Source organism: Heterodontus francisci, chromosome 17 (genome assembly GCF_036365525.1).
Source record: "Heterodontus francisci isolate sHetFra1 chromosome 17, sHetFra1.hap1, whole genome shotgun sequence".
Lineage (NCBI taxonomy): Eukaryota > Metazoa > Chordata > Chondrichthyes > Heterodontiformes > Heterodontidae > Heterodontus > Heterodontus francisci.
Genome location: NC_090387.1, coordinates 27,333,844 through 27,450,348, shown reverse-complemented (window position 1 = coordinate 27,450,348; position 116,505 = coordinate 27,333,844). Strand labels below are relative to the sequence as shown.

The window sequence follows — 116,505 nt, the reverse complement described above, 5'->3', positions numbered from 1 at the left end:
AACTCCCCAGACCAATTTAAAAAGTTACCTGACAAGATTTCACGTTTTAAGACTTTTATTGCAATAACTAAACTAAAAATCACCATTAACTAAATAGTACTTTGAAAGTAGCTAATACTCCAAATTACAGAGAAAGGTATTTTCTTCATTTATTGAGACATTTGAAAACCTCACACCGTGTTTATACGTTGCACAGTCCTCCTTGAAGTGAACTCTTTGCATCTAAAAGTCCCTAACTCCTCCCAGTTGCAATGGGTTGGATCTCCTCTTTGCTCACTTCTTCCGAACACTTTTGACCTGAACGTCCATGAATAAGACGATCTTTGGTGACCCTTTTCCTTCTCTGCAAAGCTCAACTTTCAAATCAGGTTCAAGTCTTCGCAGCCTTTTGCTGTATCAGGCTTCTGTGAGCAGGTGTTCCCTCTTTCTCCCTTGAGGCTGCCACTACTGGTCATTGTCTTCCTTACAGCCACTGGCTTTCTTAAGGTCTATAGAATTCATCCAGAATCAGAAGCTCAATAGTCATTTGTTTTTGTCAATATGCATAGCCCACAAGTCTGGCTACAGCAAGGTCACCTGGGCTCTCCTTTGTTTCCAAGTGTTAGCAATTGCAATTCGTACTTACATTTTCAGAGCCACTGACTCCTTGTTTCTGATCTGAAAGCCTGGGTAGGTGAAACTCCTTGTCCATCAGGTGTTATAACCTTGCATTCTCTGCTTTTCAAAAGGGCCTTTGATCTGGGCTCCTTATTGTCCTGGTAACCAAGATTCCTGTTTGTCTTTAAGCAGAGTTGATGTGTGGTCACATTACTTCCCTGACTCCATCTTACACATTATTATAATCAAAGTTTTTAAACATAATCATGCTACAAAGTCCAGTGTTTATAAAACTCATCTCGGGTCAAATGTGACATCAAGGTTGCTGCAGACTAGCTTAAGCCCAGAATGTTGTCAGGGAGAGGGATAGAGTTGGTAGCTAGGGAATGGAGTTTGGAGTGGGGACCGAAAACAATAGCTTCACTCTTCCCAATATATAATTGGAGGAAATTTCTGTTCATACAGTACTGGATGTCAGATAAGCATTCTGATAACTTAGCAACAGTGGAGGAGTCGAGAGAGGTCGTGGTGGTGAGGTAGAGCTGGGTGTCGTCAGCATACATGTGAAAACAAATGCTGTACTTTCAGATGATGTCGCTGAGGGGCAACATGCAGGTGAGAAATAGAAGGGGGCCAAGGATAGAACCAACTCTTCTCATTTAAGCTCTCCTGTCTTCCACCTTATCACAGACCTTGCTTTTTGTTATTTTTTCACCCCCTCTCTTTTCACTTGCTTAAAACCTATTAAATTTCTAACTTCTCCCAGTTCTGATGAAAGGCCATCAACCTGAAACACTAACTCTGTTTCTCTCTCCACAGATGCTGCCTGACTTGCTGAATATATGGAGCATTTTCTATTTTTTATTTCTGGAAAGAAATGCAGTAATTTTTATAGAATCATAGTAAGTTTACAGCACAGAAGGAAGCCATTCGACCGGTCCTGTCCTGTCGGCTCTCTGCAAGAGCAACTCAGTTAGTCCCTCTCCCCTACCTTTTCCTTGTAGCCTGCAATTCTTTTCTCTTCAGATATTGTTCAATTGAATTTGCCACCTCCAGACTTTCAGGTGATGCATTCCAGATCCTAACCACTCACTGCAGATAAAAAGCTTGTCCTCATGACACCTCTGGTTCTTTTGCCAATCACCTTCAATCAGTGTCCTTTGATTGTCAACCTCTCTGCCAATGGGAACAGTTTCTCCCTATCTACTCTGTCCAAACTCCTGCTTTTGAACACCTCTATAAAATCTCCTCTCAACCTTCTCTTCTCTAAGGAGAACAGCCCAAGCTTCACCAATCTATGTAACTGAAGTCTATCATTCCTGGAACTATTCTTGCAATTCTTTTCTGTTCCCTCTCCAATGCCTTCACATCCTTCCTAAAGTGTGGTGCCCAGAATTGGACATAATACTCCAGTTGAGGCCGAACTAGTATTTTGATAAAGGTTCACCATAACTTCCTTGCTTTTGTACTCTATGTCTCCAGTTATAAAGCCCAGCATATGCCTGGTTACCCACTTTCTCAACTTGCCCTGCTGCCTTCAATGATTTGTGAACATATACCCCCAGGTCCCTCTGCTCTTGCACCCCATTTAGAATTGTATCCTTCATTTTATATTGCCTTTCCTACCAAAATGTATCAATTCACACTTCCCTGCATTAAGTTCCATCTGCCAGATGTCCACCCATTCCACCAACCTGTCTACGTCCTCTTGCAGTCTATAACTATCCTCAAAGTTCACAATACTTCGAAGTTTTGTGTCATCAACAGATTTTGAAATTGTGCCCTGCACACTCAAATCTAGGTATTTAGTATAGATCAAGAAAAGAAGGGGTCCCAATACTGACCTCTGGGGAACCCCCCTACATACCTTCCTCTGGTCTGAAAAACAACCATTCACCACTACTCTCTAGTTCCTATCAATCAGCCATTTTATGTATAAAGTATATTTTTTCAAAAAAAATTGAGATTAGGTGAGGGAATCCAAAGCTTTATCTAAAAATATAAGTTTTGAGAAACTTTTTTTTTAAATTGAGAAAAATGTCACTGAGACATAAGCTAGAAATATGTCAAAAATAGACATTTAAACTAGCATAGTAAAGTTCACTGAAAATACTGATCTGGATTAGTAAATGGAATAAAGAGTTATTAGAATATGAAATGCCTCATTACATGTCTTTTCTGAGACAGAAACTTATAACTTAAAATGGAATTGAATTATATTTGGAAAAAAAAGAGATTATGGGATTACAGTAAATAATTTCAGTTCAAAAAGTAGCACCAGTGCCTTTTTATAGTTTAATAATCTTTTGTAATTTTAATAATTTCATGTTTAACATTTGAATACAAATTTTAAAAGGTAATTAACAAGTAAAAATGCTATGTTCTTTTTCTTAATTCTGGAGTGGTTATATATAAAAGCAGTGCATTTCAAAAGAGGTTTGAGATGTATCTAATATGTGATCAGGCACTGACAAAAAAATACTGCAGATGTTGAAAAGCTGTAAAAGAAACTCTGGTAGTCGACAGCATCTGTAAAGGAAATAAAATATTAATGTTTCAGGTATATCCCTTCATCAGAATCTGAGAATATTACAGATGAATAGTTTGAGAAGGAGCAGAGTGAAGGAAAGGAAAAAGAAAAAATTACCATGACCCAGACTGTGTTGTGGTATGATGGCAAAACTGTCAACATTTGCCATCTTTACAGCTCTAAACTGACAGTAACTTCTGGAGTCTGCACATGCACAGAATATTTTAACCATCCAAATAATAATTCTCGATGATTAACCATGTGATGGTGTTAACTATGTTATAGTTGTATTTATGAAGTAGTAAAATAGTTATTGCATCTCTGTCAAATAAGAATTACACTTTAGTCAGAAGCATACTATCTATGTTCCTGCTGTGATTGGTTTGGTTTTTGGTGCTTGTTAGTATATTTTTGGATTGGGTTTGGTTTATGTGCTTGTGAAGATCCTTTTGGATTGAGTTATATAAAAGTTAAAATGTAAATTACATTTTGGCATCTTGTGAACCTTGGCTATCTTAAAATATCCAAGTTAATTCTGTAATAGGGAATTGAAGTAAAGGGTTAAAAATGAATTCCATATTTTTTGACGAATATTCTTTACATGTTTTACCTTTTCCAGTATTCATAATTATCGCTTGAATTGGGTTGGAGGGAAAGAAGAGTGCAAACTTAAACTCAGAGTTGGAGGAGAGAATGGGTAGTCGCAGGGACACATTATCTCATAGGGGAATAGAGTGCCCCTGGACTGGGCCAAGGTCGGGGGTGGGGGGAAAGGGTGGTAGGGGGTAGATGGGAAGTTATGGAGTGACTGTTGAAGTGATACTCTAAAACACAAAGTCACGTTCCTTTGTAAGATCAGAATCTATTAATTCTGAAGAAATAGAAAAAGTGTTTAGAAATTAACCAGAATTAACCACTTGTAAATGTTTTGTGTGGAAGCATGACCCTGAACTATCATAAGTTGTGGCATACGTGGGCAAGAAGTGTGCACAATTCTACATTTACTGTCGATAGGATTAACTAGAATGATCCCACGATCAATAAGATGGGGAGTACAAACCAAAAAGAAAATGTGTTTTCTCCCCAATAGTCGATTATTTGTCACTACTGGGAGAAAAAGGAGCTTTAAGAGAAATAATCCCCAAGTGGCAAATGGAGTAATTTTCAATACAATTCTGCAAATGTTTCTTTTTAAGTGGAACAAAGACTATTTGTTGCAGATTCCAAATCTACACTAAAAAGTGTTACAATTTTATTTTTAGGTGTAGAAGGTCCCTACCTGCTCTTCTCCCCTTTCAGAAAATAAACTCTCTTTCGCTTAACATTTGTAGATTCTTTTCTGACAGGTAGTTCTATTGTTCAGCAAACTTTTCTTCATGATTAGTAGTACCGACTGTCAGCAACAGACGTCGCAAAAGATAGTCTGCTGGGTTGAGCTTGCTTGGCTGATACTCAACTTGGAACTCATACTCTTGTAGTCTGGGCATCCAACGTTCTATTCGAGTGGGCGGTTTGCTATGTGGATTGTTGAACAAGCTCACTAGTGATCTATGATCGGTTATTACTTTAAATTTGCTTCCATATGAGTAAGATAAAAGTGTAAGATACCCCATTCAATTGAGAGCGCTTCTCTCTCTGTTTGTGGATAACATTGCTCTACAGACGTCAATGATCTGCTTGCCATCACAATGATTGATGGGTTACCTGTTTTGTCTTTCTGTATGAAACTGCACCTAAGCCAACTAGGTTTGCATCCACGACTTGTTGGGTGGTTTTCTCAGGGTTGTTATGACCGAGGTGGGAGGCGTGTAGTGTCCTTTCTAGTCCCACTTCTCCACAGATCTCAACATATATTTTTTTAAATGTTTACCCAGTTACCGATTCGGTCAATCATATACTCTACTCTTTACCCCAGAATAAAATACAGCAACCAGGTTTCTTTAATAAATAACAACATTATCAGTTTATTATCAAACAAGACTTAACCAGTAACAAAGCAAAGCATCAACACACTGATTTAAATATGAAAATTCCCTTTTTAAATTCCTCACACACACACACTAATGCAAACACTGAAAAAAACAGAAATTCTCTTGGCAGAAGTCTGTTACAAAAAAAAAGACAGGAAAAGAATACTTTGGATCAATATTTTCCAATTCTTGAAAAAAAAAGATACGGAAGGAAGCCAATTGTCCCTCTTGGTCTGGCTTCCGGGTATATGGTGACGGGTCACTGGGATCTTTGATAAAGCAGTTCTTTTCACGTGGCTTTGTGAATTAATCTGGCAGATTTTTCCAGCTTCTCAGGAGAGATGCAGCACCAGGGATTTTAGCTCTCCTACACTGGGTCTTTGCAGGGTTTTTTCAAAAAGAGGTAGAGAAAGAGGTGAGCTGGGTGGTTTTTCCTTGGCAAGTGGATCTCCAACTGTCTTCAAAACAGTTCACACCCTGACTTGAAAACAATATCCAAACCCCAAACAGAAAGTCAACCTCCTGACCTTCACAAACCTTGACATGTGGCTTCTCTGTAAACGCCTTCCCCAGGTCACCAAGGTTTGTGTTGTTTATTGAGCTTAAAACACATGATTTCCAGCAAAGGTTATTTTCAAACGTCTCAAATGTCCTTTCAGTGAACTTGGTAAATAAACACATTCATGGAATCTTTACAGTTTTAAAACACAATTCACCAAAAAAAAATTGGAAGTACTTTCGTAACAGGGTTGAAATAGGCATTCGGGCAACTTGCTGACAAACATCATTTGATTTGGTGTACCACCTGTTTGTGTGAGGTAGTTCATTCCCAATTGGTCTCTTTTGTCAGATCGCGCAGGGGGGCAGATAGTGTAGTGAGATCAGGAATGAAGCGACTGCAATATGCGACCAGTCCTAGAAGACTCCAGACTTCATGCACAATTGTAGGATCTGCTGCAATTGCAATGGCTTCAACTTTCTGTGAACCTGGTGATACTCTTTCACCACTGAACACATGACTGAAGAATTAAATTCTGCTTTCATTAAACAAGCACTTGTCTTTGTTCAAGGTGAGGTTACATTCTCTGAGTTGTATGTAGGCGTGTCTAGAGTTCCTTTTCAGTGTGGCCATAGATGAGAATGTCATCACTGGTGTTCAGCGTGCCTTTAATTCCTTGACGTGCAGATTTAATCATGTGCTGAAATACCTCAGCTGCTAAACTGACTCTAAAGTTGAGCCGCTTGTGTTGGAAAAGTCCGATGAGAGTAGAGAATACGGTAATATATCTCAATTCTTCTGCAAGCTCAATTTGATGGTAGCCTGCAAAGAGGTCAGGTTTAGTGAAGTGTTTAGCACCATTCACTTTCTCCATGATGTCATCTATTGTCAGTGTCAAGTCTCTTTCTTGCTGTATGGCTTGGTTTGGTGATCGCATATCAATGCAGATTCTCATCTGGTTCTCGCTCTTGGGTTTCTTGATGACTTGTATGGGTTAGACCCAAGGGGTAGGTTCATCCCCAACTTTCTCAATAATATCAAAGGTCAAGTAGGCGTTGAAGTTCTTTTTCTGTCTGTTTCTTGACATTAAATGGTATTCGTTACCCATGGTACACAACTGGGGTCATATTAGGGTGTGCATGCAGCTTGCATGTAACACCTTTCAGTTTGCTGATATTAGTGAAGCGATCAGCATACAGTTCAAGAATGTTTTGGTTATGCACAGGAATCGCGTATGTGACTGCAATCGTGCAGATCTGTTGCTGTGTGGCAACCGATAAATGTATCACGTTCTCCAGATATGACATAGAATACAGCTTTCATTCTAGTGTTTTTGAAAGAGACTGGCATTTCAAAAGTTCTGAGGCTTTTCAGCGGTTTGTCACTGTAGTAAGGGAAAATTTTCATATTCCCTGGTTTGCAGAGAATGGGGCAATCCTGAAGTTGGTTGAATGACTTTGACAGATGCTCCTATGTCTGTGAGAGAATCTACATCCGAGCAGCCACCGTCACACATGGCTATTTGCTGTGTCTGAGGGAGAGGACAAAAGTATGTTCAGGGTCACCTGCCTCTACATTAGCCAGATTCTGTTGCATTTTTGCTGTGGCACACATACGTGGCACCCTTCTGATGAGCGACAAACATGAGCAAAGTGGTTGGGCTTTGCACAGGTTTTACACTGTTTACCAGTGGTAGGACACTCTTTCTGGTGTGAAAACTTGAAAGCACCGTCACAGTGGAAGCATTCTTCAGATAAGTCGCAGCTCTGTTCATGAAGACAGCTGTTGTTACTTTGCAGGTGGTTTCCTGGCAGGTGAGCAATGAATCGTATTCACAGGAGTTGAACTTGGGAGTGTGGTAGTTACTGTTAGCCTCAGCTTCAGTAGTTCTCGACTCTGAGAGCAATAGTGGTCTTGCTAACTCCAGCAGCTCTTATAGCTTTCTAACTTTCTCGAATGCTTTTCGGTGGACTAGACCGGACAAACAGCCTTCAACTATTTGTGTTTTGATTTCCCATTTGACATGGCATTACCGAGGTCACACTTAGTTGCTTGTTGCCTCAAACACATGCAATATTGGTCAATTTTCTATTTTGCTTCTTGCTTAGTGCGTCAGAAGACAATGGTTTCGAATATGATGTTTTTCTTGGGCATAAGGTAGGTCGTTAGTGCATTTTTTGCTGAGTTGTAGCCATTTTGCTTAGGCGTAAGTGTCTCAAAGATATCTTCTAATTCTTCACCTCCATAGTGTAGAAGTAAAGCCTTTTTCTTGTACATCTGTGATTGTGAAACCTGCCATCATACTTTCGAAACGTTGCAGCCACTTTTGCCAAACTGCGATACGACGATGGCTCTGAATGCACATCAAAAGGTGGTAGGTTGGGCACAGACAATGCCATACTAATCAGCAACACAGTGATAAAGGATCCGGCATCACGTTCCTTTCAGAGATCAGAGATTTTTTTTTTTGACTGGATGGTTATTTTGGAGAGATCATTGTGCAGATACACTGCACAAGCTTCTTGTGTGTCACTCTAACAGTCTCCCAAGTTAAAATGCTGTCTGAAATTAGACAAAACCTTCCAAAATTTTCAAACCTGAAAGCAATGTTTCCATTTTTTAAAAATCCCTTTTCTGTTTACCACATCTCCATTGTGATGTCCTCAAGACTTAAGTGAGGTTTAGCCAAGTTTAGTACAAGACACGAGGCAAAGACAGAGAGACAAAGACTGCAGCAGGTGAACATAAAGGCTTCTTTTATTCTTGTCTTAATTTCACTTTCAATTTGCTTGTCTGCATGTTCTACAGAAGCTTCTAGAGTACACATGCAATTGCAATTTCAAAACACCACAACACTACAATATGCCTTATTTGTTTTCACATATTACATTGCTTCTAATCAAGCCTGTTCTTCAGTTGCCAGCTTTTTGGAGCCTTTTTGTAAGCTTCACTAATTTTCCAGGATAGGTATTTCAAAAGGAAGAAGTGATTTTTGGTGCCAGTCATGTTTTCCCTCCGTCCATCCTATAGTCAGATTTCAGACAATAATGGGTAATGTTGGCTGTTAGTTACATCAATTACAAGTAATGTAAACTAGTGAAGAGTGGCTCAAAATACTGATTTATAGTCACTTGGAATTTGATTTCCATTCTAAAGAAATGCTCTGAATGCTGAACCATCTCTTGTAAGTGTTAATAAAAAATTCATCAACAAACTTGTTCCATACTACAATGTTTTAACTAACCATTTGTCATAAAAGTAACTAATAACGAACTGAAGTGGCTTTATATTTTACTAGTTTCACACAGATATTTTGTGGACATACAGAAAAAAAAACCTTTTGAAAAGACGGGCTAGCATTCAGGACATTTCTCTAGTATGGTATTTTCTGAAAGCTCAGCTAAGTACCTCCAAAAATGTGACAATTAATTTACTTTTAAAAACATTCATAATGAGATAAACAGTTAAACAAAGTTCATATTAATTGGTAGACTCAAAGCCCTTCCTATAAGCAGATTCTGTCAGACAGTGGTTGCAGGAGTTTCTTGAGACTTAATTTTCAGGCTTTTGATGCAAACTTCACTCTCAGACATCTGACTAGTGATCAATTCAGAACTGAAAAAAACAAACCTCAAAAGTATCTTTTCAGTTTGTATATGTGTTGGTATATGTATGATGTATACATATAAATAATATAGATATTAAAATTGTGCAAATAAAGTACGCACAAAGATGACAATTTATGCTTGCTCTTCAGAAGTGAAAAATAAAGGAAGAGAAAAACAGAAAATATCTGGAATGTTCTGGTCATCACACATCAAGAAGGCTGTGAGGGTCCTTAAAGGGTGCAGAGAAAATTTACCAGAATGGTTCCAGGGATGGGAAATTTTAGTTACAAGGTTAGATTGGAAAAACTGGGGTTGTTCTCCCTAGAACAAAGGAGATTGAGGGGAGATTTAATAGTAATGTACAAAATTATGACAGACTTAGATCAGTTAGACAAGGAAAAACTGTTCCCATTAACTAATGGTACAAGGACAAGAGGACACAGATTCAAGGTTTTGGGCAAGAGATGCTGGGGGAATATGAGGAAGAACTTTTATTTTTTATGCAGCAGGTGGTAATGACTTGGAACTCACTGCCCACAAGGGTGGTGGAAGCAGAAACAATCAATGACTTCAAAAGAAAACTGGATGGCCACTTGAAAGGAAGACTTGCAGGGTTACAGGGACCGATCGAGGGAGTGGGCCTAACTGAATAGCTCCATGGAGAGCTGGCATGGACTATGTGGGCCGAATGGCCTCCTTCTGTGCCGTATAAGACTGTATGATTGTTTCTTGATGTAACAGATCATCTCAGTGAAGTAACATAAAGAAACACTGAAGAAGCAAAAAGGACAGATCTAAGGAAAAAGTGAGAAAATGGGAGAGATTGAAAATAAAGAAAACCCATGGATCAAGTTTATAATTAAAACAGAAGATATTGGCAAAGTACAGGAGGTCTATTAACTCTAAACAGAATGAGAACAGATAAACATCATTTGTAAAGATGCTGGCTCACCTGCTGTGTATTCCCACCTTTATCTGCTTTGATTTTTCCCACCTTTATCTGCAGTATTTTCCGTTTTACGTGCACAAAAAATGGACTGAGAGTTTAGATTTGACATATAACTTGCTTGAAATTGCTAATTTGCGGGCAATACCACCAATGGATTGGTAAATTACAGTGCACAGAGCTGTGTATATATTGTGCATTTAACATGATTTCCTTCTACAGTCATTTGTACCAAGTATGTTTTTTTATCTAAGGCCATTCATTGCAAAGCAAAAGATCATAACCAGACATCCCTTTGGTTAATCTATATCTCTTGATAATGATCTGCTTTTGGTAAAGTCTACAGTTCATGAGTTTTGAATTCTAATAGTAGAAGTAGTTTGATGTTTAAATGTAAATTTCTCTCTCACTCCATCTTACAATTGGAATTTCATTCATGTGGAAGAATTTTTGCACACAGGTTGACAGACAAAGTGAAGGTCAAACAGGATCTTTGTACTATAGCAGCAAGTCTCTTTATGGCACATTAGTAAGTTTCTAGCCAATATATAGTTTTTGTTTTGTTGCAAGTCTTAGATATTTATGTAATTGTTATGGCATCAGTGATATACAGAAAGTAAATCACATGACAGACTATCAAAGTTGTCCTTTGATTCCTCTGATCAATGCAATATTTCCCATGACAAATATAAACTTTAAAAAAGTTAGAAATGCACAGCAGGCCAGCGAGCATCTGAAGGAGAGACTGGTCAATGATTTGTGTGTAACTCATCAGGGGTAACAGACCATACAATGAAAATCTAATTGTTGTCGAGCTCCACTTACTCATTTTATGTACAAAATGTAACCTTCACCAAGTTTTAGCACATTGAAGGCATCCAGATATTGATTTGATTCACAATCCTTCAATAACTAGGTATGCTACAGTAAGAGGGTCTTTGAGTTACTACACAAGTGGTCTTTGAATAAGGTGAATTGCATCCACTCTGTGGTCATTTTTGTTCACCCTCAACAAAACAGTTTGCATATCAACTAAGATTGGACACCAAATAAAATCCTGTGTCAAGTGCATTTTATTGTCATTATAATGCAGTGGTACTGATCGTGCTGGAGTCATAACTGCACTACATTGTACCAAGAATGATTTGCAAGACTGATCTTATAACATAAATTAAATTAAGAGGTATTACTAAATAAATAATACAAGTTAAGCCTGAAAAAGTAACAATTCATACACCAGCTGAAAAGCATGTTGCTAGGCTGTAGTTACACTGGTAAGTAATTATCTTACAAATTGTTCAAGAGGGACAGTTTAGTGCAATCTGGATTAAACTGCAGCACTTTAAGAAATAGAAAAGGTTAGAATGAGTACAATCCTGAAGCTTTAGTGTCTGTTCAGTATCTTTCAGTTGTAGTTGTCTTACCAATTTCTATTACACATGGACATAAAATGAAGGTATCAGCTGCTTTTTGTATCTCTTTATAAAAAGAACGACATTTTCAAATTACATAATCTGTTCCCACAGTTGATAACTACAAGTATTTTTTAAAACAACACTGACAGTCTTAATTGGATTTCTGCTGAACGCTTGACACTTGATCGTTTTTGGTCCCTCTTTGACCAGATATGTTGGTAGTTGTAGATAAATCACTTTTCTCACTAGCCGTGGTCGATGCAGACGTAATTTCAATTCTAGGAACTATTAATTTTCTGCTTTTCTTGCCATCCTTAGATTTCAGCATGCGGTGACCTAAGGAGATTATTTTAAAAAAGTAATCAAACCCAAGTACTACAAAACAAAAGGTTTAACAGAATTTCCTAATATCGGTAAATGTGTGGCCTCAGACTTAATTTGCATTTTATGATTTGTATTTTGTCAGCACACCCCCCCCAGCTGCCAAGACTGAGGCACACATTATTTCGCCACATAAACATTAAAGCTTAAAATTGTGGCTGGGAAGAAAAGAGGGCCTATCACAAGGAATTGTCAGGCCCCTGACTGGAAAGACATTTGCATGCTAGCAGACAGTGTTGGAACAAGGGACACAGTCCTTGCTTCCCCAATATACAGAAGAAGTGGTCAGACCAGTTTAGTCACATGACTGGCTGGCTGTTGGTTTTTTGAATTTGAACTGGCCACAGAATTTTGAACTCAGAAAGCTGTTTGCTCCTGGACTGGAAAAGACCTCTCTGCTGTCTACTCTCATCTCGTTCTCACCAGCTTCGGAAACCACTGAAGGCACGTAAACTCTAAGAGAGAAACATCTCCTACATGAACAAGATTTAAGAGGAATACTGGGCCCCAACGAAAAGTAAGAGCTGTCTACAATCAAAGACTCTATGGCGAGCTGGAAACATAGGAACAGTAACAAGAAACCCCCTTCAGAGACTGCCTCAAACCTCTCTACTTTATTTTTCTTCTGCTCTTTTCTGTCCCTGTTTACATGTGTATTTCATGTGCATGCTAGCATGGGCGCGTCATATATCCGCAGGCATTAACCGAATTAGAGTTTAAGTAAGTTTTAATAAATTTCACTTTTCTTCTTTAAACCTAAGAAAACCTGGTTGTGCTCATTTCTTGGCCTTATAATTGGAAAGTGGTGAACAAGGATTCACCAAGGGGGGAGCTCAAAACACAGTGTTTCAAATTAAACCCTGTTACAATAAGACCAGGTGATGGCTGAAAAGACCCCTAGACACCTTTCTCACCTGGTTGTAACAATATAAAAAACAGCTACTACACGAGCAAATCTACACACATCTCATTCTGTTGGGCTACACCCACAACTCCCTGGTCAATGCCAAATGTAGATGTTCATTGGCCGTGCTTCATATGATCAATAACACTATCTGTATCATAAACCTGCCCGTCAGAAAGCATTTAGGTGTTTATTGAGACAAATCCATTGATCAACTTCACACCAGGTTCTGTGTGTTTATCTGGCCATGATGGACAATGCCCACTGGTTTGATGACCTTTAGTTGCAGTGAGCCTCACTGGGCTCCAGGTTACATCCTGGGCCATTGAGAGCAGTTGAACGATGAGCACTCCCAAGTCTCGCTCGTATCCAGAGCTGGCAACCAGACACTCTGTGGACCAATCACTTTCTTGCAGCTCCTGCCACTTCCCTCCCCTCACAAGCCAAGTGGCTGCTGGGGAATTTTACTTAAGTCTCTCCCCTGCGACAAACGTTGACTGACAAATCTGGAGCACTCTCATCCTCTGTAGCTCAGTCTCTCCCGGGGAAGCTCCTCCCCACCTCTCACCTCCTGCTCTTCTCACCGCACATTGTTCACTTCTGGTTACATCTCCCCCTCCCTCCACTCAAGCTTGCTGGTCCTCCAATCTCAAACTCCCTCTCTCCCACGCTCTGCCCCTCCAATCATAGCAGCAATTTTCCCACACTGTCTCCAACTGCTCATGCTTTTGCCATTTGGGGTTTGATGCTCAGTCCCACTTTCCACTCCAGCCAGTTATTGTAAGTGGCCTGTTTATAACAAGGCGCATTACATTCCAGATTGCTGCGCGGCCGCTTATATGCGTACCTTAGATGAAATATTAGTGTAGAGAATTCCATCACACACCTGCTGGAAAAGCTTTGGGGAGTCAGGAGGAGAGTTACTCGCTGCAGAATACCCAGCCTTTGACCTGCTCTTGTACCACGGTATTGATACGGCTGGTTCAGTTAACTTTCTAGTCAATGGTAATCCCAGCATCTTGATTGTGGAGGTTTCAATGATGGTAATGCCATTGAATGTCAAAGGAAGGTGGTTAGACTCTTTTCTTTTTGGAGATGTTCATTGCCTAGCACTTGTGTGGCATGAATGTTACTTGCCATTTATCAGCCCAAACCTGAATGTTGTCCAGGTCTTGCAGCATAGAGACATGGAATGCTTCAGTATCTGAGGAGTTGCAAATGGAAATGAAGACTGTGCAATCAGTGAGTATCCCCACTTCTGATTTTAAGTTGGAAGGAAAGCCAGTGGTGAAGCAGCTGATGATAGTTGGGCCTAGGGCACAGCCCTGAGGAACTCTTGTAGTGCTGTCCAGGTGCTGAGATGATTGGCCTCCAACAACCACAACCATATTCCTTTTTGCTAAGTATGACATCAACCAGTGGAGAGTTCCCCACCTCCCCTGGGTTCCTAATGATTTCAATTATACTTGGGGTCCTTGATGCCACACTCAGTCAAATGCTGCCCTGATGTTATGTCAGACCTCACCTCCGGAATTCAGCTCTTTAGTCCATGTTTGGACCATGTCAGTATGAGGTCTGGAACCAAGTGATCCTGCAAGAACCCAAACTGAGCATTGGTGACTCAGTGCTGCTTGAAAGCACTGTTGACAACACCTTCCAATGTTTTGCTGGTGATTGAGAGTAAACTGATAGGACAGAAATTGGCTAGATTGGATTTGTGCTGCTTTCTGTGGACAGAGCACACCCGAGCAGTTTTCTACTTTGTCGGGAAGGTGCCAGTGTTGCAGCTGGAACAGCTTGGCTAGAGGCTCGTCTAGTTTTGGAGCACAAGCCTTCAGCAATGCAGCCAGGACGCTGTCGGGGCCCACAGCCTTTGCTGTATCCAGTGTGCTCGGTTGTTTCTTGATAGCTCATGGAGTGAGTCAAATTGGCTGAAGGCTTGCTGTTGTGATGGCGTGGACCTCAGCAGGAGGTCGAGTTGGATCATCCACAGGGCATTTCTGGCACAAGATGGTTGCAAATGCTTTATCCTTGACTTCTACACTCATTCATTGGACTCCGCCATCATTGAGATGGGGATGATCACTAAGCCTCCTCCGCTCATTTAATTGTCCACCACCATTCACAACTGGATATAGCAGAACTTTGATATGATCTGTTGGTTATGTGATCACTTAGCTCTGTCTAGAGCATGCTGCTTCTTCTGTTTAGTATGTATGTGGTCCCATGTTGTAGCTTCACCAGGTCGGTACCTTACGTTTAGGCATGCCTGGCCTGCTGTTTTGTGCTCCTCATTGAACAAGGGCTGATCCCATGGCTTGACAGCAGAGTGAGGGATATGCTGGGCCATGAGTTTGATGTTGACGCTGTAACAGAGACATGGCTCAAAGGTGGCCAGGACTGGGTGTTAAATATTCCTGGATACAAGGTGTTCAGGAAAGATAGGAAAGGGAACAAAGAGGGAGGGGTGGCAGTATTGATTAATGAGAGCACTGCAGTGCTAGAGAAGAAGGATGTCCCAGAGGAGTCGAGGACAGAATCTATTTGGCTAGAGCTAAGGAACAAAAAGCTGCAGTTCCATTGCTCAGTGTTGTCTGTAGGCCACCAACTTGTGGAAAGGATGTAGAGGAACAAATTTGCAAGGAAATTACAGAAAGGTGCAACAATTGTAGGGTAGTTATAATGGGGGAATTCAATTATCCAAACATAGACAGGGATAGTAGTAGTGTAAAGGGCAGTGAGGGGTAAGAGTTCCTACAATATGTTGAGTGAAATTTTCTACAGCTGTCTGTACTTAAAGTGGATAAAGCACGAGGACTGGATGAGATTCCTCCAAGGATTCTGAGGGAAGGGAGGGTGGAAATCGCGGAGGCACTGGCCATAATTTTTCAGTCTTCCTTACACTCGGAGGTGGTGCCAGTGGGCTGGAGAATTGTAAACGTTACACCATTGTTCAAAAAAGGGTGTAAAGATAAGCCAGCAACTACAGGCCAGTTTATCTTCGGTGTTGGGGAAACTTCGAGAAAAAAATAAATTTGAGACAAAATTAATAGTCACATGGACAAATGTGGGTTAATTAAGGAAAGCCAGCATGGATTTCTTAAACGAAAATCATGTTTAACTAACTTTCTGGAGTTTTTGATGAGGTAACATAGAGAGTTGATGTGATGAGCATGGACTTTCAAAAGGTGTTTGATACAGGATCACACAACAGACTTGTGAGCAAGTTTACAGCTCATGGAATAAAAGGGACAGTAGCAACATGAATACAAAATTCTAAAGGGAGTGCAGGAGCCAGAGGGACCTAGGTGTATATGTGTATAAGTCATTGAAGATGGCAGGACAGGTTGAGAGAGCAGTTAATAAAGCATATAGTATCCTGGGCTTTATTAATAGGGGCATAGAGTAAAAAAGCAAGGAAATTATGTTGAACTTATATAAGAACATAAACATAACATAAGAAGATAAGAACTAGGAGCAGGAGTAGGCAATTCAGCCCCTCGAGCCTGCTCCACCATTTAATACGATCATGGCTGATCTCATCTCGGCCTCAACTCCACTTTCCTGCCCATTCTCCATAACCCTACAACCCATTACTGATTAAAAATCTGTCTATCTCCTCCTTAAATTTACTCAATGTCCCAGCATCCACCGCACTCTGGGGTAGTGAATTCCACAGACTCTCAACCCTTTGAGAGAAGTAATTTCTCCTCATCTCTGTTTAAAATCTGCTACCACTTATCCTAAAACTATGACCTCTTGTTCTAGATTTCCCCACCAGAGGAAAAATCCTCTCTATGTCTACTTTGTCAATTCCTTTAATCATCTTATATACCTCAATTAGATCTCCTCTCATTCTTCTAAACTCTAGAGAGTAAAGGCCTAAACTGCTCAATTACTCTTCATAAGACAAACCCCTCAGGCCTGGAATCAATCTAGTGAACCTCCTCTGAACTGCCTCCAATGCAATGACATCCCTCCTCAAGTAAGGGGACCAAAACTGTACACAATATTCCAGGATGTTGATGTTGAATTATAGCTGGGGGAAAGGAAATTATGATGCGATTAGGCAAGATTTAGGATGCGTAGGATGGGGAAGGAAACTGCAGGGGATGGGCACAATCGAAATGTGGAGCTTATTCAAGGAGCAGCTACTGCGTGTCCTTGATAAGTATGTACCTATCAGGCAGGGAGGAAGTTGTCGAGCGAGGGAGCCGTGGTTTACTAAAGAAGTTGAAGAGCTTGTCAAGAGGAAGAAGAAGGCTTATGTTAGGATGAGACGTGAAGGCTCAGTTAGGGCGCTTGAGAGTTACAAGCTAGCCAGGAAGGATCTAAAGGGAGAGATAAGAAGAGCAAGGAGAGGACACGAGAAGTCATTGGCGGATAGGATCAAAGAAAACCCTAAGGCTTTCTATAGGTATATCAGGAATAAAAGAATGACTAGAGATAGGTTAGGGCCAATCAAGGATAGTAGTGGGAAGTTGTGTGTGGAATCGGAGGAGATAGGGGACGTGTTAAATGAATATTTTTCGTCAGTATTTACAGTGGAGAAAGAAAATGTTGTCGAGGAGAATACTGAGATACAGACTACTAGGCTAGATGGGATTGAGGTTCACAAGGAGGAGGTGTTAGCAATTTTGGAAAGTGTGAAAATAGATAAGTCCCCTGGGCCAGATGGGATTTATCCTAGGATTCTCTGGGAAGCCAGGGAGGAGGTTGCAGAGCCTTTGTCCTTGATTTTTATGTCGTCATTGTCGACAGGAATAGTGCCGGAAGACTGGAGGATAGCAAATGTTGTCCCCTTGTTCAAGAAGGGGAGTAGAGACAGCCCTGGTAATTATAGACCTGTGAGCCTTACTTCGGTTGTGGGTAAAATGTTGGAAAAGGTTATAAGAGATAGGATTTATAATCATCTTGAAAAGAATAAGTTCATTAGAGATAGTCAGCACGGTTTTGTGAAGGGTAGGTCGTGCCTCACAAACCTTATTGAGTTTTTTGAAAAGGTGACCAAACAGGTGGATGAGGGTAAAGCCGTTGATGTGGTCTACATGGATTTCAGTAAGGCGTTTAATAAAGTTCCCCACGGTAAGCTATTGCAGAAAATACAGAAGTATGGGATTGAAGGTGAATTAGTGCTTTGGATCAGAAATTGGCTAGCTGAAAGAAGACAGAGGGTGGTGGTTGATGGTAAATGTTCATCCTGGAGTATAGTTTCTAGTGGTGTACCGCAAGGATCTGTTTTGGGGCCACTGCTGTTTGTCATTTTTATAAATATACACCCTGGATGAGGGTGTAGAAGGGTGGGTTAGTAAATTTGCGGATGACACGAAGGTCGGTGGAGTTGTGGATAGTGCTGAAGGATGTTGTAGGTTACAGAGGGACATAGATAGGCTGCAGAGCTGGGCTGAGAGATGGCAAATGGAGTTTAATGCGGAAAAGTGTGAGGTGATTCACTTCGGAAGGAGTAACAGGTTTGCAGAATACTGGGCTAATGGGAAGATTGTTGGTAGTGTAGATGAGCAGAGAGATCTTGGTGTCCAGGTACATAAATCCCTGAAAGTTGCCACCCAGGTTAATAGAGCTGTTAAGAAGGCATATGGTGTGTTAGCTTTTATTAGTAGGGGGATCGAGTTTAGGAGCCACGAGGTCATGCTGCAGCTGTACAGAACTCTGGTGCGGCCGCACCTGGAGTATTGCGTGCAGTTCTGGTCACCGCATTACAGGAAGGATGTGGAAGCTTTGGAAAAGGTGCAGAGGAGATTTACTAGGATGTTGCCTGGTATGGAGGGAAGGTCTTACGAGGAAAGGCTGAGGGACTTGAAGTTGTTTTCGTTAGAGAGAAGGAGGAGAAGAGGTGACTTAATAGAGACATATAAGATAATCAGAGGGTTGGACAGGGTGGATAGTGAGAGCCTTTTTCCTCGGATGATGATGGCAAACACGGGGGGCATAGCTTTAAGTTGAGGGGTGATAGATATAGGACAGATGTCAGAGGTAGTTTCTTTACACAGAGAGTAGTAGGGGCGTGGAACGCCCTGCCTGCAACAGTAGTAGACTCGCCAACTTTAAGGGCATTTAAGTGGTCATTGGATAGACATATGGATGAAAATGGAATAGTGTAGGTCAGATGGTTTCACAGGTCGGCGCAACATCGAGGGCTGAAGGGCCTGTACTGCGCTGTAATGTTCTATGTTCTATGTTCTAGGTGTGGTCTCACTAATGCCTTGTACAGTTGCAGCAACACTTTTCTACTTTTATATTCTATTCCTTTAGCAATAAATGCCAAAATTCCATTTGCCTTCTTTATTACCTGCTGTACCTGCAAACTAGTTTTCTGCGATTCATGCACAAGGACACCCAGATCCCTCTGCACCGAAGCACTCTGAAGTTTCTCTCCATTTAGATAATAATGTGCTTTTCTATTCTTCCAACTAAAATGGATAACCTCACACCTATCCACGTTAAACTCCATCTGCCAAATTTTGGCCCATTCACTTAACCTAGCCATATCCATTTGTAAATTTCTTATTTATTTATTGCAACTTACTATCCCACCTATTTTAGTGTCATCTGCAAATTTGGCTATAGTACATTCTATCCCTGCAGCCAAGTCATTAACATAGATTGCAAAGAGTTGGGGCCCAAGGACCGAACCTGTGGCACCCCACTAGTTAAATATTGGGCGTTGTACTTTAGGAAAGACGTGAGGACATTGGAGAGAGTGCAGAAAAGATTCACGAGAATGGTTCCAGGGATGAGAAATTTCAGTTATGAAGATAGATTGCAGAAGTCAGGACTCTTTTCCTTGGAGAAGGGAAGGCTGAGAGGTGATTTGATAGAGGTATTCAAAACCATGAGGGGTCTGGACAGAGTAGATAGAGAGAAACTGTTCCCACTCGTGAAAGGATCGAGAACGAGAAAGCACAGATTTAAAGTATTTGGTAAGAGAAGCAAAAGTGACATGAGGAAAAACTTTTTCATGCAGCGCGTGGTTAAGATCTGTAATGCACTGCCTGAGAGTGTGGTGGAGGCAGGTTCAATTGAAGCATTCAAAAGGGAATTAGACTGTAAATGGAACTGAGTGAATTGCTCTTTTGGAGAGCCAGTGCGGCACGATGGGCCGAATGGCCTCCTTCTGTGCTGTAACAATTTTGTGATTCTGTGATTCTGAGCAGGATGTTTCCAGTCCAATGAGAAAGGAGGCACTGCTAGACCTGGGATTGAGGTGGGCCAAGTGGATCAAAGTGTCAGCAGGAGAACATTTAGGGGACAGTGATTATTGTATCATAAGGTTCAGGCTGACTATGGAAAACGACAAAGAACAATCCAGAGTAAGAATAATTAAGCCAATTTCAATGGGGTAAGATTGAATCTGGGGCAAATAAATTGGAGTCAAAGTTTGGCATGAAAAACAGTAGCTGAACAATGGGCTACCTTCAAAGAAAAGAAAGTTCGGGCACAGTCAAGGTATGTTCCCTCGAAGGGGCAAGGTAGGGTAAACAAATCCAGAGTTCTCTGGGTAACAAAAGAGATAGAGATTAAGATAAAGAAGAAAAAGTGTGCTTGCAACAGATGCCAGGTAGAAAATACTATTGAGAACCAGGCTGAACATAGAAGGTTCAGAGGGGAAGTGAAAAAGCAAATAAAAGAAGCAAAGAGAATGAAAAGAGATTGGCAGTTAACATAAAAGGGAATCCCAAAGTTTTCTGTAGGCATATAAATAGTAAAAGGAGGAGTGGGGCCAATTAGGGGCCAAAAAGGGGATTTGCGCAGAGGCAGAGGGCATCGCTGAGGTATTCAATGAATACTTTGCATCTGTCTTTACTAAGGAAGAAGGTGCAACCCATGCAATGGTGAAAGAGGAGGTCATTCAGTGATTATTGTGGTGTACATGGATTTCCAGAAGGCATTTGATACAGTGCCGCAAAACAGACTTGTGAGCAAAGTTATAGGATTGGGTTTTAAAACAGAAAAAAGATTCCATTGATGCTGGAAGTTTGTGTGCTTTTTTTTAAAAAAGAGGTCATCAGAAGGTCTTTTGGACTGAGCTTGTAAACAAACTGTTACTGGAAGGCACCCGTTTTCAGATAAATACCCAGCAGTGGGTTTTTTGACTGGGGACGATGTTTACAAAGAAGTGACAGGTCAAGATTTATAGGGGTCAGGAAGCTTGACTCCTGAAATGTTTTTGGTTTTGTTTTGGACTGGCAGTTGGGATATGGACAATGGTCTGAAAAGGAGTTAATGAATCAACCTGTCAAGGACAAGCCCCTGCTCAACCTGTTTCAGCTTTTTGAAAAGCCTGCCAGTTTTCCCATCTCTAAGAAGCGCTGAGAAGCAAGTGTAAGAAACTGCCTGAAATCCCTTTCGCTGTATTTTTTCCTGTAAAGTCGGCCCAAACTGATCTTCAACGTCACCTGATAAGAACTTTTCTAGGAAGGTCCTAGTGACAGCTGTCTACGCATATTTGGGACGCCAAATCAAAACAAAGCGCATCTGACATCTTTCCATATCTACTATTTTTTCTTCAAGAATTAGTAAGTATTTGGCCACAGTATTCTTTTGGTTTTGTTTTGTAATAGAGATCTAAAGAGTAAATCTCTTTTTTTTCAGTTAACCGGTGTGTGTGTGTGTGACGGGTTAAGGTAAAAAGAGAACTTTTACATTTCAATCTGTGTGTTAATGCTTTGCTTCATTACTGGTTATGTCTTGTTTTATAATAAACTGATAATTTTGTTATTTATTAAAGAAACCTGTTCAGTGTATTTTATTCTGGGATAAAAATTGAGTCTATGATTGACTGTATCGGTAACTGGGAAAAAATTTAAATATATGTTGTGACCTGTGGAGAAGTGGAACTAGAATAAACAGTGCACTCCTCCCGCCTTGGTTGTAACAATACAGAATTGGCTGAGTGCCAGGAAACAAAGAGTAGTGGTTAATGGATGTTTTTCGGGCTGGAGGAAGGTTTGTAGTGAAGCTCCCCAGGGGTCAGTGTTGGGACCCTTGCTTTTCCTGATATATATTAGCGACCTGGACCTTGGTGTACACGACACAATTTCAAAGTTTGCGGATGATACAAAGGGCGGCACAGTGGCGCAGTGGTTAGCACCGCAGCCTCACAGCTCCAGCAACTCGGGTTCAATTCTGGGTACTGCCTGTGTGGAGTTTGCAAGTTCTCCCTGTATCAGCGTGGATTTTCTCCGGGTGCTCCGGTTTCCTCCCACAAGCCAAAAGACTTGCAGGTTGGTAGGTAAATTGGCCATTATAAATTGCCCCTAGTATAGGTAGGTGGTAGGGAAATATAGGAACAGGTGGGGATGTGGTAGGAATATGGGATTAGTGTAGGATTAGTATAAATGGGTGGTTGATGGTCAGCACAGACTCGGTGGGCCGAAGGGCCTGTTTTAGTGCTGTATCTCTAAAAAAAAACTTGGAAGCATTGTAAACTGTGAGGAAGATGGTATAGAACTTCAAAAAGGACAGAGACAAGTTGCAGATGAAGTTTAATGTGGAGAAATGGGAAGTGATACACTTTGGTAGGAAGAACATGGAATGACAAAATAAATAAAGAGTACAATTCTAAAGGGGGTGCAGTAGCAGAGGGACCTGGTGTATATGTACATAAGACATTGAAGGTGGCAAGACAGGGTGAGAGAGCAGTTAATAAAGCATATAATATCCTGGGCTTTAATAGGGGCATAGAGTACAAGAGCAAGGAACTTATGTTGAACTTGTGCAAGACACTAGTTCGGCCTCAGCTGGAATTTTGGACGCCGGACTTTTAAAGGGATGTGAATGTATTAGAGAGGGTGCAGAAGAGATTCACGAGAATGGTTCCAGGGATGAGGAATTTCAGGTATGAAGATAGATTGGAGAAGTTGAGACTGTTTTCCTTGGAGAAGTGAAGGCTGAGAGGAGATTTGATAGAAGTATTCAAAATCATGAGGCGTCTGGGCAGAGTAGATAGGGAAAAACTGTTACCACTCGTGAAAGGATCAAGAACAAGAGGCCACAGATTTAAAGTAATTGCTAAAAGAAGCAAAAGCGGCAACAGGAAAAACTTTTTGATGCAGCGAGTAGTTAAGACCTGGTATGCACTGCCTGAGAATGTGGTGGAGGCATGTTCAATTGATGCATTCAAAAGGGAATTAGACAGTTATATAAAAAGGAGGAATGTGCAGGGTTATGGGGAGAAGGCACTAAGGGAAATACTCATTAGGAGACGGGTGCAGACACGGTGAGTCGATTGGCCTCCTTCTGCGCTGTAATAATTCTGTACTTCTGAGATTCTGGTTGAATACAATTCTGCTAATGCTGATAGCCCATAGTGCCTTATGGATGACAAGTCTGAGCTGCTTGATCTGTTCCGAATCTGTCACATTAGCTGAGTGGTAGTACCACACACAACACGATGGAGGGTGTACTTAGTATGAAGACGGGATTTTATCTCTACAAGGACAGTGTGGTTGTCACTCCTACCAAAAATGTCATGGACAGATTGATCTGCGACAGGTGGATTTGTGAGGAGGAGATCAAGTAGGTTTATCCCCCGTGTTGCTTCCCTCAGCACCTGCTGCAGGCCCAGCCTGACAAATATGTGCTTCAGGACTTGCCATGCTTTGTCAGTAGTGGTTCTACCAAGCCATGAATGGTGATGGAAATTGAAGTCCCCCATTCAGAATATACATTCTGTTGTCCTCGTTATCCACAGTGCTTCTTTGAAGAACTACTACCACCTTCTCAAGGGCAATGAGAAATGGGCCAGAAATGCTGACCTTGCCAGTGATGGTCATATCCCAAGAAGGTTGTCAATATGGAGGAGTACTGATTCATCAGCTGAAGGACGCCAGTAGGTGGTAATCAGGAGAAGATTTTCTTGCCCATGTTTGACCTGATGCCATGAGATTTCAGGGGGTGTGGAGTCAACTCCCTCCGAACAGTACACCACCTCTGGCGGATTTGTCCTGTTGGTGGGAGATGATGGAGGAGTCTGGAACATTGGCTAAAAGGTATGTTTCCATGAGTATGCCTATGTCAAGCTGTTGCTTGACTAGTCTGTGGGGCAGCTCTCCCAATTTTGGCACAAGTCCCCAAATGTTAGTGAGGAAGACTTTGCAAGGTCCACTGGGCATGGTGTGCCTTTGTCATTTCTGGTGTCTAGTTTGATGCCAGGTTTCAATCTCAGTCAACTTTTCTGTCACGGTTTGATACAACAATGGCTTGCTAAGCCACTTCAGAGACCAGGATGGATAATGACAGTAGATGTCCTCCCCTGAAGGAGATTAGTGAACCAGATGGGTTTTTTTACAACTATTTGATAGTTTCATGATTATTAATGAGACTAAAATTTTATTCCAGATTTATTAATTAAATAAATTTAAATTCCCCCAGCTGCTGTGGTGGGATCTGCACTCATGTCTCTGGAGCACTAGTGTAGGCCTCGGGACCAACAGTACTACTATGCTACCACCCCTCTTATATACCAATCCCTTTGTAGATAAACATGCCATTTGAAAGCTCATTCGGCACAAGGCTCACAGCAAAACTATCTTAGATAGGAAAGAACAATTCACCCAACCAATAAAAGGCAGGAGCCATTTGTTTACCAGGAGTGAGGCCGAGCACAAATATATCAATTAATTTCTTCAGCCTACATTGCACCCAATGCAAGTACAACCATTTCAAAGATGCATTAAGTAGTCCCCACACAAACATGATGTGATCAAAATTTACAATAGCTTCATGTAAACTCTTGAAAATACATTAAGTATCAAAATTATTAAGTACACCAAAATATAGAGAACTTCAGTGCTGGTTGACTTTCATCCAGAACTGCGTTTGTGCTTTTCATACTCCAATTCACAAGTTAACTGTAGATGAGGAAGACCATTCTGCCCATCCACAATTCATCAATGTCGACAGATCCTAACGTATACCCCCACCACAGTACCAACAATAAACATTAAATTGTCCTGATTTTAACGCTCATAAGAAAGTATTTACATTTATAAATAATTTTAGAGATTCAAAGTTACTGCTAACTGGGCCATGAGCAGAAATGGTCTATTCCTGAATTAAAATAAATCTCTCACTATGACTCCTGTAAGCAGCCAAAAGCATCGGGATGTACGTAAGCGCCAAAACTATCAGTAAAAGCAGCGTGATTGTGGGAAACAGACAATTATAAGATTGCTGTCTTCAGGAACCATAACTTCCCCGGGCAAGCGACACCAAGCAGCAAGCAAGGGGCAGGGCAATTGTGACTGAATCTGAATATCTTGAATAATAAGATGCCCCACACAGACATTCCAACACACTAAATATATGGTGCATGAGGAAACTTGTGAGGTTTGACATGCTAACTTTTAAAGGGCATACCTGGAAGCTGGGTACAAGACCACCCATTCCTATATGCAGGATTAGTATGTGTACATGCTCTGATTATGAAGATGGTGGCTCTGCATTTTACATTGAATTGTGCTGCTCACCATGCTGCTTGTAAGGACATGCTGTTTGTAAGAAATTCCTGTTGCCTGGTCATTTGGACGGGCTCATAAATATGCTTATCATTTCTAGTAATAAACTATTGACTAAGCTCCTGGGGGAGGATTGAGAGAAATCTTTGGCATTCCCAGCAATACAAGATTGGAACCAAGCTACCTCTCCTATAATACTGACAAAAGGTCTAAATGACTGGAAATGTTAACTGTATTTCCCACTCCACAGATGCTGCCTGATCTGCACAATGTTGCTAGCATTTTCTGTTTTTATTTCAATAATACAATATAAAAAGGAGAAAACAAATACTGTTTGTGGAACACCTCCGCTCAGTCTGCAAGCAGGACCCTGAGCTTCCGGTTGCTTGCCATTTCAACATTCCCCCCTGCTCTCATGCTCACATCTCTGTCCTGGAATTGCTGCAGTGTTCCAGTGAACATCAACGCAGGCTCGAGGAACAGCATCGCATTTACCGATTAGGCACACTACAGCCTGCCGGACTGAACATTGAGTTCAATAATTTCAGAGCATGACAGGCCGCCCATTTTACTTTTATTTTCAGTTATTTTTTCTCTTTTTTTTCTTTTTTACATTTTTTATAACCTTTTTTTGTGTTCATTTCATTTCATCTTAGTTTGTTCAGTTTGCTTACCCACTGTTTTTTTTCATGCTTGTACTTACTGCTGTTCAATCTTCAGTCCGTTAACACCCTATCTGTACTAATGCTTTGTCTTTCAACACACCGTTAACATATTGTTTGCCTTTGCTCCATGACCTTTTTGTTGAGCTCTGTGGCCTTGTCCAACCTACACCTTCTCCTTTGTTACCTCTTGTCCCACCCCTGCCTCACTTGCTTATAACCTTTGACATTTCTAATATTTGCTAGTTCCGAAGAAGGGTCACTGACCCGAAACGTTAACTCTGCTTCTCTTTCCACAGATGCTGCCAGACCTGCTGAGTGGCTCCAGCATTTCTTGTTTTTATTTTAAACAAATACTGTTGATTTTTAAAACATTTGTCGTTGGGTTGGGAGCATTGCTGGAAAGGCCAGAACTGATTGCCCATCCCTACTTGCCCTCGAGTAGGTGGTGGTGAACCACCTTCTTGAACCATTGCAGTCCCTGTGGTCAAGGTACACCCACAGTGCTGTTAGGGAGGGAGTTCCAGGATTTTGACCCAGCAACAGTAAAGGAATGGTGATAATAGTTCCAAGTCAGGATGGTGGGAAGCTTAGAGGGGAACATACAGGTGGTGATGTTCCAATGCATCCACACTGCCCTTGTCCTTCTAGGTAGTAGAAGTTGCAGGTTTGGAGGTGCTGTCAAAGGAGCCCTGGCGAGTTGCTCCAGTGCATCTTGTAGACAGTACACACAGCTGCCACTGTGCGTCAATGGTGGAGGGAGTGAATGTTTAAGGTGGTGGATGTATGCCGATCAAGCAAGCTGCTTTTTCTTGGATGGCGTTGAGTTTCTTGAGTGTTGCTTCTTGAGTGTTGTTGGAGCTGCACTCATCCAGGCAAGTGGATTGTACTTCATTGCACTCCTGACTTGTGCCTTGTAGATAGCAGGCAGGCCTTGGGGAGTCAGGAAGTGAATTACTCACTGCAGAAATCCCAGCCTCTGACCTGCTCTTTAGTCACAGATATGTTTCTGGTCAATGGTGGTACATTCGGTGATGGTAATGGCATTGAATCTCAAGGGGAGACTGTTTAAGTTTTCTGTTGTTGGAGCTGGTCATTATGTGGCATTGCTACTTATCAGCCCTGAATGTTGTCCAGATTGACCAACTGGACTGGCTCATTAAGAGGACTTGAAAGAGAATGCCTGGCATCACAATTCAAGTTCTTCTGATTTAGCTCCAGATAATCCTGCAAACTAATGTCCTAATGGTTAGACTGGTTCTAGTTGAACAAACAGCAGGAAAGTCATCAGTGCTAAGTTCTGATAAACTGTGCAGTGTAAGTGTCCCTAAGTCATGACTGTTGGTAGCCTCTGCTGAATTCTATGGGATATGATCCTAAGAGGGGGTGAAAGAGAATGTGCAAACAGACACTTGTCATGCAGACCTTCACTTGCCAAGAATGAGGCACATTAATTTCATCACATGGACATTAAATTTCAAATTGTTGCTGGGAAGAGAAGGCCTGTGACGAAGGGTTGCCAGGCCCCTGGCTGGAAAGACATTTTTGCATATTAACAGAGTGTTTGGAACAAAGGAGCAATCCCCTGCTCCAATACAATCCACAAACAGACATGGGCAAACCAGTTAGTCACATGACTAACCTGCTTGGCAGTCTGGGTTTTTTTCTGAATTGTACAGTTTTGAACTGAGAGCCTGCAGAAAGCTGTTTGCTCCTGGCCTGAAAAGACCTCTCCTGGCTGGCTCGCCACAGCCTCTCCTGTCCGCTCCCATCTCTTTCTAACGGAACCCCAAAACCCACTGAAGACACATAAACCCCAAGAGAGAGAAGTCTCCTACAGTGAACAAGGTTTAAGAATACTGGGCCCCAACGAAAAGCAAGATCTACCTACAATAAAGGACGCTACAGTGAGCTCAAAGAACCGTAACAAGAACTCTTCAGAAATAAAAACAAGAAATGCTGGAAATACTCAGCAGGTCTGGCAGCGTCTGTGGAGAGAGAAGCAGAGTTAACGTTTCAGGTCAGTGACCCTTCATTAGTTCTGATGAAGGGTCACTGACCTGAAAAGTTAATTCTGCTTCTCTCTCTCCACAGATGCTGCCAGACCTGCTGAGTATTTCCAGCATTTCTTGTTTTTATTTCAGATTTCCAGCATCTGCAGTATTTTGTTTTTATATAACTCTTCAGATATCGCCTCAAACTTTTCCACTTTATTTTTTTTCTGCTCTTCTCTGTCTCTATTTGCACGTGTATCGCGTATGCATGCTAGCGTGGGGCGCGTTGTGTATCTGTAGACGTTAACCGAATTAGAGTTTAAGTTTAATAAAATTTCACTTTTCTTCTTTAAACCCAAGAAAGTCTGTTTGTGCTCATTTCTTTGCCTTATAATTGGAAAGCGGTGAACAAGGATTCACCAAGGGGGAGCTAAAAACATGGTGTGTTTAAAATTAAACCCTGTTACAGTAAGACCAGGTGAAGGTTGATAGGGACCCCAAAACCTCTTTCTCACCTGGTCGTAACACACTCCACTTGCATGGAATTCTCAGCAACACTACAGTGATAAAAGAAACTTACTGATGGAAGCATAAATTTTTCCATCAGAGAATATGTTCTTAAATTTGTGGGAAGTAAAAACTGTACAAAGAGGCAAAAGTAGAGATAAAAGGGGATTGACTTTTAAATTAATCTGCAATGCATATAAAATAAATAAAAACATTTCGAGCCAACTGATTTGCTAACTCTTTTTACTTTACCCTTATCGTCTTTCATGTTGCTGCTTGAGAGACCCATGGAAGGTAAGATGACCAAGATCTAAGTAGCTGTGACCAGAGCGCTGACCTACTGCTGACCTGCAGCACTGTCAGTGGAGCCTTTGTTGCGCAGGCGATGACGTCACCCACACGGCGATGCGCGTCACGTGACTGCTTCAGCGGAACCTGTCCGTGACGTCACAGTCTCGTGAGAGTTGGAAGCCGTGGCCGGACCAGAGGGAGGAAGCAGCATCTCTGTATAGCTACAGTAACTCGGAGACCATGGACGGTACGGGGCACGGTGTTAGTTTAATATTAAAGGTGGGGTGGAGGGAGACTCGGTCCCTGCTTTGATATGTAATATCGGTGCTTCATTCCCTTTATCCTGGAATACACCGCCTGCTGCACTTGGTAACATGGCTGATGGGCTTTGCTATTGATATATAGTTATCCAGCAAGTTGACTTGGGTTTAGGGTTGCCAGCTTTTAGTTTTAGCACCAGGCTTCCTGGAAAATGCTCAAAATGTTAGCTGGGGCTAACAGTAAAAAACTGCTCTTGTACACTGGCCCTATAATGTCAGGCATCTTCCCAAGTTGCTATATTGATCCCGAGCAGGAAGTGATTTCACAGGGTCCAGACCTGGTTAGGAGAGAGGTTAGGGAAGGTGGTTGAAAGTGTTGTCAAAGAGTTGGGCTTCAGGAAACAGAGAGATAGAAATAACTTGCATTAATAAAATGCCTTTCAGTTCCTCAGTGTTTCACAGACAATGACACTTCAATTCCAGTTGCAGTGTAACTGTTGTTGTCTAGGTAAACACAACAGCCAATTTGAATACATCAAAGTCTCGCAAACAGAAATAAGTTGGATAATGTGTTGGACAGGGCAACACATTTTTTTTTTTATGAAAAGTGCCGTGGGATTCTTTACATCCACCTGAGAGGGCCTCATTTTATTGTCTCATTTTAAAAACAGCATATCTGACAATGCAGTCTGAGTTATGTGCTCAATTATGTGGTGTGGGGCTTGAACCCATGACTTTCTGACTGAAAGCTGAGAGTGCTACTATTGAGCTAAGGAAATAACAGCAAGCTGCATTCGTATAGTGCCTTTAACTTTATAAAAAATGTCCCAAGGTGCTACACAGGCATAAGGGGGAATAAAAAAGAACAATGAGCCAAAGTAGAAGATATTGGGAAGGGTGACCAAAAACTTGGTTGGAGGTTAGTTTTAAGGAGGGTCTTAAAGATGGAGAGACAGAGGAGTTTTGGAAGAGAATTCCAAAGTGTGGGATTTGGGTGGCAGAAGACATGGCTGCCAATAATGGAGAAAAAGGAGTAGGATGTGCAGAAGAGGCTAGTGTCAGAGCAACTGAGAATTTGGGGGATGGGTCTTTGTAGGGCTCGAGAAAGTCACAGCGATAGGGTGGCGTGAAGCCATGAAGATAACTAAATACAAGGTTAAGAATATTAAAACTGAACTGTTGGAGTAAGATATAGATCAGAGAGAACAAGGGAAATGCGTCAGTGTGACTCGTTGCAGGATAGGATACAGGCCACAGAGTTTAGATGCATACAGTAGTCTGGCGTATGGGAGACTGGCAAGGAGAGCATTGGAATAGTGGAGTCTGCAGGTGACAAAGGCATCAGTGAAGGTTTCAGTAGCAGATGCACTAAGGGCAAAGATGGGTTTGAAAGTAGGTGGTCTTTGTGATGGAGAGGATTTGAAACTCAGCTTGGGGTCAAATGGAGTGCCATCCTGGTAGCCTCCTTGGGGGATGCCAAAGTCTGTTTCTATGTGTTACTTATAATCCTAGGCGATACTCTTGACCAGACTGTGGGTTGTAACTTCTTTCAACAGGGTTAAATAGTCGGTGTATTTTCCTTGGATGGCAGTCCAAAGATTATAGTTCAGGAAATAAGCAATTTCTCACGTTTTTTGTTGTTGATTTTAGCTATGCAAAGTACTATGCCTATAAGTGAATAAGACAGTACTGCAATTCCAACCTCGGGATTCATTGAATCATAGAATGGTTACAGCAGAGGAGGCCATTCGGCTTGTCATGTCTGTGGTGGCTCTCTGCAAGAGCAACTCACTTAGTCCTACTCCCTGACCTTTTCCTGTAGCCCTGCAAATTTTTTCTCTCCAGGTAATTGTTCAATTCTCTTTTGAAAGCCATAATTAAATCTGTCTCCACCAGGGTCTCAGGCAGTGCATTCCAAATCCTAACCACCCGCTGCTTAAAAAAAATTTTTCCTCATGTTTCTGTTGCTTCTTTTGCCAATCACCTTAAATCGGTGTCCTCTGATTCTGGATCCTTCTGCCAATGGAAACAGTTTTTCCCCATCAACTCTATCCAGACCCCTCATTATTTTGAACGCATCTATCAAATCCCCTCTTAATCTTCTCTTTTTCCAAGCGTCTTCAATCTGCCCACGTAACTGAAGTTCCTCATCCCTGGAACCATTCTTGTGAATTCTTTCTGCACCTTCTCGTGCCTCCATACCCCTCCTAAAGTGTGCCGAGAACTCGACACAATACACCAGTTGAGGCTGAACCAGTGTTTTATAAAGGTTTATCATAACTTCCTTGCTTTTGTACTCTATGCCCCTATTTATAAAGCTCAGGATCCCGTATACTTTATTAATCGCTTTCTCAATCTGCTCTGCCACCTTCAACGATTTGTACGCATATGCCTCAGGTCCCTCTGCTGCACCCCTTTATTTTATCTTGCCTCTCCTTGTTCTTCCTACCAAAATAAATCACTTTACACTTCTCCGCATAAAATTTCATCTGCCACATATCTGCCCATTTCACCAGCCTGTTTATATCCTTTTGAAGATTGTCACTATCCTCCTCACAGTTCGCAATACTTCCACATTTTGTGTCATCTACAAATTTTGAAATTGTGCCTTGTATACCAAGATATAGGTCATTAATATGCATCAGGAAAAGTAAGGGTCCTAACACTGACACCTGGGGAACCCCACTATATATATATATATATATATATATATACCTTCCTCCAGTTCACCACTACTGTTTCCTGTCACTCAGCCAATTTCATGTACATGCTGCTACTGTCCTTTTTAATTCCCTGGCCTCTGATTTTTACCAAATTTATCATTCAGAAGATGTCATAAATTCTGATAGCAAAGTTAGACAAGAAAAGGTGAAATTTGTTCAGTTTATGAATGTAAAATATAATCATTGCTGTTAGAATTCTTTCTGCGGTTTGGAGTGAGGAAACACTCCATTGTGGCCTTGTAGGGCTTGGCTTTGCCTGTAAACTAGCCAACCTAACATGGGACCATTGATTTTGGATCTCCTAATGTGCTGCTCCAATTCAAGTCACAGGAGTAGCTCCACAGACTGATTTACAAATGTTTTCTTGTTGATCAAGTTTACTTCAATCTGAAGATTCCTGAGCTAGCAAATGTGAACACCAGAAACAATGTAGCAGTGTTCAGCCTGTGCTGACTTTTCGAGGTTTGCTTTTTCCAGAGTGACAGATGAGCTGCTTCCTTGTTTCTGTCTTGAAGCCACACCCTGTAAGACAAAGGTTGAATAAAAGATACACAGTGATTATTGACAACACAGCCGGCAGCTGACGTCATCCTACTGTGCCGATATGTGCACATGCGCAAATTGGTTCCTACACTCTGCGAATGCGCAGCGTTCCGCAGTGCCAGGACTGGTTGACACATGCGCAGAAGACGTCATTCCGTAACGCGGGCAGATGGTGGGGGATCCGGGCCAGAGAGAGCAGGGGTTGGGGGAGCGGGGAACGGAAAAAGCGAGGGTTGGGGGAGCGGAGAGAGCGCTGCCAAAGAACCTGCTGGTGGCAGGTGCGCTCTCCTTCCCCCCGCCGCCCGCCCGCTCACTCACTCACAGCCTCCCGCCAGCTCGCCACATACCTAACCGCTGGCTCACTCACCTGCCCGCTCGTTCACGAGCCGACCGCTCGTTCCCTCCCCTCCCCTCCCCGGCCCGCTCGTTCCCTCCCCTCCCCGGCCCGCTCGTTCCCTCCCCTCCCCGGCCCGCTCGTTCCCTCCCCTCCCCGGCCCGCTCGTTCCCTCCCCTCCCCGGCCCGCTCGTTCCCTCCCCTCCCCGGCCCGCTCGTTCCCTCCCCTCCCCGGCCCGCTCGTTCCCTCCCCTCCCCGGCCCGCTCGTTCCCTCCCCTCCCCGGCCCGCTCGTTCCCTCCCCTCCCCGGCCCGCTCGTTCCCTCCCCTCCCCGGCCCGCTCGTTCCCTCCCCTCCCCGGCCCGCTCGTTCCCTCCCCTCCCCGGCCCGCTCGTTCCCTCCCCTCCCCGGCCCGCTCGTTCCCTCCCCTCCCCGGCCCGCTCGTTCCCTCCCCTCCCCGGCCCGCTCGTTCCCTCCCCTCCCCGGCCCGCTCGTTCCCTCCCCTCCCCGGCCCGCTCGTTCCCTCCCCTCCCCGGCCCGCTCGTTCCCTCCCCTCCCCGGCCCGCTCGTTCCCTCCCCTCCCCGGCCCGCTCGTTCCCTCCCCTCCCCGGCCCGCTCGTTCCCTCCCCTCCCCGGCCCGCTCGTTCCCTCCCCTCCCCGGCCCGCTCGTTCCCTCCCCTCCCCGGCCCGCTCGTTCCCTCCCCTCCCCGGCCCGCTCGTTCCCTCCCCTCCCCGGCCCGCTCGTTCCCTCCCCTCCCCGGCCCGCTCGTTCCCTCCCCTCCCCGGCCCGCTCGTTCCCTCCCCTCCCCGGCCCGCTCGTTCCCTCCCCTCCCCGGCCCGCTCGTTCCCTCCCCTCCCCGGCCCGCTCGTTCCCTCCCCTCCCCGGCCCGCTCGTTCCCTCCCCTCCCCGGCCCGCTCGTTCCCTCCCCTCCCCGGCCCGCTCGTTCCCTCCCCTCCCCGGCCCGCTCGTTCCCTCCCCTCCCCGGCCCGCTCGTTCCCTCCCCTCCCCGGCCCGCTCGTTCCCTCCCCTCCCCGGCCCGCTCGTTCCCTCCCCTCCCCGGCCCGCTCGTTCCCTCCCCTCCCCGGCCCGCTCGTTCCCTCCCCTCCCCGGCCCGCTCGTTCCCTCCCCTCCCCGGCCCGCTCGTTCCCTCCCCTCCCCGGCCCGCTCGTTCCCTCCCCTCCCCGGCCCGCTCGTTCCCTCCCCTCCCCGGCCCGCTCGTTCCCTCCCCTCCCCGGCCCGCTCGTTCCCTCCCCTCCCCGGCCCGCTCGTTCCCTCCCCTCCCCGGCCCGCTCGTTCCCTCCCCTCCCCGGCCCGCTCGTTCCCTCCCCTCCCCGGCCCGCTCGTTCCCTCCCCTCCCCGGCCCGCTCGTTCCCTCCCCTCCCCGGCCCGCTCGTTCCCTCCCCTCCCCGGCCCGCTCGTTCCCTCCCCTCCCCGGCCCGCTCGTTCCCTCCCCTCCCCGGCCCGCTCGTTCCCTCCCCTCCCCGGCCCGCTCGTTCCCTCCCCTCCCCGGCCCGCTCGTTCCCTCCCCTCCCCGGCCCGCTCGTTCCCTCCCCTCCCCGGCCCGCTCGTTCCCTCCCCTCCCCGGCCCGCTCGTTCCCTCCCCTCCCCGGCCCGCTCGTTCCCTCCCCTCCCCGGCCCGCTCGTTCCCTCCCCTCCCCGGCCCGCTCGTTCCCTCCCCTCCCCGGCCCGCTCGTTCCCTCCCCTCCCCGGCCCGCTCGTTCCCTCCCCTCCCCGGCCCGCTCGTTCCCTCCCCTCCCCGGCCCGCTCGTTCCCTCCCCTCCCCGGCCCGCTCGTTCCCTCCCCTCCCCGGCCCGCTCGTTCCCTCCCCTCCCCGGCCCGCTCGTTCCCTCCCCTCCCCGGCCCGCTCGTTCCCTCCCCTCCCCGGCCCGCTCGTTCCCTCCCCTCCCCGGCCCGCTCGTTCCCTCCCCTCCCCGGCCCGCTCGTTCCCTCCCCTCCCCGGCCCGCTCGTTCCCTCCCCTCCCCGGCCCGCTCGTTCCCTCCCCTCCCCGGCCCGCTCGTTCCCTCCCCTCCCCGGCCCGCTCGTTCCCTCCCCTCCCCGGCCCGCTCGTTCCCTCCCCTCCCCGGCCCGCTCGTTCCCTCCCCTCCCCGGCCCGCTCGTTCCCTCCCCTCCCCGGCCCGCTCGTTCCCTCCCCTCCCCGGCCCGCTCGTTCCCTCCCCTCCCCGGCCCGCTCGTTCCCTCCCCTCCCCGGCCCGCTCGTTCCCTCCCCTCCCCGGCCCGCTCGTTCCCTCCCCTCCCCGGCCCGCTCGTTCCCTCCCCTCCCCGGCCCGCTCGTTCCCTCCCCTCCCCGGCCCGCTCGTTCCCTCCCCTCCCCGGCCCGCTCGTTCCCTCCCCTCCCCGGCCCGCTCGTTCCCTCCCCTCCCCGGCCCGCTCGTTCCCTCCCCTCCCCGGCCCGCTCGTTCCCTCCCCTCCCCGGCCCGCTCGTTCCCTCCCCTCCCCGGCCCGCTCGTTCCCTCCCCTCCCCGGCCCGCTCGTTCCCTCCCCTCCCCGGCCCGCTCGTTCCCTCCCCTCCCCGGCCCGCTCGTTCCCTCCCCTCCCCGGCCCGCTCGTTCCCTCCCCTCCCCGGCCCGCTCGTTCCCTCCCCTCCCCGGCCCGCTCGTTCCCTCCCCTCCCCGGCCCGCTCGTTCCCTCCCCTCCCCGGCCCGCTCGTTCCCTCCCCTCCCCGGCCCGCTCGTTCCCTCCCCTCCCCGGCCCGCTCGTTCCCTCCCCTCCCCGGCCCGCTCGTTCCCTCCCCTCCCCGGCCCGCTCGTTCCCTCCCCTCCCCGGCCCGCTCGTTCCCTCCCCTCCCCGGCCCGCTCGTTCCCTCCCCTCCCCGGCCCGCTCGTTCCCTCCCCTCCCCGGCCCGCTCGTTCCCTCCCCTCCCCGGCCCGCTCGTTCCCTCCCCTCCCCGGCCCGCTCGTTCCCTCCCCTCCCCGGCCCGCTCGTTCCCTCCCCTCCCCGGCCCGCTCGTTCCCTCCCCTCCCCGGCCCGCTCGTTCCCTCCCCTCCCCGGCCCGCTCGTTCCCTCCCCTCCCCGGCCCGCTCGTTCCCTCCCCTCCCCGGCCCGCTCGTTCCCTCCCCTCCCCGGCCCGCTCGTTCCCTCCCCTCCCCGGCCCGCTCGTTCCCTCCCCTCCCCGGCCCGCTCGTTCCCTCCCCTCCCCGGCCCGCTCGTTCCCTCCCCTCCCCGGCCCGCTCGTTCCCTCCCCTCCCCGGCCCGCTCGTTCCCTCCCCTCCCCGGCCCGCTCGTTCCCTCCCCTCCCCGGCCCGCTCGTTCCCTCCCCTCCCCGGCCCGCTCGTTCCCTCCCCTCCCCGGCCCGCTCGTTCCCTCCCCTCCCCGGCCCGCTCGTTCCCTCCCCTCCCCGGCCCGCTCGTTCCCTCCCCTCCCCGGCCCGCTCGTTCCCTCCCCTCCCCGGCCCGCTCGTTCCCTCCCCTCCCCGGCCCGCTCGTTCCCTCCCCTCCCCGGCCCGCTCGTTCCCTCCCCTCCCCGGCCCGCTCGTTCCCTCCCCTCCCCGGCCCGCTCGTTCCCTCCCCTCCCCGGCCCGCTCGTTCCCTCCCCTCCCCGGCCCGCTCGTTCCCTCCCCTCCCCGGCCCGCTCGTTCCCTCCCCTCCCCGGCCCGCTCGTTCCCTCCCCTCCCCGGCCCGCTCGTTCCCTCCCCTCCCCGGCCCGCTCGTTCCCTCCCCTCCCCGGCCCGCTCGTTCCCTCCCCTCCCCGGCCCGCTCGTTCCCTCCCCTCCCCGGCCCGCTCGTTCCCTCCCCTCCCCGGCCCGCTCGTTCCCTCCCCTCCCCGGCCCGCTCGTTCCCTCCCCTCCCCGGCCCGCTCGTTCCCTCCCCTCCCCGGCCCGCTCGTTCCCTCCCCTCCCCGGCCCGCTCGTTCCCTCCCCTCCCCGGCCCGCTCGTTCCCTCCCCTCCCCGGCCCGCTCGTTCCCTCCCCTCCCCGGCCCGCTCGTTCCCTCCCCTCCCCGGCCCGCTCGTTCCCTCCCCTCCCCGGCCCGCTCGTTCCCTCCCCTCCCCGGCCCGCTCGTTCCCTCCCCTCCCCGGCCCGCTCGTTCCCTCCCCTCCCCGGCCCGCTCGTTCCCTCCCCTCCCCGGCCCGCTCGTTCCCTCCCCTCCCCGGCCCGCTCGTTCCCTCCCCTCCCCGGCCCGCTCGTTCCCTCCCCTCCCCGGCCCGCTCGTTCCCTCCCCTCCCCGGCCCGCTCGTTCCCTCCCCTCCCCGGCCCGCTCGTTCCCTCCCCTCCCCTCCCCGCCCGTTCCCTCCCCTCCCCTCCCCGCCCGTTCCCTCCCCTCCCCTCCCCGCCCGTTCCCTCCCCTCCCCTCCCCGCCCGTTCCCTCCCCTCCCCTCCCCGCCCGTTCCCTCCCCTCCCCTCCCCGCCCGTTCCCTCCCCTCCCCTCCCCGCCCGTACTCTCCCCTCCCCGCCCGTTCTCTCCCCTCCCCGCCCGTTCTCTCCCCTCCCCGCCCGTTCCCTCCCCTCCCCGCCCGTTCCCTCCCCTCCCCTCCCCGGCCCGCCCGTTCCCTCCCCTCCCCTCCCCGGCCCGCCCGTTCCCTCCCCTCCCCTCCCCGGCCCGCCCGTTCCCTCCCCTCCCCTCCCCGGCCCGCCCGTTCCCTCCCCTCCCCGCCCGTTCCCTCCCCTCCCCGCTCGTTCCCTCCCCTCCCCTCCCCGCTCGTTCCCTCCCCTCCCCTCCCCGCTCGTTCCCTCCCCTCCCCTCCCCGCTCGTTCCCTCCCCTCCCCTCCCCGCTCGTTCCCTCCCCTCCCCTCCCCGCTCGTTCCCTCCCCTCCCCTCCCCGCTCGTTCCCTCCCCTCCCCTCCCCGCTCGTTCCCTCCCCTCCCCTCCCCGCTCGTTCCCTCCCCTCCCCTCCCCGCTCGTTCCCTCCCCTCCCCTCCCCGCTCGTTCCCTCCCCTCCCCGCTCGTTCCCTCCCCTCCCCGCTCGTTCCCTCCCCTCCCCGCTCGTTCCCTCCCCTCCCCTCCCCTCCCCGCTCGTTCCCTCCCCTCCCCTCCCCTCCCCGCTCGTTCCCTCCCCTCCCCGCTCGTTCCCTCCCCTCCCCTCCCCGCTCGTTCCCTCCCCTCCCCTCCCCGCTCGTTCCCTCCCCTCCCCTCCACGCTCGTTCCCTCCCCTCCCCTCCCCGCTCGTTCCCTCCCCTCCCCTCCCCGCTCGTTCCCTCCCCTCCCCTCCCCGCTCGTTCCCTCCCCTCCCCTCCCCGCTCGTTCCCTCCCCTCCCCTCCCCGCTCGTTCCCTCCCCTCCCCTCCCCGCTCGTTCCCTCCCCTCCCCTCCCCGCTCGTTCCCTCCCCTCCCCTCCCCGCTCGTTCCCTCCCCTCCCCTCCCCTCCCCTTCCCTCCCCTCCCCTCCCCGCTCGTTCCCTCCCCTCCCCTCCCCGCTCGTTCCCTCCCCTCCCCTCCCCGCTCGTTCCCTCCCCTCCCCTCCCCGCTCGTTCCCTCCCCTCCCCTCCCCGCTCGTTCCCTCCCCTCCCCTCCCCGCTCGTTCCCTCCCCTCCCCTCCCCGCTCGTTCCCTCCCCTCCCCTCCCCGCTCGTTCCCTCCCCTCCCCTCCCCGCTCGTTCCCTCCCCTCCCCTCCCCGCTCGTTCCCTCCCCTCCCCTCCCCGCTCGTTCCCTCCCCTCCCCTCCCCGCTCGTTCCCTCCCCTCCCCTCCCCGCTCGTTCCCTCCCCTCCCCTCCCCGCTCGTTCCCTCCCCTCCCCTCCCCGCTCGTTCCCTCCCCTCCCCTCCCCGCTCGCTCCCTCCCCTCCCCACCCCGGCCCGCTCCCTCCCCTCCCCTCCCCTCCCCACCCCGGCCCGCTCCCTCCCCTCCCCACCCCGGCCCGGCCCGGCCCGCTCCCTCCCCTCCCCACCCCGGCCCGGCCCGCTCCCTCCCCTCCCCTCCCCACCCCTCCCCACCCCGGCCCGCTCGCTCCCTCCCCTCCCCACCTCGGCTCGCTCCCTCCCCTCCCCTCCCCTCCCCGCTCGCTCCCTCCCCTCCCCTCCCCGCTCGCTCCCTCCCCTCCCCTCCCCGCCCCTCCCCGCTCGCTCCCTCCCCTCCCCTCCCCTCCCCGCTCGCTCCCTCCCTCCCCTCCCCGCCCCGCTCGTGCCCTCCCCGCCCCGCTTGTTCCCTCCCCTCCCCGCTCGTCCCCACCCTCCCCTCCCCTTTCCGGCCGGCTCGCTCGCTCCCTCCCTCCCTCCCCCCCCCTTTCCGGCCATTGTGTGCTACCATGTGTTTAGGTTGCCAACTTGTGATTATTTGAGCAGCGCCATCTTTAATCCTGGCAGCTGCCTGACATCGCAGACTGCGACGTTTTACTGGCACAGGCTGCATTTACGCGTGTGCCATTGCAGCACCACCTCGTGGTTGCATTGTCAGCAAATGCAGCCTAAAAGATATTGCCAAATTTTGATGTAACTTGAAGCTTGTTGGAATACATGGCAAAATCTATGGTATAGTGTCTGTTGGACTACCCACAGTCGAGCCTTTGGTGAATATTTCTGCTGATTGCAAGAAAATTCACTGCATAGTATATAAGACAGCATCCAATTCGAGTATCATTTTTAAAGGTGCAGCTAGATTCAGAATGTTTGTTTTAACACTGAAAGAGCAGTTGGGAATAACGTAATGTATATCAAAACATGATGGAGGGGAATGTTTGAACATTGAGTGTTTTGAACTGATCAGCCTAAGTACTAAAGTTAGGTATTTGGAGAACTGGGTCTTGGGATCTCTGCCTTCTGGTCTAGATAATGTGCTTAGCTGTGAAAATTTTAATGTATTTGTTTTATCTTTTTAAATCAGCCAGTTGTGGATATGTGAGTAGACAATGTGGTGCTGTTAGACTGGAGCTGAGAATCCTATTTGCATGCCATAAAGCTTGCTAATGTACAAAGTTATGTTGATGTGCAGTCTAGTAGGTGATCCAAAGTAGTTCTTATGAAAACATAAATTTCAATTATTAAGCAATCTATTGTCGCCATCAGACATGTTGATATGTTTGCGCTGTGGAATCGGGCTTATGTTTTCCCTCTGTTGCTGTCCCCATTTTCTTTTCAATTGTTATTGGGATTTGGGCAGCACTTGCAAGGCAGTATTTATTAACAGTTCACAACTTGCTATGGTGGGATTTGAATTCCTAGCCTTTGGGTTGCTGGTCCAGTAATACCATACTGTTCTCGGAGTTTTCCACAGGATGTTGTCGACCAAAGAAGATGCCTTATCCTTGGCAGTACAAATATTTTAAATACATTAGTTGCAAATTTTTGATACCTTGTGTTAACAAGTGCACTGTATCAATAATCATATTTAAATTTCTTTTTTTGTTACAGATACTTTGTTTCAGTTACGGGTAAGTACTAAAATTCTAATTTGCTTTTTCTATTTTAGAAATGAATCAAATGTCCATTTTCATATAAAATGATCATTTTCATATCTCTCAAGTTGGCTATGATGTGATTGAAGTACAGTAATGCAGCAGGCTTTTATGTGTGTATATATTAGTGCTTCTTGACTTCAACGTATCTACAGCAACAGGATCGATTAATTCATCCTCCTCCACCACCTCTGCTCCATGACCCACCATTCGGGGAGGGGGGCAGCGAGGGGGCTACACTCTCTGTTCCACTCCTATTGGGCAGCACAGTGGTGCAGTGGTTAGCACTGCAGCCTCACAGCTGCAGCGACCCGGGTTCAATTCTGGGTACTGCCTGTGCGGAGTTTGCAAGTTCTCCCTGTGACCGCGTGGGTTTTCGCCGGGTGCTCTGGTTTCCTCCCACAGCCAAAGACTTGCAGGTTGATAGGTAAGTTGGCCATTGTAAATTGCCCCTAGTATAGGTAGGTGGTAGGGGAATTGAGGGAAGATGGGGATGTGGTATGAATATGGGATTAATGTAAGATTAGTATAAATGGGTGGTTGATGATCGGCACAGACTCGGTGGGCCGAAGGGCCTGTTTCAGTGCTGTATCTCTAAATAAAAAATAAAATAAAAATAAATAGCCAGCGTATCTCCAGCAACAGCTTCTCTTTCCACTCCCATGTGGCGACTTTCAGATTTCCCTAAGCTTAGTCATTGGTCTCTTTCCAGCCCCTCCATTTCTTCATTTTTATGTTCCTTCTTGCCAATATTATCTATAAGCATGATGTCAGCTTACTATCAATATACCAGTATATTGATATTTGCAAGCTCTATCATCTTCACCCTTAACTTCATACTACTTAGGTTAATTGGCCATTATAAATTGCCCCTAGTATAGGTAGGTGGTAGGGGAATATAGGGACAGGTTGAGATGTGGTAGGGATATGGAATTAGTGTAGGATTAGTATAAATGGGTGGTTGATGGTCGGCACAGACTCGGTGGGCCGAAGAGCCTGTTTCAGTGCTGTATCTCTAAACTAAACTAAACTAAAACTAAACTACTTCTGTATTACCAGATTGCTAATCTTGCATTGAGACACAGATATACCGTTTGTCCATCATCCTTGCCCTTACTGACCTTCAATAGCTCTCAACCCCATTGAATTCCATCCCATAAGCTGCTGTTCTACAACTCCAATATCCTATGCACTGCTCCTCTCTCTTTCCCACCTCTGTTGGTAGCACAGCCTTAACTGTCAAGGCCCGACACTGCAGTTTGTTCCCTCAGCCATTTGACCCTACTGCTCATATTTCCACCTTTTTGAGTCTTCTCGCAACCTTTTTCAGCAGTATTGTCAGTCATCTCTTACTCTTCTTTGGCTCAGTTGGTAACAAACTCTGTCTCCTGAGTGGGAAGGTTGTGGGTTCAAGCCCTACTTCGGAACTTGGATATATAATCTAGATAGATACTTTTCGGCAGTATTGAAGGGGTGCTACATTGTTCGATGTCCCATCTTTTGGACAAGATACGAAACCAAAGCTTTGTCTGTCTGAAGTGGTGATATGCGATCCTATTTGAAGACTAGCAGGGCACATCTATTCCAGGAATCACAGAATTTTTGCAGTGCAGAAGGAGGCCATTTGGCCCATCATATCTGAACCGGCTTTCTGAACGAGCGATTCACTTAGTGTCATTCCTCCGCCTGCTCCCTGCACATTCTTCATTTTCAGCTAATAGTCTAATTCCCTTTTGAATGCTTCAATTGAACCTGCCTCCACCACATTCTCGGGCAGTGCATTAACCACCTTAAACCACTCCCTGCATGAAAAAGTTTTTCCTCATGTCACTTTTGCTTCTTTTACCAATTACTTTAAATCTGTGCCATCTCCTGAGTGCATCCCACTCTCCAACAATACTGATGAGAGTGATAGTTCATCTGGGGAGTGCAGCCAGAGACAAGTCTATGGCTCCACAGGTGGCTCAGCTGTTCGGGGCGAGGTGCGGGTACAAGGAAGACTGGAAGAGCAATATTGATAGGCAATTTGATTGTTAGGGGAAGTGAATCCAGGATGGTGTGTTGCCTCCCTGGTGCCAGGGTCAAGGATGTCACTGAGCGGCTGCAGAGCACCCTGATGGGGGAGGGTGAACAACCAGCAGCCGTGGTTCACATTGTTACAGGCCTGCTACCTGACTTGAACCCGACAGGACCCGACGACATGTGTCGGGGTTGGGTCGGGTTGCACATCCGGGTCCAGCATTCGGGCTCGGGTCGGACACGCTCCATCACAGCTAAGTGGCTCCACCGTTAATGCAATTTTTTGACTAGAAAGGTGGTTTTGTTACAGTTATTTTAAACTTGTGTAGATCAGCAAGAAAGTGAAAAATGGAAGGTAAGTTAACTGATGGTCGGGCGCGGGAAAAAATGGAAGGACTCGGGCCGGGTCGGGCTCGACTCAGATGTTGTTCTTTCAGGTTCAGGTCGGGTTTTTTTCTTGCAGACCCGAGCAGGCCTTTACACATCGGTATGAACCACCTAGGCAGAAAGAGGGATGTGGTCCTGCAGTCAGAATTCAGGGAGCGAGGAAGGAAATTAGCAAGCAGGACCTCAAAAGTAGTAATCTCTGCGTTACTCCCAGTATCACGCGCAAGTGAATATAGAAACAGGAATATAAAGCAGATGAACGTGTGGTTAGAAAGATGGTGCAGGAGGGAGAGCTTTAAATTGTTGGGACATTGGGACTGGCTCTGGGGGAGAATGGACCTGTATCGGCCAGAAGGGTTACATCTAAATAGAGCTGGGACTGAGTTCCTTGCGGGGCGATTTGCTACTGCTATTGGGGAGGGGTTAAACTAATTTGACAGGGGCAAGAGTTCCTAGACTGCTCAGGAAAATTTTCTACAGCAAAATGTTTTCAGTCCAATGGGAAAGGAGGCACTGCTAGACCTGGTTCTTGGGAATAAGGTGGGACAGGTGGATAAAGTGCCAGTAGGAGAACATTTAGGGAACAGTGAACATTGCATCATTGAACTCACTGCCCACAAGGGTGGTGGAAGTGGAGACGATCAATGAATTCAAGAGGAAGTTGAATGGCCACCTGAGAGAAATAGACTTGCAGAGCGATGGGGATTGAACCGGGGAGTGGAACTGACTGCATAGCTCTGTGGATATCTGGCATGGACTTGATGGGCTGAGTGGCCTCCTTCTGTGCAGTAAATTACTCTATAAGTTTTAGGCTGACTCTATAATGTTTAGGCTGACTATGGAAAAGGAAAGCCAGCTTCAATGGTGTAGCAATGTATCTGGGCTGAATAAATTGGAGCCAAAAGTTGGCAGGGAAAATGATAGCTGAACAATGGACTACCTTCAAAGGAGAGAGAGTTCGTGCACAGTCATGGTATGTTCCCTCAAAAGGTAGGGTAAACAAAGCCAGAGCTCCCTGGATGGCAAAAGAGATAGCAATTAATATAAAGAAGAAAAAGTGTGCTTGTGGCAGATGTCAGGTAGAAAATACTATTGAGAACCAGGTTAAATATAGAAGATTCACTGGGGTAGTGATGAAGCAAATAAGAGAAGCAAAGACAGAGTATGAAAAGAGACTGGTAGCTAACATGAAAGGGAATCCCAAAGTCTTCTATTAGAACATTACAGCGCAGTACAGGCCCTTCGGCCCTCGATGTTGCGCCGACCTGTGAAACCATCTGACCTACACTATTCCATTTTCATCCATATGTCTATCCAATGACCACTTAAATGCCCTTAAAGTTGGCGAGTCTACTACTGTTGCAGGCAGGGTGTTCCACGCCCCTACTACTCTGAGTAAAGAAACTACCTCTAACATCTGTCCTATATCTATCACCCCTCAACTTAAAGATATGTCCCCTCGTGTTTGCCATCACCATCCGAGGAAAAAGACTCTCATTATCCACCCTATCTACCCCTCTGATTATCTTATATGTCTCTACTAAGTCACCTCTCCTCCTCCTTCTCTCCAACGAAAACAACCTCAAGTCCCTCAGCCTTTCCTCGTAAGACCTTCCCTCCATACCAGGCAACATCCTAGTAAATCTCCTCTGCACCCTTTCCATAGCTTCCACATCCTTCCTATAATGCGGTGACCAGAACTGCACGCAATACTCCAGGTGCGGCCTCACCAGAGTTTTGTACAGCTGCAGCATGACCTCGTGGCTCCGAAACTCGATCCCCCTACTAATAAAAGCTAACACACCATATGCCTTCTTAACAGCCCTATTAACCTGGGTAGCAACTTTCAGGGATTTATGTACCTGGACACCAAGATCTCTCTGTTCATCTACACTACCAAGAATCTTCCCATTAGCCCAGTACTCTGCATTCCTGTTACTCCTTCCAAAGTGAATCACCTCACACTTTTCCGCATTAAACTCCATTTGCCATCTCTCAGCCCAGCTCTGCAGCCTATCTATGTCCCTCTGTACCCTACAACATCCTTCGGCACTATCCACAACTCCACCGACCTTCGTGTCATCCGCAAATTTACTAATCCACCCTTCTACACCCTCTTCCAGGTCATTTATAAAAATGACAAACAGCAGTGGCCCCAAAACAGATCCTTGCGGTACACCACTAGTAACGAAACTCCGGGATGAACATTTGCCATCAACCACCACCCTCTGTCTTCTTTCAGCTAGCCAATTTCTGATCCAAAGCTCTAAATCACCTTCAACCCCATACTTCTGTATTTTCTGCAATAGCCTACCGTGGGGAACCTTATCAAACGCCTTACTGAAATCCATATACACCACATCCACTGCTTTACCCTCATCCACTTGTTTGGTCACCTTCTCGAAAAACTCAATAAGGTTTGTGAGGCACGACCTACCCTTCACAAAACCGTGCTGATTATCGCTAATGAACTTATTCTTTTCAAGATAATTATAAATCCTATCTCTTATAACCTTTTCCAACATTTTACCCACAACCGAAGTAAGGCTCACAGGTCTATAATTACCAGGGCTGTCTCTACTCCCCTTCTTGAACAAGGGGACAACATTTGCTATCCTCCAGCCTTCCGGCACTATTCTTGTCGACAATGACGACATAAAGATCAAGGACAAAGGCTCTGCAATCTCCTCCCTGGCTTCCCAGAGAATCCTAGGATAAATCCCATCTGGCCCAGGGGACTTGTCTATTTTCACTCTTTCCAAAATTGCTAACACCTCCTCCTTGTGAATCTCAATCCCATCTAGCCTAGTAGGCTGTATCTCAGTAATCTCCTCGACAACATTTTCTTTCTCTACTGTAAATACTGACGAAAAATATTCATTTAACGCTTCCCCTATCTCCTCTGATTCCACACAACTTCCCACTACTATCCTTGATTGGCCCTAATCTAACTCTAGTCATTCTTTTATTCCTGATATACCTATAGAAAGCCTTAGGGTTTTCCTTGATCCTATCCGCCAATGACTTCTCGTGTCCTCTCCTTGCTCTTCTTAGCTCTCCCTTCAGATCCTTCCTGGCTAGCTTGTAACTCTCAAGCACCCTAACTGAGCCTTCACGTCTCATCCTAACATAAGCCGCCTTCTTCCTCTTGACAAGCGCTTCAACTTCTTTAGTAAACCACGGCTCCCTCGCTCGACATATAAATAGTAAAACAAGGAGTGGGGCTGATTAGGGACCAACAAGGGGATTTATGCATGGAGGCAGAGGGCATAATTGAGGTATTCAGTGAATACTTTGCATCTGTCTTTACCAAGGAAGAAGATGCAATCCAGGCAATGGTAAAAGAGGAGGTAAATCAGGCATTAGAAGGGTTTAAAATTGATAAGGAGGAAGTATTGGATAGGCTGTCTGTACTTAAGTGGATAAGGCACCAGGACTGGATGAGATTCATCCAAGGATACTGAGGGAAGTGAGAGTGGAAATGCGGAGGCGCTGTCCATAATTTTTCAGTTTTCCTTAGTCTCGGGGGCGGTGCCAGAGGACTGGAGAATTGCAAACGTTACATGCTTGTTCAAAAAAGGATGTAAAGATAAGCCCAGCAACTACGAACTACTAGTTTAACTTCGGTGGTGGGGAAATTTCTAGAAAGAATAATTCAGGTCAAAATTAATAGTCACATGCACAAATGCGGGCTAATTAAAGCCAGTCTGGATTTCTTAAAGGAAGATCATGTTTAAGGGATGATGCTAACGCTGGCAAGGCCACATTTTTTTTGCTCGTGTAGTTCCCTGAGAAAGTGGGCTGCTTCCTTGAACCCCTCATAGTGATTTTGGTGATGGTGTCCCCTCAATTTTGTTGGGTTGGGTACTACAGAATTTAGATGATTAACACCCAGTGCTGTACGTCCTTAGCAGGATTGTGTGTAATTTCCAAGATGTTGCTGAATTTGTGATCTTGGTTTTAGAGGTTTTGAGGCTAGGGTTGGCTGTTCAAGTAAGCTTGTTGAATTACTTCAGTTTTTCCTATAATTAGTACATCTTGCAGCCACATTGTGGTAGTAGTGGATGGGTTGGATCATGAGTCCAGTGACAAGAGTGCCAAAAAGGAAGCTGCTTTGACCTGGATGGTGTTGAGATTCTTGACCTTTGTGGCTATATGCATTCAGGGAAACAGTGTGTTTTCCATCACAATCCTGATTTGATCCTTGTGGACAGGTTTGAGGGAACAGGTGGGGTGCCACTTATCACAGAGTACCCAGCCTGTGCCCTGCTCCTTTAGCCATGAGTTAGATAAGCTCTGGTCAGTGGTGACCAGTCCTATTGGGAACTTGACAATGGTGATGCAGTTAAATGTCAGGGTGAGGTGGTTGGGCTTTTTTGCCTGGTACTTATGTGGCGCAAATGTTATCTGCCAGTTCTCAGCCTCAACCTGAATGTTACCCAGGTCTTTTGCAGGCTGTCTTGGTGCATTGGTCAATGTTCCTCCCTAAATTAACAGATGACTGGTCTTTCATTGATTTATTGTTTGCAGGACTTTGTTGTCCTATTGACTGCAATATTTGCCTACATAAGTGAATGCACTTCAAAAGTAAGATATTGATTGTGAAGTACTTTGAGATGCTCTAAGGAGGTGATGATGTGCTCTATAAATGTAAGTTTATCATTTGTAGCTATGTGATGGATGGATTAATAAATTTAAAGCAATTATCTCTTTACCTTCTCCATCATCTGACAGCAGCTCTAATAGTTAACCCTTGGCCCTCTCTAATTAAAGTGATCATACTGCTTTCCTTTAGCCATTCCTGAGTGAGTGATGTAGATGGGAGTACTCCTATTCTGTATCCTCCTTGCAGATTTAAAAACATGCATGAAGCTTAATCTTTCTGGGTTCATTATATCTGGATAACAATCTCGCCTGTGAACAATTTGTACTGTTGATTATTAATCTTCTGTCTTAGTGGGAAAATATACCTCATGGCTTCAGACCTAGAAATTTGCAGGATTAATTGCAGATCTCACTGAGCTAGCTGATCATAGGCAGAAAAGCTGAGGGGTGCAGGGTACTACTATTAGCCCCATATGCCTAGGCTATGGAAAGAAAAGCAGCAGGGCTTCTTGTCTTGATCATTGTCCAGGAATCCCTTCTCTTCTCTCCAGCACTAGTATGTTTGGGTAGGTGTATGGACTGCGGCTCAATTATGATGCTATCTGTGGTTAAGACTATTGACGCTCGTTCAGGGTCACACATAAAAAATGACCACTTGAATAACGTACCAGGGAACCATGCCCAAAACCTGGGGCAGGGAGGACTGTTTACTGGAAGAATTACTTTGCTCTTGGTTTTTGCTTTGTATTATGGAAAGTTACTTCATAATTTTTTAATCTTTTACAGTTCACATCAAAACAGCTGGAGAGATTGGCCAAGAAGGCAGAAAAGGACTCCAAATCTGAACAAGCTAAAGTGAAGAAGGTTAGTGCTCACTTTACATATTTTAGTTGGTTTTCTCAGCTACAACCAATGTATTCACATTCTACATTCTTATAATTGTTTTAATGCAGCAAATAGAATCAGCTGAATGGACTGGATAGCATTTTTATTGGTTTCATCGCTTGTTGATTAGATCCCATTCTGTTCAGGTCAATTAATTTAACCTCGGTGGTGGGAAAGCTTTTAGAAACCAATAATTCGGGACAAAGTTAACAGTCACTTAGACAAATGTTGAGGAATTATGGAAAGCCATCATGGATTTGTTAAGGGAAAATTGTGTTTAACTAATTTGCCTGAGATTTTTGTTGCGGTAACAGAGAGGGTTGATGAGGGTAGTGCGGTTGATGTGGTGTACGTGGACTTCCAAAAGGCATTTGACAAAGTGCCACATAACAGGGTTGTCAGAAAAGTTAAAATCCATGGAATAAAAGGGACACTGACAGCACGGATACGAAATTGGCTGAATGACAGGAAACGGAGAGTAGTGGTGAACGGTTGTTTCTCGGACTGGAGGAAGATATATTGTGTAATTCCCCAGGGGTTGATGCTCAGGCCACTGTTTTTCCTGATCTATATTAATGACCTAGATTTGGGTATACAGGGCACAATTTTGAAATTTTTGGATGACACGGAACTTGGAAATGTTGTGAACTGTGATGAGGATAGTGATAAACTTCAAGAGGACATAGACAGGCTGATGGAATGTGTGGACGCTTGGCAGATGAAACTTAATGCAGAGAAGTATGAAATGATTCATTTTGGTAGGAAGGATGAGGAGAGGAAATGTAAAATAAAGGGTTACAATTCTAGAGGTGCAGGAGTAGAGGGATCTGAGATATATGTACAGGAATCATTGAGGATGGCAGAGCAGGTTGAGAACGCAGTTATAAAGCATTTGGGATCCTAGGCTTTATAAATATGGACATAAGAGTACAAAAGCCAAGGAAGTTATGATGAACCTTTATAAAACACTTGTTCGGCTTCAACTGAAGTATTGTGTCCAAGTCTGGGCACCACACTTTAGGAAGGATGTGAAAGCATTAGAGAGAGTGCAGAAAAGATTTACAAGAATGGTTCGAGGGATGATCAGTTACATGGATAGATTGGAAAAACTGGGTCTGTTCACCTTTGAGAAGAGGAGCTTTGATAGAGGTGTTCAAAATCATGAATCTGGACAGAGTAGGTAGGGAGAAACTGTTAGAGTTGGTGCAAGGGTCAAGAACCAGAGGACACTAATTTAAGGTGATTGGCAAAAGAAGCAATGGTGACACAAGGAAACACTTATTTACGCAGTGTGTGGTTAGGTTCTGGAATGCATTGCCTGAGAGTGTGGTGGAGGCAGATTCAATCAAGGCTTTCAAAAGAGAATTGGATAATTATCTGAAGAGTAAAGATTTGCAGGGCTACGGGCAAAAGGTGAGGGAGAGGGACTAGGTGAGTTGCTCTTGCAGAGAGCCAGCACAGACATGAGTCTGAATGGCCTCCTTCTGTTCCATAAACATTCTATGATTGTAACTGTACCAGTTGGAAGTAGGGCTGAACTGTGTTATGGCCAGATGGTAAGGGGTTTGGGTGGTTCCCACTATTCACCTCCCAACTGACTGCAGCAAGTGTTTTTGTTACTAGGCTTTTAACCTTTGTATTTTGTTTGTCAAATAACCAGACAGCAACAGGTTTTCTTGTACGTTTAAAGCAGAAGATTAACTTTTTATTGAGTAATATTCATTCCCAAAATTGTTGCAACTGCACGCATTCACGTGCGTGCGGTCGCGCCGTGCACGCAAGAAGAGACCGATAGAGAGGAAAAGGGATAAGTAGTTTGAAGTGAGGTAAACTTGTTGAATCTTCTGGAAGGTCAGTTTCTCTTTTAAAGTTGCAGGCCTGTGTTGCTTGTAGATTTCTCTGGTGTTTGAGATTTCAGACTGGAGACAGGGATCCCTTCTGCACGCGTTCAAGTGTAGAATTCACAGCTTCTTTGACTTTTGCTGGGTCTCTCAGCTAGACAGCCTATTAGTGGTGGTGATCTGATTATTTTTCTCTCTCTCTCTCCAGAGAGCTACTTTTTAAGGTCAAAATGTTGCCTCTGTTGGGAGACGCAGAGCCCCTTCCCTGTGATGACCAACAATGGCCCAGTATGTGGCTATTTTCCACCTTCTTTGTTTCAAAAGAACCCATTCAATTCAAAAATGCATGGTGATGGAGTCAGGATGGGTATAATTGGCACTTCTTAGCTTGGAATGTATCTTTTTGTCCTCATCTGACAGTAAGATAGTTTGAATATACAGGGCCAAGTCATTTGACCTTCAGCAGCCATTTGTCAGCACATTGTCCACTTTTTAAAGGAAAAGTCAATTTTATATAACTCTTCAGTTTGGGTTCTGTATTTCAATCGCTGTACGTCACATGAGCGTGACAACTGTCAAATATAATGACATTTTCACATTTAACAAATATGCAAGTAATTGTCATGTACAGTTGTTATGGTCAGTTGTACAGCATTTAATGGCATCACAGAAAAGGCCCATGAAAGTTCACGCGTTTTAATCTGTACAGCTTTGTTTTTGTTTTTACTTAAATTCTACATTTGTCATTTTTATTATGTTTTACGCAATGTATATTTTGTTAGATGTACAGTTTCAGTTGTATGTTTCCAGTTTTAAGCAGCAAAAAAAGGTGAAATATTAAGTAACCACCTTCCTACTTTTTCTTCCCCAAGGCTCTTCAACAAAAAAACATTGAAGGAGCAAAAATCTATGCAGAAAATGCAATCAGAAAGAAAAATGAAGGGCTGAACTGGTTACGGACAGCTTCCCGAGTAGATGCAGTAGCATCGAAGGTGCAGACGGCAGTTACAATGAAAGGGGTATGATATCGCTGTTGGTGACTCGATTTTCTAAAAGAATTCATTACCATCCTTCATGTACTGGCTTTGATTCTTAATGGTTGCCTATGCGCTGCAGATATGCAAATAGTGCTGATGGGACCTGGAGTGCATAAGGCAGTTGTCTGTCCTGCCCAATGCCCCTATTACACTAATTTTGAGTTCAAAGGAATTGTTCTCGGGCTCCCTCACACTGTGGAATTAACCTATTATTTTAATGAAACCTATTTCAGAATGGAAAGGATACTGGGATAGCTGCGTAACTAGGATAGTGTCAGGAAGGATCAGTGACATGATAATACATGTTAGAATTTTGGTGAAGCAAAGGAACTTGGGTCGGCAGGAGGTGGAGAGCACAAGGGTCCTTGGAGGCAATTATATAGGTGGAGAAACTGAAGAGAGGAGTCGGATTGGCAAATTTGTTGAAGGTGCAATCTCAGTTACTATGCTGTCTTGGTTTGTGTGCCACAGATTCTAGATTGCTCTGACAAGAGGATATATAAATATTTATTCATTGAAAAATTAAAGCTAATGATGCGCACTTAAGCTGGATGGTTAGGATCGATTTTGGGACATGTACAACTTGTTGAGCACTTGATTCATAATTGAGACCTAGGTAACACACCATTTCAATAATGACAATCTCATACTGATCAACTTTTAAACGAACTTAGGTCTTTTTTCTGATATCTAGGTTACTAAGAATATGGCACGTGTCACACAAGGACTGGATAAGGCATTGAAATCCATGGACCTACAAAAGATTTCTGCTGTAATGGACAAATTTGAACAACAGGTTCAAAACCTTGACGTCCACACTTCAGTAAGTACTTCATTTTTACATAGTTGAAGACTACAGTGAAACCTGTGTGTATCTTTTGGATCCTCCATTACTCTTAAAATATTGCACATTTTCCACAAATGTTTTTGTTCATTGCATGTATACTGTTGGAATGATTCTTATTGCTTCTCTTGTTTTTTTCTGCCTATCTTTATTGTTCAGAATAAATTTGTGCTCAACTTATTACTAGCATTTTACTCAGTGGCATGTTTGCACTTTTAGGTGATGGAGGACTCGATGAGCTCTGCAATGACACTGACCACTCCTCAAGAACAGGTCGATAGTCTCATTATGCAAATTGCAGAGGAGAATGGTCTGGAGGTCATGGACCAACTCAACCAACTTCCAGAAGGTGCAGCATCACTTGGTGAATCCTCTGTTCGTGAACAGGACAAGGAGGACCAGCTTTCCAAAAGGTGGGAGCTGTGGGGCACTTGCATTTTAAATTATTTTTATATAACGTTAAAGTTAGATTGTAGATTTTGATAAGCCTTACTATAGTATCCTTGGGAAAAGTAATTCAACTTGGCCCACATAGGTTTTGTTGTATGAGCTTGCATGGGCATTTCCTAATGCACTATGAAATACATATAATTGGCAGTGACATTATTAATTTTATTATTAACTTTGCTATGTTCTGCCACATTCCATTGAGAAGTTCTACGTGATTGGCATGCTGGTTTAAAAGGATTTTTCAATGGAATATGACAGTAATGATTGGTAAGGCTGAAGTTCTTTCTCAAAGCCACTGGGTAGCCTAGCAATTCCTGTTTTATCGAACTCCTCTGCCAATCATCTTGTTAAAAGGTGAGAATAGGTAAGTATTAATTAAAATCTATTTTTTCACTTTCTCCCACACTTCTCCCACCCACTTCTGCCTCCATTGCGGGCACCTCTGTTCTACCTCATCCACTGCCCCCCACCCCCTTGATTCCTTGGTTTGCAGTTTGTTTTGAGGCCTTTTCCTTGTCTGCTCTCTGTACCTACTATCTGGTGCTCCTGCCATGCTACCGCCATACTCTGCGCTCACTGTCTGCTGCTGTACAACCTAGGCAGAGCCAAGATCCCCTTTTCTACTGTCAGCCCTAAACAACTTCTGACTCCACAGCTGTGTCTAAGGTCTGAAAATAGAAGTCTCTTTAGATTCTTGTTTAATCTTATAAAGTGCAATAGAATTCAAGTAGTAATTAGATTTGCTCACAGATGTGTTTCGCTCCTTGAGTTATAGATTAGTATTTACTAAATATACAACTGACCTTGTGGTAGATTATCAATTCTTGCCAGCCTTTTCATAATGTTCTTTTGTATTGAAGGGTTGTTCAATTTGATACTGTCCATGTTGTGCCTAAATAGAATGTCAGCTCTCCATTGGACCCTCAGTCTATGACTGTTGCTCTACCATAATTAAGTTTGAGTTGTTGAGGTTTGGCAAAAGTCCAGAATGAGAGAAAGTTTATAAAACCTCTATGTAAACACATTGTTCTACCATTCTATATCATAAATATAGACAAATAATGCAACATAGGACTGGTTTTTTTTTTTAAAAGAATTTGTTTTAGATTTTGGCATTGGAATTTTTAAAGACCTGATTAGAACCATTACTTCATGCAGTGTTTCTTGGATTAACTTTGACTTGCTGATTATAGCACTTGAATGCAGGACAAAAGCTGAAATAAAAGATCATTTGTTCAGAAATTGACCTGATTCATGCTGGTTTACATTTTCTCTGTACCAGTATGGCTGTCCAAGCCTATAAAACTATTCAACCTCCCAGTAATAAAGGTACTCCACTCAAACTTGTCTAGCAGGGAAGTATAGAATGGCCATGGTCAATAGTAATCATTTTGAGCCCATCATCTCTCACTTTTTAATTTGCTTCAAATTTTATGTAAACAGCATTTTGACTCCTAATTGATCAGAGGTCCTAAGAGCAATTGCTTCAAACTGACCAAGAAGGCACAACAGTTGGATTTTGGGGCATCATAGGAACTCCATGTTGCACACAGCTCCACTTCAGAATAATACATTGTGTTAAATGCTTGAAAGGAATCGTTAGGGTTGATGAGGCAATTTTTCTCCACTGGGAGTCTATGGCAAGGGGACATAGACTTAAAATCAGAGCTAGGCCAGTCAGAAGAGAAGTTAGGAAACACTTCTTCACACAAAGGGTGGGAGCCTATGGAGCATTTTCCGACAACAAGCGGAATGCCAGCTCCATTAAAAGCTTTAAATCTGTGATCAATAGATTTTTGGAAGCCAAATTATTGAGGGAAGCGGAGCCGAGGCAGGTGGATGGAATTAGGATACAGATCAACCATGATCTCATTGGATGGTGGCAAAACAGCCTCAAGGGGCTGCTTCTGTTCCTCTTCCTGTGCTTTTGTCTTTATAAAATGTATCTATCTTAACTATGAGCAACTTCTAGATTATATAAATCGAACTTGACCACTCTCCAGATGTCACTTTGTATAACACACCAACAAATCACAATTGAACAATTTTTTAAAAATGTCTGAGAAAGAAACCCAGCAGTTTTTCTGGCTGTAGTAACCTGGAGAAATGGTTGAGATGAAAAGGACTGGAGCAGATTTTTGATTTAGACAAACTTCCAGCAACAATAACTTAATTTGAATTAACCTCTTTAGACTACTTCCTCTGCAAAGAGTACCTGAGCAGTGACCTTAATGGGACAGGCTAGATTAATAATTAAATATTACAATTAATATTCCATGCCTCCTGTGCACAACACCACAGATTATATGCCTTGGGTTCAGCACATGGCTGTCACACGAGTGTCCTGCTTTGGGACCAATGCAAATTGTGTGTCACACTTGTCTTTTTGGGTTCACGTCATGAATAAAACAGCAGCAGATCTCAACAAGAGAAAGCAAGCTCGTCATTTCCTGCTGTTTCTTCTGATCTTGGTAATGTAGCCTCTCTTCAAAGGAAGTAACTGCTGATTTATAAAGAGCTGCTAAATTCCAGTAATTGATCGATAATTGTCTTCAGGGTTTACCAATTTATGCCACGTCTCCCCCATGAAGATGCCTTAAAGGAACAGGGCAGGTTAAACACAATTTCACTTGCAATGGCAAAGGTGATCAGCTAGTACTTATAGAGCTGTGATCTAATAGTAATAATGAATGAGTAGTGCACATTCCTGTTTTCCAGCTTTGGCAGTAATTGTTCAGCGCTTTGTTAAAATGATCACTGAAATGGTATTAATGTACCACACCCCTCATGAAAAAAATAGGTTTCAAAATGGAGGGTAACATTTATTTATTTGTAGCAGACCATAATCTATAGCTTTGTCTGAACATTTAAAAACTACAATGTGAATAAGTAATTTTGTTTTTTCCTGACGCTTTTGTGACTTTTCAATGTTCTTTTCCAGGTTGGCTGCTCTGAGGAATTGAAGGTGGAGTTGGCATCTAATCCTGATTGTGTATGATCCGACATCATCTTTTGTACAATGTTCCAGTGACACTTAAATGTACAATCTATATAATGGCCAAAAACATTTATTTTTCACTTATTAGTTTGGTTGCTTTCACTTTTAAACCCTTATAAAAGCTGGTCTGAATTAGAGAATTTGTATATTAAAGGGTGAGCTTTTAAGGGATTTGCAGATCGTAAAATTGTAATCACTTATTACTGAATTTAAAATAAAATGATCCTTTGCCGACAGGCAAGCCCTTTATGCTTTTACATTAATATGTACAGATGCGAATTGACTTGCAAGCATGCTTCAAAGCTATAGTGAAATTACTATACTTGACTGCATGTTTGCAATCTTGACTCTGAGACCCACATGACTTGGTTATTATCAGGACAACATTATCAACATGCACAGGATCAGTGACCATCTGAAGCTTTATTCGATGTTTTATAAAATGCTGAAGAAATTTGCAAACTTCTTGATGGGTGGGGGAAAGAAAACTTGAAATATCTGAGGATTAAATATTGTGTTGTCTGTACCTTCTGAAGTGAATTTGTCGTGCAGAATGTGTACACTCTTGCGGCAGACTCTCATTTCCAGTAAGATGTGCTGATGTCTTCTGTGCATGAGCAAAAGGCTCAAAAGAACAGGAAATAAAATTTCTTTACCTTTTCTGCTGTAGAGAATAGGGTGGTGGGCCGCTCTAGCTATGCATGCTTTTGGTTGATATGTTTTGTTTTAGAACATCGACAAACAATTGGGTGTCTCCTGTGAGTGGACCTGACGCGCCTCATATCATTTATGGGGTAGGTTTATTATCAACCATTGCTCTGTTAACACTAACATAGCTAAGAGCTGCAGTTGTATAAACAGCTAAGAATTTGAACAAAATCTGGCCTTATTTAAGAAGTGCCTCTTATGTAATGCTTGTCCTGTTTTTCTTAAAATGCTGATATATTAACAAAATTAGCTTGTAGAAATATTAGCCATGCAATTACATACTGATTACAATTAACTGTATTTTCTAGAATGTTTGTTTTCTCAAGTAGCTGGTGTATGCTCACTTTGGGATACAAAATAACATACAGCGCAATTTACTTGCATGTTCCTTTTAAATTGTAACTTGAATGTGTGCAGTTCAGACCTGGAGGGACTTGATCATTCAGACTGGGGGGAGGGTGGGGGGGGAAATCAGATATGAAATCCCCGTTGTGCCAATCTGAGAGTGTTCAATATGGCAATAGCCATGGAGTTTTGTAATGGTGCTTTTGGAGACCAAGTTTTCAAAAGTTTTGGAAACATTCATTGTCATGTTGATACTCTAAAATTGTCAATTCTTACATGTTATCTGGTTAAAATATTTCATACCGACATGTAAAATCTTGTCAGAAATGCCTAACAATTTGTTTTATTTATGGTGTAGCTTTGATTTTAGGTTGATAGCCTATAATCAGTTCAACAGGTGGCCTAAATTCATCCAGTTGTGCTTCAGCTGTTTCAGCAATCTTTAGATTAAGGACATAAACGAATTGCAACCAAGTCCATTTCAACGTGATTTTTGTCTTGTATTAATGAAAACTATTGAGGCAAAATCAAGTGCTAAAATTATCACTTGTTCTAGAGCTCTATGGTATAGCTACCAATTTATTTCAAACATGGATTCTATGCTAATACATGCTAGTAGTTTGCTGCTCAATTTTCAACAATTAAGGATGAACACATTTGGGTAGAAATCCTTTTCCAAAACAGGCTGCAGTTTTGAAAATGGTAGCGTAAAAGGCTAAAATAACTAGGAATTGGCTCTGCTTAATCACCAAACTTGTTGAAAGATTGTGTCAAAACAGTAACACTAAAGTTGCTGGTCAAGTTTTAATTGATTCTCCTATTGGCTTAATTTAAGATACAAATAATGCCTTTAAATTATTTTGTTACAACATTGTTTTAGTGGTATCTGAATGCTGGTGTAAAATAGAATATTAACCTGTTCGTAGACCGTGAGATTAGAGGTACCTCCTGAAAAGTTTATTGAACTAAACTGCCTAAAAAATGGGAAATGCTTTAAAAAAAAATACTCCAAACTTGGTAATTCATTAAATAAAAGCAAAAATGCTGGAAATACTCAGCAGTTCAGGCTGCATCTATTGAGAATCAGAACTGGAAAAAAGGTCAGCAACCTGAAATGTTAACTCTGCCTCGCTGTACAGATGCTGCCAGACCTGCGATATTTTCAGAGTTTATGTCAGATTTTCAGTATCTGCAGTATTTTGCTTTTGTATACTTGTAATTCGTTCTTGTACTTTAAGTATGTAATGGTAATATGAATAAATTCACTCTTTAGACTTTTCCAAACACTTAAGTAGGTACTTGGTATTTTTTGTTAATATTCTTTTGAAATAAATATATTCTGTTGGTATATTGTGTGGTTGCGCATAATATGTTTGTTTTGGGCACTGATTTTTTTGGTGGGTAACTTGATTATTTATATGCAGATTAATGTGGAAGTTGACTTCAGATTTTGTTTTAATGTGTTTATATTTTGAAATAAAGAACTTAAATCCTTGTCTGCTGTTTTTATTAGTATGTGGGAGGAATGGACGTTAACAGCATCCTGCCACAAGGGGGTGCATGTGTAACATTTTTGGATAGCTTCAACCAATTTTGAGCATGACTGTCCCAGTCCAGGCATCAACATTAAAGATAATGCATTATAGGAGACATATGGCTTACAACCAGTACACATTTGACATTTCCCTGAGTGCTATTTTGCCAAGTTTGTCTTTTCCAAGAGCAATATCACCAGTGATTCTAATTTATAAATCTACACTTTAAAATATGTATTTGTTGTGCACCTCCTTAAGCCAGTGATTCATGGTAAATTTAATTTATATATGCTGCAGCAACCCTCTGGTTACTTTGTAGCATGAACATTCTTCATGTCTGTTTTAGCAGGCTTGGGATTGGAGACATCAAGTTGCAGTCTGTCCTTGCTCAATGTTCACACATTTTCTTTCCAGAAATGAGTGACTGGATACTGAAACAAGTGGGACGCTTGTATGTTAAACATTAGATGCATTAAAATCCTACAAATTGCAAGCAGTTCTTGCATTCTATAAAGTGAAATATGAAGCACTTCACGCTTAAGATTTGTTGGCATGTTCAAGCAGAGGCAAAACTTTACATTATAATTTCCCACATTGCATTTAACACCATTTTCATTTTCAGAAATGAAATTGCACTATCATTTAACAATTAACTCAACACTGAACATGTGCAAATATTGAGCAAGTGTGGTTTGGTTTATCAAGTACTTTATTTTTTTTGTTTGCTTTTTCTTGTTAAATAAAATACCCCTCGCAATTAAAACATTTTGACTCCTTTCGCACTGATTTCTTTCCTTCAGTTTGATTATCTTCATTCTAAGTGACAACAGCATAGCTGGACAACATTTTACTGGTGATTGATATTGCATTAATTTGCGGACAGACTCACACAAAGCCTGTGCTTCGTTAATGTAAAGCAATAACTGTTCTTACTGCTTCGATGATAAACGGAGTTGAGGTGATGAAATTGGGATTGTTTAGTGGCCTTGAATCAATAATTATAGTTCCCTCTGAGAATATATTGTTATGCCAACAAACAAAATCACACACTCTGATAGGTTCAAGCCTGTACAGTGCTGTTGAGTTCGAGTGAAAGTTCTGTGTAAGTTTGTAGTGGCCATATTTATTCACCAAATGATTGCCTTAATCATAGTGATTTATTTACATGATATAAAGTATAGCGAGCTAAGAATGGTGTTTCACTACAGGTACCACTTTCTGGCTATTATCTATCGAATGTGATGCACAGTCAATGTGTTGCCAATGATGCCAGTCAAATAAATGATATTTAAATAGAGTGGGTTCCTGAGCTCTAGCAGAGCTAACTTGTCATTGTTTTCAGAGAGTATAAATTCAGGGGCCTCTCAGTGCTGCTTGACTGCACCGAGTGCTGCTGGAATGCACAGAGTATAAAGAAGGGAGTTCGGTAAGGAGGGGAACTATAAATTAAAAATACATCCAACACAATATGGGTGGCAGGAGAGGTGATGTGTTGCAGCTGCAGTATGTGGGAACTCCTGGATGCTGTAGTAAGTGTCTGTGGTTTGAGGAGCTTCAACTTAAGAGTAGATGAGCTGATCTGCAGACATAGCGGTGCATCAGGGAGGGGGAAAGTTACCTGGACACTTTGTTCCAGAAGGCAGTCACACCCCTTAGTATAGGGTCATCTGTTTTGGTCAGTGGGCAGGGACAGGAGGGTGTGACTGCGAGTAAGGCAGGTAAGGGGATCGCGAAGGTGCGAGTGGAGGAACCTTAGCCCTTGCAATTGAGCAACAAGTTCGAGGATCTTGCAGCTTGTATGGACAAGAGCGAGGGCTGTAGTGTAGATGAGCAGACTGACCATAGTACAGGAAGCTATTCAAGTGGGGGGAGCAAAAAGGAAAGTAGTGTTAGTAGGGGACTATAGTGAGGGGGATTGACAATGTTCTCTGCAGCAAAGAGCTCGAGTCCAGAAGGCTGTGTTGCCTGCCTGGGTTCAGGACATCGGCTCAGGGCTGGAGAAGAACTTGGAGCGGGAGGGATAGGATCCAGTGGTCGTGGTCCCTGTAGGTACCAACAAAATAGGCAAGACTCGGAAAGAGGTTCTGCCTGGTCAGTATGAGGAACTAGGCACCAAATTACAAAGCAGAACCTCAAAGATTATAATCTCTGAATTATTACCTAAGCCACGTGCAAATTGGAGTAGGGCAAATAAGATTAGAAAAATGAATGGGTGGCTCAAAAACCGGTGTGGTAGAAGTGGGTTCCGGTTCGTGGGGCACTGGCACCAGTACTGGGAAAAAGTGGGGGCTGTACTGTTGGGACGGTCTACACCTGAACCGTGCTGGGACCAGTGTTCCAGCAAGCCACATAACTAGGGAATTAGAGAGGGTTTTAAACTCAATAGTGGGGGCAAGGGATCAAATTTGGGAAGATGTGGTAAATCAATGAGTAGAGACAAGGCAAGAGAGACAAGTATTAATATGGGAAAAGATGAACAGACCGTGACAGGAAGGGACAGTGAGTACAAATCTAAGAGTAAATCAGCAGACAAGGATAGAGGTTACAAAAATAATAAAAGGACAAAACTAAAGGCTCTGTATATGAATGCACGTAGCATTCAAAACAAAACCGATGAATAGAAATGCACAAATAGAAATAAATAAGTATGATCTGGTAGCCATTACAGAGACATAGCTGCAGGATGACATAGATTGGGATCTGCATATTGAAGGTTACATGACATTTAGGAAGGACAGGAAGCTAGGAAAAGGTGGACGGATGGCTCTCTTAATTAATGATGGTATTAGCACAATGGAGTGGGATGACCTAAGTTCAGGAAACCAGGATGTAGAAGTGGTTTGGGTTAAGATGAGAAATGATAAAGGCAAAAAGTCACTCGTGGGAATGGTGTACAGGCCCCCTAACAGTAACCACATGGTCGGATGGGGTATAAAGGAAGAAATAATGGGTCCTTGTCAGAAAGGTATGGCGATAATCATGGGGGAATTTAATCTACATATAAAGTCAAATGGGCAAAGGTAGCCTAGATGAGGAGTTCATAGAATGTTTTTGGGATAGTTTCTTAGAACAGCACATTCTGGAGCCAACCAGAGAGCAGGCTATACTAGGCCTGGTATGGTGCAATGAGAAAGGATTAATTAATGACTTCATTGTGAAAGTACCCCTGGGCAGCAGCGATCATAATATGATTGAATTATACATTCCGTTTGAGGGAGAGCAGAGTGGGTCTGAGACTAGTATTTTAAACTTAGTTAAGGGCAATTATGAGGGCATGAAAGCAGAGCTAGCTAAAGTGAACTGGCAAATTAGGTTCAGGGATAGGTCAATAGAGATGCAGTGGCAGACATTGAAGGGGACATTTCAGAATACACAGAATAGATACATTCCAACGAGAAAGAAAAATTCCAAGGGGAGGTCCTACCATCCGTGGTTAACTAAAAAAGTTGAAGTTAGTATCAAACTTAAAGAAAAAGCATATAATTGTGCAAAGATGGGTGGCAGATCAGAAGATTGGACAGAATATAAAAAACAGCAAAGAATAACTAAAAGATTAATAAGGAGGGAAAAATTAGAGTACGAGAGAAAGCTAGCTAGAAATATAACAACAGATAGTAAGAGCTTTTGTAGATATTTAAAAAAGAAAAGAGTTAACAAAGTGAGCATTGGTCCAAGAGCAATTGATGTAGTTTACATGGACTTCAGTAGATAAGGTCCTACATGGGAGATTGGTTAAGAAGGTAAGAGCCCATGGGATCCAGGGCATTTTGGCAAATGGGATCCAAAATTGGCTTAGTGACAGGAGACAGAGGGTGATGATCGAGGGTTGTTTATGTGATTGGAAGCCTGTGACCAGTGGTGTAATGCAGGGATCGGTGCTGGGACCCTTGCTGATTGTAGTGTACATTAATGATTTGGACGTGAATATAGGAGGTATGATCAGTAAGTTCGCAGATGACACAAATATTGGTGGTGCCGTAAATAGTGAGGAGGAAAGCCTTAGATTACAGGAGGATATAGATGGGCTGGTAAGATGGATGGAGCAGTGACAAATGGAATTTAAACCTGAGAAGTGTGAGGTGATGCATTTTGGGAGGATTAACAAGACAAGGGAATATACAATGGATGGTAGGACCCTAGGAAGTACAGAAGGTCAGAGGGACCTTGGTGTACTTGTCCATAGATCACTGAAGGCAGCACCACAGGTAGATGAGGTGGTTGGGAAGGCATATGGGATACTTGCCTTTATTAGCCGAGGCATAGAATATAAGAGCAGGGAGGCTATGATGGAGCTGTATAAGACGCTAGTTAGGCCACAGCTGGAGTACTGTGTACAGTTCTGGTTGCCACACTATAGTGATTGCACTGGAGAGGGTGCAGAGGAGATTCACCTGAAGCCTGGGCTGGAGCATTTCAGCTATGAAGAGAGACTGAAAAGGCTTGGGTTGTTTTCCTTAGAGCAGAGAAGGCTGAGGGGGGACCTGATTGAGGCATACAAAATTTTGAGGGGCATAGATAGGGTAGATAGGAAGAAACTTTTTCCCTTAGTGGAGGTGCCAATAACCAGGGAGCATAGATTTAAGGTAAGGGGCTGGAGGTTTAAAGGGGATTTGAGGAAAAAATTAATCACCCAGAGGGTGATTGGAATCTTGAACACTGAAGAGGTGGTAGAGGCAGGAACCTCACAACATTTAAGAAGTATTTAGATGAGCACTTGAAATGCCATGGCATACAAGGCTATGGGCCAAGTGCTGGAAAATGGGATTAGGAGAGGTGCATGATGGCCGGCACAGAAACGATGGGCCAAAGGGCCTGCTTCTGTGCTGTATAACTCTATGACTCTATGATTCTAATAGAAAGTGAGTCTGGGGAATTAATAATGGAAAATAAAGAGATGGCAAATGAATTGAACAGATATTTTCCATTAGTCTTCACCACAGAGGATACAAGTAACATCCCAGAAATAGCTGTAATTCAGGAAATGGAAGGGAGGGAGGAACTCAAGAAAATTACAATCACTGGGGAAGTGATGCTGAGCAAATCGTTGGAGCTGCAGGCTGACAAGTCCCCGGGTCCTGATCGACTTCATCATAAGGTCTTAAAGGAAGAGGCTAGTTTTTTTAAAATTCGTTCCTGGGATGTGGGCGATGCTGGCTAGGCCAGTATTTATTGCCCATCCCTAATTGCCATTGAGAAGGTGGTGGTGAACTGCCTTCTTGAATCGTTGCAGTCCATGTCGGGCATGTATACCTACAGAGCTGTTAGTGAGATAGTTAGTTAGTTGGTGCATTGGTTCTGATTTCCGAAATTTCCTTAGAATTGGGGAAGGTTCCACTAGATTGGAAAATAGCCAATGTAACTCCTTTATTCAAAAAGGGAGGGAGACAGAAAGCGGGAAACTACGGGCCAGTTGCCTTAACATCTATCATAGGGAAATGTTAGAAGTTATTATTAAAGATGTTATAGCAGGGCATTTAGAAAAATTCAAGGTAATCAGGCAGATTCAACATGGTTTTGTGAAAGGGAAATCATGTTTAACCAAATTATTGGAGTTCTTTAAGGGAGTTACATGTACTGTGGATAAAAGGGAACCGGTGGATGTACTGTACTTAGATTTCCAGAAGGTATTTGATAAGATGCCACATCAAAGATTATTACAGAAAATAAAAGCTCATGGTGTAGGGGGGACAAAAGATTGGCGAGCTCACAGGGAACAGAGATTAGGCGTAAATGGGTTATTTTCTGGTTGGCAACTTGTAACGAGTGATGTGCCACAGGGATCAGTTCTGGGGCCTCAAATTTTTACAATTTTTATAAATGGCTTAGATGAAGGGACCGAAGGTATGGTTGCTGAATTTGCTGATGACACAAAGATAGGTAAGAAAGTAACTTGTGAAAAGGAGATAAGGAGGCTACAAAGGGATATAGATAGGTTAAGTGAGTGGGCAAAGACCTGGCAAATGGAGTATAATGTGGGAAAATGTGAAATTGTCCACTTTGGCAGGAAGAATAAAAAAGAAACATATTATCTAAATGGTGAGAGATTGCAGAGCTCTGAGATGCAGAGGGATCTGGGTGTCCTAGTGCATGAATCGCAAAAGGTTAGTATGTAGGTACAGCACGTAATTAGGAAAGCTAATAGAATGTTATCGTTTATCGCGAGGGGAATTGAATACAGAAGTAGGGAGGTTATGCTTCAGCTATACAGGGCATTGGTGAGACCACATCTGGAGATCTCTGTACAGTATTGTTCTCCTTATTTAAGGAATGATGTAAATGCGTTGGAGGCAGTACAGAGAAGGTTTACTAGACTAATGCCTGGAATGGGCGGTCTGTCTTGTGAGGAAAGGTTGGGCAGGCTAGGCTTGTATCTGTTGGAATTTAGAAGAGTAAGAGGTGACCTGATTGAAACATATAAGATTCTGAGGGGTCTTGACAGGGTGGACGTGGAAAGGATGTTTCCCCTTGTGGGATAATCTATAACTAGGGGTCACTGTTTAAAAATAAGGGGTCACCCATTTAAGACAGAGATGAGGAGAATTGTTTTCTCTCAGAGGGTCATGAGTCTTTGGAATTCTCTTCCTCAAAAAGCAGTGGAAGCAGAGTCTTTGAATATTTTTAAGGCAGAGGTAGATCGATTCTCGATAAGCAAAGGGGTGAAAGGTTAGCAAGGTAGGTGGAAATGTGGAGTAATCAGTTCAGCAATGATCTTACTGAATGGCGGAGCAGGCTCGAAGGGCCGAGTGGCCTTCTCCTGCTCCTAATTTGTAAAAGAAAAGTTGGTTAATTCTGAACTTCCTTGCAAAAATAGTTTTAAAAGAGAACTGCATTTAGGATCTCTGAATGTAATCACAGTAATCATTTGAATTTTTGGCTCCTTCAAATACATAACTTTGTTAATAAACTAGTCACTTTAAAATCAATATTCATGTTTGTTGGATCTAAGACAAGTATGGTTTGTAGACGCAGAATTTTGGGGGAAAAAAAAGTTCCTGGAATAAAGAAGCATCATTGGCTGGCAACTGCTCTGGTTCAATCCTTTGGTTCCATTTGAGTTGTGAGATAGTATGACTTTTTGAAAAAGAATTCAACAGCTTCCATTCATCTATGCAACCAAAGCTAGGAGATTTTTTTTATTCAATCATGGCATATGGTCATTTTTATTGCCCATCCATAGAAGAAAGAAAGACTTGCATTTATATACAACCACCAGATGTCTCAAAGCTCGTTATTGCCAATGAAGTACTTTTTGAAGTTGTCATGTAAAAGTTGTGTTGAAAATGGGCCCAAACCCTATGCAACCATCAGTGAAAATCCTCATTTATGACCTTTTGATAGAGGAAGATAATATTGAAGCTGCTGAAGATGTTTGAGCCTAGGATACTGCCCTGAGGGACTCCTGCAATGCTGTCCTGAGGCTGAGATGATTGGCCTCCCACAACTACAACTATCTTCATTTGTGCTCGGTGTGCCTTCAACCTGTGGAGAATTTTCCCCGATTCTATTGGCTTTCAATTTTACTAGGGCTCCTCGATGCTACACTTGGTCAAATGCTGCTTAGACATCAAGGGCAGTCACTCTCACCTTGTGAGAGTGGGCAACAAATGCTGACCAGTGATGCCCACATCCCACAGATGAATTTTTAAAAAATCTCTGGAATTCAGATCTTTTGTCCATGTTTGGACCAAGGCTGTAATGAGGACTGGAGCCAGGTGGTCCTAGCGGAAACCAATCGGTGAGCAAGTTATTGGTGAGTAAGTGCAGCTTGATAGCACTATCATTGACCACTTCCACCATACTGCTGAAGATTGAAAGTGTGCTGCTGTGGCAGTAATTGGCTATATCGGATTTGTCCTGCTTTTCATGGACAGGGCATATCTGGGCAATTTTCCACTTTGTTGGGCAGATGCAAGTGTAGTAGCTGTACCGAAATAGTTTGTCTAGAAGGGCAGCTAGATCTGGAGCATGTCTTCAGCACTACATTCGGATCTTGTCAGGACCTTTGCTGTATCCAGTGCGCTCACCTGTTTCTTGATATCACATGAAGTGAATTGAATTGGCTGAAGACTGGCATCTGTGATGGATGGAACGTCAGGAAAGCCAGAGATGGATCGTCCATTGGTTGGAGGTGGTTGCAAATATGTCAGCTTTGTCTTTTGACCAGTTGTGGTTGGTTCTGTCATCATTGAGGATGGGGATGTTCATGGAGCCTCTTCCTCCTTTTAGTTTATTAATTGTCTACCACTATTCATGACTGGATGTGTCAGGAATGCAGAGCTATGATCTGATCTTAAGGTTTTGGGATTGTTTAGCTCTGTCTATAGCATGCTACTTCCTGTGTTGTAGCTTCAACAGGTTGGCACCTCATTTTTACAACAATCCAGTAGTTTCACAGTTACTATTACTAATTACAGCTTTTTATTCAAAAATATTTAATTAATTGAACTTAAATTCTCCATCTGCTGTGGTCGGATTTGAACATAAAGCATCAGATCCAAGGTCGCCGAATTACTAATGCAGTCACATAACCACTATGCTACCTTTGCCAGTAGACAGTGCAAAGTGCCATCGTTTATTATGTATAAAATAAGGAACTTGAACCATGTCTATCTTCGTTGCTTATGGTTGCAGCTGGAGTACCTGCATGGAGTTGTTGTGTCACAGCCGAGGCGTTTGAGCAAAAAGCATCAGAGAAACTGGCTAGTAAGGGATATTTGTTCTTTTCGGTGTTCCTATGCTTATTGTAAGCACTCAGCATCTCGAACATTTTTCTCATTCAATCGTAAAGATTAATTTGAAGCCTTCCTCTCAGCAGGAATTTGACATCTTTACAACATTATTTATGTAATATTTAATGCAATTTGTAGACAGGAATACTGGATCAACGGGTTTGAAAGTGTGATATGAATACGTTCGGTATATTAAGAAGTTATATGGTCATTACGACACAGAAAGAGGCCATTCGGCCCATCAAGTCCATGCCGGGAGTATTTACAGGATTGTTGAAAGTGTGTATCCGACGTATAAAAACCTCTTAACTCGTCGTTAAATAAGGGCATTCAACTTTGAAACTATTGCACTGTTGCGCTATTCTTATTGCAAAAGCCCTGACAGTGTATCGGAGTGTGCTTTCACTTTCTCAGCTGTACTCGGCTGTGGTTTGCCTTTTCCTCCACATTAGGTCACAGGACAGAGCGTGAAACCGGAATCATTCAGCGAGTGGGAGAGTTGGGGTAGTACACAGAGTGCCCGCAGCCGGTGCCAGGATCAACATGCAATCGCTGTTCACGCAAAATAAAAGCGAAATTCCAGAGCCAATCAAAGCAGAAATTCAAGGTGAGAAATACTGCCCATTACAGAATAGTTTGTGATTCCGTTAAATGTCAGCTACTGTTAAACAGATATTGTATGCAACAATTCAAAAACCTTGGCGTTTATTAAACATTCGGGCAGTGGAAATGATACAATCTTTCTATACCAAAGGCAGCAATTCACCAGTTAATGCATTTTAAACTACTGTAAATCCCAGGAAATAACCTGAAGTATTGACCATGTGTCTGGTTAGATTTAGAAGAATAACTGCGCCTGTCTTAAGCTGTTGCATCTTAGACTTGTGCTGCTTTCTGTCAGATTCAATATACAGTAGCACCAAAGCAGGTAAACGGAAGCCGCTCTTTATTTTGGGCGCATTTAACATTTAACTGCAGCGGTAGAACCAAGGCTACAGGTGTAGCGTCAGGAGAAGATCTGACACCAGAGGCAAGCGGATTGTGAATCCCTGGAAGAAAGACTCGCGTTTCCCTTCGCTCCAGAATCGGCGTCTGATTTACACTGCACCGATTTAACCTCTGCATGAAACCGAAACTTTTATCATCAACACTACATTTGGAGAAGCCGATTTCATTTGCTGGGCAGTGCGTATCTTGAAAGATGGACAAATGCGGGTTAATTAGAGAAAGCCAGCATGGATTTCTTAAGGGAAAATCATGTTTGAGTAACTTGCTGGAGTTTTTTGAGGAGGTAACAGAGAGGGTTGATGAGCGCAATGCTGTTGATTGGTGTACATGACCTTTCAAAAGGCATTTGATACAGTGCCACACAACAGACTTGTGAGCAAACTTGTAGCTCAAGGAATAGAAGGGACGGTAACTACATGGAAATGGAATTGGCTGAATGACAGGAAACAAAGACTAGTGGTTAATGGATATTTTTTGGGCTGGAGGAAGGTTTGTAGTGGAGTTCCCCAAGGGTGAAGGTTGGGACCCCTGCTTTTCCTGATATATATTAATGACCGAGACCTTGGTGTACAGGGCACAATTTCAAAGTTTATGGATGATACGAAACTTGGAAGCATTGTGAACTGTGAGGAGGATAGTGTAGAACTTCAAAAGACTATAGATAAGTTGGTAGAATGGGCAGACAGGTGGCAGATGAAGTTCAATGCAGAGAAATGTGAAATGATTCATTTTGGTACGAAGAACATGAAGAGACAATATAAAATAAAGGGTACAATTCTAAAGGGGTTGCAGGAGCAGTGGGACCTGGGTGTATATGTGCATAAGTCTTTGAAGGTGGCAGGACAGGTTGAGACAGCGGTTAATAAAACATGCAGTATCCTGGGTTTTACTAATAGGGGCTTGGAGTACAAGAGCAAGGAAGTTATGTTGAACTTGTACAAGACACTTGTTCGGCCTCAGCTGGAGCATTGCGTCCAGTTCTGAGCACCGCACTTTAGGAAAGATGTGAGGGCGTTGGAGAGAGTACAGAAAAGATTCAGGAGAATGGTTCCAGGGATTTGAAACTTCAGTTATGAAGATAGACTGGAGAAGTTGGGACCGTTTTCCTTGGAGAAGACAGGGCTGAGAGGTGATTTGATAGAGGTATTCAAAATCATGAGGGGTCTGGACAGTGTGGTTAGAGAGAAACTGTTCCCACTCCTGAAAGGATCGAGAACAAGAGGGCACAGATTAAAAGTAATGGGTAAGAGAAGCAAAAGCGACATGCGCTAAAACATTTTCACACAGCAAGTGGTTAAGGTCTGGAATGTGCTGCCTGAGAGTGTGGTGGTGGTGGGTTTAATTGAAGCATTCAAAAAGGAATTAGACAGTTATATGAGAAGGAATAATGTGCACGGTTACGGGGTGTGTGACCATCTTCCATCCTGTGGACGTGTCTGACCCACTGAAGCTGCCTCTGTTTGATTAGTGCCAACACACTTGGGATTATTGATATTGTATTGAATTTCCCCACCATGAGCTGGCAATAAACTAATAATAATGATACAATAAGATACTTTTTAACTGATTTTTATTTTAAATATAAATAGGTCAAATTCCACAATGGCTACAAGGTACACTCATACGAAATGGACCAGGCATGCACAAAATTGGAGACACTGTCTACAACCATTGGTTTGATGGGTTGGCACTGCTACATAGTTTCACTTTTGAAAATGGTATGTTACTATAGAACAGAATTAACCTGTTTCCACATATGGAAATAATAAATATCAGAACCATTATGAACATTCTGTCCTGTCTATTAGTTTAATTAGGTGTGTGTTCTTCATTAAGCACATAATCTGCATGCAAAATCTAGATAGTCTGTCTCAAAAGGTCTGTCAAAGGCCCAGTGGAAGGATGGTTGATGTTTGTCACATAAAGCTTTAAACCATGGCTTTACAGAGATTTCACTCAGCTGGATTTGAAAAGTGGGAAAAGTCAGATCTACTCAATCTCGTCTCATGAATGTTATTTTGTTTTCCTTCAATGTTTTGTCACTAACCGTTCTTTCTCCATATTTGTGTGTAATAGTGTATTAATCACTGGAGTAAAGAATTGGCTCGAAAGATATTCAGTGCAGGTTTTATTTTGGTTCAGAGATATTTAAAGTAGAATTTCACTTCTGTGTCGTCTGTACTGCTGTTGTGAGAGCAGTAACTGTGATTATTATAACATTACAAGAGCAGCAATAGATTAATATGCTTATCTGGGTTGTCTGATAGTTTGCTTTTAGCTGGTAGCGGCATATGGAAAAAGGGACCTGATTTATACCATTTTACAAGTGGTGTGAAAATATAGAACTTTAGAATTTAAAAAATGAAATGCTTAGAGTGACAGGTGCAAAAACAACCCTCATTGTTGCCTGCCATGGGCCTACTATGTCTATCTTTTGATAATTGTATATTAACTGTGTTTAATTGCAAACAGGTGGTGGGCATTAACTGGGCATTCACTGGAGCCCCCTTTACCTTCTGCAACTGGTGGGCACCGGAGGACTGGAGTGCATTATCACCCCCAGGAATGTTATTTTAGTTTGATTTAGTTACGTTTCCTTTACAGTTTGTTCTTTGTTACTGTATAGTATGGGTGCTCCTTCAATAGGGATATCTAGCCCCTACCTTTAATTGGTTTGGTTTTTCAAAAGAGGCATAAATAAATAGTGGGCACCAGGGAGACTGGAATGCATTATCACCCCAAGGAATGTTATTTTAATTTGAATCGTTAAATCAGTCCTTTAAAGTTTTTGCTTTTTGTTCTTGAATATTACTGCTGCCGCTTCAATAGAGGCACTTAGTTTCTCCTTTTAAGTTATCATTAGGTTCATACTGTGGTTATTGGGTTAGGGGTGTATGCTTGTAATGTGTAATTCTGTAAATAAATATTGAAGAGTGCAAAGATTGGTTCCAGTTCTATCCTTCATCAACTGGCTTTCTGGAATAGACATCTTTGTTCTTTTCTTCCCCCAAGTTTTCCCAATGAGAGCCACCCAGTGCTCCTCAGCTCAGCACCTATGGATATCATATAACCATAAAATGATACAGTACAGAAGGAAACCATCATCCCATTTTGCTTGTGCTGGCCTATTGGTAATGCTATCCAATTCATTCCACTTCTTTCCTCAAAGCCCTGTAATGTTTTTCAGTATTGTTTTTGATTGTATAATCAGAAAGAAGTCAGTGCCTTCAGGTGAGGATAGGAGAGACGAACAAATGGTAAGAAAAATAAATATTTTAGCTATCGTCCTCTATCCATTGAATAGATGTGTCCAACAGCCTTAGTGATGTGTTTTCTGTGCTGTGTCATATGCGCTTCAGGGAAATTATCCTTAAATATTCTAATATGTGTGAGATCATTGCCCAGCTGATGCTCTATTTTGAAACTGGCACCAACACAAAAGCCCCACAGAAATGGATGCCAATTATTGACTCCTGGTGGGAGTATGCAATGCTGCCTGAAAATGAATCAAGCAGTGATATCAGCTCCAGCTGCAGATAAACAAATACATTTTTAACTCCAAATATTTCATTATTCCGTATACATTCATCAGCATTCAACTCTATTGGGACGAGTCCCTGACATTTCCAAACCTGAATTGTATGTACTATCATTTGGAAGTAGGACAACTTGTGGCTAATTGAGGTTGGGTAAGTGCAGCAGATCTCAAAACCTAAAGTTGTGGGACACAAAGTGGATGAACTTCACAAACTTCAGATCCTGAATTTCCGAGGCTACGGTGGGAAATTGAAAATTCATTTCTACTAACCACAATGATTACTGGCTTTTATATTCTTAAATCTAGGCGAGGTGTTCTACAGAAGTAAGTATCTCCGCAGCGATACTTACAAGTCTAACATAGAAGCCAATAGGATTGTGGTGTCAGAATTTGGCACAATGGCTTACCCAGATCCGTGCAAGAATATCTTTTCCAAGTAAGCATGAAGTGAACTATAGATGTTTCCTAGATATTTTAAGTATCAAAGAAAATTATATCACAGAACTGTCGACATTTGCAGCACAGGAGTTCATTAGGCCTATTGTATCGATACCAGCTCTTTGCGAAAGCAATCTATTGCTCTGCACTCTCCCTGTAGCCTTGTATCTTTCTATGCTTCAAATATTTATCTTATTTTCCCTTAAAGAAAGCAATAGGCTGTGCCTCAATCAATCCCAGTGGCAAGCATTCCATGCTCGCAACAGATCTAACTTCTTTCTCACTCCCTTAGTGATAATTTTAAATTGATGATTTCATCATCAACTCAACAACTAGAGATGATAGTCCTTGCTTGTTCACTCTATCAAAACTTATCATTTAAAAATACTTCTGTTAAATATCACATAGATTTCTATGTTCCAATGTAAAAAGTACTGGTATCGCAAGTATCTCCTTAAAACTATAGTTGCCCATAATCCTGGTGAACCTATGGTAAATGCTTCAATGGCTTTGATGCCTTTACGATGAAGCAGTGTCCACAACTGCACATAGCACTCTAACTGTGGACTAACCAAGTTGTTGGATATATTTATCATTAATTTGTTACTCTTGCACTGTATGTCCTTATTTATAAAACCCAAGATTCTACTTAGGACTTTATCTACCTACACCTGCGTTTTCAGAGAATTTTCTATTTGAACCCCTAGATCTTTTTTTTTTAATTCATTCATGGGATGTGGGCGTCACTGGCCAGGCCAGCATTTATTGCCCATCCCTAATTGCCCTTGAGAAGGTGGTGGTGAGCTGCCTTCTCGAACCACTGCAGTCCATGTGGGGTAGGTACACCCACAGTGCTGTTAGGAAGGGACTTCCAGGATCTTGACCCAGTGACCGTGAAGCAACGGCAATATAGTTCCAAGTCAGGATGGTGTGTGACTTGGAGGGGAGCTTGCAGGTGGTGGTGTTCCCATGCATTTGCTGCCCTTGTCCTTCTAGGTGGTAGAGGTCATGGTTTGGAAGGTGCTGTCTAAGGAGCCTTGGTGCATTGCTGCAGTGCATCTTGTAGATGGTACACACTGCTGCCACTGTGCATTGGTGGTGGAGGGAATGAATGTTTGTAGATGGGGTGCCAATCAAGCGAGCTGCATTATCCTGGATGGTGTCGAGCTTCTTGAATGTTGTTGGAGCTGCACCCATCCAGGCAAGTGGAGAGTATTCCATCATATTCCTGACTTGTGTCTTGTAGATGGTGGACAGGCTTTGGGGAGTCAGGAGATGAGTTACTCGCCGCAGGATTCCGAGGCTCTGACCTGCTCTTGTAGCTATGGTATTTATATGGCTACTCCAGTTCAGTTTCTGGTCAATAGTAGCCCCTAGGATGTTGATAGTGGGGGATTCAGCGATGGTAATGCCATTGAATGTCAAGGGGAGATGGTTAGATTCTCTCTTGTTGGAGATGGTCATTGCCTGGCACATGTGTGGTGCTAATGTTACTTGCACTTATCAGCCCAAGCCTGGATATTGTCCAGATCTTGCTGCATTTCTACACAGACTGCTTCAGTATCTGAGGTGTCGTGAATGGTGCTGAACATTGTGCAATCATCAGCGAACATCCCCACTTCTGACCTTATGATTGAAGGAAGGTCATTGATGAAGCAGCTGAAGATGGTTGGGCCTAGGACACTACCCTGAGGAACTCCTTCAGTGATGTCCTGGAGCTCAGATGATTGACATCCAACAACCATAACCATCTTCCTTTGCGTTAGGTATGACTCCAACCAGCGTAGAGTTTTCCCCTGATTCCCATTGACTCCAGTTTTGCTAGGGCTCCTTGATGCCATACTCGGTCAAATGCTGCCTTGATGTCAAGGGCAGTCACTCTCACCTGATCTCTTGAGTTCAGCTCTTTTGTCCATGTTTGAAGCAAGGCTGTGATGAGGTCAGGAGCTGAGTGGCCCTGGCAGAACACAAACTGAGCAGGTTATTGCTAAGCAAGTGCTGCTTGATGGCATTGTTGATGACACCTTCCATCACTTTACTGATGATTGAGAGTAGACTGATGGGCGGTAATTAGCAGGGTTGGACTTGTCCTGCTTTTTGTGTACAGGACATACATGGGCAATTTTCCACATTGCTGGGTAGATGCCAATTTTGTAGCTGTACTGGAACAGCCTGGCTAGGGGCGTGGCAAGTTCTGGAGCACAGGTCTTCAGTACTATTGCTGGAATATTGTCAGGGCCCATAGCCTTTGCAGTATCCAGTGCTTTCAGTCGTTCCTTGATATCACAGGGGGTGAATCGAATTGGCCGAAGTCTGGCATCTGTGATGCTGGGGACTTCAGGATGAGGCCGAGATGGATCATCGACCCGGCACTTCTGGCTGAAGATCGTTGAAAATGCTTCAGCCTTATCTTTCGCACTGATATGCTGGGCTCCCCCATTATTGAGGATGGGGATATTTGTGGAACCAGCTCCTCCAGTTAGTTGTTTAATTGTCCACCACCATTCACAGCTGGATGTGGCAGGACTGCAGAGCTTAGATCTGATCCGTTGGTTATGGGATAGCATAACTCTGTCTATTGCATGCTGCTTACGCAGTTTGGCAAACATGTAGTCCTGTGTTGTAGCTTCACCAGGTTGAAACCTCTTTGAGGTATGCCTGGTGCTGCTCCTGGCATGCCCTCCTGCACTCTTCATTGAACCACGGTTGGTCTCCTGGCTTGATGGTAATGGTAGAGTGGGGGATATGCCGGGCCATGAGGTTATAGATTGTGGTTAAGTACAATTCTGCTGCTGCTGATGGCCCACAGCGCCTCATGGATGTCCAGTTTTCCATTGATAGATCTGTTTGAAATCTATCCCATTTAGCACGATGGTAGTGCCACACAACACCATGGAGGGTATCCTCAATGTGAAGGCGGGACTTGGTCTCCACAAGGACTGTGCGGTGGTCACTCCTACCAATACCGTCATGGATGGATGCATCTGCGGCAGGCAGATTGATGAGGACGAGGTCAAGTATGTTTTTCCCTCGTGTTGGCTCCCTCACCACCTGCTGCATACCCAGTCTGCAGCTATGTCCTTTAGGACTCGGCCAGCTTGATCAGTAGTGGTGCTACCGAGCCACTCTTGGTGATGGACATTGAAGTCCCCCACCCAGAGTACATTCTGTGCCCTCGCCACCCTCAGTGCTTCCTCCAAGTTGTGTTCAACATGGTGGAGTACTGACTTATCAGCTGAGGAAGGGCGGTAGGTGGTAATCATCAGGAGGTTACCTTGCCCATGTTTGGCCTGATGCCATGAGACTTCATGGGGTCCAGAGTCGATGTTAAGGCCTCCCAGGGAAACTCCCTCCTGACTGTATACCACTGTGCCGCCACCTCTGCTGGGCCTGTCCTGCCGGTGGGACAGGACATAGCTGGGGAGGGTGATGTCTGGGACATTGTCTGTAAGGTATGATTCCGTGAGTATGACTACGTCAGGCTGTTGCTTGACTACTCTGTGGCACAGCTCTCCCAACTTTGGCACAAGCCCCCAGATGTCAGTAAGCAAGACTTTGCAGGGTCGACAGGGCTGGGTTTGCCATTGTCGTTTCTGGTATCTAGGTCGATGCTGGGTGGTCCGTTTGGTTTCATTCTCTTTTTATTGACTTAGTAGTGGTTCGATACAACTGAGTGGCTTGCTAGGCCATTTCAGAGAGTGTGTAAGAGTCAACCACATTATTGTGGGTCTGGTGTCACAAGTAGGCCAGACCAGGTAAGGGCAGCAGATTTCCATCCCTAAAGGACATTAGTGAATCAGATGGGTTTTTACAACAAACAATGGCTTTGTGGCCATCATTAGACTAGCTTTTAATTCCAGATTTATTAATTGAATTCAAATTCCACCTTCTGCTGTGGTGGGATTTGAACCCATGTCCCCAGAGCAATATCCTGGGTCTCTGGGTTTCTAGTCCAGTGACAATACCACTACGCCACCACCTCCACCTGCCAACATCTGCAGCCTAGTGGGTCTTTGCACCAAATATTGCTTCCTTGTAGTTTTTCTTCCAAAATTTCTTAGCTTAAACTTCTGCACATGAAATTGCTTCTTCTAATCTCTTATCTTGCCCATGCCTTCCCTAAGCATTTTATAGTCCTTAATGCTTATTGTTTTCCAAACCTTCTGCTTTTGTGTCATCAGCACATTTTGAGACTGTATTCCTTGTGACCCAAATAATCTATCTATACCAAGAACAAAAACTGACCCATTACTGACCCTCAAGGTACACCACTGCCTGAAGCAAAACCCAATGATGAATTTTTTTGTTTCCTGTCTGTCACCTTTCTACTCTATATCTCCTCTTATACCATAGACCAGAATTATTGTGGTGTAAAGTATTATTGAATGTCTTCTGACAATTCATATACACTACATCTAGTGAACTCCTTTTATCTATCCAATCTGTTGTCTCTTCAAAAAACTCTATTAAATTCATCAGAAGTTTGCCCACAACTGATATTAGATTTTTTAGCCTATGGTTACCCATTTAGCCTGCTCTCCCTTCTTAAACAATTGTCTAGTCATATGGCAAAATTTGTATGTAAGTGTATTTTAAAATTATGATCAGAGCTTCTGTTGGGCTGAATTTTATAAGCCTGCCGAAAAAAATGGCAGCCCGCCTGTGCAGGCCATACGCCAAAGTGCCACCACGATTCCAAGCTCATTTAAATAGCTGGGGTGGGAGGCCCCCCCCAATCACATGGAGGGGGTGGGCTGTCCATCTCCAGCAATGGCATCAGCTCCCGTGTGCAGGTGCTGACACCATTTTTAAAGGGCTGTCAGCCCTACCAGGAAATTTAAATATTTAAAGTTAAATGGAATTTTAAAAATACATACATCTCTTTTGCCCCCTCCCACCCCCATAACAATTAAATTAATTATTTGCCCTTATCCCCACAACACTTACCTTTACCATCTGACCTTAACCCCCCAAACTGCGCAAACTTTCACCTACAACCCTTCCCACCGTCTCCTACACCCATGACCCTAATTTGACTCCATTTACCCCCCCCCCCCCTCCGTGCACTGATAACTTTACCTCCCCTGGCCCCCCTCCCCCAACAAGTGTTCCACCTCGTTTCCCCGGACAGGGATCCGAAGGCATGGCAGTGCCGGCTGCCAGGGTGACGATTGCGGTGGGAAATCAGGAGGCAACGTGAAATTAATTAGTTCATGTATTTTAATTTATTTAAATATTTAGATTGCGGTCCCATCGTCGAGCAGCAGGGGGGGGCCGCCACGAGGCCTGGCCGCCGGTAATATTGGGCCGAGCCCTGCCCTTGTCGAGGTCCATGATGGGCCTCATTCGGGGCCATCTTCAGGCCTGTTCCCACCCCCCCTCCCCAGCCATGGATCCCGATGTTGAGGGCTGCTTAAAATCCAGCCTATTTCATGGCTTCTTTCAACAACCTAGGTGTATACTATTAGGATCCGATGACCTATCCACTTTGAGTTCTACCAATATTGCATAAACAATTCCTTTTGTACTGTCAGCACTACAAATTGTTCCATTGCACTTTGACTCAAAATGGAAAACAACTGAATCAAACATAAGCAAGTAACACACCTTTGTTTTTATTTTACAGGGCCATGTCCTATCTCACGCATGTTATTCCTGATTTCACTGATAACTGTTTGATTAATATAATTAAATATGGTGAGGATTTCTTTGCTTCATCAGAGGTCAACTATATCAGAAGGATCGATCCAAGGTCACTTGAAACACTGGAGAAGGTGAGATTGATTAAAATAAACTCTGTTGGAGGGATTCTGGTTTACACCTCTGTAAACAGTTGTGTTTACATGGAAATGGTCACCAATGTTTAACTAAGATATATTCAACAGTTAAATATTTTAGATGTATTTTGGTTGTATCAATTGACCAGGAATGGTTCTGTTTTAACCTTCCTCTTGAATTAAAGTTTATTGTCCCACTGGCAAGACACACCATTTTCTGAAAGGGAGGATGAATGGGCTACCCACTCCCAGACCTCTACTAATACAATTTGAGTGAGCCAATAGCCAGTGGACTATGCTACTCTGCTTGAGATGATTCATCCCTTTAAATGTCTCATCTTTCACATGGGGAAGGGCCTAGATTTTACTCTATAGATTTTACTTTATAGTAGTACAAACAGATTAGAAATTCTGTAGACAAGTGGAAAAAGATGGACTCCTTCTAAAAGGCCCCAAATTTCAAGCACCATACTCCATTTTATATTTCTGAGTCCCTTCAGTTTCATGGTACAGTACCTCAGTGCCCAGAGTCACAGTGACCATTTTTATGGATGGAATCTTCATGAATAGCTGTAATTTTTAATTTCTCTATGTGTTCTAATATTCTGCAACAAGCAGAGACCCATAAAACATTTGCGGTCAAATTAGTATCTCGATTGCAACAGTACTTTTTTAAATATAGGATTTCTAGTTATTCTTTCACCAAGGACTTCAACAGAATCAAAACTTCGCACTCTGGAAAAAGCTACATAAAGCTGTCCATGTGTAAAACCGCGCCTAGGAATATAAATACAAATTTTGTCAAGGTCTTGTGACTTGTTTATAGTCATAGAATATGAAAGTCTACCTGGGAACTGTTTTCTCCTGAATTGAAAAGGCAGGTTTAGATCTGATGGGCTTAATATTATTCAAGGAATAACGCTCTATTTCCTTGAAATCTGCCTGTTATAATTTCATCTATCATCGAAGAAAACAGCTTACAAACAACCAATCTTGTTCCATGACAAAGTCCTTGTTGAGGATTTAAGCTGCACAGCAACATTACAATTGCTCCTTCCTTGAGTCTGCATTTTTTGCAGTGGCATACCCATTGGAGTTAGACTGTTACATAAGAACATAAGAACTAGGAACAGGAGTAGGCAATTCAGCCCCTCGAGCCTGCTCTGCCATTCAATACGATCATGGCTGATCTAATCTCGGCTTCAACTTCACTTTCCTGCCCGTTCTTCCATAACCCTTCAACCCATTTCTAATTAAAAATCTGTCTATCTCCTCCTTAAATTTACCCAGTGTCCCGGCATCCACTGCACTCTAGGGTAGTGAATTCCACAGATTCACGACCCTTTGAGAGAAGTAATTTCTCCTCATCTCTGTTTTAAATCTGCTACCCCTTATCCTAAAACTATGACTTCTCATTCTAGATTGCCCCACAAGAGGAAACATCCTCTCTATGTATACTTTGTAAATCCCGTTAAACATCTTATATACCTCAATTAGATAGACTTCGTCTATAGAATCAATGCTGATGTATCCATTTAATTCATATGACAGCTTTTCGGAAACTTTTTCATTCAAATGGTGAATCTTCATTTTTAGCACAAAGAATAGCTTTCAAATATTCGGTTCTGATGAAAGGTCACAGACCTGAAACGTTAACTCTGCTTCTCTCTCCACAGATGCTGCCTGACCTGCTGAGTATTTCCAGCACTTTGTTTTTATTTCAAATATTAAGTTGTATCAAATAATTGTTTCCTTCACCAATTCAATCATCTCATCCACCCCTCCCATGCCATCTCCTTCCCATGCCATCCCCATCCAAGCTGTTCCATCCTTGCCATGCCATTGCTCACGCCCTCCCCATCCCATTCCTTCCATCCTCCCATATCATCCCCATCCCTCTCATCAATTCCATCCCATTCCTCACGAAAGCAATCTCTTTAGCCATGGTAACTTTTATATTGGGCTCCCCTCACCACCTGCTGATTTGGGGTTCGCCACCGAACAACCCCCCCCCCCCCCACCTCCTCCCCCCCACCATCCCACCGCTGCCATTACAGCCATCGCTGCCACCAATCTTGGCAGCCGCAAGTCCGTCACATGCTCCAGTCTTCCATGCGTCCACGTGCGCTAGGCATTGCCCACCAAGTAAACCCATCAACAGACGCGCCCCTTCAACTGACCAATCAAAATAGTCTGGACAGACAAAAGGCAAGTATTATAATTTGAATTTTTGCTAAAAAGTAATTTTCTTAAATGCAAAATAATAAAAGTCTTTGTTTCAAAACAGTAAAAGGAAGTGGATATTCAAAAGGTGAAGAGTGGCTTATTTTGTCTTTGGGATATTTATATAGGTTGACTACACTAAATATGTTGCTCTGAACCTGGCAACATCTCATCCACATTATGATGGAAATGGAAACACTTACAATATGGGCACCTCTATAGCTGAGAAAGGCAAAACAAAGTACCTGTTTGTGAAGATACCAAATACAAAATCAGGTAACTGCTGTGATTAAGTTTTATCATACGGCGAAGTCTGAAAGATTGGTTTTAGTTTTAGTTTGCCTGTATGGTTCAGTGTGATGTTGATACTTCCTCTAAGCAAAGTGTTTTGTCAGCTTGTTTTTTTAAAAAAAAATTAAATATTTCTTGAAGTAACCCCCTGAAGGGATAAGGTCATTGTCAAGATCCAGGAGTTCTGGTTTATCTCAACTGCCACCACCCCACAAACCGTTTCAAGTCAGAAACAGGGAAACCAATGTAGTTCCTCTTGCTGTGTTACAGTAGTAGTTACTGGAGATCAGATCTAAGAGTTTTATAGCTGAGGACCACACCACGTGGTTCATCTGCTGACTGAACTATTTTTAATGCTTTTTAAGATACTTGTTCAAAATGTTGTGAAATATTCAATTTTAGCAAAATGTCTCAACTTAAATTTCTATTTATTTCTTTATATATGGGTGAGAAAATAAAAGACTCATTAAGAAAAAAATTACTCTGGCTAAAAAATATCTTGAACTATAAAGAAAGAACTTACATTCATGTCACATCTAATATTAGCCTTAGGGTGCCTGTGAGTGCTATGCAGCCAATGGATCACTTTTGCAGTGAAGTTACTGGAGTTCTGCAGGCTCACCACTACCTTCTCAAGGTAGATTAGGAAAGGATAATAAATGTTGCTCTTGCCAGCGATACCCACATCCCATGAACAAATATTTTAAAAATGCAGGAGCTAACTATATGCACTGCAAGGTCCCACAAATAGTCAAGAAATGACCAAATACCCTGTTTAGTGGTGATAGTTGAAGAAGGATTATTGTTCCGGATTTTCCGCTGCTCCTTTTCAAATAGCTACATGGAGGTCTAGAAATTATATCTGCTCAAATTGGGCGTGAGCCTGCTGTAACACACACAGCACACACCTAATGAGGTTGATGACAGCACCAAGGAAAATTGGTCTGCCAGCCTCATTAGTACAGTACTAGTGAGCTGAGGGCACCATTTGCGATCCCAAAAGATAGCTTGCCGGTTGTGGGGCCGGCGGTGGGGAACAACAGGATCAGTCAGCTCAGTGACTAACCGAGATCTTCAGGAAAAGTGGAAATCACTCAGGAGGGTTTGAACGATGGCTGGCAGCGGCCCACAGATTTAATGTGGAGCCGGGGTAGCATTCATAATTCTCCTGGCTCCACAATAAGGTAAGTAAAATGCTTCAAACTTGCCTTTTGGCGAGCAGCCACCATGCTGCATGCGGTGGTCATTCACAGTTTAATTTCACAAAGGGGCCTGAAACTGGTGTTAAGCCCCTGATTTGCATGTGCTTAATGTCAGTAGCAGGCAGGTGCCCTAGATCCCTACTCAGGATCCTCACCAATATGGCACAGAATGAGACCACGCACACCATATTGGACCCTCAGGCGTGATCTAATTTCTAGGCCAGGATCTTTTACCTCAATCTGAGGAGTTTCACTTCAAGGGCTGATTCAACAGACAGCACTGAAGTGTCAGCAAGAGATTATGTGGTCACTTCTGAAGTGGGTTTAAATCTGAAACTTAGAAGTGAAAGGGCTAGGAACCTTAGGCAAGTTGGTGCTTTTATAGAAACTGCACCAGAACACATTAGCAGTAAATGACAATCACACATTTTGGTTCAATGTTGTCAATTTCTATAACTACATTAAAATTCTGACAAATGCATTGCAGATACTTAACTATGGAAAGATTTGAATTCAAGAATCAAAATTCAAATGGTCAGGTTTCAAAATCCAAAAACAAAGTGGGGCGGTCTCAAGTGGGCCATGCCTAGATAAACAGGACAATCAGATGGATGCATCAGTGTTCCCAGGGCCACATTAAGATTTCCTCAGGCCCAGGGCACCAAGAACATTTGGGCCCTCTCTGTGACCAACCCTGCCTCTGTGCAACTCCCATGGCCCGGCGGAGGCAGGCTCACCCACAACTTTTCAACTAGTGGGCGGGGCCACCATCTCAATGTTAAATTCCAGCCCACATGCCCACACACCTTGCAGCCATTAAAACAAACACATATTAAAACACAGAAAATATTAAATACCCAACCTTGTGAAAAGCTGCCGAGTCTTCTAGAGGTTTTACCATATCTCCCGACTCTCCTTTGAGGCTCCATCAGCATCTTCTCTCTTCTTCTCACTGGCTTTTTTAAATTTGTTCATGGGATGTGGGCATTGCTGGCTAGGCCAGCATTTATTGCCCATCCCGAATGGCCCTTGCCACTGCATTCCATGTGGTGTAGGTACACCAATAGTGCTGTTAGGGAGGGAGGTCCAGAATTTTGACCCAGCGACAGTTAAGAACCGGCGATATAGTTCCAAACCAGGATGGTGTGGCTTGGAGTGAAATTTGCAGGTGGTGGTGTTCCCATGCATCTGCTGCCCTTGTCCTGCTAGGTAGTAGAGGTCATGGGTTTGGCTTCTTCAGCATCTTCCTCCCCTGCCATGAGGCTCTGTTGGCATCTTCTACTTTGCCCGCTCTGTTCACAAGCTTCTCCAACATATCCTGTTGTTGCTGGGACTACATGCAGGCTGCAAGGCACAGGCACCCCAATCACAATCAGGTAGCTAAACTCCCAGGCCCCTTTTTGGCTGAAACCCATAGGCATGGGCTCCAGAGGCCTGTGTTAATGCAGCCCTGTGTTCCCTTTCTGCTTGTTCCCAATCCTTCCTCAATCACCAAGGAACCTCAATACCGACAAACCCAGCCAATAAGCCCGCCAACAAATGTTGCACCAGGTGCTCTTCTGCTATCTCACCAAGGAATCAGCAGGAAAGTAATAAATTATAAAATTCAACAACCTATGCACTTGCTGATATCACTGTCACATCTTGTTGCCTTTTATCCTTAATAATTGTTGCTCACTGTTACGACCTCAGTAGAGACAGTTAACTTTAAAACAAGATGTATGAACTCCCCAGACTGATTAAAGAATTACATGACAGGATTGCATGTTTTAAGACTTCTCCTATAACAACTAAACTAAAAATCAGCATTAACTAAACAGCAGTTAGCAGGTAGCTAATACACTAAATTACAGAGAAAAGTATTTCCCATTAACACACTTGAAAACCCCACACTACATTTACATGTTAGTGTTCTCAGCAAAAAAAAAAGTTATCCTTGTGGTTAAAAGTCCCAAACTCCTCCCAGTTGCAATGGATTGGTTCTCTGAGTGTCCTTCACAAATGTCCTTTTCACTTACTTCTTCCGAGCACATTCGACTGGTCTTCCGTTAATAAGGCAATCTCTGGTGACCCTGGCCGTCTTTTTTCTCTCTGTCTCTCTCTCTCTAGAGTTTGCCACTGACAGCTTGCTGGTCTTCCTTTCTTCCTTACAGCCTGCCTGACCTAGGAAAGCCTGTTGATTCAGATTAAAAGTCAATAGTCATTATCTTTTATTCGTTCTTGGGTTGTGGGCATTGCTGGCTAGGCCAGCATTTACTGCCCATCCTTAATTGCCCTTGAGAAGGTGATGGTGAACTGCCTTCTTGAACCATGGCATTCCTTGGGGTGTAGGTCCACCATCAGTGCTGTTAGGAAGGGAGTTCCAGAATTTTGACCCAGCGACACAGTCCATACGTCTGGCCATAGCAAAACCATCTGGGCCTTTGTGTTTCTAGGTGTTAAAAATTGCAACTTGTCTCTGGGCAGAATCGGAATGAGGTCACATGTCTCCTCTGAATGTCCATTTAACACTGTATTAAAGATCACAGTTTTTAAAACCATAATCATACTACCAATTCCGGTGTTCATAACACTCACACACAACCTGGAAGTATGTGTAGAAACCCCATCCTAAAATTTCCTTTTCTCTTGCCAATTATTTCTGCTCAAGGTGCTGACTCTGCTCAGATATGACTTCTGTCTGATATGTGAACCTTAGCAGTGAGATTTGGCAGCTGTCGCACATGCATTTCTGGATTGCTAAATAGTATGATTAGATTAGATTAGAGATACAGCACTGAAACAGGCCCTTCGGCCCACCGAGTCTGTGCCGAACATCAACCACCCATTTATACTAATCCTACACTAATCCCATATTCCTACCAAACATCCCCACCTGTCCCTATATTCCCCTACCACCTACCTATACTAGTGACAATTTATAATGGCCAATTAACCTATCAACCTGCAAGTCTTTTGGCTTGTGGGAGGAAACCGGAGCACCCGGAGAAAACCCACGCAGACACAGGGAGAACTTGCAAACTCCACACAGGCAGTACCCGGAATCGAACCCGGGTCCCTGGAGCTGTGAGACTGCGGTGCTAACCACTGCGCCACTGTGAAGGCGGAGGAAGCCTGGCCAATTATTGCCTCCCTAGCCCATGGGAACTAAGACCAATTGTAGCACTATGACTACTGCCACAGCTGAGAGCACATACCAAAAATCAAATTTGGGACCGTCTAGGTATCTGTGGCTCAGTGACTTACTGACTAAAGCCACTGAGTCACTAGAATAGCCATCAAGAAATTCGACCCTAAATAATAAATAAAGTTGGGATTTGGGATAGTAATTCCACAACTTTCAGAACTGTGAAATTTCAGTGAGAGAAATTTGAGTAAGATTGTTAAGAAATACTTTCCCCTTAGGGGGACTTTTCTATCATTAATTTGCCTGGTTGCAAAGCGCCATATTAGCTTTTAAAATCATTATTTTCTACAATTTTGTAACTAATATTCCTTTTATTTTGCAACAAACAGATGATACAAAGAATGCGTGCTTTAAAAATTGTGAAATATTATGTTCCATTCCATGCCGCTCACTCCTCAGTCCCAGTTACTACCACAGCTTTGGTATCACCGAAAACTACGTTGTCTTCATAGAACAGCCATTTAAGTTGGATATATTTAAAATGGCTGCAGCCTACTTCAAAGGATTGAACTGGGCCAGCTGTCTGGGTTGGCACCCGGGCGACAAGGTAGTTTTAGTTTTACATTTAACCAATCTAAACTCCAAGTGAAGTACGTGGGTGTTGTTATGGATGGATAAAGCTGGAGCCTATCTTTACTCAGTTTCACATTTATTGTACAGAGTAAAAGGATTACAAATGTGTGATTCCTCAGTCAAAACCTCCACCAGTCTCAGTAGGTGTCTGCTTATAAGTGCTCAAGACCCCAGTTAACATCCTCCACCTGCATATAATCAAACAATTGAAACACAATTAACAGATTCCTTTCTTTCATAATATGATGTGGATTAATATGCTCAAAGAACATTTCAAAATAAATTAAAATAAATTCCATATTGGGTACAAAGTATTACATCGTGAGATACCACCTCCAGCACCCCTAACAATTTCCTTGTACTAACATTTATTTTTGTGAAACAATTGGATAGCTGATGACTTGCATCTACCCATTTAAATTTGGAGATTTCCTTTCTCTCCAGCATTTGTTTCAATCCAGCAAGGTCAATACATAGTCTTTTCTCACTCACACTTTTTGTAGAGCCTACGTTGTCCCACAAAGAACGGTTATCCACATAACATTCAATGGTATCCTATCTTCAGTCTGTCCCTTGTTCAGAATTTCACCAAAATATTTGACAAATAGAACCCCATATCCACTGCCTCTACAAGACCCAGTGTTTCTGCATCTAAAGTGCTTTTAACAATCTGTTTTATTTTCTGAGCATCCCAAGCTAAAGGACATTTCCCATTTTCACCCATCAGAAATATTATGAAACTAGCTCCAATTGAATACCCATCATCAAGCTTAGCATGTGAAGCATCACTATAAATTATTAGCTTCATATTCTTTTGGTCACCTAAGGATGGGAACTTCAATACACAGTTCTCCAGATTTAGTTTTTTTTAAATGTTTTATTTGCTCTTAAAACATTCTCAACTTTCAGATGTTTCATCATTGTGCTTAACATTGAAACTAGCATCTGGCTTAGTCTTAGAGCCCAACCAGCTTAATTGACCAATCAAGCTTCACAATTGCTCAGCCTCAGCTTTAGATAGATCATCATCTTTCTGTGATGACCTAACTAACAGAGATGGGAGTAACACCCTCTAAAAGGATTTTTGATTGAAAGTTATTCCATACTTAGTCTGCTTAATATCTAAATTAATATATTTAAAGGCCCCACAAGCTTGACACCCAATCTTAAATTTTGCTCAAATCTTATCAATAACATGTTTCTCAAAATCTGCAGTACCACCCCATAGGAAATCATCAACGTGCATCATGAAGATGCCTGAAACTTTCCCTTTATGATACCAATAAAATATTGCAGGATCTGCTTTTAGTTGAACACAACCAATTTTCAACAAAACAGATCTCTGAGAAATACCACACCCTGGAAGCATCATTAAGGCCGTAGATGCATTTGTTCGGTTTCCATAGTTTTCTTTCTGTATCTGCTGCCTCTTTGGGTGGTTTCAGAAACACTCCTCTCTGAAAAGTATCACCCTGCAGAAATGCGGCTTTTATGTCAATGGATCTACACTCCCAAGAATATGTGGCTAAAAGAGCTAAAAGGATTTTCAAGATTACTTTTCCAGCTGTAGGAGAATCCACTCTAACATCAGTATCACTCTTCAAAACCCCTCGCAACTAGCCTCGCTTTAGCCTTCTAAGTTCCATCGGGAGGGACTTTTTCAGTACAAATCCATCTATGTGACAAGGCTGGCTGTCTCCTATCTGGTACCTCAGAATAGACTCCAAACTCTCTCCAACTCTCTCATTCCTTATGTTTTGCTTCTGTTATTAGTTTATGTTCAAATTTATTGGCGGCCACTAAAACTTCACGATCATGAGGACTTCTAGTTCTATTCTGAGACTGCTCTCTGGTCTTCGTTTCATTGTGGAATTTGCTCAACTACGGCCTCTATTAGCACTTTGACATCTTTCGGGACTACTGCTAAAAGATCTCCCTCGCACATTATCAGAGGCTCTTTCTCCAGTATGTAATCGCTTCCTTACGCAAGAGTCACTTCCAGACCCACTATTAGACCATGCACTGCACTTTCTTACCCTCCACTCTTTCACCCCATTCTGCCAGTCCATGGACCTTGCTTCCTGGCCATCATGTTGAACATTTAACCAATATTTAAACTTGCCTGTAGATTTTCCTGCACGTCCCACAATTGTTACATCCCTCCATCTATCAGATCCCTCTGGAATAAATGTCATCTGAGTACCTACTCGGGGCAATTGTTCTTTGGATGCGATAGCTCTTTCCTGAGCATCGTGATCCCTCACATTACTATCCAACCCTTGATCTACCGCATTCTGTTGCTCAGAACCTTCATAACAAAACACACGAGTATTTGATGTACAAGGTGCATTGTTGCCCTCTATCAACTGCTCAGATTCTGAGATTTTGTAATCAACTCCGATCAATTGTGAAGAATGAACCTTAACAGTTTGATTTCCATGCTTGATGACTATTGTCTTACCATCACGACCAATTACCTTACCAGGGCCCTTCCATTCCCTATGACCCTCTCTTTTATAATACACCAAATCTCCTGAATTAAAATGTGCCTCAGACGGCCTTATGTGATGCCTCAGAGCTCTGCAAATTTTAAGAGTCCTCAGCCTTGATGAAAGCTCGTCTCCCTGCATGTAAAGCATTCAAATGTGCAGAAAAAATGGAACTAATTGTAGTACCTTTTAGAGCAGGAGGACTTTTGCACAGTACAGAAGGCAATTTGGGATTCCGCCCATAGACCAGTTGATAGGAACTATATCCTCCAACCATCTGAAGTGAATTCTTAGTGTGAACCACCCATGCCAGGGCAGTTGTCAACTTGACGTTTGGTTGGTCAGCTAAGATTTTATGCAGCATTTCATCAACCACTGCATGATTCCTTTCAGAGTCCATTGCTGAAAGGACTCTCAGCTGCAGTATTCATAACCAGAATGTTCCTGTTTTCACACGTCTCTGAACTTGTCCAGTCCTTATCCATTTCTCCATAATAATGTCTATAATCACCCTTTTGTCCTTGCTATTTATTATTACAGAAAGACTAAATCTAGTTGCTGCATCTATAAAATGTAGAATGAAAATATTCTTGTCTTTGTCCCACACCTTTAAATCCATACCTCATTAAACTCACGTGCCAATGGAAGGCTTACAATAGGACGTGATGGTGTCCTCCGATACTTTTTACAGAGTTCACACTTTTTGCTAATCTCTTCTATTATCCTTGTATACTCTTCATCAATCACACTTGCACCTTTTAGCAGAATTGTTAATCTGTGACAAGAAGGGTGAGAAAACTGTCTGTGTAACTTTAAGACAATTTGCTTTTTATCTCTGATTCTTAACAATTGATGCCATTGTTCAACACTCTGACTAGAAACATCAGATTTTGTTAAGATATACAATAATGCCCTGATGGAGTAAACTGCAAATTTACTGACTTTCCAAAAATAATTACCTTGTCGAGTTTCATTTGTGCCTTTTTCATTGAAGGCTTACTTAACAGTTAAGGTATCTCACTAGAGACTACATCAGTACTGATAAAGTGGCTTACCCCAGCTATTTTACACGGAATTACTGCTCTCTTCAGTGACTTCAGTGTGTTGTCATCACCAAACCTAAAGCTGGTAGTACTTTTATACTCCTTAACCTTGCATCAATACAATGAAGTGAATCCAGATAGCATTGCTAAAGGTGCTCATCCTCATTCCTCCAGTCTTTAACTCTTCCATTGTACTTATGCCTGCTTCTAGTATCTGGACCATTTCAAAATCTTGCAAACATTGAGTCCTACATTTTGTGTCACCGCAGAATGCCCTGTTTTTCTACCAGGGCTGGAGGAATTTCTTTAAGGCAGCAGACATTTGATTCAATAGGAAGTCTTTGTCAAAGAATCAAACCTCAGTTAGAACCAGGAGCCTGCCCATATATGACACCCTAGCACAATCTAGCAATTTAAAAGCTAGCACTGAACCAGGGATCTCCAAATTGAATTTCCTCAATCTTCTATGCAGTCTGTTAAAGTCCATGATATTCCTCTATTGAATAGCCATCTGTTTTCTGAAATCTATCAAAGTCTGACCATGCCTCAAATGCTTTCAATAGGTCATCTTTCTTGTAAATTTCATCCAAGAATTCTAGCAGAAGATCCAACCCTTCATCAGCATCCAACTGATGAGCATCTAGTTCACAAAACACTTTACATTTGATTTTACTTTTTGTAGGAAGTGAGAACGCTAAGGCCATACCTTGTTCCCTCTTTAGTAGAGCTGTAACCCATGTCCACATATCCACTTAATTCTTCCACTGTTCATATGGTTCAGACTCAGAGAACATCAGAGGGTAATTATACCCTGACAATTTAAGCTTGCTTTCGGCTGTATTTTCCACAATAGCCCATGAGATTTTAGTTTTCTATGTAAAAAACAATCCTAGTTTCCAACCTTCAGCTTGAGCAACTAACCTCTGCTACCTTGTTATACTCCAGAAAGCTTGTTATGGAAGGATAAAGCTGTAGTCTATCTTTACTCAGTTTCATATTGTACAAAGTAAAAGGATTACAAACATATAACTCCTCACAAAAAACTCTCCACCAGTCTCAATGCCTGCTTATAACTGCTCAAGCAAGACTGCAATTAACACCCTCCACCTGCATATAATAAAACAATTGATACACAATTAACAGATTAATAGGTGTTGCATGGATACAACATACTCTTGATGCACATAAATATGCAGTAACTTCATTCTGTTTAGTCCGGGAGATTTTAAGAAGTGGAACTGTTTTGAAATGCACAGACCTAACTTTGAACAATGGGAGAAATCTTCTGAATTTACAAGATTCTCAGGGGCCGGGACCATTTGTGGGTCTGAGTCCTGCCTGCCTGTACGATCTTCCCAGAGGTGGCCAATTAACAGGTCCCTCCAGGCAGGTAGGCTGCGCAAAAGGGAGGGCCATTTGGAACGCCTGAGGCTGTGGACAGTGCCACCGGGAGAGGTTGGTGCTGCCAATGTAGGTGGGAGACCACAAAGTTGCCTCAAGATCCCTCCACAGGATGGCCCACAGCTGCAGCTGTTGGCCTAGGGTACTGATGGCTCTGGGGGCGGGTGGGGGGGTGGAGATGGGTGAAATTAAAGGCCACATGGCCCCGCCCCCCCAGCCTGCCACCAGGTGGCCATCTCCAGGCACCTGCCAGGCTTTGGCTTCAGCAGGAGGTCCCTGACAAATAACCAATTTGTCCCTGTGGGCACTGAGCTGATCTTAATTAGCTACCCACTGCTGCTGGGCAGGTAGCCAGTACCGGTCAGACCCTGCATCTGGCGTAAAGCTCGGAGGTGGGAATGTGTCGGATAGATGACCCAACACATAACTTCCAGAATTTCCTCGCCCTCCTGCCTCCAAAGCCACCTCCACACAGCTGATAAAAGCCCATCCAATGTGTTGTAAATTAGATGTACACACCCCCAGCTCTCTCTGTTCCTACACCCCATATAAAATGGTACCAAGTAGTTTACATTGCCTTAAAAATTCTCTGTGTTGAATCTATGCACTGTATACCCAAATCCTGGTCATTAATATATACCAAATATATTTGGTCCCAATACCGACCCCTGGGGGACACCACTGCCCAGTTCCCTTCAGTCAGAAAAAACAATCATTCACCAGTACTCTCTGCTTTCTCTCTAACCCAGTTTCGTATCCACACAGCAACTGCCCCTTTAATCCCATAGGCTTCAATTTTGCTAGCAAGTCTATTATGTGGTGCTTTATCAAACACCTTTTGAAACTCCGTGTACATCACATCAACCGCACTACCCTTATCATCCCTCCCCAATACATCATCAAAGTACTCAAGCAAGTTGGCCAAACATGATCTTTCTCAAACAAATCTGTTTTATATATTATTTCATTTTATTAACCCATATTTTTCCAAGTGCCAATTAATTTTGACCTGGATTAATGTCTCAAGTGTATCCCCAAAACTGATGTTAGGTTGACTGGCTTGTATTTGCCAGATTTATGCCTCTCCCCTTTTTTTTAAAGCAGTGCAACGTTTGCAAACCTGCAGTCCCCTGGTACTACTCCCACATTTAGGGAGGATTCAAAGATTATGGCCCGAACCTCCACCAGTTCCACCCTTACTTCCCTCAGCAACCTGGGATGTATTCCGTCCAGACTGGATGACACTTCTACTTTGATGGGAGTTTTCTATAGGCCCCCCAATAGCAGCAGGGAGGTGGAAGAGCAGATTGGGAAACAGATTTTGGAAAGGAGCAGAAGTCACAGGGTAGTAATTATGGGGGATTTCAACTTCCCAAATATTGATTGGCAACTCTTTAGATCGAATAGTTTGGATGGGGTAGTGTTTGTGCAGTATGTCCAGGAAGCTTTTCTGACTCAGTATGTAGACTGCCCGACCAGAGGGGAGGCAATATTGGATTTGGTACTAGGTAATGAACCAGGGCAAGTGATAGAGCTGTTGGTGGGCGAGCACTTTGGAGATAGTGATCACAATTCTGTAGCATTCACTGTGGTAATGGAGAGGGATAGGTATGTGCAACAGGGCAAGGTTTACAATTGGGGGAAGGGTAGATATGATGCTGTCAGGCAGGAACTGAGGAGCATAAGTTGGGAGCATATGCTGGCAGGGAAGGGCACGGTCGAAATGTGGAACTTTTTCAAGGAGCAGATAGTAGGGGCCATTGATAAGCATGTCCCTGTCAGACAGGGAAGGGATGGTCATGTGAGGGAACCGTGGTTGACAAGAGAGGTTGAGAGTCTTGTTAGGAAGAAGAAGGATGCGTATATAAAGTTGAGGAAAAAGGGCACAGGCATAGCTCTGGAGGGATACAAGATGGCCAGGAAGGATCTGAAGAAAGGGATTAGGAGAGCTAAGAGAGGGCATGAAAAATGCTTGGCGGGTAGGATAAAAGAAAACCCCAAGGCCTTTTACGCGTATGTCAGAAATATGAGGATGACTAAGGGGACCGTAGGTCCGGTCAAGGACAATAGCGGGAGACTGTGTGTTGAGCCGGAAGAGATAAGTGAGGTTTTGAATGAGTACTTCTCTTCGGTATTTACGAATGAGAAGGGGTGTATTACTGAAGAGGACGGTGGGAAGCAGACTGGTAAGCTCGAGGAAGTGCTCGTTAGGAGGGAAGATGTGTTGGGGTTTTTGAATAACTTGAAGATAGACAAGTCTCCCGGGCCTGACGGGGTATATCCAAGGATGTTATGGGAAGCAAGGGATGAAATTGCAGAGCCGCTGGCAATGATCTTTTCATCTTCTCTGCTGACGGGGGTGGTACCAGGTGATTGGAGGGTGGCAAATGTTGTGCCCCTGTTCAAGAAAGGGAATAGGAACAACCCTGGGAATTACAGGCCAGTTAGTCTTACTTCGGTGGTAGGCAAGTTGATGGAAAAGGTGCTGAGGGATAGGATTTCTGAGCATCTGGAAAGACACTGCTTGATTCGGGACAGTCAGCACGGTTTTGTGAGGGGTAGGTCTTGCCTCACAAGCCTGATTGAATTCTTTGAGCAGGTGACCAAGCAAGTGGATGAGGGTAAACCAGTGGATGTGGTGTACATGGATTTTAGTAAGGCATTTGATAAGGTCCCCCATGGTAGACTTATGGAGAAAGTCAGGAGGCATGGGATAGTGGGGAATGTGGCCAGTTGGATTAAGAATTGGCTAACTGATAGAAGGCAGAGAGTGGTCTTAGATGGTAAATACTCAGCCTGGAGCCCAGTTACCAGTGGCGTGCCGCAGGGATCAGTTCTGGGTCCTCTCCTGTTTGTGATTTTTATTAACGACTTGGATGAGGAAGTCGAAGGGTGGGTCAGTAAATTTGCAGATGATACAAAGGTTGGTGGAGTTGTGGATACCGAGGAGGGCTATTGTCGTCTGCAAAGGGACTTGGATAGGTTGCAGTGCTGGGCTGAAAAGTGGCAGATGGAGTTTAACCCTGAAAAGTGTGAGGTCGTCCATTTTGGAAGGACAAACATGAATGCAAAATACTGGGTTAACGGTAGGGTTCTTGGGCATGTGGAGGAGCAGAGAGACCTTGGGGTCTATGTGCATAGATCATTGAAAGTTGCAACTCAAGTGGATAGGGCTGTGAAGAAGGCATATGGGGTGTTAGCGTTCATTAGCAGAGGGATTGAATTTAAGAGCCGTGAGGTGATGATGCAGCTGTACAGGACCTTGGTAAGGCCTCATTTGGAGTACTGTGTGCAGTTCTGGTCGCCTCATTTTAGGAAGGATGTGGAAGCCTTGGAGAGGGTGCAGAGGAGATTTACCAGGATGTTGCCTGGAATGGAGAATAAGTCTTACGAGGAAAGGCTGAACATTCTAGGCCTCTTCTCATTAGAAAGGAGAAGGATGAGGGGTGACATGATAGAGGTTTATAAGATGATCAGGGGAATAGATAGGGTAGACAGTCAGAAACTTTTTCCCCGGGTGGAGCAAAGCGTTACAAGGGGTCATAAATTTAAGGTGAAGGGTGGGAGATATAAGGGGGATGTCAGGGGAAGGTTCTTTACCCAGAGAGTGGTCGAGGCATGGAATGCCTTGCCCGGGGAAGTTGTTGAGTCAGAAACTTTAGGGACTTTCAAAAGGCTTTTGGATAGGTATATGGATAAAGGAGAATGATGGGGTATAGATTAAATTGTCCTTGACAGAGGACAAAGGATTGGCACAACATTGTGGGCCGAAGGGCCTGTTCTGTGCTGTATGTTCTATGTTCTATGTTCTACTTTGAGCATTCCCATTCTTTTAAGTACCTCCTTTTTATCTATTTTTAACCTATTAAATGTCTCTATTACCTCCTTCTTTACTGTGGCATTGGCAGCCTTTTTTAGTGAAGGCAGATGCAAAGTGTTCATTTAGGACCTCAGCCATGTCCTCTACCTCCACAAGAAGATCTCCTCTTTGCTGTACAATCGGCCCCACCCTTCTTTGATCACTCTTTCACTATTTATATGTTTATAAAAAACTTTTGGGTTCCCTTTTATATTACCCACTAATATATTTTCATACACTCTCTTTGCTCCTCTTATTTCCTTTTGCAGTTTTCCCCTGTACTCTTTGTGTTCAGTTTGGTTCTCTATGGAAGTATCAAGGTACATTTGTTATAAGTCTTCTTTTCCTGTTTCATTTTAATCTCTATAACCTTTAATAATCCAGGAAGCTCTAGCTTTTGGTACCCTTTCTTTTCCTTTCGTGGGAGTGTGTCTAATCTTGACCAGAACTATCATCTTTGAAGGCCTCCCATTACTCATTTACTGTTTTACCTGCCAATCTGTGATTCCAATCCGCCTGGGCCAGATCCCTTTTCAACTCACTGAAATTAGCCTTCCTGTTGAATATTTTCATATTTGATTTTTCTTCTTTTCCAGAACTACCCTAAACCTAATGATATTGTGATCTCTATTTCCCAAATGCTCTCTCACTGAAACATGCTTCACTTGCTCCATCTCATTCCCCAGTACTAGATCCTTCTTCCTTCCTCCTTGGGCTGGAAACATACTGATCAAGAAAGGTCTCGTGTACACATTTCAGGAATTATTTCCGCTTCTTTGCCCTTCAAACTGTTACTATCCCAGTCTATATTAGGATGATTGAAGTCCCCCATTATCACTACTTTAAAGTTCTTGCATCATTCTGCAATTTTTCTGCAAATTTGCTCCTATTTCTTTGCCACTATTTGGTGTCAGATGGTATACTCCCAGCACCATAATTGGTCCTCTATTGTTCCTTAATTCTAACATTATTTACCATGGTCTGTGTATTTACACACATGCACTCTGAACTCATCTTAGTCTATCTCACATTTGCCTCCTGTCTGATCTTTCCTATTTTTGAACTGCTCTCTAATGTTATTTATTCTCCCACAATCCTCTGCACATTATATCTCCTCTCTAACGCTTCATCCTAGTGCCCCTCCTCATGTCAAATTAGTTTATACTCCCCCTTACAGCACTAGTTAACCTCCTTGCAAGGACATTGGTCCCAGCCCTGTTGAGGTCCAAACCATCCAACTTGTACAGTTCTCTCCTGCCCCAGAATTGGTCCCAACGAAGACTGGCATCCAGTAAAAGGTTTGCTGGAAATACTTCCACAAAGACACACTTTTCTGTAAAGTTCTTACTGTATAACAATCATAGTTCATGAATTTTTTTAAATAAACAACACAAAACCACTGCTGAGCTCGAGTATACTTTCTAAGGTAATCTTTATTGCTCCTCCTTGTAGCACAAATCATTTTTAAGAAATACTCATAAAAAAGGATTTAGAAGTCTAAATCATGAAGTAGCATCTCAAAACATAGAAAATAATTCACTTTCGTGTCGTGTCTTAAGTCTTAAACTGCTTTACACACATGCATTTCTTACTTTAAGTGTGATAACTTGATGGTTTTTGGAAGATTGTTTATTCCATGTATTTAGGAATTAGCTTATCTGAAGTAATTACCATGTCCATCACATTGCCTCTTAAAAATGTTGATAAATTTGGCCACCATTTTGCACATATGATCTCACAATTAGTGCCATGGAATCTGTTGCATTTTTGAGATTGTACACTCAATTTATTATAAATGAGTCTTCTCTTCCATTTGAACCCTTGCCATTGCATGTTGACCTAGAGGCATCACATGAACCCATGTAATTTCCTCAACTTTGGATCCTGTACCTAGGTTAGAAGCTCCTCAACATACTTAATAAATAGTGAAGAGATAAATGATTGGTAGCATAAATAAACAATAGATTTACAGTAATTATGTACCTCATTCTTTATTAACACTCAATAGAAAACTAAACGAAAATGCAGTATCTTTTATCATGACTCACTGCTGACCACCCAGAGCTTCTTGCCTCCCCCTATGCATCATGGGACTGAAAATCAATGAAGGCTGCATCCTAGGTTATGTGCCAGGATGGATCCTCTGGGAGTCTCTGCCAGTGACCCTGGACTGCACTCTATGGTTGGAGAGAATCCCTTCATTGTATAGCAATGGTAAGTGACAGTGTTGCTATACTCCTTTGGAAATGTACTGGCTGCGGGAGTTTGTTGGGCCCTCCCCCAAAAAGCCGCCACAGCACCCTTTGTTAGCGGGCCGATAACAAAACAAACTTTCTGCTTGGTGAGTGCAAGGCATAATCCAGATCTAGAGCCTTAGGTGGGCCCTACTCTGCTGTTTGATGGACCAACACCCCTGGTTTCACCTGACGTCTAGGTTGCCAATTAGTTGTTTTTTGCTCCTTTTAACTTTGACCCTGTATGTACCATGTCCAGCAGTATAGAGGTCTACAAAATAACCAATAAAAGACAAAAATGCTTCATTTTTGTTAGAGGTTCTTTACCATCTACCTAAACAGGCAGATGTGGCCTTAATTTAGTGTATCATCTATCTAGCAGTCACCTATACTGGCTTAGATTATTAGCTCAAATTCCTTGTATGAAGATCTAATACAAAAACTTGTGAATCAGAGTCATGAGTGCTGCCAACTGAGGAACAGCAGAAAGCATTCCCATTTACATTTCTGGAATTCACTATAATATTAATTCTATGTTTTTCAGACTTATATTCATATCATAGACAGAAAAACAAAGAAGGCTCTACCCACAAAGTTCTACACGGATGCGCTAGTGGTTTACCATCATGTCAACGCGTATGAGGAAGACAACCATATTGTGTTCGATATTATTGCGTATGAAGACAACAGTTTGTATGAAATGTTCTACTTAGCAAACATGATGTTGTCTGACAGTGAATTTGAAGCACAAGGCAAAAGCTTCAGTCTTCCATCTTGCAAAAGATTTATAATTCCCCTGGAGCATAACAAGGTAAAAGTTCAGCCATTTTCCTGCAATAAATTAGGATTGTACAGAAGGCTCAGTCATAGAACTTGGAGATCAATCAAACAGTTCCCAAAGTCCATGTGCCAATTATTCTCAGTAACTACACTGGATTCCAGTCCAGCAAAATGGGATGTTTCTTTGCTGAAAACTTAAAAGATCAATGCGAAAGCAACTCCAACATGACCACATTGAGGCTTCATTGTGCAAAACTGTTCCAAATTGAAAATCTCTCTTGGGCTTTGAAATTCGTTGAACACTATCTTTTTTGGGGGAGTGGGGTTGCTTGTGCTCTTCAAGGTGAGGGAGGGATGTCACTGCCAGGACCAGAATTCTCAGGCCTCGCCAAGGTCAGGAACGGAGACAGACAAGACCCGAAAATACCAGCGCTGGCTGCTGTACTGGTTTCCCGACCCCTTTCCCAGCGTCAGCCATTTTTACCGAGGTGGACTCGGGGCCAGCAGGGCTCTCCGCCCACCCCACCCCACCCCACCCCATGAGGCAGGTAGCCAATTAGGCTCATTAAGAGCCTTGTTAACGATAGTAAAAGGAGGCAGACTGGGATTTTCCAGTTGGCCTCCAGTTTCCTGACATGATGGGGGCAATTTAACTGCCAGGAGGCGAGCACACAGTGGCAGGTTGAGGGAACCAGCACTCCAGGCAGGCTTACAGGCCTTCCTGCTTGCCTGGGTGCGGGTGCAGCCAAAGGCCACCCTATAAAGGGATTCAGCAACCCCACACCCACCCGCTCCTCTGACTTACCCCTACCCCCACCAAGCTTTTTCTGTTTATGTTTGAACAAGTTGGTGAGAGGGCACCTCCATGTTGAACCCACCTCTCAGTTACTTACCTTTTACTGCAGTTTACTGCTCCTCTCAAGCGAAAAGGCCTCTGATTGGCCTCGAGCTTTGAGAGCTTGCTGCTGCCCTTAATTGGACAGGGAATCTGTCTCTACGCCAATTAAGGGCAGTGTCTGTGAAAATCCCAAAGAGTGACTTTTCCCCTCCCAAGGGGCAGTTCAGGGCCCAGAAACAGTCCCGACTCCTGTCTCCTGTCCTAGAAGGGAAAATTCAGTCCCAGCAGTGAAACACTGTTGGGGTCGACTTTAACATGGAGTGGGAGTCAGGCCAGCAGGGGGAGAGCAAGTGCGAAGCGTACTCCCTGCTCTTATTTAAATTTGACCAGCAAGTTTCCTCCCCAATCATATCAGCAACAAGAAACCCACATATTTTCTGGACATAATTTCCAGCAGGCCTTCAAAGTGTTCGAGAGGTTATTAAGTGTTCGGATTCCATCTTCTACTGAGGATTCTATTGTGTGATTAAAAGTCAGTGTGGTAAAATTCACCAAGGCCTGTTCTCATTCTGGCCCCAAAAGTATCCCAGCGGATCGACAGAAATTGGTCCTCAGTCCTCATCTGAGTAATTGTACAGGCAGCTCACCCTGGAGGAAATGTCAGTTTTCAGCTGGCTATCTTGCAGGCAGTGGCCCTCAGGTAAGTTCTAGCAGGGGGAGATTGGAGCAGGGGAGCACTTCTGCTTCTCCTGGTTTGACAGTGTTATTTTGAAAACAAAATTTTAATATTTACTTCGAAGGCTGAAGTGGCCATTGAAGAAGCCTGAGTGAGGTAGGCCCCAAATGCCTACGCCAATCATCAGTGACTAATTTCTCAAAAGGATTTTTTAACAGTGCTTGCCCCCTAATTTGAATATTTAAGGAGCCGAACACAAAAGTTGCCCTATACACTCACCTTATTTGTCAGTTTATTGATATTGTCATTCAAAACTGTGAAAAAATGGTCTTCCTTGGTGCTTTAATCAGTAAAGGCACTGCACTGAGTGGTATTGGCCCAATCAGATGAAGAAGGTATCAGATTTGACTCCTGGAGTATGTGGTGTTCATCAGTCTCAGCTGGGGCTGGATGGTGCATTGGGCCTTCCTAATCCTGCTGTAGTGAAGGAAATGCTTGTGATTGCTATCCTGTGACCCACGACTGAAAATTATACATGTGTAGACTTCAGGTGAGCACAGTTGAGTAGCCTCTTGATGCTCACCATTCAGGCTATTCTATGGAATATGATTCTGGGATCAGCTACTTAACTTTGGTGCTGTGGCGTAAGGGGAGAAAATGGGGGGAAAACCCTATTTTAAGTGTTTTGTTACCTTTATAGGATGGAGAGTTGGGCACAAACATTGTCAGACACGTGGAGACAGTTGCATACGCACTGAAGGAGAAGGATGGATACGTGTACTGCAAGCCAGAAGTGTTGTTTGAAGGTAACGAAAATAACTTGCTTTTATATAGTGTCTTTGATATAGTAAAGTATCCCAAGGCACATCACAGAGCTGTTATCAAATAAAATTTGACACTGAACCAAGGAGATATTCGGACAAATGATCAAAAGTTTGGATAGAAAGAGAGGTTTTAAGGAACATCTTAAAAAAGGAAAAGAGGGATAGAGAGACCAAGAGTTTTAGGGAGGGACTTCCAGGGCTTAGGGCCTCGACAGCTGAAGGCACAGCCACCAATGATGGAGTAATTAAAATTAGGGATGCACAAGAGGCTATAATTGGAGGAGCACAGAGATCTTGGAGGGTTGTAGGGCTGGAGGAGATTTCAGAGATAGTGAGGGGTGAGGCCATGGGAAGATTTGAAAACAAAGATGAGAATTTTAAAATCGAGGCATTGCTTAACTGCAGGCCAAAGTAGGTCAGCGAGCACAGGGGTGATAGGTGAATGGGACTTGGTGTGAATTAAGAGATGGACAGCAGAGTTTTGGATGAGTTTAAGTTTATGGAAGATAGGAGACTGGCTAGAAGTGCGTTGGGAAAGTCAAGTTTAGATCTAACAAAGGCGTGGGTGAGGGTTTCAGCAGCAGGTGATGAGGCCGGGAAAGAATTGGGCAAAGTTAAAGAGGTGAAAATAAGCAGTCTTAGTGATGGTGTGGATATGTGATCGGAAGGTCATCTCGGTGTCACATACAACACTAAGATTGCCAACAGTCTAATTCAGCTTCAGACAGTTGCCAGGGAGAGGGATGGTAGAGAATGGAGTTCACGGCAGGGACCGAAGACAATGGCTTCAGTCTTCCCAGTATTTCACTGGAGGAAATAACTGCTCATCCAGTACTGGATATCAAACAAGCAGCAAGATGATTTAGAGACAGTGGAGGAATTGAGAGAGGTGGCGGTGGTGAGGTAGAGCCGTGTGTCGTCAGTGTATATGTGTGGAACCTGACGTGTTTTCAGATGATGTCACTGAGGGGAAGCATTGTCATGATGGTGCTTCCATTATTAACATTTTGTGAGGACTCATGTTTAAAGATGGTGGAAATTGTTTCATTTGAAAGACTGAAGAGATGCTGGATTTGTTCTTTTTTAAGGCATTTTGGATTTAAAAAAAAATCACTTACTGGAAGAGACAATGAAGAGTTATATAAACATAAGGAGCCTTGCTGGCTATTGGAGGTGTTTACAGAGAAGTCACATGCCTAGGTTTTGGTTGTCAGGAGTTTTGGCTTTCTGTTTTTGGGGCTTGGTTTTTGAATGTCAATTAATGTGTAGCCTGCGAAGCGAGAAGCCACCTAACTCATCCTTTTCTACCTGTTTTGGAAAATCTTCTGAGAATCCATTGTGATAGCTGAGACCACTGATGCACTAATTCTCCCAAAAAGCCTGCAAGACTACGTCTTGATGTCTGCTGAACAGAACTGCTCCAGAAAGATCCCAGTGGCAACCATCTATGTGTACCTGGATACCAGACCAACGGCCATCTGGAACATTCCATATCTTATCCTTTTTCCTCAAGAACTGACAATAACTTGGCCAAAGTATTTTGTTAAGTTGAGCTCTGCAGAGTCAGTTTTTTCTTTTTTCTTTAACCGGTGTGTGCAAGGTTACTTTAGAAGGGTAGGTATTTATACTTTCATATTTCAAACTGTGTGTTAATAAGCTTTGCATCTTCATTGGATAAGTCGTTTTATAATAAATCAATAATCTTGTTGTTTAGTAAAGAAACCTGGCTAGTGGATTTTTATTCAGAAGCTAATATAAAGTATATTATTGGCCATACTGGTAACTGGGTAAAATATTTAATCATATGTTGTGACCAGTGGAGTAGTGGAACTAGAGAAGGTCAGTGCATTCCTCCAACCTCAGTCGTAACAGCATCTAGATGAGAAATAGGAGGCAGCCAAAGATAGATCCTTGGGGGCACCAGAGGTAACAGCTCAGTAGCAGCAAGAGAAGCTGTTGCAGGTGATTTGCTAGCTATGCTTGGAGAAATAGAAATAGAACCAGGTGAGTGTACTCCCACCCAGCTGGATGACAGAGGAGAGGCATTGGAGGAGATTGTGTGATCAACCATGTTATAGGTCAAGAAGGACGGGGAGGGATAGTTTACCACAGTCACTGTCGCATAGAATGTGACTTTGATAGGAGCCATTTTGGCACTGTGGAAAGGTAACTTAAATGAAAGTCAGTATTCTCATGATCTTAAATATTATGGGAGAGAAAATTACTCACAAAGCCAGAAGTGCAATACATTTACAAGTTCCTATGAGCCTTATAATTACGAACTTGTAAATTGCTGTAAGAGATAAGAAGTACTAATTAAACCCTCAGCCTTCCTCAATATCCAAGAGTTTACTCTCATCATAATAGACAGAACATTATAATGAAAAATTAATATCAGGATTAACTATCAAAAAGTTACAGAAAGAAAGGCAACAACATAAAAATGTATAATTGTAAAGAAACTCAGAAGGCTATACTAATTTCATGCTGACCCAAATGCAAATTTATGATTCTGGCAGGTGTATAATGAGTTGTTGAGCTGGTGCACAGTTTCACCCTAGCATAAAGTGACAGGGTATGGCCAAATATCAATGTCATTGAGTTAATCTAAGTAGGAAGGTTTCAGGTTTTAGGCCCTTTTAAGACTTCAGCACGTAATCGATGCTGACACTTCAGGGCTGGTAGTCAGAGCTGCTGTCCTTTGTTCTGGTCTCCAGGTGACAATATTCAAAGAAGGTAAGCAAATTTTTCCAACGTCATGGCTAACATTTTTCCTTCAACCATCAACACCAAAAATGGATTAACTCATGCAGTTAGGGAAAATGACTGCCATAACAGTAGTGACTGAATCTCAGAGCTGTTTGTCACGTGCTTGAAATTATTGTAGATGTGATAATACACTGTATAAATGCAAGTTCTTTCTTCTCTGCTCAGTCTCACGAGCATTCCAGATGTTAGCTAAACAATTGAAGAGAGGTAGAACACTAAGGCAAGGCACAGGGAAGGAAAGTGAGTTGGCAAGTTAACATATTTACAAGCAGGCAGTTATGGAGCAGCATTGAGGCTACAAATCAGCTATCTCCCTGCTCTTCAAGCACAATAATACACAGAAAGATACAATAGCATGAAACATAAAGCAACATAAAATTTAGACTTAGCCATTCATCTGTATGCTCAAAGATTCATTATTATTAAAGGTTTATTTACTGAATAACTCAACCATAAAAATTGATTCAAAATAAAGCAAATTAATTTTGCAACATATTTCTTTGTTTTCCAGGAATAGAGCTTCCTCGAATAAATTATGATTACAATGGCAAGAAGTACAGATACATTTATGCATCTAAAGTTCAGTGGCGACCAATCCCGACAAAGGTACATTATTAAAGGTATACATGAGATGGACAAAGGGAAAATGGAGAATGCAAGTCTTTGAGTTACTTGTGGTTTCTTCACAAATGGCTATAATTTTTGCTTTTCACAAATGGGATCATTTTGAAGCCATCTGTGCCATGAAGAATCTATGTTGAATTTGTCTTTCTCCCTGCATTAAGTTTTTCATAAGGTAATGAATGACCATCTGCAACTGCAAGCACTGCAGATAAGGTTGCCCTTTACTTACCTGTCTCAGCAGGGTCCAAGGAGATCTAATTGTAAAGGGTTGATTTATCTTTATGGGAGAATTATGGGTTTGCTTGGAAGTTGATTGCCCATTCTGTGTGAATGTTGGTTGGTAAGCTAACCAGTTCTGGGGTGGTGGAACAATCTTCATTCACTGGCATCATGGAGTGAGTCCATATTTTTCTATCTTGGCAGCACATGTAAGAATACTTGGATTGGATGTTCATAATAAACTTCATAGATGTCTAAATTTTGATACTGCAAAGAATTATCCCAAAGAGCCCAATATTTTTGCCATTGAATTATATTATCTATCATTTGGTCTGGCTACCATAAGGGAAGTTACAGGGGATGATTTATTTTCTTGGGTGCAAAACAGGTTCTATTCTAGTTTTCACTGCTTTAAGATCCACCAGAATTATAATTATAATGCAGTTTTTGTGTCTAACCTTATTTGCATAACAATTCATAATTCCAGGTGCTGGTTCTACACCGGTAGGAGACAGAAATTGTATGTAAGTCAATGTGAAAGAAACAGGTTCAATTAGAGGCCCAGATGGGTACCTTTTTATTCCTCCAGACCCCAGGAGGAGAGCCACATTCTCCCATGCCCCAGACTTCAACCTCCTCTCCCATAAGACCCTCACCAAACCCTCTTCCCTGTACCTATCTTCATGCTGGACAGTCCAAGGGCCATCTGATCTTTCAGAGGCTGGCAGCCACTTCCCAGCCATTTCCTTCTTGGAACAAGAAGTGGATCAGTGGTGTGAAGCCTGGGAGTTAAATTTGCTCCAGTCTTCCTGCCCATCCCCACCCCCCCATCCCACTGCAACCAAACTCATAGCTGCTCAAATATGAATACAATAGAGTCCTAGAGTTTTACAATGAATCTGTAATCTTTTCTGACAACATTTTAGAGCCTTAAAATGCTTGATAATATGAGGAATTTTCTTTAGATGCTAATATTTGTATTGCTTTCTTGGTATTGTTGCATTTAAAGGGTGTTCATTTTTTTGAGGGGGGGAGCTAAACCTTTAACTTGTATTGCATATTCTGTGTATCCATGTACCAGGCATTAGCAAACTGTGATTAGATTATATGTCTGTGTGCAGAGTTTGTCCAGTCCAGTTACTCTGGACTAATAGACTGCAGGAGTTGGGGATCTGAATTTTCTTTCTTATTTTGCTGAAGTATTTTTTCGCGGTCAGGTTTATTCATTTGATATGGAAATTGACTGTCTTGTTAGGGTTACATTTCCACTCCTCGCTGTTGTAAATATTTAAAAAATCTTCTTCCAGATAATTAAATGTGACATTCAGACCAGAAGCTGCCTTGAGTGGATGGAAGAACATTGCTGGCCAGCAGAGCCAGTGTTCGTCAAAGCTCCCGATGCCAAAGATGAGGATGATGGTAAGGGTTCCTTAACCCTAAGAAACTCAACAATGGCAGCAGTTAATACAGTATTGGAGAGGTTTCTTGATAAGTTTAAAGGTAGAAAAGCTCAAACTCTACAGTCTATAAAGATGGTGGACGGGGGAGGGGGTTGAGCTGATCCAAGTACATTAAATATTAAATGGTATACTTAAATTACAGCCAGAATATTACTTGAAATTAAACTAGGAAAGTAGGGCCAGTGAACCAAAATTTGAATTAATGAATTTTAAACAGATACCAGGAAGAGCGTGGAATAATTTGTTGGGCAGTGTAGCAAGTGAACACAGCAACAGAAGAGACGTTTAAAATGTCACTGGGCAATGGTAGAGTTAGAATGGGTGATTTCAACAGTCGGCCACCTGTTTCTCGTTAAAACCTGGCTACCAGCAGTTGAAAATATGGTGGGGACCTTGTGCTCTCCTGAATAAACTTCCAGGCAAGCCTTTAAAAGGACATCCAACACTCCTCCCTGAAGTAGGCAGGAGCCTGCTTAACTATAGAAAACAGGCTTCGATAGCAGTTATGGAACCCTGAATGCAACTTTCAAAGAGAAATGGATAAGGCATGCACAGGGCATGACTGTCCCAGTTTCTCCAGACATTCAGAGATCCAACCAATGGGCCTTAAAGAAACTGCTAGAGGCCTCCCCAAAAAGGTAATTTTTTGGGGTTTTTTGAAAATACTTTTGTGGGACCACAAAAATCTTCTGGCCTACTGTTCCCCTCTCCCCCATCCCAACAGGCCTGATGTACCGGCAGTGCAGTAGCGGGAAAACTTTCCTCCTGAACAGACAAATGAGCTTTAGTGGAATGCTGTATGGTGCCAGCAGCTCACCAAAAAAAAGTTGTTAAGGAGGTCTTAACCAGAAAGTGCTTTGGATCACCCAACTGCCTCATTGGTGGGTACCTCGGATGCACCTCCAATATCATGCCATTTAGTGCCCAACACAAAAACCTCACTCAAAGTTTCCAATGGATCAACTGTTTTCTTAGCTGAAATAACTACTTCGCTCCTTTCTCAAAATGTTTAATGCACTTTCATTCTGAATTGTTTCCACAATCAATCAAATGTTACTCCATTATTTAAGAAGGGAGGGAGGAAGAGACCAGATAATTACAGAACTGTCAGTTTAACATCAATTGTGAGGAAGTTACTGGAATCTAACATCAGAAACAGAGTGGCTGAGCACTTGGACAAGTATCAGCTGATCAGAGACTCAGTATGAATTTGTGAAAGTTAGGCCATACCTGATGAGGCTAGTTGACTTTTTTGAGGAAGTCACCAGCATGGTGGAAAGAAGAGTATCTATGTATGTTGTTAATATGGACTTCCAATAGGCATATTACAAGGTCCTGCACAAGAGATTATTGGCAATAACGAGAGTGCACAGAACTGGAGGAAAGCTTGTGACATGGGTTGGTAATTGGTTGGGAGGTAGGAGGCAGCGAGTAAGAATAAAGGTTTCGTTCTTCAATTGGCAGGATGTGACAAGTAGTGTTCCTCAAGGATCTGTGCTGGGGCCTCAGCTTTGCACCACTTTTATTAATGACTTGGATGAAGTAATAAACACTTGTATATCCAAGTTTGCAGATAGCACTAAGTTAGGAGGCATGGTATTTGTATTGATGGGAACAATAAGTCAGAAAGTGACAGGACAGTCGAAGTAAGTGGACAAACCAATGATATGTGGAGTTCAATGTGGGGAAGTGTGTGGTCATCCACAGCAAGTCTCAAAGACAAATCGGAATGTTTTCTTAATGGTGAGAGACTAAGAACTGTGGAGGAGCAAAGGGATTTGGGTGTCCATGAACACCAATCACTGAAAGCTAGTGCATAGGTACAAAAAGTAATCAAAAGGGCTAATAATGGAACTCTGTCCTAGCTCAGGGTGGTTGGAATTTAAAAGTGAGGAAGTGATGTTTCAATTGTACAGAGCCTTGGTCATACTGTGTTCAATTTTGGGGACAGACCTCAGAAAAGAGAGCTTGGCCTTGGAAAGGGATACAGCACAGAATCAGTCTTAAGGGATCAAATTATAAAGACTGATTTTATAAACTTGGCTTGTATTTCTTGAGTTTAGATGGTTGAGGGGTGATCTAATTGACAAAGTAAGTAGCATGAATTCTCGCTCAGCGGAGTACTGCTTTGACAGAGTATTTAACTCAGAAAATTTGGTGAATGAGGGAATTCGGCACAGTGAGGGGGGAGGTGCTGTTCTGGTCTTTCACAAAACAAAGAGTGAGGAAGCGGGAAACAGCAAGACCTGGTGAGTAGCTGGTAAGTGTTTCTAGATAAGTAAAGGCATGGCAGTGAACTTCATCCCTGTGGAATGCACCTCTTGTGCCATGTGGGATATCCTGGACATATAACGCCCTTGACGACCACATGTGTAGGAAGTGTCACCAGCTAGAGCAGCTTGACCTCTGGCTTTCAGAGCTTGAACAGCAACTGGAATCACCACGAGCCATTTGTGAAGCTGAGAGCTTCGTGGATAGCACATTTCTGGAGGTGGTTACCCCACAGCTTAAAAATGTGCGGGCAGAGGACAAGGAGGACCAGGCAGGCAGGGCAGGGACCCCCGGAATGCATCTCATTCACCAACCAGCATTCAGCTCTGGATACTGGTGAGAGTGATGTCTCCTCTGGGGAGTGCAGACAGAGCCAAGCCCATGGTACCGTGGGTGGCTCAGCTGCACAGGGGAGGGGTGGGGAGGATGAAGAGTGGAAGAGCAATAGTGGTAGGGGATTCAATGGTGAGGGGAACAGACAGGTGCTTCTGCAGCCGCAGACGTGACTCCAGGATGGTATGTTGCCTCCCTGGTGCCAGGGTCAAGGATGTCAGTGAGTGGACATTCTGAGCAGGAGGGTGAACAGCCAGAGGTCGGGGTTCATGTCAGTACCAATGACATAGGCAGAAAGAGGGATGAGATCCTGTAGACAGAGTTTAGGGAACAAGGGGAGAGATTGAAAAGCAGGACCTCAAAGGTTGTTTTTTTAAATTCATTCATGGGATGTGAGTGTCGCTGGCTAGTCCAGCATTTATTGCCCATCCCAATTTGCCCTTGAGAAGGTGATGGTGAGCCGCCTTCTTGAACCGCTGCAGTCCATGTGGGGTAGGTACACCCATAGTGCTGTTAGGAAGGGAGTTGCAGGATTTTGACCCAGTGACAGTGAAGGAATGGTGATATAGTTCCAAGTCAGGATGGTGTGTGGCTTGGAGGGGAACTTGCAGGTGGTGGTGTTCCCATGCATCTGCTGCCCTTGTCCTTCTTGGTGGTAGAGGTCATGGGTTTGGAAGGTGCTGTCTAAGGAGCCTTATGATTGAAGGAAGATCATTGATGGAGTAGCTGACAATGGTCAGGCCGAGGACACTACCCTGAGGAACTCCTGCAGTGATGTCCTGGAGCTGAGATGATTGACCTCCAACAACCACCACCATCTTCCTTTGTGCTAGGTATGACTCCAACCAGTGGAGTGTTTTCTCCCTGATTCCCAGATCTCCAGATTACTCCATTAATCTCCAGATTACTCCCGGTGCCACGTGCTAGTGAATACAAAAATAGGAATCTGATCTGATAGATCTGATAAATACGTGACTGGAGGGATGGTGCAGGTGGAGGGACTTAAAATTCTTGAGGCATTAGGACTGCTTCTGGGGAGGTGGGACCTGTACAAGACAGACTGGTATCACTTCAACAGGATGGGAACAATCTGCTCACAGGGGGTTTAAACTAGCTTGGCAGGGAAATGGGAACCTGAGAGGAGATTCAGAAGGGAGAAAACTTATAAGCGTGTTTGGAAGGCATAGGAAACAGAGACTAGAAAATAGACAATGAGGGAGTTTGGCATAAATGGTATATACTTCATTGCAAGAAATCTAGGGAATACGGCAGATGAGCTGAGAGCACAGATTGACACATCAGATAATGATATTATAGCCATTACTGAGACATGCCTGAAAGAAGATCAGGTATGACAGCTCAACATTCCTGGTTACAAGATTTCCGGACGAGATAGAGAAGGGGCTAAAAAGCAGGGGAGTCATGATATTGATTATAGAAACAATTATAGCAATGAGGAGATACAATATGGTAGAAGGATCATCAAATAAGGTCATATGGATTTAACTGAAGAACAAGAAAGAGGTAAACACAGTACTGGGAGTGCACAATAGACCCCCAAACAGTCAGAGGGAGATAGAAGAGCAAATATGTAGGCAAACCTCTGAGAAGTGCAAAAACAATAGGGCAGTAATACTGGAGGATGTCAACTACCTTAATATTAACTGGGATAGAATTAGTGTGAAAGGCATAGAGAGAGCAGAATTCTTCAAATGCATTCAGGAAAACTATTTTTTGCCAGTACTTAACAAGCCCAACAATAGAAGGGACAGTTCTGAACTTAATTTTAGGGAATGAAGCGGGGCAGGTGGAAGGGGGGTCAGTTGCGGAGCACTTTGATCGAAGTAATCAGAATTCATTTTAGGGTAGTTATGGAAAGGGGCAAAGATAGAATAGGAATAAACATTCTCAATTGGGGAAAAGCTGATTTTACTACATTTTAAGATGCGGTTTAGTTAAACTGGACCGGAAACAGCTACTTGAAGGTAAATCAATGCCAGATCAGTGGGACTCATTCAAGGAAGAGATAGTGAGGGTTTAGAGCAAATTCTCTTATAGGTAAAGGTTGGGACTAACAAATCCAGAGCCCCCGGATGTCAAGAGTTTTAAAGGAAAGGAGAAAGGAAAAAAGGAAAGCTGATGACAGGGCTCAATACTGCAGAAAACCTAGAGGAGTATAAAAAATGTAGGGGTGAAATTAAAAAGGAAATTAGGAAATGAAAAAATATTGTAAAAGTGATGTCAAGTAAAATCAAGGAAAACTCAAAGATTTTTTATAAATACATAAAGAGCAAGAGGATAACTAAAGAAAGAGTAGGGCCTATAAGGGATCATAAGGATAACCTGTGTATGGAGGCAGAGGACATTGGTATGGTTCTTCATGAATATTTTGCATCTGTTTTCACAAAACAGAGGGAGGATACAGACGTTGCAATGAGGGAGGAGGAGTGTGAAATATTCAAATGAACAGGGTGACAGAGGAAGTATTAAGGAGTTTGACATCTTTGAAAGTAGATAAATCCCCAGTCCTGGATGAAATGTATCCTAGGCTGTTAAGGGAAGCAAAAGAAGAAATAGCAGAGGCTTTGACCATCATTTTACAAGTGTGGTGCCAGAGGACTAGTGAACAGCTAATGCACCATTGTTTAAAAAGGGAGAAAGGGATAGACCAACTAATTATAGGCCAGTCAGCCTAATCTCGGTGATGGGAAAGTTATTGGAAAAATTCTAAGGGACAGGATAACTCTTCATTTGGAAGGATACAGGTTAATCAAAGACAGTCAGCACGGATTTGTTAAGGTCTGACTAACATGATCAAATTTTTTGTGGAGGTAACAAGGAGGGTCAATGAAGGTAGTACATTTGATGTAGTCAATATAGATTTTAGCAAGGTTTTTGACACGGACCCACATGGCAGACTGGTCACAAAAGTAAAAACCCATGGGATCCAAGGCAAAGTGGCAAGTTAGATCCCAAATTGGCTCAGAGGCAGGAAGTAAAGGGTGATGATCGATGGGTGTTTTTGCGACTGGAAGGCTGTTTCCAGTTGGATTCCACAGGGCTCAGTACAGGGTCCCTTGCTTTTTATGGTATATATCAATGATTTGGACTTGAATGAGGGGGCATGATTAAGAAGTTTGCAGACAATACAAAAATTGGCTGTGTGGTTGATAATGAAGAAGAAAGATGTAGACTGCAGGAAGATATCAATGGACTGGTCAGGTGAGCGAAACAGTGGTAAATAGAGTTCAATCCTGAGAAGTGTGAAAATGCATTTGGGGAAGGCTAACAAAGCAGGAGAATATGCAATAAATGATAGAATACTGAGAAGTAGAGAGGAACAGAGGGACCTTGGAGTGCATGTCCACAGATCCCTGAAGGTGGCTGGACAGGTAGATAAGGTGGTCAAACAGGCATGCGGGATACTTGCCTTTATTAGCTGTGGCATAGAATATAAGTGCTAGGAGGATATGCTGGAATTGTATGAAACATTAGTTAGGCCGTAGCTGGAGTACTGCATGCAGTTCTGGTTACCACACTATAGGAAAGATATGATTGCACTGCAGAAGGTGTAGAGGAGATTTACGAGGATGTTGTCCAGACTAGAGAATTTTAGTTAAGAGGAAAGATTGGATAGGCAAGGATTGTTTTCTTTGGAACAGAGGAGGCTAAGGGGAGACCTAATCGAAGTGTGAAAAATTACGAAGGGTCTAGATAGAGTGGATAGGAAGGCCCTGTTCCCTTTGGTTGACGGGTCCATAACTAAGTGGCATGGATTTAGGCTAAAAGGTAGAAGGTTTAGAGGGGATTCAAGGGGAAATGTTTTCACCTAGAGGGTGGTGGGGATCTGGAACTCACTGCCTGAAAGGGTAGAAGAGGCAGAAAACCTCGTAACATTTAGAAAGTACTCGGATATGCATTTGAAGTGCCATAAGGATAAGTCCAAGGGCCTCAACTATTTACTATCTATATTAATGGCTTAGAGGAAGGGACAGAGTGTAGTGTATCCAAATTTGCTGACAATACAAAAATAGGTGGGAAGGCATGTTGTGATGAGGACACAAAGAATCTGCAAAGGGATATAGATAGGTTAAGTGAGTGGGCAAAAACTTGGCAGACCGTGTTCAATGTGGGAAAGTGTGAGGTATTCCACTTTGGTAGGAAGAATAAAAAGGCAGATTATTATTTAGATGGAGAAAAACTACAAAATACTGCAGTACAGATGGATCTGGGTGTTCTTGTGCATGAAACACAAAAGGTTAGCATGCAGGTGCAGCAAGTAATTAGGAAGGCAAGTGGAATTTTGGCCTTTATTGCTAGGGGGTTAGAGTTTAGAAATAGGAAAGTCTTGTTACAACTGAACAGGGTGTTGCTGAGGCCACACCTGGAGTACTGCGTACAGTTTTGGTCCCCTTATTTAAAGAAGGATATACTAGCATTAAAGGCAGTTCAGAAAAGGTTCACTAGGCTGCTTCCTGGGATGAAGGGGTTGTCTTATCAAGAACGGCTAAACGGGTTAGGCCTTTATTCATTGGAGTTTAGAAGAATGAGAAGTGATCTTATAGAAACATATAAGATTTTAAGGGAGTTTGACAGGGCAGATGTTGAGAATATGTTTCCAATGGTGGGGAAATCTCGAACTAGGGGACATAGTTACCGAATAAGGGGTCACACATTTAAAACTGAGATGCGAAGGAATTTCTTCTCTCAGAGGGTGATGAATCTCTGGAATTCTCTGCCTCAGAGAGTTGTGGAGACTAGGTCACTAAATGTATTTAAGGAGGAGGTAGATAGATTTTTGAAATCTCAGGGAGTTGAGGGTTAGACGGAGCAGGCCCAAAAGAGGAGTTGAGGCCTGGGACAGATCAGCCATGATCTTATTGAATGGCAGGGCAGGCTTGAGGGGCTGAATGGCCTACTCCTACTCCTGCTCCTATTTCTTATGTTCTTATGTTCTTATAACCTACAAGGCTACAGACCAAGAGCTGGAAAGTGGGATTAGGCTGGGTGGTCACTTGTAGGCCAGCATGGACGCAATGGGCTGAATGGCCTCCTTCCATGCTGTAAATTTCTATCATTCTATGATTCTATTTCAAATGATTTCGGGTTTCAATATGGTAGATACTGAGAAACTATTTTTTCTAGTGAGGGAATCCAGAACAAGGGACACAATCTAAAAAGTTAGAGCTAGGCCAATCAGGAGTGAAAATAGGAAGCACTTTCACTAAGGGATTCGTGGAAATCTGAAATGTACACCCCCTCCAAAAATCTGTGAATGTTGGGTCAATTGAAAATTTTAAGACTGTATTTGATAGATTTTTATTAGCCAGGAATATCAAGGGATTATGGAACAAAGGTAAGTAAATGGAGTTGAGATATAAATCAGCCATGATCTAATTGAATGGTGGAGCTGCCTTGAGCGGCCTACTCTTGTTCCTATGTCCCCGACTGCTTATTTCTCTCTATTATGCTAGTTCCGTGTCATTGGGCTAGACTAGCACTGGGATCTTTCAGAAACATTAACTGTAGTTAGGTTATAAAAGTTTAATTTTAAAGTTTAAAGTTACAATAATTGCTGGAACAACCCTTTGTCTGGCTGTTCAATGATAAATAACCTGAGTTGTATGAATTGAGCCCCTGATTTTTTTTTAGTTTTCTCACTGTTGAGAATTGAGTCCTTGCTGTTGCCATTACGATACCATTTTCCATTCCACTTCAGTCAGACTGCATCGCCCAATCAGTGTATCATTTAGCTAACCTATTTTTAAAATGCATCCGCATCTTCTTACGGCTAGTTATGAAATTCTTTTGATTTTCTTGCATAATAATTGATGTTTGAGTTAAAGCATCTATTTACTTTATAAGTAAAACAGAAAATGCTGGAAATACTCGCCAGGGCAGGCAGCATCTGTGGAGAGAGAAAGAGTTAATATTTCTGATTGATGACCTTTCATCAGAACTGGAAAAAGTTAGAGATACAACAGGTTTTAAGCAAGTACAGAGGCAGGGGATGTAGGGAAGGGGAAAAGAACAAAAGGAAAGGTCTGTGATAAGGTGGAAGGCAGGAGAGATTAACTGACAAAAGGGATGATAGTGGAAGGCATAAAGGTTTTATAATGGAACCAATAAACTAACTAAAGATGGGTCTAGCGGAGCGGTAAATGGCAACAACAGAACCATTATCTGCTGTTTGAAAAATGGGAGTGGTGGTTATGATTACTTTACATTTGGCAAGTCAGAACTACATTCACAGGTTGTGGTTATGTGAAGAATTTGGAGTCATAGTCAGTTAACAGAGTTGTGAAGGGCAATTAAGTTAGCAGAACAAGTGGAATTTAGTTATCATTTAGTATGTTGCCTACACTGGCAAAACTCTATAGATTACTACATTAAATAGTATTCACTATACGAGTTTAAGGGTGTATTAATATTACAACTGTGGTCCCTAGTATTAAGTAATCAACTTCACACTTTTGCTGCAATTACAATATGAATGCAGCATGAATCTGGATTCAGGGCCTGACCTGGCACTGCGGGAAAGTGGCATGAGATTCTCCTACACTTAAAAGTCACCTTCCCTCCCTCTGTACTTGTTTAAAACCTGTTGCATCTCTAATTTTTCCCAGCTCTGATGAAAGGCCATCAATCAGAAATGTTAACTCTTTTTCTCTTCCTCAGATGCTGCCTGACCAGCTGAGTATTTCCAGCATTTTCTGTTTTAATTATGCACTACACAGATTTAGTGTCAGTGTGCAGCTAAAACTACTTTGCACTGACACTAAACTTGATGTAAAAATATATTTTTGAAAGATTATTACGTGGACAGAAAGCTTACATTTGGAATACATTTTTCAGGTGTCCTACTTTCTTCCATCATTTCTACCGATGCCAAGAAATCTTCATTTTTACTTGTACTTGACGCAAAGACTTTCAAAGAGCTGGGCCGTGCTTCAGTTAATGCTGATTTATATCTTGATCTGCATGGCATATTCATTCCTAAAGAGGAGCTGAGTACGAAGCAATAAAAATACATGGACTCTGAAGGAAAGCAGCAGCTGATTACTTCTGTGTCTTTCAATTAAAACAAGTTTGATAACTGGACAGAAACTAATGGAAAGAAGTCTGTGACCCTCACAATTTGCTCTTACTATCTTTTCTGTGTGTTTTTGGAATCAAATTTCAATACAAAATTTAAGCTTGCATAGTGAAGCAATCAAGAGAAGTGTCTGATTTAACTCATCCTCAATTAAGTAATTTAGTGATCAAAGTACAAAGCATTGAGATAGATTAAATATCATAAATGAGTTTTCATAATCACTGATATGTGGACTAGATTTGAGGTCAATTGGTACATTGCGAATGGAGCTGGCTTGATATTTGTGAAGGATTAAAGGTTACAGAGATATTAAAGTACTGTTAACATTTGTAGGGTAAGGATTTTAGTAGGAGATCGAAAGCTCATACAGAAAAGAAACTTATGGAATAATAAGGCTGAATTTTCCAGGCCCCATGGAGATGGGGTTGGAGGCAGGAGGGGTTGGAAAAATAGAAGGGAGCTGAGTCAAGATGGCTCTCCAACACATTCCCGCCACCTGGGGACCTTCTTAGTAGCAAACTGGGATCCGGGTCAGCTGCCTCCTCCATGGAAGCGGGCAGTCAATTTGTCCAATTAAGGCTCTACTCCATTTTGCGTCGGCTCCATGCCGGTGTGGAGGCTGCCAACTCAATCAAGACGGCCTCCCAACAGTAGGCCAGGTGGCCATTGGATCCAGAGCCTTCAAGCCCAAATGACGGAACTGCGAGGATGTTGCAACCGTGGCTGACAATAGTCATACAGAGTGGTTTCCCCTCCACCCTGATGGCCCTATTGGCTTCGGGCCTCTTTATTTTGTTACTTCTATGGAAGCAACCAAGGGCACCTCCATGTTGAGGTACCCTCATGCTCACCCGCATGTCTCGGCAGTGCCCACCTCTCCCAGTGGGGCTGCCAGCCTGACATCGCTGTGGACTCTCTGATTGGGCCCGCAGCCTCAGGAGCCCACCATTAAGGAGGGTTGTGTGGTGAGTGGCTGATGACATGGGCAGGCTCGGGATCCCCATATGGGCCCGCGTCAGGGTTCCGACGCCTGCTGGAAAATCCAGTGCATTGACTCTGGGTGTTGTGAACTTGATGAACTGAATAATCTTGGTCTGGTTTTTCCAAAGTGGTATTATTGACATTTTAAACTCTCTCAGGGACAAAGCATTTGATTCTTTTTTAACATCACTAGAATAAAGATTATTCATCAATATAATCAATACTTTGAAATAAGTCTAAAATTGATGACTGAAATTGCGGATTTGAACTATCCTGCATACGTTTAATCCGGAAGATGAGGCTTAGTTTGAAGTGTGAGGCTGCAACAATTTGAGGATCACCAATGATTACAGAAAGCTACAGAGTAGAGTGCAAAGAAGGAGAAAATAACATTACAGGAGAAAATACAGAAAGGAAAAGATTTTGAGAAAAGCAAGAAATAAAGTAGAAATGAACATAAATGTAATGGAAAGTAGATGGCAAAGGAAGCAGGGGAAAGGATTTTTTTTTTAATTTTAAATTCTCTACTTACAGTGTCACATTCCTCTGCCACTTGAATGTAGTTTGATTTCTAGAAACAAATGACTGAGCTCCTATTCGTAATTATACTGGAGCTGCTCAGTGCAGTGTCAAGATTTGTCACAGAGGTGCTGAGATCATCAGTAAGAATGGCTCTTGTGTAACTAAAGTTTGGTTCAAAGTCATAGTTCATGGCATGTATCGGACTTGCCAAATCAAGTGAACATAATAATAACCAGGTACATAAATGTATTGAAGGTACATTTGGAATACTGCAACATAGGTGGAGCTGCCTGGATTAATTCAGAATTGCCTTGTATAATGATCTAGTTAAGTGTGCACAATGTCTGGTGTGCTGTATATTGTATCAGGAGTAGGGTAGAGGGATCTGCAACTTCGATTTGATAAGGAATGTGTGCAACCTACGCAAACTGAGGAGGAGAAACTTAAATAATCTGATGATGTCCTGATGCTGTCTCAGGCAAGCGATTTTTGCTGACTTTGTTATTAATTTATTATTTTATGACATTGTTCAAGTAGCATGACTTATATGGATTAACAATAAACTATTGCAATCATATGAAATATATTTGTGCAAGTAGCCTATATAGAAAAGAAATCATTTAACATATTTCATTTCCTCTTTCGAATGTGCAAACTTTAAGGTTTTAATGACGTTACAAACGACTGAAGCAAATGAAAAATAAAGTACCGACTCATTTATTTAAAACCCTTAAGTGTGTATGATTAATGCTTGTGTTTTTTTTTGTTCATGGGATGTGGTTGTTTCTAGCTATGCCAGCATTTATTGCCCGTCCCTAATTGCCCTTGAGAAGGTGGAGGTGAGCCGCCTTCTTGAACCGCTGCAGTCCATGTGGGGTAGGTAGACCCACAGTGCTGTGAGGAAGGGAGTTCCAGGATCCTGACCCAGCGACAGTGAAGGAACGGCGATACAGTTCCAAGTCAGGATGGTGTGTGGTTTGGAGGGGAACTTGCAGGTGGTGGTGTTCCCACGCATCTGCTGCCCTTTCCTTTCTAGGTGGTAGAGGTCGCGGGTTTGGAAGGTGCTGTCTAAGGAGCCTTGGTACATTGCTGCAGTGCATCTTGTAGATGGTATACACTGCTGCCACTGTGCATTGGTGTTGGAGGGGTGAATATTTGTAGATGGAGTGCCAATCAAGTGGGCTGCTTTGTCCTGGTTAGCTTCTTAAGTGTTGGAGCTGCACCCATCCAGGCAAGTGGACAGTATTCCGTCACACTCCTGACTTGTGCCTTGTAGATGGTGGATAGGCTTTGGGGAGTCAGTAGGTGAGTTACTCGCCGCAGGATTCCTAGTCTCTGACCTGCTCGGAGCCACAGTATTTATATGGCTATTCCAATTCAGTTTCTGGTCAATGGTAACCCCCCCGCCCCCCAAGATGTTCATAGTGGGGGATTCAGTGATCGTAATGCTATTGAACATCAAGGGGAGATGGTTAGATTCTA

At 43.8% G+C, this 116,505-nt stretch overlaps 2 protein-coding genes across 2 annotated transcripts; both read left to right on the top strand.

Moving 5' to 3' along the window:
- The first annotated feature begins 28,932 nt into the window (after window positions 1-28,932).
- Window positions 28,933-57,125, top strand: chmp1a (charged multivesicular body protein 1A). The gene is made up of 7 exons (XM_068049186.1): window positions 28,933-29,030; window positions 39,941-39,960; window positions 47,782-47,859; window positions 50,594-50,740; window positions 51,453-51,581; window positions 51,822-52,015; window positions 54,994-57,125. Exons 1-7 carry the CDS (start codon window positions 29,024-29,026, stop codon window positions 55,013-55,015), a joined length of 597 nt encoding a protein of 198 aa, XP_067905287.1. The 5' UTR covers window positions 28,933-29,023; the 3' UTR covers window positions 55,016-57,125.
- A 9,690-nt stretch (window positions 57,126-66,815) lies between these two features.
- Window positions 66,816-115,757, top strand: LOC137378786 (beta,beta-carotene 15,15'-dioxygenase-like). The gene is made up of 11 exons (XM_068049185.1): window positions 66,816-66,974; window positions 68,965-69,093; window positions 71,220-71,349; window positions 76,978-77,125; window positions 79,480-79,627; window positions 84,361-84,578; window positions 96,175-96,441; window positions 98,625-98,730; window positions 102,029-102,123; window positions 103,668-103,779; window positions 113,280-115,757. The coding sequence occupies exons 1-11, from the start codon at window positions 66,911-66,913 to the stop codon at window positions 113,447-113,449; spliced, it is 1,587 nt and encodes a 528-aa protein (XP_067905286.1). The 5' UTR covers window positions 66,816-66,910; the 3' UTR covers window positions 113,450-115,757.
- Window positions 115,758-116,505: the final 748 nt, after the last annotated feature.

Coding starts and splice junctions, on each gene's coding strand:
- chmp1a (XM_068049186.1), top strand. Junction 47,860..50,593: donor AACAAGCTAAAGTGAAGAAG/GTTAGTGCTCAC, acceptor TTCTTCCCCAAG/GCTCTTCAACAAAAAAACAT. Junction 52,016..54,993: donor GAGGACCAGCTTTCCAAAAG/GTGGGAGCTGTG, acceptor GTTCTTTTCCAG/GTTGGCTGCTCTGAGGAATT.
- LOC137378786 (XM_068049185.1), top strand. CDS start 66,911: ATGCAATCGCTGTTCACGCAAAATAAAAGCGAAATTCCAGAGCCAATC. Junction 69,094..71,219: donor TAGTTTCACTTTTGAAAATG/GTATGTTACTAT, acceptor TCTTAAATCTAG/GCGAGGTGTTCTACAGAAGT. Junction 71,350..76,977: donor TGCAAGAATATCTTTTCCAA/GTAAGCATGAAG, acceptor TTTATTTTACAG/GGCCATGTCCTATCTCACGC.